The sequence below is a fragment of the Cupressus sempervirens genome, chromosome 2 (assembly GCF_028749045.1).
Source record: "Cupressus sempervirens isolate cs-2001-9-10 chromosome 2, ASM2874904v1, whole genome shotgun sequence".
Taxonomy (NCBI): Eukaryota; Viridiplantae; Streptophyta; class Pinopsida; order Cupressales; family Cupressaceae; genus Cupressus; species Cupressus sempervirens.
Window position 1 is genome coordinate 529,144,885 of NC_143119.1, and position 144,179 is coordinate 529,289,063.

General features: G+C 36.4%; 1 protein-coding gene across 1 annotated transcript; it reads left to right on the forward strand.

Moving 5' to 3' along the window:
- The first annotated feature begins 30,111 nt into the window (after window positions 1-30,111).
- On the forward strand, window positions 30,112-103,596 carry LOC149573283 (RNA-dependent RNA polymerase 1-like). Its single transcript, XM_089814495.1, has 4 exons — window positions 30,112-31,921; window positions 82,791-84,658; window positions 93,293-93,443; window positions 102,650-103,596. The coding sequence occupies exons 1-4, from the start codon at window positions 30,434-30,436 to the stop codon at window positions 103,427-103,429; spliced, it is 4,287 nt and encodes a 1,428-aa protein (XP_089670621.1). The 5' UTR covers window positions 30,112-30,433; the 3' UTR covers window positions 103,430-103,596.
- Window positions 103,597-144,179: the final 40,583 nt, after the last annotated feature.

Below are 144,179 nucleotides of genomic sequence, written 5' to 3' on the forward strand. Positions count from 1 at the left end.
ACCCAGTTTATGTGGAATCTCTGAGTAAAATAACTGCTCACATTGGCTTGGAAGAACATAGGGCTCATCCCCAATTGGCTCAAATGACCTTGTATTAACCATTGTAAATCCATTTTCATGTTCAATAACAGTTCTATCAAGATCATTTGGATTAAGTCGTAGCCTATACCATTTTACAACGAAGAGTACTAATTTGAAGGAACTAAAGTCACACTCAAGTATATCATCCAAAATGCCATAGTATCAATTTTTAGACTCTTGAGGATGTAAGTCATTTCTAGATGAAATACTAGTCACTTGAAAGACTGTAGTTATTCCTGAATCACAAGTTTTCTTTGTGTCATCCAACACTTTGACGCAAAATTTTTGACCATTACAGAACATAGCCTTGTGGTGTTTAACCTGCAATAATATGTGAAACATGTCAAAATTATTGTATTGTGAGTTGATAAACATACGAGTGATTAATAAATTTGTACATACCTGGAAATCTCTTAAACCATGTGCTAAATCTATTTCCCTTTGCGTAACATTGGAATCTCCATTACGGTGAGCTTCTTTAACCAATGAAGATACGCCTTCCCATGTTAACGTGCGACCAAAATGTTGACATCATTCAATCCATACTATCATCCAATCAAGATTGTTTGCAATATACAAGTGCAGTGCATCCCACTCTCAAGCACCTATACAAAAAAAAAATAGACAACTTACAACTGATTTATTCTGAAGATTAAGAAATAATTTATTACAATAAAATCTTATAATTTATTACCTCTAACTTTTCTCAATGTACCTTTCCCCATCAAGTACTCCCTTTCTAATTTTTTAAAAGGCTCGAGATCCCAAATGCGATCTACATGGATATTTGATGCAAACTTAAGAAGATATTCAGTAATGTACACCATAGTCTAGTATACAATATATCCCTCTAACATAGAACCCTCAGGATATGCTCTTTGTTGAACCAAAGCCTTCAAAGATTTCAAGTGCCTCTCAACCATCCACATTGACCTAGTGTGTACAGGTCCACACAATTCAATCTCCTCAACTAGGTGTATAGGGTAGTGTTCTTGTGCATTGAAAAAAGTTGGAGGTAGACACTTTTGCATTTCACACAGTAAATGAGGAATTCTTCTCTTCCAATAGTTTATATCTTCTTTATGGATTTTTTTAGATGACAACCACATACATTAAGAGATTCAAGTCACAAAAAATATATAGATATGAGACTTTACAAAATAATATACAATAGATTACATAGCAAGAAAAACAAATCACGAATATAATAAATATATACGACAAATTGAACAAATATTACTGCTTACCTCATGTATTTTCCAAGATCGTATATCACTTGTTTGATGTTATTGTTGAAGTGCTCTGGGAGAGATAGAGGAAGCACGTACTGTAGTAATTATACAATCATTTCATTGTTTTCTAACATAACATAACGAACAATACACGTAGTTTATGAATATATTGTAAATACAGAAGAACATAACTTATCTTGAAGAAAGTATGTCAATCATGCATTTTGAACCCTGGCCCAAATTCACTTTTTTTTTTATATGAGATTGTTTATGTTCGTAGCAAATCGTGTGGGAAATCAAATTTTTTGTATGACTTCTTTTATGGCATCACTTTACTGCTCTATTAATAACCAAGGAAGGGCACTTATATTAATCTGATCTCTGTTTCCATTTGAGTGAATGAAATTCTTCAATGCATGATTGGATTTATGAATGTTATTACAAATTTTGACAATTTTTTCTTTGTCACGCCTTCCATCCAATATTTTCCACAATGTCTCTATTATATTCTTTCTAATATGCATAGTATCAAACAAATGCACAATTTGTAAGTGCTCGTAGTAGGGCAACCTACTAAATTGTCTGGGATAGCTTTTTAGTCCCTTTGGAAGGTTGTTAGTACTACCTTGACGACCTTCACGATCAATTACACAATTAGTAAACAAAAATCGTAATAGAAGTATATAAATTACAAACATAAACCATTAGGTGGAACGACATTACCTCAACAATTAATTCTATTATATTCCAACTTCCATAGGTGAGGTGTCATTCTTCGTGGCTTTGATGTAGTCTCTTCTTTCCCATTAAAAAGATGTTTTTCCATAGTTCGATACTTATGATTCCTGTGGAGGAAGTGTCTACACTCATCAAACACTTGCTTTCCTAAACTTTTTGAATGACGAGATTTCATCTTTGGACCACAAACTGAACATGCAAATTTTTCCTTTGTTTGAAGACCTACAAGATAATGATATAATTGGATTATTAAATATGTTGATTTTTATAATTAGAATTATCGTGTGCAACTTGAATTCACTATAACATACCACAAAAATGTGTTAGCCCTATGGCATCATGTATTGTCCATGCAAGTATTGCATGGAATTGAAATTATCTTTGTCCTATTGGTTTAGACATGTCATACATAGTGACACCATTCCATAACTCCACCAACTCGTCGATAAGAGGCTCAATATATACATTCATATCTTTTACTTGATATTTACCTACTTGAATGAACAGTAACATTACATAATTATTGTGACCATTTTACTGCAAGATTTGTAAGTACATGTAAATTAATAACTATCAAATGATAAGATACCTGGAACAATCATTGCCAACATAATGTGCTCCCTCTTTATTGACATCCACGGAGGAATGTTATTGTTGATAACAAAAATAGGCCACACCAAGTAAACAAATCTCATCTCTCCAAATGGATTGACACCGTCTGCTGCCAATGAAAGCCTGAGATTACAAGGTTCTTCTTTGAAGTGTTGCCACTTTTCCTCTATGTGCATAAATGCTGAACCATCTGCATGGATTCAAATAATGTCATCTCGACTTCTATTGCATGCATGATAATCCATAAATTGAGCCAAGCTACTACACCTGAATAATTGTTGCATCCGTGGAATAATGGGTATGTAACGAAGAACCTTTTGAGGCACCTTTTTTGTTAGTCAATCTGTTCGATATCTACTCGTATGACATATAGGGCATTGTGTTGCAAATTCATGTTCTTTATAATATATAATATGATCATTGGGACAAGCATGTATTGCTTCATACTCCATTCCAATATCTTTCATAACAGCAAATAATTCTCGATATGAGCAAGGTAGAATATTTGATGGTGGTAACAGAAACTCGCCTATCAATCTACAGCAAAAAATATAAGTTGTTAATATAAAAAATATTAATGGTACATTATTCACCCTTTGTTAACTATAAAGACATATATGACATACCTTAACATACGTGACATTGTTATGTTGGATAAACCATTCATAACCTTCAAGTTTAACAACAACAATACAATAGAGAGAAGAGTTGTCTGGGAGTCTTTGTATAGGGGCCCGTATGCCTTCTCAAGTAGAGGTACATCGAGGCTATCATCATCATCATGATCAGATACGCTTGGACTAAATGTGTCATGGATCAATGTATTTATACCATCATCTTCATTTTTTTTTTCTAGCGCATGAACATCATCTTCCATGGGATCATTATCTTCACCTTGGATATTCGCACCTCCATGTTCCTCCACTTTGAAAACCATATTCTTCGGATTGTTGTTGTTCATATCATGTACTTCCTTAGGGAGATCAACCTATATAAAATTGATTAACATAAATTAACCATGATCATCAACTCATCATCAGATGATTTCATATGTATATAAAATGTTAAAATGATATAATGAACAACTTACAAATGGATGATAGTCATGCCCCCTTCAATGTGACCATTCTCCCTACAATGTCTCTTGACTGTTTTGATTAGTAGTCTTCTACGGTTTAAGCCCTTACAAATTTTGCAAGGACAATAACATTTTCCATCACCTTTTCTTTTCAAGTTAGACCACAATCTAGCGATTGTCTCCCTATTTTGTTCTTCACTTATATTATCTGACATGAGTTTTCTTCGCAGGAAGCAAAAATCAGGCTATGAAAACTTCGGTCTACAACTTTCACAAACTAAGCAAAACTGTTGAAAGTACACAAATCTTCTTAGACATAGCTAAATACTTTAATATTTTTAAAATACTTTCTTTGACTTTATTCCTAAGACATTTAACCCAATCACCTTTTATAACATTCAGTCAATTGCTCTAGGCAAATTTGTGGATAAGATTATTTGTAAAACTTTGACCAACCGCCTGAAGGTCTTATTTCAAGAGACCTTACAATATTAAGCCACTAAAAGCAATTTCAAAACATATAAGCTAAAAGTCTAGTTAAAATATACATTAGATTAAAAAATATACAATTTTCATTCCCGAGCGCACGGCTATAACTCGTGCAACAGCCTTCTTGCTTAGCTGTAGAAGCTCTCCAGCAATCAAATTATACAAGCTACAAGGCCTAATAGTAATTTCAAAACATATAACCTACAAGGCAAGACATATTACATGACATGGAAAAAGGAACAAAATTTACAAGCTTTAGCAAGACATATTAAATGACGTCATAGTGCTAGAGAGATCACAATTATATGAGTCAAACATAGTCATGAAACAGCACATAAATTAGTTATTATACGCAATTAAAAGATATATAGTTAGATAGGGACATCCATAGGGCATATTGAAGAAATGAAATGGTCATCCATAGGGCGTATTGAAGAAATGAAATAGTTAGATAGGGACAGCTGGAATTTGTCTTGCCCTTTGAAGAAACGATAGAAAATTTAAATCAAACGTCCACAAACTTGGATCAAAATTCTCAGCAGGCATCTGTAGTTAATATTTCTGATGCACCAATGCCAAAACAAAGTTCTCAGTAGGCTCGGGGAGTTAACATCACCGATGCTCAACTGGATAATGATTCACAGCAGACATTAACAACTACTGCTTGAGATGTAATTGTTGAAGATAAAAACAAGGTTGATGTAGGAAGCACATCTAGTGAAGTGGTACAATGGTGCAGGGGCACCCAAGGGACACATGAACCTATAGGGTACACTAGGAGTCATGAAGGAGACCATGAAGGTACCAAGGGAAATCAATGCCTAATGAAGACATGTCAAGTCATTTGATGATGGATTATGGCTATTGAAGCCATCAAAATGTAAGGAATTTCATAAAGTTGTCAAATTGTAATGTATTGCCAAGAATAGGCAATGTGATGTAAGGGGTCATTGTGAAGTCATTTGAAGTCCTAGAGTGTCCTAGGAAGAGTTATAGGTTGATGGCAATGAATAATATTGTTTACATAATGTAATATGGCTCTAACTGGTGTAAAATGCACTAAAAGTGCAAGATCTTGTAAATTGCCAATGTTGGCAACATAAGCCAAATAAGGCTTGAATGGGTTAGTTGAGATTATAAGGGTGTGAAGGTTGTTCTAAAAGTCTTTTAGAAGTCCCTAGGAATGAAAAACAAGGTTTTATAAGTCCTTTTCATGAAGGATAACAAAACAAATAGTGAGTGCTGTTAAAAAAGTGTTTGTTACTGTCATGTAACAGTTTTGAGGGATAGTTGGCAACCAAGGGGTCTTTGGTTCAGTTTTATGAGTTAGTTAGATGGGAAAAAGTCTAGAAAAATAAGGTCTTTATAAGACACAAGAGTAGTAGTCGAGGGAGTAGCGAATGTATCAAGAAAAGAAATCGAAGTTTGCATCCCAAAAGTGAGTGTAGGGTTATTTGTGAGAAAGCCCTAGGTAAAAGCTTGAATTGGAGAAGAATGGTGTGATGGGTTGTAACCAAGGGTTCCATGGCCCAAAGGATGACAAAATCCTTTGTTTTGCTTCATAAATAAGGATTGTTGAAAGTTATAGGGTCAGAGTATATACCCTTGATAGGGTTGATTTGTAAATGGAGGGCTAATTAGGCCTAGAAGCATGTAGGGTCAGCCATAGAAATGTACACCAGTTAAGGGTTGAAGGATTGAGATTCATAGGGTTTCAAGAAATCAGTAAAGGGTATTTGAAAAGGTGAAGAGGTTACTATGTTGTTTGGGAAGTTTGAGAGTAAAGTATAGATTACTTGCAGGACAGGGCTAATTAGGCAGGCCTATTGAAGGCAGTTTTGAAGATTGAGATAGAACTGATGCTTGGTAGGGGTTGGAACTCCTTAGTTATGTTGTTTGAAGGTTATTGAGGCATTATAAGGATCAAGGGAATCCTTGAATATATAAATCAAGAGTTGGTTGGATGAAGGGTGAATTAGGAGTGTTCCCAAGGAGAGGGAAGCTAAACAAAGGCAAGGTGAATTGGCAAGTTAGAATTTTAAATAAAGGCAAGGTGAATTGGAAAGTTTAAATAAACCTTAATTCCTGGATCTGATTAGTTAGAATTTTCATTTCATGAAAGACTCTTATACCATTGTAATCACTTCAACTTTTTTCTTTATTTCAACCAAGTATTTTTATTTTAAAGTTCTAATTTTGCTAATGTTTATATATGAGATTTTTAATTTTGAAATCATTAAAATTATTTTAAGCTTATTTCATTGGCAAATATAACCATTAAATTTTTATCTTTACTACTTTATCAAATTAAACTGCTATAACTTTAAGGAAAATATAGGTCACTACTTTGATTTAACTATATTTAGTTGAATGTTGATCTAACTATTTTGATAAATTTCAATATTTAAATTTATGAATCCTCCATATATAAATTGATTTTAAAAATTTAAAAATAAAGAATTCAAATTTCATCTAAATAAGACAGAAGTGGAGGGAATGAATTGGCAATTGGCTGTGGTGATTAATCAAAATTTGAGATGTGTAGCTTTTCAGTCTGGCTCAAGGGAATGGAGGAATGGAACAATGTGGCCAACTATCTAGCTAAATGAGTCTCTTACGAGATGGGGCTATGCAATATTGGGGATTGAAATGAAATATCTTTGGAGTACTCTAGGATTTTAAAAGATATAGTGAGAGTCTTTATTGGGACTATGGCTTGATTGGTTGGATGTTTCTTTTACTGTTTTCTTCAAATTTCAAGTCAAAATTGGTCAATAATATATTTTTTACCCTTTTCTTTTAAATAAACCATAATTCTCGGATCTAATTATTTAGCATTTCCATTTCATCAAAGCTTCTTATTATAGTTGTCTTTCTTACCCTTACTTAAAAACACCACCTTTTATAAGTCCTTGAATTACCCATCTTTGTTGTTAGGTTTGGAACCAAAATTGTAGTCTCTTTTGAATAGACCTTAACACAACACAAAAATATATATAGTCACTCTACACGCAACTGCAATCTAGGTGCATACAACAGGGGCCATCTTCCCAACCCACAATTAATAGCTGTGCAAGATTTAGTTTTTATGGAGTCCTCAGCTCCTAGGGCTTCGTTATACACAAACCCTATCTCCTACTCTATGGAATTTAGACAACAGTATATAATATATGTATACCCAACAAGAGTATAGGCTGTCACCGACGTAGGCACCATAGCAATACATCCATAACTTCATTACCAGCAAGCATTCAATTTTTTTTGAGCAAATTCGACGGCTTTGGCTTCATGAGAATGGTGATCAGGAAGGACAATGATTTGTTAGATGATCAGTGGATTTTAACAATGGTAGGAATGTTTATCTTTAAAGGTAAGAAATGGATGCAATATGAGGAATATGTTTTAAATTTGCCAGTAAGTAATCTAATGAATGTTTGCATCAACTCTTTCATCTCTTCGACTAGATTAAGATACCTGAAGCAAAGCTATCTTTAAATTGTTAAATAATTAAGATAGAAACCTCAAGAATGATGTAATTTTTGAGAAAATTCGGTGCTTTTGACTTGACAGTGTTGATTAGGATACGAATTTGATGAAATTCAAAGCTAACAGGAATGTTTATCTTTAAAGCTAGAAATGGATGCAAATTTAGGGCTTGGAATTTACAAATTACAAACACGGGGAAGTACTCCTTCGAAAAATTGAATATTGGTGGGACAAAGCTAGATATTTTTGCTCCAAAGACTTTGATAAATGAGAGCCAAACAAATAATCAAATGCAAAGGTGCATTAATTTCATATTTTCTCAGAGGCTAACACCCGTTCTTTAATCTATGCAAATCTGCAACCTCCAAACTTAAGTCTTAACAACACAATCAACTTCGAAAGAGATTTAAGACATTTTAGCCGCAAACCTGAATTGAAAGAAAAAAACTACAAAAATACCTAATTGAATCCTCTAAAACCAGAAAAACAAATGAAAAAGGATTCCATTGCAGCACCTGGAGTCGATGCAGGCAAGAATCGGTCGGCCTTCATGGCAATTTTGAAGATCAAACACATTTCTTTCCTTCGAATAAAGTCACAACCTGCGTAGGTTAGAAGACGGTCACTTTCTCCACAAAAACTTCGCATGCATGGTATGATTTCATGGCCCCCGGCTCAGACAAATGAAAATATATTTCTGGGCAATCTAAATACTAGCAATTGCACCTAAGGTTGCAATGAGGACGCCGAAGATAAATATGTTATGTTATAATTTTGGTAAGAAGTGATGTTAAAAAAAAAATTGATTCCATATATTCGAACAAAGATAAGTAAAAAAGTTTATGTAGCGTACATATAGCTTTTAATGGAACCATTGAATTCATGTTGGGTATTGCTTAGTTCCTGATAAAGAGACTAATAACACATGCAAGAATCAAAACATATGTCCAAATCATTTGAAGGAAACTAACTGTGATGTGTAAAGAAACATTTATATATTATCTTCCATATATTTTAAAGTGAAAAGTTTGATAATGTATTGCTCATTTTTTACTAAAATAAATTAAAATTTAGAAAGTTTGACCCACCGACCATGAAAATTATAAGTCACATTGGTATAATGACTCCAAAGATGACCTTGATATAAGAAATTTTTGAAATTTTGACTACTATGAAGACCATGGTAACAGAGGATTGAATTTTAAAAATAGGGTAAAATTTACAAATATTGGTTATATATTTTATATCAACATGGGGAAAATTGTTGAATGAAATGAAGTTGGAAGCTCCATATTTTCTTTGATTGAGAAAAAAATCTAGTAGTCATGTGGATACAAGTCCTTGTACAATGAATCCCAAGGAATGGACTTGGAAATCAGATTCACCAACACAAACAAAACAATGCATTTCTTCCCAAAAGAGCATTAGAAATGAATCACGATATTACACCAAAATTTAGAGCTCATATGGAATTCAATGTTGAATTAAAGATTGTTTCCCATCTATTTCAAGGATCCAATTCCTCTAGTTGAATACTACTCTTGAGAGGCACATATTCCTCAAATAATCTTAAAGATGAAGAGAAATTGTAGATTTATCAATGCTTTGATAATGCATGATATAAAATTGTTTGCACAAGTAACATTAAATGAATAGCTACCACAGACACCATAGAAATTATTCAGTAAATCCTCTTGAGACATCCCACTCCAAGAACAACCTTCTTTTCAAAATCACTATTAACAAACTTCTTGTCAAAATCGCTATTAATATTTGCAAACATCACAAAATATTGGAACACCATGAAAAAAGCAATGAACCTCTTCCCCTAATCAAATCCTGCTCTTCTAAATAAAAGCCACCCCATGCTTATCTCTAACACAAAAATCACATTAACCAAGTGCCACAAAGTATTGATATAAACAGTAACATTGAACGTACATAAAAAAAACAAAAAAAATGCTCTAGAAGGCCCTTTACTCCATGAATATCCTCATTGCTAAAAGCACCATTAATCTTTGCAAACACCACAAAACATAGGAGCACTATGAGAAATGCAATGAGCCTCTTCCCACTCTTCAAATCCCTGCTCTTCTGAGTAGAAGCCATCCCATGCTATCTCTAGTACAGAAATCACAACTACTTAGATGCCACAAAGCATTGATACAATAGTCACAAAAACACCTCTAGCAGAGCGTCCTAAAAATAATTGCCAATCTAGCATACAAGCAAGGAGCAAGCGGCACTGTGTCTAGGCTTTAGATGGACCTGTGGTGTATTATATCTTGAATAGGAATACAAATAGAATATTTGAGAGGGATTTTGATTTTGTGTTAGGTGTAAAATGTGCGAGTTCCAAAGATGAGTCGGTACAAGGCACGCATGGCAATGTTGGTGTATTTGGTAAGCATTGCGGGTGTTGTAACTTCAATTGTAACTCATTAACAAATCCTCGAATATCAACATCCATATATCATGGTTTCTATTATCCCAAAGTTGCTTCCAAAAATAACATGTTTGCCTCTGCAAAAATCAGCTTAATCAATATACTGTGGGTGACTTCAAAATGGCATTGTTTGAAATACTTTGAATCTTGTCAAAAATATGATGTAGTTGTAGAAAAGTAAATAGTTTACCGAATTGCAAACAAAAATAAAATCCATGACGAAGATTGATCAATTTTAGCCAAAACAGGGTAGGAGAAATCCAAATGCAGGGATGGTATATCGTAATCGAAAATCAAGGAAAAATAGCAAATATTCCACCAAAATTGAGCTACTTTCAAAGAAATGCGTCATATCATCCACCACTAATCTTTGTTCGAAGCATTCATTCTCAGACATAAGCAATCACAAAAATAGAAATAATCTATTCACTGAGAAATAAAATGGATTGAGAAATGATAATAACCTTTGTTCCACGAATATGGGTTTAAATGCAGGGAAGGTAAATTATTTTGCACTTTAAATGGCCCTAATTCCAACGTCGCACCATAGCCAATGGATGAGCAGTTAGGCCCTGCAAGGGTTACAAAAGCCCCAAATTAATTGTCAGTATTATAACCCCGATTTTCAGAAAATAAATAAATTGAAGATGTTCTAATGAACAAAAATGAAAGACATTAATTAATAAGATTGAATATACCTCCATTCAACCAAAGAACAAGAGGCCTTTCTGACGGATCCCTCACGACTTTGAAGAACCAGTAAAATAGGGCCTTCCTTTCATTAATGCTCACATAACCAGCATACTGAGAAAAACCTACGGAGGGGTGGCCTGGGAGGCTTTCCACTTTGTCTGCTTCTTTAGCGGCTCCATTGCTCTCCTTCACCAGCAAAACCAAAGCCAACTCAGGTCAGAATGTGAATAGGAGTTCAAAAATGGCCTCACCTCAAACTTGCCCTAAATCATCCATCCATCCGACATTGCGTCTGGTAGCAGAGAATAAGACAATGGCGAGCCAAATGAGGTGATGTTGTATAACAAATTACCCAAATGAGCAATGTTTTCTTTTCTTTTTTTCTTATATCCCATTAGCGTCGCAATTGCGACCTCATCAGGCTATAATTAAAACACATTACATTTTTCTGCTATCACAAATTGACCCCTAATGTATTAGTGCTTCATCCATTTAGGAAAGTTATCGCTATTAAACTTGGGTACTTCTCTTTTTGTTCTCTTGATCTTTATGCTTCTAATACCTTCAAACTAGTCATCTTAAGAAGATGGCTCTAATACCAATTGTTAGAATACTTTAAATTAACTAAGAGGGGGGGTAATCAGTTATCTAGATGTATAAATAAAACTTTTCATAGCTTAGTGAACCTATAAAACATTTATCTTCATGCATGCATCCATAAGATTATGCAATCACTTAGTCAAATCAACTTGCAAAAATGTAAACATGAAGCATAATAGATTCAACAACACACTTGACACAATGATTTATGTGGAAACCCAATTTTGGAAAAGCCATCAGTAACATGCTACTATTTTTCTCTCTTCTGAAGTGATGCCCTATGAAAGGCCAACCCTATTAAAGGTTACAATACACACTATTAAATGTGACCCTATTAAAGGATTCTAATCACCCTGTTAGGAGTGAGCCTTTTTAGAGGAGTTCAGACCACTCACTTGGAATGTCACCTAGTTAAAGGATTTACAAATGACTGTTAGGTCAATCTTAATCCAAAGGATTTACCCTAGACTGATACAACTATTAGAGAGTAACAAAAAGGCTTGATCTGATAACAACTTACAACTTCATTTGCAGATTATAGATCATTGTTCCAGTCCTCCATTCTACTTGGCCTTCACACATTTCAGCTCTAATAGCTTGTTCACCCTTCAAACATTCATACCTTTAAGCCTTCTTGTTTAACATGCCAATGTAGACTTTTCTCTTAGGTCACTTGATGAAGCAAAACCCTTGACTCCTTGTCTTCCTTAGGTTCTCGCACATGAAAACCTTTGCTTCTGACCAACTATTCCTATAAATAGGAAATTAAAATCTTTTGCCACTCATTCTCCATTGTACAATTTAGGGTTATGACAAATTAGTTAGGATACAATGAATCTACCCATATTTCATCTCTTCTAGAAACTTCTCCTTGACTCCTCTTTGAATTCGCCTAAAAATGGTTTACCTTGAATTCTATGCCACTAGCTCATTAATTTTAACTTTCACCTAGTTCACACAATCCAAGAAAATAAACTTGTCCCCTCAGATCCATCCAATTCATGATCTTTTAAATAATGCAGCCACTCGACATTATCTGGCTTCTGATGCTTGATACATATTGCATTACTCGACATCCTCTATAAAATTACTCGGCATGAACTAAAGTTTACTGGTGTTCAGCATCAACTAAACTTTACTCAACATCCACTATTTTGCTTGACATACACTACAATAAAGTTTTACTCGGCTTCAACTAATTTTTTTCTCAGCTTACACTAACTTTTCTCGACACCTACTATCCACTCAGTCAAGCTTGGCAGAAAAACTTTGTTTAACTTGTTCTTCTAAACTTTCTTAGTGTGACCAGCCTTTGTAGCCTTAAGTAGATTATGAATACACCATGTTATCACTATCTTAATTGATTCTTGTACTTCTTTACATAATCATAACTCAACTTTTCCTCTAGCTGTTATTGTTACATCTTTTGATCAAATCCTCTTCATCAATCAAATAAGTGATAGTACTTAAATCATGTAACCAGTTGTCTTACTAGCAAATAGCAGGTTTGACATCAGTGACAAAATAATGATTGAAACATATTGATCATACTTCTTCAACAATATTCTTCAATCTATTCTCAACAATCTCCCTCTTTTACTATTTTCAATCTATTCTCAATAGAATGGTTTCAGGTGAAGATAGAGTCTTGAGGTTGCATGAGTTTCCCAAATGCTTCACATGGGATGTTGTGAAATAGGAAAATAGTTTCTTTATGTTAATAGATTGAATTTGGCTAAAGGTATTATGGAGACACTTTTTGTGATTAATTTATGGATAGGCCTAGTACTAAAATCTATCAATATTTGGTATTTTGTCATTGATGAAAGCTTGTTTTTCTTCTATTTGTCAAATTATTATACTGATAATGCTAGGGGTTGGATTATGTAAATACACAGCAACATGAAGGGTTGGGTTTGGCAGATGGTAATTTCAATTTGGATGGGTATCAGTTGGATAAGATCCCATGTTAAATGAAAATATTTGTATATTACTATTATTTTTGAAAGGTACCTTCTCCTCATCAATTAGAATGGTACATAGCTCAATGGTGGCTGTGACATGAGAAGATTGTCTTATCATCATTAATATTTTATATATGCCTAATAAAGAAGTGTGTTTTTGGATGTGGGTCGACTGCTTGGAAAAGGCTCTTTCCAAATGTAGATGTATACTTGTATCACAATGCCTTGCGTCTTGCCTAGGTGGGTCAAAGTTTCTTGCCATGCATTCTTTTCACTTTTTAAGATTAAATTCCACAAGTTTGTCTTATTAATATGACATTTGGATGTTTGAGATGTTTGAGGGTGTTATACATGAGACAAACATCCATCAAATCATTTTCAGGGTCTATTGTAAAGTTAATGCATTTGAATTCCCAAGGTCTTATCAAGGGGATCTTCAATCAGATGTTGAAGTTGTCCTTTGGCCATTCATGAATATCACATGTTAATGAGAAATTAAGTTTGAAAAAAATAAGTCAACTTTATGCTTTTAAATGTGTCATGCTTAGGCCATCCATAAATCATGCACTCATTTTCCTTCTTGACTACCTATCTCTCATGAGCCAACTAGAAATTCTTCACCTACATAATTGCATGCTACCCACAAGAATTTCTAATCTTGACAACCTCATAGTACTAGTCCTAAAGGGAGATCATTTTGCAAACTATTGACCTCTGCAAACAATGCCAAACTTACAATGACTCGTATTATTGTAAATAACCACTACATCATGTTTCCCTCAGAGTTTGAGAGCTCTTGGATTTCATTATCCAATAATCTACCACTTGAGACATAACCATTGCCACAAACCTTTGGACACATTTTCCCACTTCAAGCCTATTATTAGAGCTTGAAATTACCAAGAGAAGTCCTATGAAATTTCAAATTATACCTTGGTACTATGTTTTTTAATGCATCAGTTGAATTCACCTTAGTATCAATATTTTCAACTTGCAACTTTCCCTACTTAAGAACACTCTTAATCAAATGATATTGTAGCTCAATGATTATTTGGAGGAAGAAGCATACATGACCCAATCTCAAGGTTTCAAAGTTGTAGGTAAAGAGCACCAATTACACAAAGAGCACTAGGTATGCAGACCATTGAAGACTCTTTATGGCCTAAAGTAGGCCCTGAAGCATGATATTTTCTACAACCCATGGCTTTCATAGTAGCATTCTCAAACTCTTTGTGATATGGAGAAACATTAATTGTCATCACCTTTAAATGTTGCATTTCATAAGTGACGGAATTTCCTCTTGGTTGGACAATTGAAGCAACCTTGTACCATAGAAGATTTGTGGGATTTTCAAGATAGCAAAAAAAGTCAATATTGTCACAAGCTTAGACACATTGCAATTTACTATGTCTGAAGTCAATGTCTGGAAGTGCACTATAACATGATAGCTTAGATTCAAATATTATCAAGTTTGGTTCTATTGAAGTTAGAAATTAGGTTATCTCTACTATGTGTTTTTTTGTTGTGAATCATTCTATGTGATCTCTATATGATTTAGAAGTTGAATAGCAATTTTCTACTTAATAATTTTACCATATTGGATTTTTGTGTCTAAGGATGTTGAATGTAAAAGGATTCCATGAATATTTGATGAAGCCAGAAAGCGTCATCTACATGTGCAAGTCCTCAGATTGACTTTTTTTAGCCGTGTAACATCACTTTTTATTTGTTTATCCTTTTAATGAGATAAATGATCCAATGTGAGACTTATTTAAGGGTGAAATATTTAATTAACTTTATGGTTTCTCCTAATGAAAATGGAGTCACAAATGTGGGTTTTAAGTTTTCCCTAAATGCTACTGAAGAAAACAAAATTTGATTCAAGCATTCCCTACATATGAATTGATGTTTGCACAATGACTCGGTTGTACCTTTTCATGGGTGAACTCTGATTAAGACAATGAAAGAAATGCCAAATAGAAAGCACTGCGAAGAGAAAATAGATAAATAAAACAACATTGCAATAGAAATTCACTTTGAAATTTATACTATGCATGCCAACCAATGGTATAAGAATTATAGGTTTCAAGTCTAATTTGTCTACAACTCTATATCTAACACTGCTAGCAATGACTACTCTCTTTTCCCACTAATTCACACAAACCTTAATCTATAATATAGAATATCAAGCTTCATCCAACACTTCAATGGGAAAAAGTGAGATAGTGGAACAATATCATTGTGCTTTCTAGTGTAACATATCCTATTAATTAAAAGTATGATGAAATTGTTGACCAAGGTAGTAATAAGTGTTTCATCCTCCTCTATTCTAGATAAGCCCTGTACAATATCTACAAGTAGATGTGATATTATAATATTGGTTTTTTTGCAAAACTGCATAAAACAAACCTAGATAAATTACTAAAATAGCGAAGCAAAATTTATGAAACACCAAATTCCAATATTTTGGGGCAGAATTTTCTCCTTCATATTCAACTTTAAAGAGAAAGTTACTTCAAAATGGAAGCACAATACAATTGCATTCTATCTTTTATTCAAAGTTGTTTTTTCTTTAACTTTTTTAGGAACCATTTAACCATTAATAAACCACAATCATTTTCTATTGAATTAGATTGTTTTCGAATTCAAACAACACTAAACTTGTCGAATCAAGTTATCCACAAGACACTTGGGAATGTATTGTTTTCCTTTACCATAGAAAATATCAGGGCATGGGAAATATAAGGTTGGATTATCAATTTTTTGTTGTTCGTAATGTGGGGAAAGAAGTTGATGTATGCAAACACTTCTACATTAAAGTGGAGCCTCTAGAATTCCATTGCACAGATGGAGCTCTAATTGACAAAGAAACAGGGATGAATTTGAAAAATAAGAAATCTCTTTGATATAACAATTTTCAGCATATTTTCACAAAGCTAAATGAAGAGGTGGTTTCATAGCAAAATTCTATGCAAGCTATAAATTGATGTAGCTTCTAGAACCTAAATTTAATCTAAAATAATAACAATCTCTTCACATATTGAAACAAAGTTGTCAATGAATTCAATAGAATGATAACAAAAATTTATTGTGATTATAGATTTGAAAACCATTTTAAAACATAGTACTATTAAAATAAATTTAAGAGGAATTTTGTCACTGATATACCTAATTCTTACTTTAAAATCAATTACTTGCCTTCCTTGAAAATCAATTTCAAACTTTAGCCAACAATTTCTCTTCAGAATGTTATCACCAAAACCAATGCATACAAAATATTTATAATCATTCTATGATTCTCAATAGGATGCATTTTTTTAATTACAACTTCAAGTGTTTCTCAAAATATATACATTACTCTTCAGAAAATTTTAAAAATATTGTTTTAAACTCTTCAAGGCATAAAACTATATCACCTTTGTATCCACATTTCATCTACACACATGAAACACATGAAGGAATGAATAAATAGATTGTCTAAAGTGAGGTGACTAACTTTAAACTGTTAAGAAGTTATAAAGAAGTTACAAACAACAATTCTAACAACCCATTTTGCTTGCACAAAGTATGACAATGAGGTTTTTTGTACATGGATAATGAGATGGATTCAATCAGTGGTTTCAACTAGTCACATGGCCTCCCACGAATTTTGGCAACACTCTCCAACCATTATCTAGTACAGGTGAATCCACTCTCGCTTGTTAAATTAACTATTATATCAAGAACCTAGCCAGGAAATGTTGTCTTCTCGCCTAGGGCTTGCAAAGGATTCTTTTTCCCTTTTTTGGCTTTTTTTATTTTTACAGTGCCCCCCCCCCCCCCCCCTCTCTCTCTCTCTCTCTCTCTCTCTCTCTCTCTCTCTCTCTCTCTCTATATATATATATATATATATATATATATATATGTGTGTGTGTGTGTGTGTGTGTGTGTGTGTGTGTGTGTGTATGTGTGTGTGTGTGTGTGTTCAAATTTGTTTTTGCTACTTGATGTACATATCTCCCAATCGATGTGGTGTAGGAGCACCTAGGGTAAGGTAAAGCCCCAACCTTGATTTTGGTTTGTAGATGGTCTAACCAACCATTGGGGTAATAAGAACTAGTTATAAAGTCCCAAGGTGTGTTTAGGTGGTTTGATTTGATAGGTTGTGGATTAGGAGTCTAATTTTGTCAATTAGGTCTTGATAAGGGGAAATTTGCAAAAGTTGCTATGAGTGGAAAAATGTGGTAAAATGCCATAAAAGGGGGCAAAGAGTGTGTAAAGGTCATCCTTAGATGTTCTAAGGTCATCCTATCCAAATTTGAGGAGTCTAGGAGCAAAATTACAAAAGTTGTCAAAAAGTTGCATTGACGACTTTGAAATTTTTGCAAAATTGCTTGACAACTTTTAGGCAATTTTTGCAAAAATAACAAATTGGGTAGTTATGGTTTGAATTGTAGGATAGGATGGAGCATGAAGTCTATTTAAGACTTTTCCAACTCACTTCCAAGGGTTGGACAATTGGGTGTACAGGCAACACTTGTAACAAGACAGTTTTGTGCATTTGAAGCGTAGTTTTGAAGTTTGAATAGAGTTTTTGGATTGAACAATGAACTGTTTTAATGCAATAGTACCTTGTGCTCATGTTTTGAATCTATGTGTGATTTTTTTGCTTTCAATTGAGCTTTTGATAGGGTTTCAAAAATTATTTGTTTCTAGTGATCCCACTATCCAGTTTTGTCTTACAAGCATGAAATGGGTTATGGCTTGAGTGTCCTTGGTCAAAACACCATGGCTCTTGGAGACCAAGAAATAACCTCGATACGTAGTTTAAATAGTGTTTGTGGAGGTTGTGGAAGGCCCAATGCTATTTTTACAAGCGAGCCTTAGGCAAGTAAACAAGTTTGGCAAGGTGCAAGGAAATGCTTGTAAAGAGGTTTTGTGATGAACAGATGATTGACATGGGTCACTCTTGAGTTGGAAATGTAGCAGTAGTGTATGAAGGGAGAAAAAATCAAAGGAGGAGGTTGGGAATGGCGTTTGACACCTGTGGTGGAGAAAACACAAACATTGCCTTTGAAACCCTTAAAAGGAGGATAATTTGAATCTGTATCGTATGAACAATACTGGGACCCAAGACCTACAAAATCTTTAAAGGTTTGTCATAGGGAACAAAAGACTAGAATACACCAAGGGGCCTTATTAAGGGTTTTTGTGAGTGATAGCACTTTCCTTATTTTTAGGAGGGCTAATAAGGGCTCTTAGGGCTACAAGGGCTAACTAGGCAATTTGGTGATTTGTGTGAGAAAAACTTGAAAGAATGGTGTAGAATGATGGGAAATGAATCAAGAACCTTAGTAGGTAGTGTAAGAATTTTCCTTAGAGAAAAATCACCCAAGATCAAGAAACTCAGGCACTAGCACAGAATGGACCAACACAGTATGATCAGAATAACAATATGATATTCAATTGATGTACATACACATTAGAAGTGCCTGAATATAAAGGTCTCTAAAATGTATAGGAGTTAGCAATATGATAAGCCTCACAACTAAGCACATGTCCACCAAAAGTGGATTATCCTCCATTAAGCATAGGAGTTAGTGTGATGATGAGAGGATAAGCCTACAAAGGTGTGTCACGTAAAATTATGTTGTAGACACCATGTGCTTAATTAAGAGTGTGAATAACTATGTTGTCAACATGACAGCTCAGTTAATTATGCAAACTCTAGTGTTGTAGACACCATGTGCTAAATTAGAGTTTCTTACATCTGTGTTGTCAACATGACAACTCATATGAGTATGCAAACTCCTAGGTGCCTAACCTAATAAATAATAAAATAATGCATTAACCTAAGTAAACTTAAGTAAAGCGTGAATAGTGAATACTTATTTACACCAATAGGAAGGTTCAACCTTATTTTTGAGTCACTTGGTGCATTGTGGGAAGTTTTGGTAATCTAGGCTAAAGAATGCATATTAGGTGAATTGGGAGAATGACAATGAAACTTGAATTATTTGGAGAGTTTCTTGGAGAAAGGGGATTGTAGAGGGATCCTCTAGGTTAGGGTTGGGAGAGAAAACCCCATAGTGGGCTAGGAGTAGCCTAGGAAGAGCTAGAAAGCTCTTAGTTGAAGAAGCTCCCCATCACGATGTCAGGACACATTTTCCCATACTTGAATTCTCTCGTTCATTCTTGAATTCAAAATTTGAATTCTAAGCTTGCTCCATTCATAGAGGAGCTGTGAACCCTATGCCCAGGGTCTAGGCTAGCAGTGTTGCCAATCTCTTTGTGAGCCAACGGTAGCATGTCATCCTTGTTTACTTGCACCATTTATGTTTTTATCTTCTGTCACATCACCGATGACTCATCACATTGATGAGTTGGATCAAATGCAATCCATATCTAATTTCTTATGCCAACGTGGGTATGTTAAAGTGTATGCTAATGTGCTTCTTGACTAGTAACTCTTGACTTCTTTCTTCTGCTGCTCCTTGTTGCTCTCATATTGGTTTTGACAATTGAGTGTCAACACACTTAACCAATTTCCAAGATGATGCCAAGTATAATACAGATGCCAAGCTATAGTATGTGCCGAGCTAGAGATTCAATAAGTGTCGAGTGAACTTCAAGTGCTAAGCAAGATTCAAGTGCCGAGTGATAAGTGATGCCGAGTCACTATAGGTGCCGAGCAAAGTATAGATGTCGAGCTAAACAGAATTACTATAGGAGCTGAGTGAGACATAATTCCTATATGTGTCGAGCATCAACAATTAGTAAGTGTCAAGTAACATAGAATCAACATATGAGTTTGTACCTTCACAAACTCAGATGTAAATCATTTTTTAGCCAACTCAAGATGAATCTTGAAGGATCTTGAAGATAAGATCCAATCTTTTACATTCCCTATGTAATCAGCATGCAACCAATAAGAAAAATGGAGAAAGCATGCAACCAATGGGAAAAGTGAAAGAATTGAGAGGGAAAAGAAGAATGAATATTGATCGTAGATTCATACCTAACCCTAAGTCTTCGAAACCTTTAAAAGGAGGACAAAACCCCATTATTCATGCGTATGTGTGTGAAAGTATTGTATGGGAGAATTATAGCAAAGTTTAGAGGGGTGTTTAAAGAATTATTGAGGGAAGAGAAGCATTACAGAATCCAGTTGGTTAGAACAGAGCATCAAAACTTTGAGGAGAGACATATCAGATCAAGGAAGGATCAGAACAAACAGAGCAGAACAAGGATCTAGAATCAACAATTAAAGATTCTAAGTCATTAGGTCATTAGATTGTAATACTTTCTAGCCATTGTATTAGGAATGAAAATCCTATGATGATAGGTTGGTCTAATAACCATGTTGTAAGCTTTTCAACAAGGTGTTAAACCCTTTAACAGGGTAACATTCCAAGTTAGTGTTTGTAAATCCTTTAACCAGGTCACTTATAACAGGGTGTAAAGTCTTTAACATGACAAGCCTTTCACAGGGAAGACCATTGGAAGTGGTCAAACTTTGTAACCTTAAACAGTTACATATTGCTATAGTGATAATTTGTGGGTGTCATCCCCACCCTAGTTTTACCTTCTCATTTTGGAGGGTTTCTGGGTGACCAAAATCTTGTGTTATCTATTTTCATGCATGTCTTTATGTCTCATGTTAAGTAGATATGTTAGATGCATATGAATGATCTTAGCTAAAAGTTTTTAAAAGGTTTAAAGTTAGTAACTTCTAATTCACCCACACCCCTCCCACCAGAAGTAAACCTTCCCACTTGTAAATTCCAACAATTGGTATCAGAGCTGAGTTCTCACAAGAAGAGCCTTACAACTTGGAGAAAATATCTAAAAATAGAAGTTTACAAACTTGTGAAAGTCATAGAAAACTAGGTGATTGATATACAACTTGCTTTACATACTTTGGAAGAAGCCAGAGAAGAACTGAGAAAATCTTTAAAGAGAAGAAAAGAGATTGCCATAGCTGAGAATGATACACTATACAAGGAGATCGACACCACAAAATTGTTTGCAAATGGAGATTCCAAAGAGTTTGATGCAGCAATTGCAGACCTAATGGATAAGAATAGAGCTCAAGCAGAAGAAATCAGAACACTCAAGATTGAACAAGAATCTCAAGCCATGATGCTTTGTGAAGTAACTAAACAGAAGAAAAGAGCCATTGAAGATAAGGTTATGCTAGAAGAAGACAAGAGAAACCTTGCCAACAGACTAGAAGAAAAGTCAATTGAGCTTGCAAGAATTTCAAATATGCAGCTAGACACCCTAAGTCAGATGATGAATGCACATCATGAATTGAATGTCAAGGATATTGAGATCTCCACACTGAAGATGCAAAATGAACAACTACAAAATGACCTGAAAAGAGAGAAGGAAATTGCAGAGAGCTTCAACAAACCTAATGAGGCCATCAAGTACTTTGAACAGCTACTGAAATCACTGAGAGCCATCAATGATACTTTAGGACTAAGATACACCAGCACTAAAAAAGAACACTAAACCTACTTGTCATTTTTGTGGTAAAAAAGGGCATACCTCTAATGTATGTAGGAGCAAGAATGTCCATCAGCATGACAAACCTAAGAATATGGGTCACTGTCACAAGTGCAACAAGCAAGGACATCAAGCACATGACTACATGATTAGGACTATCAGAACACCAAGATTTGAAGGTCATTGTTACAATTTCAAGATGTATGAACATAGAGCTTTTGAGTACAGATCAAAGCCTATGTGGACACCTAATCAGCCAACAAAGGGAAATAATCATGGACATCACTACAATTAGAACTACAACACCAAGTATAGTTGCCACTGCTATCAGGAATATGGACACATCCCTGAAAATTGCATAAAAACACATTTCAATGGAAACTATAGTAGATGGCTCAGCCAAACCACATGTTTCAGTTATTTAAAGACTGGACATATTAGCAGGAATTGCCCAACAAGGTCAAATGCACCCAACTCAGAGATTAATAAAGGAAAAGAGAAGGTAGATGTTGAACACATCAAAGGAGAAATGAATAAGACATGGAAGAAGAAAGATGGGATCAACACATCAAATGAAGGGATCACTTCACCTAAAAGGTCAAGTGGTCACACTCCATCCAACTAAGCACAAGAAGGCATGTGAAACTGATATACAAAGCTTTATCATACATCAATTCCTAAACAAGTAAGTACTGAAAAGGAAAGATCAACATGAATAGAGATGCAAAGTTAAAATTTCAAGTTTTCACTAGTATTGCCAAGTAAGAAAAGTTGCCTTTAGATATAGAGTAGAATCCCAGTACAAGTCGAGTTGATTACCAAAGTCAGTAGAAGCCGAATGATTAGTTGCAACCAAGTGGTAGTAGAAGTTGAGCGAAGAGAAATTTTAGTTGAAACCGAGTGAAGGATACTTCAGTGGATGCTGAGTGGTGGAAATACAATGGAAGTTGAGTAATGCATAAATGCTTAAGAAGCCAAGTGGATAGTTGTAAACACACTAAGCATTAAGTGCTATGAAAATAAGGTATATTATCACATTTTGAACCATTTTTCTTCATCACGAACAAATAGCAAAGACAAAGAAGAGTGTAGAACAATTTCAAAATAGAGAATCCAACATTTGAGCCAATTTCAACAGTGATTCAGCACAATTCCATCGATTCAAGGTATTTACATTAGTATCAAGCTGCATAGTTTTACATTTTATTCATGTTTAAAACCCTAGATAGAAGAAAATGGCCTCCAATTCTAGGGAACCACAGGAGAAAGAGTCATTTGAGGTCCAACTTGTGTCAAAAGAAAGTGAAACAACTTGATTTTCGGCCAATCCCAGAAGTGGCATACAAAAATAACCCAGTCAGAGCCCTATCTATTATTCCACCTAAGGTAGTTATGGTCCAAGATGTTAGAAGATGTTACAACTACAAGATAGGAGCCACTAGAGACATGAAGATGAGGAAAGCCTATGATAAGTTGTGTGAAAATGGAGTTTTGAAAGAAGAATACTAATCATTGAGAATAAGGGTTTGACTCATGCCCTAGAATTCCCCACTATCTTCAAAATAGAATGGATTAGAATTGTACTTAGCAAGATTCATGATGGAAGTTTATGGCTAGAAGATGGTCCAATCAAGATATCAAAGAGGATCATTCATAAAGTAACAGGGTATCCAACCCTAGATCAACCGAAGATCCTTAGAAGTGATTCCAAGGAAGTAGTTGAGAAGAACATAGGTGCCAAATGGAACAAGAGAGGAATGACTAAAGATACTATCCAAGACCCTCTTGTTGACTTTGTTGTTAGGGTTATTTCTCATAAATCTTATCAATCTAGCAGACTTAACAGTGTACCTTGCATTGTAGTGGATGTTGGTTACAAACTAGTGAAAAAGGATCATACTTATGATCTTGCATGATTGCAATTACAACAAATCAATGAAAACTTAGCAGCAATAAGGAGAACTAGGGAGCACAATGCAAGTTTGGTGCAATTTTGATTTGCATATTTTTCTATGTACAAAATAAATTTCCATCTTTTGGAAAAGTAAGTTGGAAAACCAACAGGTCTATGGTAGCTCAAGTGAATGAATGTATTGAACAAAAGGGAGCTAATTTTGAAACACTTATGACAAGCCATTTTGAGGATTTCAAGAAATCCATGAAACAGAGGCTAAGGATACCATTTTAATTAGTAGAACAACATGTTAATGATGTATGTTATCTTGTAGATATTGATTATACTTACATACAAGCAGCCATACCAAGGGTTAGATGACTAAGACCTCTTGATTATGAAATAAATATAGATGAGGCATCTACAGCTATAACTGCACTATTAGTAGAGGAAGTGGACAAGAGTGCACCACATTTTGGGACTTATGATGTGGTGAGATCAAAAGTGGACATGGAATTGAAGACTACCTCCACACTAAAGAAAAAGGACAAATTGGTTAAGAAGTTAAAGGCAAAATTTGGTGAGGGCACTGTTGAAGTAGAAGAAGATGAAGATGACCAAGGTCAAGAACCATTAGCTTTGACCCAAGGCATGGGTGAGGATGCAGAGGAAGAAGAAGGTGTTAAGCAGGAAGCACCCAAGGCTAAACCTAAGAAGAGAAAAGCACAAAAACAACATGTTGCACAGCCTAAAGGGAAGAAGAAATCAACTAAGCCAAGCCTAGCCAAGCCTACTACAAGGGCAGATACTAGGGCAACAACAAAAGTGACTAAGGAATAGGCAAAGCAAAAAGTCACAGAGCAAGGAGGGCCAATAGAAAAGAAAAAAAGAAAAAATGTAACACCCCCAGAGTCAGATGAAGAAAAGACAGAATCTGATAATGATCAATTCAGAGTGGTAAGACACTCCACCAAATCTAATTTGGAGAATGTTTGTGATAACATTAGGGATAATGCAGATTTAACTGGTTTAAAAGATATTGATTTTAATAAGCCGAGGAGAGACAAGCAAAACATAGTGAAAGAATCTATCTACACTATGATGGCCAAGTTCAAGACTACTCCACTTGAATTGGATAATTCAATGCCTAAGGAGCTAAGTTCAATAGTTGAAAATAAATGGCATTACTGCTTAAATGGAGAAGGAAATAAGGGAGTCAACATTGGCTCATATAATGCCAGACCTTACAAAAGGTCAAATAAGCAAGGCTAACAAGAAACATGGGAGCAAATTTGCACCCAAATACAAAGCCTTCAACATTCTACAGAATAAAATTGAGGATGTTGTAAGAAATCCACATAAATATGGAAATTGATTTATGGGTTAACAATTGTCAAGGAAGGACAAGAAGACCCCTTTGAGGGAAGAAATGATGAAGAGGAAGGAGAGAAAAATGAGAAGGAGGAAGAAGGAGAGAAAGAGAAAGAAGAGGTTATAGTGGAGGAGAAGACACATAAAGGTGATGAGGCAACAACTGAGGAGTAACAACAAGAACAAAGTGTCCAAGACACCTAATTGCCACCACCCAGTCCTCCACATAAAACACCTATATCTGTAGAGAAAGTAATTATAAAGGATGTTCCTAACACCTCAGGTCAGAACATTAATCCATTGACTACAGAGGATCTAAAAAAGATCCTTCACCAAACAACTTTGCAACCATAGTTGTGCACAAATCCCATTTTGGTGAGTGTAGAAGAGTTACAAAAGGTTGTAGCTAAAATTAGCAAGGAGAAGGTGAACATACAAGAACCACCTTCACAACCTCCTACAACAACAAGTGATCAACCAAAAGAGCAAGCAATACAAGACACAACTGCTAAGGTTGACACTTCAGTTACAGTAATACAGGACAAACAGATTCTACAACACAAAGCCAAGGTGCACCTCCTTAAATCATTGTAATTGATCAAGGCAGAAGAGAAGAGGATAAGGAAGAGGATAAAACCCCCAAAGAAAGAGAGCAAGAGGAAATATAGACACTGGTTAATTTGCCTACCTCAAGGACTCCTACTAAGTAGCCGAGCACTGATGTAGTACTATTGCAAATTTCAGCACCAAGCTCGAGCTCCACCAAGGTAGCAAGGGTACTTCACTATGGAGACCCTTCACTTGATGAAGAAATAGTCATACCAAGTTATGACTACAAGACAATGAACCTATCACAGATCAATAGAGTGCAAGAGGCACTAGAAAGGAAAAAGAAGTAGGAGATACTCAAAAATGAGTATAGGCAAAATAAAGCACTAGTAGAAATCAAAGATATCTTCCTTGATGCATTCAGCTTGCTAGTACCTGATGAAACAAAGCCCATCATGGAACAACTGTCCAACATAATGGACCAGGTACAAAATGAAGACCTTGATACTAATGTTAAATTATTGGAATGGTCTGAAAAGAAATTTCAAATGAAGGTTAATGAGAAGATATCAAGTGAGATAACACTATCACAAGTGGAACTGGCCAAGAAGATAGAAAAGGTGAAAACAATACTTGAGGACATATTCTCATTATACTCAAAACTGTGTGACTCTTCATATTTCACACAAGAGACTAGCCAAAGAATATTGAGCTCAGAGAGGAACCTTAAGATATCTAGCACACAACTACCCAAGGATCCAACTCAAAGTGGGAAGCATTTTGCCACAACGCTTCACACTCAGAAGGAGTTAGCTGTATTAACAGTAGAAGAGGCTAATATTAAGGCCAAATTGATACAAATTTAGTTTGCTATCACCCCACATCTAGAAGTACTACATAAAGAAGTGGCCTATGCATAAAATGTTTTAAATAAAGATCCTAATCTTTCTACTTTAGAAGGTTTGGTACATCTTGTAGCAGAGACAACCATCTAGCTCAAAGCACTGGAAATTGCCTTAGATAATTGGGATGCTTCTCTAAAGATAATAATGGAGGTAAATAAAACTTTTTTGGCTAAATATTCCATTCATTCTTAGGACCCTTTGACATAAGTGTCAAAAAGGGGGAGACATAATAAAGATAAGAGATAATAAGAATGGGGGAGATAATACATTATGTAAATATAGGCGAGATATACCCAAAGGGGGAGATAATAAAATTTTGAGTTTTAAGGAGAGATAAGGAAATAAAGCTAGAAGAATAACAAAAATTGCAAGGAGATGTGTGAAAGGGGGAGCAAAAACAAAGGGGAGTACAAACAGAGTAGACACATACCAGATAAAGAGCAAACAAGGTAAAGAGTATTAGACACATTAGCATGAGACGAATTTAGGTTAAGGGAATTTTGGTTATAGAAATGGCACATCAGCTCAGGGGAAGTTACAAGTTTTTGAGGTATATAATCATCTACAAAATTTTGAACAAGCTTTTGAAGTTTTGTACATTTGCCGAACAAAATGTGTAGTATACTCATAGAGATTAGATTCATAATGTTTAGTTAAGTGTTTTTGCCACTCATGTCAAAGGGGGAGATTGTTGGTCTAAGATTGGTTTTGACAATTGAGTGTCAACACACTTAACCAATTTCCAAGATGATGCCGAGTATAATATAGATGTCAAGCTATAGTATGTGCCGAGCTAGAGATTCAATAGGTGCCGAGTGAACTTCAGGTGCCAAGCAAGATTTAAATGTGGAGTGATAAGTGATGCCGAGTCATTATAGGTGCCGAGCAAAGTATAGATGCCGAGCTAAAAAAAAATTACTATAGGAGCTGAGTGAGACAAAATTCCTATATGTGCTGAGCATCAACAATTAGTAAGTGCCGAGTAACACATAATCAACATATGAGTTTGTGCCTTCACAAACCTTGATGTAAACCGTTTTTGAGCTAACTCAGGATGAATCTCGAAGGATCTTGAAGATAAGATCAAATCTTTTACATTCCCTATGTAATAAGATTACATCCAATAAGAAAAATGGAGAAAGCATGCAACCAATGGGAAAAGTGAAAGAATTGAGTGGGAAAAGAAGAATGAATATTGATTGTAGATTCATACCTAACCCTAAGTCTTTGAAACCTTTAAAAGGAGGACAAAACCCCATTATTTGTGTGTATGTGTGTGAAAGTATTGTATGGGAGAATTATAGCGAAGTTCAGAGGGTTGTTTAAATACTTATTGAGGGAAGAACAACATTGTAGAATCTAGTTGGTTAGAACAGAGCATAAGAACTTTGAGGAGAGACCTATTAGATCAAGGAAGGATTAGAACAGACAGAACAAAACAAGGATCTAGAATCAACAATTAAAGATTGTAAGTCATCAGGTCATTAGATTTTAATACTTTCTAGCCAATGTATTAGGAACAAAAATCCTATGATGAGAGGTTGGTCTAACAACCATGTTGTAAGCCTTTCAATAAGGTGCTAAATCCTTTAACAGGGTAACATTCCAAGTGAGTGTTTGTAAATCCTTTAACCAGGTCGCTTTTAATATGGTGTAAAGTCTTCAATAGGATAGGCCTTTCACAGGGCAGACCATTGGAGGTGGTCAAACTTTGTAACCTTAAACAATTACATATTGCTGCAATGATAATTTGTTGGTGTCATCCCCACCCCAATTTTACCTTCTCATTTTGGAGGGTTTTTGGGTGACCAAAATCTTGTACATTATCTATTTTCATGCATGTCTTTACTTTTCATGTTAAGTAGATATGTTAGATGCATATGAATGATCTTAGCTAAAAGTTTTTAAAAGGTTTAAAGTTAGTTACTTCTGATTCACCCCCCCCTCTTAGAAGTAAACCTTCCCACTTTTAAATTCCAACACTCCCCTTGACTGATTATCACATATTTTGCCAAATAGATGTTCTTGGCCATGAATGACAACACTCAACACTTTTCTTAGTCTTTTCCCTGAAGATGCATGTGAGGTCAACATAGGGTCTGTCATTTAACCATTAAATTATCCCAACTAACAATCCATAGTCCATCATTTCATTCATGTCTCGTCTTTATTTTCAAATTTTTAACTTTTTACCATATTGTAATTTGTTATAGAATGTTTTTACCAATGTACATAAGATTTTCAATGGCTCAATCAAGGCTTGTTGCCTTCAATCTGTTCACTTATAACATTTGGCTTCTCCTGTGTTAGCATCCATTGTTGCTAATCAAAGCTCCTTTTTGAGTAAATCAAATTTGGAAAAGCGTAAACTTACTTTTCATTAAAGTAGGGAGTTAAATTAAAAAAACCATGCGTCAACTTCTCTACAATTGGAGATTTGAAGAAAATTGCTTATGTTATTCTCTTAGTCAAACATTGATTAAATTGACAAATTATGCCCTAAGATTTTGTTTTTAACGATGTCTTCACTTGTCCTCAATACCCAACTTTTTTTCTTTTCATAAATGAGAGCATTGAAAGTAGTGAATCACTAAGGATTGGTTCTCTTGTTTGATCAAGTACCATTCTTATAGACCCATATACACTTGCTATTGAAGTAATATATTCATTATAAGGTCTCTTTTGGAAGACTTTTGCGATAGTCACGTAGCCCACTGTGGGAGTTTTTTTTGTAGCTTGTGCACATAACATCAATTCTATCACTAATGTCTCCTTTTTAATGAAATCTACTACCTTGATAAAAATCTCGCAACCTCCATGGAAGTAGGACTGGGTATAATTTTGAATGCAGAAGAAAACTAAATCATTCGACCATTGCTTCTCCACGCCTTCTATCAAATCTCCCTACAAAAAAGGGAAAACCTAGATATTTCAATAGAAACTTATGGAGAATTATAGATCTTTTAGTGGGAGCTTCTTAAATTTTGCACTCGAAGCTTTTTAACATTTAGATTGTTATACTATTATAAAATTTGTAATTTTTTTAAAACAAATTAATTTTCCAGCTTAGTAAAAACAATAGAAAATTAGAAAAATGCCATTTTATCAATTACTAAAAATAAATATTAAACAAATTAATTCTCAATTCTCATTGATCATGTGACTTAATCAAATTAAAGGCTCTTCCAAAAAAGCTCCCTCTCCTTGAGCCGGCCCCTTTGGAATCTCGTTTAAAAGAAAGCCTCGATGAAAGTTCCCACGGAAACTTCTCGGCGAGCGCCGAGCGACACATTTGAGGAATAAGACGAAAGCACTGACTGTGTTTGAGCGTACTAGGCTAGAAGCAATTCACATACCCAGATTTTAACGTTATTCTCCATCGGACGAGTAGATAGGTACCTTCGTCTGGGCAGTCCGCAGTCTCACTGGTAGCAGTGCCAGGAATAACTTTATAAAGTAGAATGGCTGATATTCGACCACTGGTGGATTGCGCGGAAGCAGCCTCCACAGTATCTTTTATATTTTTTAAACGCAGCCCGTACGCACAGATATGGACGTATGTGATGCCGTCCCATCATGGCGTAGAGATTCAGAGCAGGAATTATATTCGTCGTGCTTTCGTAGCAGCTAAGTTTTGGAAGGCTTTTTACAGCATTTCTACGAAGGCATTGGGGGAATGTACCCGGAATGCGGAGAAGCAGGTTATAGAGGATGAAAGCATAGCAGAAGATTTGTCTTGGTATAGCCTGAAATCTGTAACGTTGTTTTGCTTTTCCTTTTCAGCTGCAAATATTTGCAAGTTATCATGGCCGGTCGCACGATTCAGGTTTCTCGTGTACCGGTCATCCCGGACGAGAAATTTCTAGTGGAGTTTCTGGAGAACACAGTTGGCCGTGGGAATGTGCGCGCTTGCAGGCTGATCGCACAAAGATCAATGCGTGACCAAGAAGACGGCGCAGAAGTGAGCGCCCTTGTTGAAACAGACAGCGCAGAATCAGCAATGGCACTTCATGATCTCGCCAAGGCCGGTCTTCTCAGCTTCTGGTGTGCTACACTGGCAGTCCAATTTGTGCAAAATCAGGACTTCCTGTCCGAATCTAAGGGTCTCGCCTACTCAAATGATGCTGCGTACGATCCAAATTTGTCTGCGCCTCAACTTCAGCTTGAAGCAGAGCTTTCTGCGACAAAAGATGTGTCGGAACCCAAAGTTGAGTTCGAGCCAAAGACTGAAGATGGTTGTGAGTCGAAAGTTTCTGTGCCGCAAATTTTCAGCCAGACAAAATTTTCAATGGCAGAAGATGCGTATGAGAACTACACATCTATGCCAGCAATTGTTCCCGAGTCGAATATTTCAGCTGTTAATGAGCCAAATTTTTCCATATCACAAGCTTCCAGCCTAGCATATACTTTTCCCCCTTTTCCCAAATTTGTGTCTGAGCCAAAAGTTCCGAATGCTTTCGAACCAAAACCAGTGAACGATTCAAAAGTTGTGGCCGATCCAAATCCTCCTTCGGAAAGGAAGGGTTTTGTGCCAAAAATTTTCACCACTTTTGAACCACAAATCGTTTCTGCTTCGAAGTTTTCAACACCAAAAGATACTGTTGAGCCAAGACCTGAGCACAATTCAAATCTTTCCCTGCAAAAACTGTTAGAAATAAAGGCTTCTATCCTAAAAGCTTTTAATGCTTTCGAGGAAAAAATTGTGTCTGCAGGAAAAAATTCGGCACCAAAAACAGCGTCCAAGTCGGCGCATGATCCAAATCTCTCTGTGCCACAACTTCTGTCGGATATAAAGGCTTCTGTGCTCAACGTTTCTAGTACATTTAAGCCAAACGAAGTTGTTGTTGAGCCAAAAACAGTGTATGATCCGACCTCGGAAACAAAGGCTTCTCTTCTAAAATTTTATAGCACTTTTGACCCATCAGCAACTACTTCTGCCTCAAAAGCTGTTGCCGAGCCACATATTGCTCGACACGGAGAAGTTTCTGCGCCAAAAAGAAATTCTGAGCCTAAAGTAGGGCGTGGATCGAAAGAAGTGCCCGCAGCTAAGGAGTCCTCTGTTTGTTTGGGGGAAATTGATCTGCATATTGGCTGCGAAACTTCTGAGAATTCATTCTATGTGTTATGCTCTTTCAAGGGAGTTATTGCAGAGTTTGAGTATGGTCGTAAGAGAATTAGACTCTTTGTTAGCGAGACGGGGGCTGACTACAAGATGGATATTGAGTATCCAGATATTCGTTACATTCACAGAGGGCAGGCGATAGGAAAGGAGGCTCAGCTCCTCCTCCTTCGGGTAAGCTTTCTCCCTACTTAACATTCAAAATTCAGCTTTTAGACAATTACTTTTCTCTGACTGGTTGAATCCGATGCAAGGGGGTTTCATTATATTCTCATCAGTGCTAATTGCCGAATTATTATTGGGACTGATTAGTAGTCAGAGCAGCTCTGATATTTACACTTCGCTGTAATATGTTAGGGAACATTTAATTTAAACAGAATTGCTAACCAGATTTTAAACTTTCATCGATAACATATGCCAACTGATAGAGGAGTCTGCTAAAACAGGATTTGCAGCAGATAATTCCACTTCAAATTTCTTACCAGCACAAAACTTGAAGAATTTTATAAAATCCTTTGCTTACCAGATTATAATATTACTGAAATAATTCATGGAGAAATTTAGAAAAGATGAATAGTACAATTAGTTTTTGAAATTAATTATTTGTGTGGGGGGAATTTTCTTAGGAATATCGGAGGGTTTTTGTATAATTTTCAGCATTGATCTAGCTAGGAATTGAAACAAAACTTGGAGGAAAAAAATCCAAAAGAAACACAGAGCTGCCAAGAATAAAAATTCTGCTGATTACATTGTGCTCAATCATTTACGTTGCACACATAGTGCATGATTTATAGAAATGGAAACCACAGCATAAAACAGTAATTACGGTGAGATTTCATGAGAAAGTAGAATGCAGCTAAACTAAAAAACAGTTCTCCTTGTTGGCCTCAACACATAACAAAGAGTTATCATCCATTCACAGAAATAGAGATCCATGAATTGCTAAGATCAAATCTGTAAGTCATGGACATAATAGAAACTTAACACCAACACCCTCACTTAAGGCTAACTAAGGAGACCAAAAAACTAATGAAAGAAAATATGCAGCCGAAAATCTTTTTGGATAACAAAAATGTGAACAGCTGTCAAATGATACTGTGATAGTGATGAATGAAGAACCTTCTTTGAAACTGAGATGATGATCAGGATCAGTCTGCATGAGTGCCGCCAATGACACTACTTGAACAATGAGAAAATGGCAAACAAAGACAACATCCGCCAGTCAAAGATACAAAAGACAATAATCTGCATATGTGCTCCCAAACAATGAATAGATGGTAAACAAAGGCAAAATAATTATCAATCAAGGGTGCAGATGACACATGGATCTGTACGAGCGACCCTAACAACATTGTTCAACCATGCAAGAACAAATTGCTAGTTGAAAATATAGGTGCCAATGGTCTATAAATCTAATCAAGTGCGGAACCAAAGAAGCATTAGCATAAGGAGGCATGACAGATCCACAAAAATGTGCACCAACAGAGAGAAAAAGAAGGTAAGACCCATGCAAAGAGAGTATGACCTTGGGCCTATTTGTGATAAAAATTCAGTTCAACCTCAGTTGCCATAGATATTCGATACAATCCTCTACTTGTGGGCTGAAGTAGAAGATCTTTGGCTTCAATTGAAAATAGTTGAATGCCATAATTCCATTCTTGAAAAACTCTGATCTTCAATTCCTGCAAACAAAAAAAAATTGCTTTTCCTACCTCTTTCTTTGATAGAATGTAAAATTTTCTATACCTGTAAGCTACAAACAATTAGATCTATCTGAGAAAACAAGTGAAACTTGCAAAAGAAATAAACAGAGGAAAACAAAGCTTCTCAGAATAAAAATTCCAAGGAAGAACTAGCAATGGGAGAAACAAGACCGAGAACTGGCACAAGGTAAAGCACATTGTCGTGCATGCTCCTCCACCTGCTGCTTCTAGAAGAATGTGTAGGTTGGTACAGTTTTCAAACATGGGGCATCATCTTTGTTTTCTTTATCTTCAATCTCCTTTGATTAATCCAATGAGATGGTGCGAGCCAAATAGAGGAACTTGTGGTGGTGTGGAGGAAAGGCCCATTGGTCAACACCATGAGGCATCAATGATCATGGTAAGACAAGGAAAACCCAATTAACTACTCGTGTGATGCTTTTACACGTTCTCCTAAAATCCATGGCCACAAACAACTTGATAGGAAGAATCAAAAACTTTTGGTTCAGGATAAAGGGCCATCGCTCAATATCCAACCTAGACAAGATGTTAGGAGCTAGATCGAGAGACTACTTGTGATTTCCAGGAAGTGCTCATTGGGCTATGCCATCATAATTCGTTCTCTTTTCATCCCCTTCCAAAAATATAATGGTTTTATATCTACCATCATTTTGGTCACTTTGGGGTGTCTTGAATAGGGAGTTGAGTGGAATTCTTCTAAAATCATTCTTTGGATTTTTGGTGCTTTGGGTATGTACATCCTACCACCATACCTCAATAATCCATCTTCTTCCATTATGAAGTCCTTGTACCTGGGGTCTTGTGGGTCCCTGAGAAGTGCGTGACTGATCTCTGCATAGAATTCATCCTACTTTAAATGTTGTAATACTTGATCCCTTAATCTAATATTTATGATGACCATAACGAAAACATGCCTTCATCGGCTCAAGGCATTTGCTACCTTGTTCTCTTTACCTTTAATGTAGCTAATGTCAAAGGCGTACTCTGCTAGAAATTCCAACCATCTCCTCTGCCTGGCATTAAGGTTGGGTTGAGTAAAGATGTACTTTAGGCTATGGTGATCTGATCGAAGTTCAAAAGGCTTCCCATCAAGTAGTGCCTCCACACTTGGAGGGCATGTACAATGATGACTAGTTCCAGATCATGAGGAGCATAGTTTTGTTTGTAGTTCTTTAACTTCCTTGACTCATATGCAACAACTTGCTCTTCTTGCATCAGTACACTTCCTAATCCCTCCCCAAATGCATCAGTTATGACCAGAAACTCCTTTTGGAGGTCTGGTACTCTTAGTATAGGTGCAGTAGTTAACTTCTCCTTCAGGCACTCAAACGCTGTCTGACAATTCTTGGTCTAAATAAACTTATTCCCATTCTTCTATAGTGAAGTGATCGGGTAAGCTATCTTGGAAAATTCTCTCACAAACTTCCTATAGAATCCTGCTAACCCCATGAAGCTTCTGATTTCTGTCACATTCCTAGGTATGGGCCATTCCTTGATTGCTTTTATTTTTGAAGGATCTACAACTATCCCTTTAGCTGATATAATATATCCTAGATATTGAATCTTCTTTTGATAAAAAGCACACTTAGACAACTTCCTAGAATCCTGCTAACCCCATGAAGCTTCTGATTTCTGTCACATTCCTAGGTATGGGCCATTCCTTGATTGCTTTGATTTTTGAAGGATCTACAACTATCCCTTTAGCTGATATAATATGTCCTAGATATTGAATCTTCTTTTGATAAAAGGCACACTTAGACAACTTCCCGTATAGCTTATGTTCTCTCAACCTCAGTAGAACTTTTTGTGGATGTTCTTGATGTTCTTTTCCGTTTCTTTAGAAGATCAGAATATCATCTATAAAGACCAATACGAACTTAAAATACTATTCATCAGGTTCATGAAGGTTGCTGGGGTGTTAGTTAACTCGAGGGGTAATACCGTAAACTCATTATGCCCATATCTAGTCTTGAATGCAGTCTTGTGGATATCTTTATCCTTGATGCAGAGTTGATGGTATGTTGACCTTAAGTCAATTTTTGAGAATACTGTAGCACCTTTCATTTGATCAAACAGATCGTCGATTCTAGGAAGTGGGTACTGTTTCTTGATGGTGACCTTATTGAGTGTCCTATACTCTATACGCAATCTCATAGTTCCATCCTTCTTCTTGATGAATAACATTGGGGCTCTCCAAGGGAAACGCTGGGTTGAATAAGTTTCTTATCTAACATATCCTGCAATTGCAATTCAATTTAGTGATGGTCATTCAGTAAGGAGCTCGGGATATATGTTCTGCCCTAGGTACTAAATCTATTGTAAAATCAAAAGCTCTAGATGGAGGTAGTCCGGGAAGTTCTTCTGGGAACACATCTTGAAATTTTTTGAGATATTGATACTTGTCTGCAAATGATCTTTTCGGTTTAGGTTACTTCTATTTCTTCCTATATCTTCAATTTTAACTGCAAAAATCTCACATCCTTTCCTTTTGCATCTCTTGAGTTGCATGGCGGATATCTGACATGGTTTGATTTCGTGCAGAACTCCCTTAATATTACAAGATCGCCTTGATCGTCCAAACCGTCTACAGTTTTGGCAAGACAATCAACCTTGGCCTTGTGCTTACTAAGCTATTCAATACCTATGATGATGTCATAGGACCCAAGAGGTGCTACATACAAATTTAATTTTGTAGAGAATTTTGGAAAGTCAACCCGTGCCTCTAATAGACATTGCTCTACCTTAGCCCTTGATTGGTTTGCATACTCGACCGTCCATGGTTTTGCCATGTAACTAGACCTCTTTGGAAATCTACATAATAATTTTGGAGATATAAAACATTCTGGGGCTCCGGTATCAATCAATATAGAAACAAGGTTTCTGTAGATCTTACCTGGGGTTTCGATTGGGCTTAGCTGTTGTTTTGCCTGCCGATTGTCTAGTGCTACATGTATCCTTTGTTGGTAGACATGCTGTTGTGGTGGTAGTGGTGGTCGAGGTGGTTGGTTGGTGTTTGCCTTACTGGAACAGTTGTTAGCATAGTGATCCCCACCACAATTATAGCATCCTGTTGGTGGCCCTTTCCTTTCATTTCCCTTGCCTTTCTTATTTGTATTGGGGTTACTTTTGAAATCCTTGTTACCATTTCCTCTTGGTTCTGGTCTGTTGGGCTTGTAGTCCTTAAATTGTTTCTTATGGGATCCGACATTTGTCCCTTCTGAATTCCAATTCCACTTCCTTTTATTATCTTGAATAGAATCATCTCTTTTAATTTTATGTTCTTGTCGAACAACCTTTTTTAGGGCATCTTCCATGGTTCGGGGAGTGAGAACATCATCTACTCCCTCGATCCTATTATTTAGTCTCATGATAAATTTTCTCACCTTCAGATTCCTATCTTGCTGATAGAGAGTACATACTTAGCAGACGGGTGAATTTCTCTCAATATTTGTGTACAAACATATACCCTTGCCTAAGGTTCTGGAAGTCTAACAGCTTTTGGTCGTAGAAAGTTTGGGGTAACCAACGATTCTTAAAGATGACTATGAACTTTTCCCAAGTAATTTCAGTTGTCTTAATATTCAGTTCAACTTTGGTGTTTCCCCACGAAGTAGCAGCTTCCCCTGAAAAATGGTATATTCCCCAAACTACCTTTGAGGTTTCTGAGAAATTCCTAATCTCAAAATATTGTTCCATTTCGTTTAACCTGGCTTTGATACCATATGTAACATATCAAATAACTAGATTGAAAAATATATACTAAATTCTGAAATTCATGTCTTGAAACAGAAATCTGAAGAAATGTAAAAATAGTTAGGAAGGTAAATCATATAACCATATTATCGAAAAAGACATCTTTTACACCTTATAATCCATTTCATGTGAAAGTAACTGCATAAATCTATCATAACTGAAATAACTAACTAACATATATCCATAATAGTTCAAGAGAAACTAAATCATTTCCATATATTCCATAAATTACAAGGAATGAACTTGCAAGATAGAGTCCAGAAAGAAACATACAAAATCTAGTTGAGGTATTTGAAGACGTTGTGCAAGCCTCGACTTTTTGGTAAGAGGAGAAACATTGACTTAGGCTTAAACTCTCAACAACGGACCTTATTAATCCCCACACTTTCTTTTAACAAGAAAGGCCCTCCCTACCTCGGGGTTAGGCTTGGGGCACCATAGTCTAGCCATCTGAGCATACTGGTGTTTAGAATGTTGGCTCAATAATAGGCATGTCTGATTAACTAGCACCATCGACATCTTTTGATCAATAGAAGGCAAGCATGCCACTAAATGACCTTGGCCAAGGATTTAGATGGGTTTCCAATACCTGATCACCACCGCTCGACTTGACAACAAGGTACATACTGGACAAACATGAGCTTACTTGGATATTCTGTTGGAATTATAAAATTTATCATGATTTCATGTATGGAAGTTTTGATTTCTGTTCTTTCCCTTATAGGGATTTCTTTTCATCTTCACCCCCTTTCATTGGCTATTCTAGCCAGGGTGAGTCCTTGGAGAGAGTGATTCTCATTTTGGTATAGATCATCTTGGTTATGCATGGATTCCTATCCATTGGCGGGTACACCACAAATAACAAACTTCTGTAAAGATGTGATTCAATTTTGTTAACATGCTGATCTTATATTTCAGTACTACATATGGTAAAGTAAAAGACAAGATCATAAACGTAAACACAAAGAGTATTGAATTTTGATCTCAGTGATAATTTCTCATTCTGTATGTTGGCCCCCTTTTGAAATTAACAGTTTTCAGTGATCTTGAATAGAAAGGTCGACAAGAATATGAGTCAAGCACATAGACATTGATCATATAGCTGATCCATAAATCATAAAGGTCGGATGCAAAGATAAATCATCTAAAAACTGTTGCATCGATTAGAATCATAATGATTCGAGTGCATAGATGCTGAACTTAAACTCTGTTGCATTGTCTAAAATTCATAAAGAATGGGTATGTAAATACTAAACATAACCTGAACGAAAGCCTTTGTGGGATTCGAATGATGCCTCCACCGTATGGCTTAGAGCCGACTCTTGCTGTATATGGAATGCGAAAATTGTTGTGGGAAGATTCGCTCATAAATCAAGAGGTATTGTGCTCAGAGCAGAGAAATAGAAAGAGAATAGAATACCGTCTGCAATTAGACGTGAAATGTTTATAATCTCCCTTAGGATCAAGTGAGTCGTGGCTCAAGGTGGCAGTCCATTCCAAGACCATCGGTTACAAGGTCACCGAATATAAAAGAAAAGGTGGTGCCAAGTGTATATGGTCGCCTATCATGGATAATTATAAGTTTGAATTATTAAAGAGTTCCTTTGAACAACTTTATAAATATACATATAATCTTTAAATGAGTCCATCATGCTATTATTATATCTAAGGTTGCACCTATTAAAATACGTATATCTATATACATGTGTAGTTTGGAGAAATATGGTTTATTTTAACAACATATCCTCTTGATATACGCACATGTATATATACATATATTAATAAGTACAAACTATAGATATTATTTAATATCATGGTGGTATCATATATATATATAGGGGATGATAAAAGACAATGGAGGCGACATCACATAACAACAAAAGTAATGGTTCTGAACATGAATTTTGATAATGATTAGTTATATATATATTTATATATTATATGTTTGTCCAAGTCGCTCATGTGTGTCCAATGTGTGTACTCTATTGTGAAGTCACTAAATCCTTACTAAGGTAGTTAGAGGTCATACATGGCGATCGAACAAATAGACTAGAATAATGCCCTATTCCTTAAATCCCATCTAGCAATGCTTTCTCCCCTTTCTCTGCTCTTGCATCCACCAGTGCAACATTTTCACAATAATAACAAGTTCTCCCATTTAAATCAATATTAGAATATATCACAAAATAATTGTAGCAATGGTTAATTACCATTTTCCATAAACAAGTAAACACGATAACTTATAATCAATTCCATTATAGCAATCACTTCTACATGAAATAAATGGTTAATTATAACTTCCTCTCTTCACATGATCAAGAAAATGACAGTTTTAATTAATCATGTCAACGGCTATAACTTATTCTAATCAAGTCAAAATTTTGGGATGTAACAAGAAACTAGCTTATATATGGAGGTTCTTATATATTTATGAATTAACCCGTGGATCCAAATCACTAATGGTATGCTACCTCTGTTGATTTCTTTAATCACCACTGTTGACTGATTGTGTTGATTGAATATCGTGTTTGACCTTTTTGTTTCCGTCTCTTCTCTATATCCCTTATGCAGTTGGCTTTGTCGGTATTGTTACAACTCCAGTATGGAACAATAGTGATTATTGGTTCTAAGGTAATACTGAATGTAGAAGGCAGTATCAAACAGTAATTTGTCCAGCGTTGAATGTGCACTTAGTATTGACTACTAGATAATATATTGATCGTTGAATGGGCTCTCACTCTCGTCTCATTGTTCGCTATCTGGAATGGACTATGGTCTCCTTTATTTCTTTCCCTTTGGTATGCGTGTCTATTCCCTGATGCTGACCGCTTAACTATTCCAAAGCTCTCCTGTGTATGGTGTAGAACCAAATGTTCCATGATTTCTGCTGTCCAATGAGTGCCTTTTTATATCCTTGAAATATGATGGGTTGTAATCAAAAGTCATGTTGCATGCCTGTTCGTAATTGCCTTTATACTAATCACGTCTCTTGGATTTTAAACAATTGAGCTTATCTTAGACGCATATATTAACAACCACATATTGTCTTAATAAATCACGGGCTTGGTAAATATCACAAGGAGTGAGATAGTTGATGCTTTAGCAATGAGTTCACTTGGTTATTTTAGAGATTTTATTTTCTTTACTTATATTTGAATAATTCTTATATATTGTAATATTATCACATTATAATTTATTTCTTATATTTATTTATTAATAATATTATATATGATATTATTAATAATATATTCTTTTTATATTAGAGTAATTATTTAATCTTATTCTCATCACATTTTACTCTCAAATGGTGGGACATCACACCACGATAATAACATATTCCTCAATTTAAATCAACATAACTATAATCAAAAGTTATTTCATAATCATCACAATGACTAACCACCATTTCCAGTTAAATTGTGATGAACATCTAACGAGTCAACTTTACACGAATCAAAACGATCAACCATGATTTCCATTTTACATGATCATAGCATTCCACTGTTTTAACTATCCAACTATCATTCACATGAATATATAATGGCTATATGATTATTTTAAATGGGCAAAATTTGGGATGTAACATACATTTCAATAGAGTTTATCTATGGTTCAAATCCTTGAGAAAAGGTGGGGAAATTTCTAGAAAATCTCATCATAGTTTTCCCAGGTGGTTTTCTTCGGTATACTGGTTCCATTGGACCTTGCACTGGGTTATTTCTTGGTTTCATTAGTGAAGCTTACCCACCTCGAGTATTCTGAGCGGCTTTGTTACCACCATCTCTGGGTCTTTTCCCTGCATGAGGTTCCAATCAATTATATGCTCATGATGGGTGATATATTTCTTAAGATATGATATGTGGAATACGTCATGCATTCTGGCAAGGGCTAGAGGTAGTGCAATCTTGTAGGCCATCGGGTTTGCGACCTCTAATACCTCAAATAGTCCTACGTATCTTGGGGCTAGCTTGGCATTCTTCCCAAACTTGATAGTGCTCTTCTGTGGTTTTACCTCTAAAAGAACCTTTTCTCCTATTGAGAACTCTCGAGGTATCCTTTTTGTATTTGAATAACTTTTTTGTCTGATGTTTACCTCTTTAGTCTATGACAGATCTGAACTACCTGTTCTTCCATCTCTAATAGCATCTTAGGCCCAATAATGATCCTGTCTTTGATTCGGTTCCAACTTACGAGGGTTCTGCACTTATGGTCGTATAGGACTCAAAAGGTGCTATCTTGATAGTAGATTGGTAGGAATTATTATAAGCAAACTCTACTAAGGGAAGATACATTTCCCATTGGTATTGTTGATCCATGCAATACACTCTTAGGAGATCTAATATCTAATTTACCCTTTTTGTCTGGCCATTGGTTTCAGGATGATAGGCGAAACTAATATTTAGTTTGGTTCCCACGGCTGAAAACAAGGTTTTCCAAAACTTGGATGTTATTCTAGCATCTCTGTCAGATATAATCTTCTCTAGTATTCTTTGGAGTCTGAAAATTTCTTTGACAAATTTGTGAGCGATCTCTAGTGCTGCATCTGTTAAATTACCTAGTATGAAGTGGGCCACCTTGGTTAATCTTTCCACAACCATTAAGATGTTGTGTCTGTTCCAGGTCATGGGTAACTCGAATAAAATCCATGGTAATTATTTGTCACTTCCATTCTGGAACCTCATTTGGATGCAATAGCCCAGCTAGATAATAGTGCTCTACCTTGACTCTTTGACACCCGAGGCATCTTGCTATGTACTCTTCTATTTCTCTTTTCATCCCTTTCCAAAAATACAAGGGTTTCACATGTGCCAACATCTTGGTCACCCCACGGTGTCCAAAATATGTAGCTGTATGGATTTCTCCTAAAATCATTCTTCGAATTTCTAGATTCTTAGGAATATACATCCTACCCTTCTATCTCAAGAGCCCATCTTCTTCTAGTTGGTAACCTTCACACCTGGGGTCTTGAGGGTCTCTTTAAGTGCTTGACTAACCTCGTTATGGAAGTCATCACTGAGTAGGTGTTGTAGTACTTGCTCCTTGAGCCCAATTTATATTGCTACTGTAGTTGATATATCCCTTAGCTGGCTTAAGGCATCTGCTACCTTGTTTTCTTTGCCTTTAATATAATTGATCTTGAAGTCATAGTTTGCTAGAAATTCCGGCCATCTTCTTTGACAAGCATTGAGGTTAGGTTGAGTAAATATATATTTCAGTCCATGAGGATCTGACCGGAGTTCAAATGGTTTTCCTATCAGATAGTGCCTCACATCTGAAGAGCATGAACAATGGTTGCCAATTCCAGATCGTGTGGGACATAATTTGTGTTCATAATTCTTCAATTTCCTAGATTCATAGGCAATAACTTGACCTTCCTACATTAGTATGCCTCCTAACCTCTCTCCAAATGCATATGTTATAACTACGAATTGGCCTTGTGGATCAGGTACTCAAGTATTCGGGCAATAGTTAATTTTTCCTTGAGATATTTGAAGGCGACTTGACATGCAAATTTACTTTTGTAGAGAAGTTCAGAAAGTCAACCCGAGCCTCAAATAGGCATTGCTCTACCTTAGCCCTTGTCTGGATTGCATACTCAATGGTCCACGATTTGGCCATAAATCTAGTTCTCTTAGGGAATCTACTTAACAATTTTGGGGAGATAAAACATTCAGTTTCTCCTGAATCAATTAATATAGAAAGAGGGTTTCCATAGATCTTACTCGGGGTCTCTATTGGACCTAGCTGCTGTTCAACTTGCCAATTATCCAATGCTGCATGAATCCTTTGCTGATAGAGGGCCTGTTGTGGAGGTAGTGGGAGTCGTGATGGCTGGTTGGTATTTGGCTTGTTAGGGCACTTGTTGGCATAGTGATCCCCACCACATGTAAAACATCCTGACGGTGGTCCTTTCTTTTCAGTCACTTTATTGCCCCCACTAAAATTGGAGTTACCCTTGAACTCCTTGCCACATGTCCTTTGGATTCTGATTTATCGGTCTTGAAGTTCTTAAAATGCTTTTTATGTGGCCTTGTATATGAGTTATCTGTATGTAATGTCCCCTCTTTCTGGGACATTATAATTCAGTGTTGCCAGCTCACTTCGCCTAGGTTTCGGGGGCGAAAAGGTTCTTTATAGGGGTTTAGTTCGAGATTTGGCCTAGACATTTCTAGTTTCAAACCCATCTGAGCAGTTTTGGCAGGTTGTCCGAATGATTACTATTTTTAGTAAGTAAACGAACTTAGAATTCTTGATATCTCAGTGTTGGTTTGGAAGCATTTCGTTGAGAGTTTTCCAATGAGCTATTGCACGTGCTTATCCAAGTACATTTGGTCAGTTATTTTGATGCTTGATGATTATATGGTTTACTGGATAAGTGACTTTTAAAGTTCATTTAACTTGTCACTTTATTTTAAAAAGGTACTATGTTCACTTAAGTGACTAAAGGACAAAAAAGGTGCTTTATCCCACATTGTTTTAAAGAGCATGCATCACATTGGGAAAAGTGATAAAGGTACAACAGGGTCCACATGGGAAGAAGATTATAATATTTAAAACAAATATAAATCTAGGAGCTGGAAATAGTGACTGGTTATCTCTTCGAGGACGCAAACCCTTGAAGAAGCATTTGGAGGTTGGACGCAAACCTAGCCTTCCTACAGGGTTTATCTACATTGCCAATTTGACTGTTATTTCTGTTTATAAGATTGGATTTTTTGGATTGTTGCGTGTTATTGTATTGCTGTTGTATAATACAGTAATGTTATTTGGCAACTATTTGTGTTAATTATTGGTTTAAATATGTACTTCTGAATATTGGAGGAATCACATAAACTTTTCTGAGTTTTTTCGTATGCATATCTGCTGGTCATAAATCGATTTACGTTTTGGAAATTATATCAAATGTTGGCTTTTCTGTTCGATTTTAATCTGCACGTTAATATCAAGGGTTTTTAGTATAATATCTGGAAAGGGATATTACAGTGGTATCAGAGCGCCAAACCTGCCATCCTGTTGGGGATTTTGCGATTATGAACAAATTGGGGGCAGCATAGTATCCAGGAGCATATTATTGTTGTTATTGCAAATTGTTTATATTGAAGTTATCAGTTTCTTTAGGTAGGGCTTCCTGTGAATAAGTTTATCAAACATTGTGGGAATGAGAAAATATATTGGAGGTGTTTTTATGTAGTGAAATCGTAAAACTTGTCAGGAAAATGTACAGAAGTTTATGCACTTTATTCTTGTGCACTTGAGCATGCAGATTCTTCTATATAGAGTTACCAACGTTTGAAGGGTTCTTATGTATCTGTTATTCAGGAATTGAAGGAATTATCAAACCACCGCAGGATGCAAAGATGTTTAGAGCATGCAAGGGAAGTAAGCACAACTTATTGACACTTTAGTATCTTGGAGTGCGGGTTGTAACAGAGACCACAGAACTAGATCTTCATTAGTGCAATATATCTCCACTCTCACGTCCAGCAAAGAGTTTCATGGGTTGTTGGAGTTGGGATGACAACATAGTGTATGCCACCTTCCCACACCAGTTCACAAGTCGGCACATTTCAGGCCGTTACTACCAACTAGATTCGGCATTATGCACAACGCAGGTAGGAGTTAGATTGTCCTTCATGTGTGGTTTTCCAGCAGCTGTGAGCAGTTGGGGGATGTAAGTGCTATGCTTGGTAGAGTTTTGGGGGGTCGTGTGTGCCAAGGCAACTAGCTACAGTCAACAATTTGGTTCTTCTGTTGGCGAAAGATTAGAGTTCAGGTGAGAGATTATCAGCAAGAATAGCATACGTAAATCATTCCCAGCGTTTAGAAGTAATCTCCTGCCACGTAGAGTTTTGGACGTCACTACCAATCTGAACTGTTAGCACCTATCTTAAATTTCTGGCATCATTCTCTTTCTAGAAGAAACACATAGGGAGCACATACGGCTACAGGTTATGGACTGACGGAATAGGAAGTTGCCGGTTACAATAAGAGTTACGGGCTAGTCCTTCACCAGTCAAATACAATCTCAGTTCATACGCCCAGTAGTGAAGACACAGGCTGTTGGAGACGGTGGTATCCCTGTAGGCGAAGTCACTTTGCATTCATCCCTTCAAGGGTTGGTTCACAACCAGTGATATCTCCATAGACATGGCAACGTCAACACCACAATAGGAGTCATTTCCCTTCCGCATTTGGTAGCAGATGACAGTTGGAGGAGAGACTAATGTCTTTGGTAGATTTCATCAATTGCTGCGGCTCCTAAAACATCTGATGTTATTCATCTGAATCGGTGGTAATACAGTGGTTCGATATGAAGCTCGATATACCCAAAATGGTATTGGACGACAACTAACAACCTTGGCAGATTAAGGTTGATTTTCAGTATAGTATCGAACTAGATACAGTTCTTGCCCAAGCGGAATACACACAAGACTGGAGGGATAGTCAGACTCACGAGTAAAGCAAAACACTGCCGACTTGTTTCATTCACCAGCAGCATTCAGATACCAGGCAATGCAGTCGGGTTGAGAGCTTGGTGCATCCACAAACTCCTGCAGTGGTATTCTCCATTGTTATGGTTTCAGAACAACATTCTGTGGTTGGTTTTAGTAAAGTATATTACAGTTGTACACTCCAAGCTAGCACGTACAGGTCAATTGGGAGTTTAAGTTGGAATAAGGGATGTGAGGTTGGAGGTCATTCCGACCATGCTAAACCTGTCTTAAACAACATTCTCTCTACCACGGGATATTGCACCATAATAGTTAGCAGGACTGTCGACATATGAAATACTGAAGTTGCACAGTAGGAAGTCAAGCACAATTAACATGACGCAGGGAACATCAAGATAGATAGCTGCAGGTTCACCAGCTACCACGGTCTTGAACTATTTAATCAGAACAGTCAGAGATCATTACAGCATTTGAATCGATAAGCAATGGTTCAGTTTTTATAGCTTGTATGCCTACTGAAGGGATTGGGATTGCATGATAACTGTTTGATAAAATACCTTAGTTCCAGATCAGAACTCAGGGGTCAGAATTAGTAAAGATTTTTACAGTGGTATCGAGATAACTGTTTGAGAAGTAGAGTTGAAGACTCAATCGACAGTAGATATGCAAATACAGTAGCTTGGCATGCTAGAAATATATATCCGTAATGATGAAAGAAGTGAAGAGCAAAGGGCAAGTCAAAGATCCTTATGAATGTAAAACTGAAGTAAGGAGATTGTATGATGATTATAACATTTTCCCGTCAAAGCTTCAAACAGAATTTCCTTTGGACTTTCAGCTAGAGCTGCAAAACAAGACGATTATGATAAGAAACAAATGCTATGATTTGGCTTGAGATCTCCTTGTAGAGGACAGTTACAGAAATTTGCATAAGGAAGACATTAATCAACTTGGTAGTAGTATAAAAAAAGAAGAGCGCCCTTCGCATGATACTATGCAAAATACTAATAATGGCAACTCCCCATCTTATTTAGACATGGAAAACACTAGCATCTTATTTGGTGACATGGAAATTAACTTGGATGAATTTTATGGTGATACTAGGCTGGAAATTATGTCAAGTTTTGAGGAGGAGCAAATGGACCGCAATGTTGGCAGGATAGATGATCTAGCACACGTTGAGTTAGAGGACATATCTAAAAATGTTGTCTCCCTAGGTGACGAAAAATCAGAAGATTCTATGGAGAACAGCCCGCTTGTGTTCGGAGGAGATGATAAAAAACCATTATCACTCCTTGACTTATGGGATATGCTATTGGTCAAAGAGGACAAGATTGTCCAAGTGTTGATGAGGATGGATGATTCTTCCAAATTGATTGAGGATCTCATGTAGAAGATGGTGATAGAAGGGAGACATGGGAATATATGTGGTGTCACAAGTCCTCTTTTACATACTATCTGTGAAACTTTGAAAATGATAAAATATGAGTACTTGCAACTATTAGTGGATAGAGACCTAGCAATAAAATTTGGAAGGGACAAGGAGAGTGAGGTAGAGGAGCTATGCCTTCAATTGAGCTTAACACATTACTCCATCCACAAAGCTGAAAATCAAATGAGTGGGGCAGCCACTTATGAAGAAGATAATCATGGTTCAAGGGCCTAAGAAATCATGCAAATCATTGAAGAAATTCATAAAGCGGGTAGATGTGAAGGCAAACAATGTAATTCAATCACGTGTTCCTCCTCTGAGACTTTCTATGATGAGAAAAATTCTATGGATCAGCAAGTTGATGAGTTTGGAAATTCTGATTTTTATGACAGTAGCTGTACATCTTCACATAAGCACATGGTTAGTGATACAACAAGTGAGGATAATTCAAAGATTTCAATTAATGGTGAACCATCCTTTTACAAAGACTTTGACATAAGCGAGGGTACTTATGGTGGAATAAGAAGTTCAGATTTATCCTTAGCATGCTCTAAGGGATTTTTTAGCTTACCCAGAGTTTTATCACCCAACTTTTATGAGAGGGCCACGACTTACTTGTTGATTGGTGATTTTACTTGTTGGTATATTCCAGCTATCAATGATTTGCATGTGTATGTTAGTAGTATTTTTGCTGATTCTATTTAGCCTTCGAGGGTCAGTGAGTTATTTGCAGATGAGTGGGGAGAATACACATTAACTTACATTCCACATGAGGTGTCTACATTTTTTATTCAGCAATATCTTGGAGACAGTGTTAGGCTTCATGATGTTGGTGATTCACCAACCACTCTTTCCTTTATCCAGGATCGTGTTGATTGGGTGATCAGGAATCTAGGTGTTAATAGTATCTTACATCTAGTGGATTATGCTGTGTTGTTACACAGTCGCAGGATTATGCTCTGTGTGTTTCAACCTTTTGACACATCAGAGTTCCAGAGGTTAGGGTTACTCATTTTTCACCAGGGTGATATAGTGATGGAGTCAGATTGGCTGGATCTATCATTGTCATTGGTACAAATATTGCAGGAGTGGTATAGTGGTGTAGATATTACAGGAGCTGGTCAGTGGTATCTTAGACAGCTTACGAGTTCTCACTTGGAATCTAGGGGGAGCATCCCTATGTATTGCCTTTTATTGGGGAGCTAGGAGGAGAGTTTGGTTGTTATCATCTTGTGGTGGATATTGGTATATTGTCGAGCTCCCATCTTCACTTGACAGTAGAGACTCGCAGGGTCACTCATGGAGTGAGGCTTTCATTCTGATTGAGGGTATTGGTACACAAGGCAGCAACATATGATAGTTGGTGTCCCTTAATGGTGAGCCTTGGGATCCTGACATTTAGTTATTTGGCACATTGATTCCTTGTTTTTTTACGCTTCTTTAGTACTTGTGTTTAGGTTGTGTGGTTTTTATTAGGATTATCTTCTTAGTTCCTTATCTATCTTTACTCTTTTGTCTTAACAGTTTCTTACTGTTGTTGTTTCCTTATGTATTTAATTTCCATATATATATATGTGTATATTTTTTCTATATATATATATATATATATATATATATATATATACATATACATACGTATATATTCATACTTATGCATTGGTTATACATATGTATATATGCATACATATGTATTTATATATATATATGTATATATTCATTATATAGATATATACATATGTGGGTATATACATATGTATAGTGTATATATATACGATACATATATAGATACACGCATACATATACATATATATAAATATATTTAAATACATATATAAATGTGGGTATATATATATATATATATATATATATATACATACAAATATATATATGTGTGTGTGTGTGTGTGTGTGGGTGTGTGCATAGATAGGCATAGGCATATGTATACACATGTTTAAATATATATATGGATATGTGCGCGTATATAGATGCATAAACGCATGCATATATACGCATTTATATATATACACATATATAAGTATATATATACATATATACATATATATAAGTTGGTAATATATATATATACTTATATATAATAGTATATAATAGGATGTAATAGTGCATAATGGTATATAATTGTATATACTTATAATATATATTATATATATCATATAATGTATATATTATATCTGTATATATATACATATATGTATGTATATATATACATATATATGTATATGTATATGTATCTGTATATATATACATGCTTTCGTTTGCTCATGTATATTTGCTTCTTTTCTCTTAGTGTATTTTTTTGGTATATAATAGGATGTAATAGTACATAATAATACACATTAGTATATACTTATATATTGTTTTTTATATATATATATATATATATATATGTATATATATATATACATGCTTTCACTTACGCATGTATATTTTCTTTTTTCCCTTAGTGTATGTGTTTTATGGTTTTCTTAGGTTCGTATTTTCTTTCATTCTAATTTCTTATTTTCATCACCTTTAATTTTAATTTTTATTATTAAATTCTTTTGTGCCCTTTATCTTTCATGTCTCATTTATTTGATTAGGTGGTGCACTTCTCTCTTTTTGTTCTTTATACGAACTTGCGTGCTCTCCCCTTCTCTTCTTATATCTCCTGAGTAAGGCTTAGTCTGCATATCTCTACTATCCTGCACTTTCTCATCCTGATGATGGATCATGTAGTATGATCCGAAACGTTGATGGTAAAAAAACACACACAATCGAATCCAGAAAACATTTTATTTACAAATGGATTGTGGAAATTTGATGATGTTAATTGATACCCTTCATGGGAGGGAGCTATACCACAAATCTAAACAGTTGGAAGTGTTGAGGATCAAGCTTAAGAAAAAAATTGCAAACTTAGCCTTTCTCAAACGTTGTAGGGACACCATTCTAATTCTAGGTGATATTAGTATCCACCACCATCTGTGGAGCGTGCACACTCAGCATATTTTCTTTCGAGCAGGTCTCTCCCTTCTCAAATCTGTCATCCAGTCTATGCAAAGGTTGATCATCCATATCAATGTCAGACTTATGCCTCTCCACTTGGAGCTTATTGCTTCCCTTTGTCCAAACTTGTGGATACGGCTGGACACTTCTTCATTTGCCAAAGCTTCAAGACTCCAAGTGGAGAGCATCAAAAGACAAAAGAAGTTTTTTTCTTTGTTACATAGATCTCACAGTTGGCATCATTCTTCTGGTAGCACCCCTTGTTCTATGTGCCCTCTCCCTTCAGGCTCTCCTAGGGGTTTGAATCACAGTCCCTCTCTGTCTGCAGATTTGTCTCTCCTTGAGACATCTAACTCTAATGGGGCAGCGGTTCATTGCAGTCGATTCAATAGCAACCGCTCCTCTTGTAGAGGTCCTCTTCCTTCGGTGTCTTCCACAGCAGAGGATGCATGTGTAAGCAGCCGGTTCAAGTCTCCTCGCACAAGCAAAGGTGGTCTTCATTATAATGGTCACTCATTCTATCTTGGAGGCTCACGCACAACTGTGTCTTCCCAACTACATGGGTGTCAATGAAAAAGGTGCACAAAGATGGCTCTGTTTCTCTCACCTGTTAGGCAAGAGGCTTGAGCTCGATCTGCAGCAAAGAATGTTGATCTTCAATATTCACCTACTCGCAACGGCTCCTTACCAGTTCACGTAGGTACGTGCATCTGTCCCTCTTCTTCTCTTTGTGTAGTTGATAATTCTATCATTAATTGCCTAGATTTTGAATCCCAATCTCTTGCCTCGCATCAAACCCCCCGCTTGATTGATTCGGGTCATGTCACCAATTGTAGCATTGAGGAACATGTACAGTGGTCTCATAAGGTGACTACAATCAGCCCGTCTATCCCTTCCATATCTCCTTTGATATCCTCCTTGAATCCGATGCCATAACCCTCTTCTCCGAATTTTGGACCTCAAACTTTGTATAGCTGCCACATTGGTTCTTCAACCTCTTTTCAGATTGACCCTCCCCCCACCCAATCTCGAATCTTGGAGTTTGAACCCTTGTTTCACCCGAAGGCCTCCTATTTGCACACGGTGGCTGGTTGGGAAAATAAGTTGGTTATAAATCTATCCAGTGCCACCATAGACCCCCTCTCTTTCAACTTGTTGAAGCAAGGCCTCAACTTTTTCCGTTTCCCTCGCTCCATCCCTCACGTTCAATTTCTTCTTGAGATTGAGAATGCTATCCAATCCCTACTGTCTGGTGTTGCTGAAGAAGTTAGGCAAGATTGCGTCATGGCTCTGCAACATGCCAAACTGCCGAGACACAACATCTCTAGGGCAGAGTCGCAGGCTTTTCGTGATTTTGTCAATAACAATGATATTGCTATTACCAAGGTGGACAAGGGTAACGCCACAGTCATCCTGAATAGGCAAGACTATATCTCTAAGATGCTTGACTTACTCTCAGATACTAGTAGCTACAGGATCCTCTCTCGCAATGCATGCTCTAGGATCTTGAATAAAGTCAAAGCCTTAGTTTCCAACTCTAACTTTGAGGATGTGTTCAAGAGAAAATTAGTCCCCTCCAAGGAAGTGACCCCTTGCATATATGGGGTTCCAAAAATTCACAAGAAGGATGTCCCCTTGCGTCCTATTGTTGATACCATTGGATCCCCAACATACTCTTTAGCCTCTCATCTTGCCAGGATTATCTCTCCTTTATTGGGGCGTTCCGACTCTTTTGTCAAAGATTCTTGTCATTTTGTCCAATTTATTAAGGACACAAAGTGGGAACAAGGCGATATCTTGATTAGCTTTGATGTGGTTTCTCTCTTTACCAAGGATCCTATTCTTGACTCTGTTCAAATTGTGAGGCGCAAGGTTGGAGATGAGATCACTAGCTTGGTTGAGTCTTGTGTGAGATCCACTTTCTTCTCTTTCCAAAATGTCATCTATGAACAAGTGGAAGGCATAGCAATGGGTTCTCCCCTTTCACACATCATAGCAAACCTCTATATGGAGTATTTTGAAGGGATAGCCCTCCATTCCTTCCCTCTGAAACCCAAATGGTGGAAGCATTATGTTGATGACACCAATGTTTGTTGGTCACATGGCCTAGAAAAACTTGAGGAATTTCACGAGCACATCAACAATTTAGCCCCCACCATCTCCTTCACCAAGGAGCTAGAATCTGACAACCATTTACCATTCCTTCATGTTCTTATCATGAAGAAGTTGGATGGTACTTTTGGTCGTCGGGTGTTTTGTAAAGCCACCCACATCGACTTGTACCTCCACTTTTCTTCTCATCACCACCCTTCCCAAAAAGTTGGTATCCTCAAGACTCTTTCCTTCAGAGCCTATAGAATTTGCGATGTAGAAAACTTACCCCAAGAGCTTGACCATCTGCGTCAAGTCTTCAAGTTCAATGGGTACTCTCATAAGCAAATCTCTAAAGCTCTCACCCAAGCCAAGTCCTCTTATCTCTCCTGCAGTAGTCATCAGACCCTCTCAAAACCCTCCTTGTAATGTCTCTCTTCCTTTTGTGGAAGGCATTTCCCAAAAAATTGGCAAAATCTTAACCAAAAAGGGCCTTCAGGTTGCCTTTAAACCCCTCTCAAAATTAAGAAATTATATCCCCCCCTGCTCAAGGACTCGCATAACTCTCTTCTGGACTTTGGAGTCTACAAGATCGAGTGCTCATACGGCATGCCCTATATTGGGGAAACTGGTCGCTCCGTTATCACTAGGATTCGAGAGCACAGTGCCGACATCAAGCATGAGAGGGTGCAAAAATCTGCTCTAGTAGAACACTCATATTCTACCAAACATCACATTTGTTTGGAGAATACCAAAATCGTGTCCAAGGAGGACAATTATTTCAAGAGGAAGTTGAAAGAGGCCATTGCCATTACTTACCATTCCATTAACCTTAATTGTGATGATGGGTGGTCCATCAACCATAGGTGGCGCCCCCTGCTCGATTCTCTTGGCAGCCCCCATTCTGGCATGCTTGACAGACCCCACCATCCTTGATGCTCTCGTGGTTCTCCTTCATGCTCTTTCTTTTGGTTTTTTTTGTGTAGTGGTGTTCCCCCCCTCTCTCTCTCTCTCTCTCTCTCTCTCTCTCGTTCTTGCTCTCCTTTTCTCCATCTCTTTTTCTTTGTCGTTTGATTGCTATGGTTGCTCTTGTCTACCTACCTCCTTGGTTTGTGTTGATCTCTCTCTCTCTCTCTCTCACACACACACACAAGCACACACAAACCATGCATCTTGGTCGTACATGTATGTTGAATCGGGTTCTTGTTTTTTTATGCTTCTTTAGTTCTTGTGTTTAGGTTGTGTGGTTTTTATTAGGATTGTCTTCTTAGTTCCTTATCTATCTTTACTCTTTTGTCTTAACAATTTCTTACTGTTGTTGTTTCCTTATGAAATTAGTTTCCATATATATATATATATATGTATTTTTTCTATATTTATATATATATATATATACATATACATATATATTCATACATATGCATTTGTTATACATATGTATTTATAGATATATATATGCATACATATGTATTTATAGATATATATATGCATACATATGTATTTATATATATAAATATGTATATATTCATTATATAGATATATACATATGTGGGTATATACATATGTATAGTATATATATATACAACACATAGACATATATATAAATATATTTAAATACATATATAAATGTGGGTATATACATATGTATAGTATATATATACATCTATATATATACGATACATATATATATACACCCATATATATATATATATATATATATATATATATATATATATATATATATATATATATATCTATGTGTGGGTGTGTGCATAGATAGGCATATGTATACACATATATGTTTAAATATATATATGGATATGTGCGCATATATAGATGCATAGACGCATGCAAATATATATATATAAAAGTTGGTTATATATATATATTATATATAGTATATATAATATAATATATATATACTATATAATAGTATATACTTATATATATAATAGTATATAATAAGATGTAATAGTGCATAATAGTATAGTTTTGTACATACTTACAATATTATATATATATTATATAATGTATATATTATACATTATATATGTGTGTGTGTGTGTGTGTGTGTATTTATATAGACATACATATATATATATATCTGTATATATATACATGCTTTCGTTTGCGCATGTATATTTGTTTCTTTTCTCTTAGTGTATGTTTTTTGGTATATAATAGCAAGTAATAGTACATAATAATACACATTAGTATATAATAGTATATACTTATATATATATACATGCTTTCGCTTACACATGTATATTTTCTTTTTTCCCTTAGTGTATGTGCTTTATGGTTTTCTTAGGTTCGTATTTTCTTTCATTCTAATTTCTTATTTCCATCACCGTTTATTTTTATTTTTATTTTTACATTCTTTTGTGCCCTTCATCTTTCATGTCTCATTTATTTGATTAGGTGGTGCACTTCTCTCTTTGTGTATATATATATATATATACACAAACACACGCTTTCGCTTACACATGTATATTTTCTTTTTTCCCTTAGTGTATGTGCTTTATGGTTTTCTTAGGTTCGTATTTTCTTTCATTCTAATTTCTTATTTTTATTTTAAATTCTTTTGTGCCCTTCATCTTTCATGTCAAATTTATTTGATTAGGTGGTGCACTTCTCTCTTTTTGTTCTTTACACGAATTTGCGTACTCTTCCCTTCTCTTATTATCTCTCTTGAGTAAGGGTTAGTCTGCATATCTCTACTATCCTGCACTTTCTCATCCTGATGATGGATCATGTAGTATGATCCGAAATGTTGATGGTAAAAAAACACACACAATCGAATCCAGAAAACATTTTGTTTATTTCCTATCGTACTGTTTCACCATTTCGAGTTAGGGAAGATGCATGCCAGGGTACGTCGGCTGAGGTGTAGAAACTCTTTCTTGAGGCGAGTATGGGACCCTGGCATTTGGTTTCTGCAGGTATGAGCAGATTGCTTGAGGGCAAGCAATCTTTGAGAAAGGAGGCTTTGTAATGTCCCCTTTTTCTGGGACATTATAATTCAGTGTTGTTGGCTCACTTCGCCTAGGTTTCGGGGGCGAAAAGATTCTTTATAGGGGTTCAGTTCGAGATTTGGCCTAGACATTTCCAATTTCAGACCCATCTGAGTAGTTTTGGCAGGTTGTCCGGATGATTACTATTTTTAGTATGTAAATAGAACTCAGAGTTCTTGATATCTTAGTGGTGGTTTGGAAGCATCTCGCTGAGAGCTTTCCAACGAGCTATTGCACGTGCTTATCTAAGTTCATTTGGTCAGTTATTTTGATGCCTGATGATTATATGGTTTACTGGCTAAGTGACTTTTAAAGTTCATTTAACTTGTCACTTTATTTTAAAAAGGTACTATGTTCACTTAAGTGACTAAAGGACAAAAAAGGTGCTTTATCCCACATTGTTTAAAAGAGCTTGCATCACATTGGGAAAAGTGATGAAGTTACAACAAGCTCCACATGGAAAGTCATGAAGACTATAATATTTAAAACAAATATAAATCTGGGAGCTGGAAATACTGACTGGTTATCTCTTCGAGGATGCTAAACCTTGAAGAAGCATTTGGAGGTTGGACGCAAACCTAGCCTTCCTACAGGTTTTATCTACATTGCCAATCTCACTGGTATTTCTGTTTATAAGATTGGATTTTTTGGATTGTTGTGTGTTATTGTATTGCTGTTGTATAATACAGTTTCGTTATTTGGCAACTATTTGTGTTAATTACTGGTTTAAATATGTACTTCTAAATATTGGAGGAATCACATAAACTTTTCTGAGTTTTTCCGTATGCATATCTGCTGGTTATAAATTGATTTAAGTTTTGGAAATTATATCAAATGTTGGCTTTTCTGTTCAGTTTTAATCTGCACATTAATATCAGGGGTTTTTAGTATAATATCCGGAAAGGGATATTATACTGTATTCCAACTAGTTTTCCACCTATTATCCCTGATAGAATCATCCCTTTTTATTTTGTGTTCCTGTTTGATGGCTCACTCAACAACTTCTTCAATAGTACACAGAGTGAGGACATCCATCGCTCCTTAATTCTATTATTCAAGCCCATAATGAACTTTCTAACCTGCAGATTCTTGTCTTGCTGATACGGGGGAACATACTTTAGCAGTCGGGTGAACTTTTCCAATTATTTGTGCACAATCAAATTCCCTTGTTTAAGGTTCTGGAAGTGTAACAATTTTTGATTGTAGAAGGTCTAGAGCAGCAATTGGTTTTTAAAAATGGAGACGAACTTGTCCCATGTAATTTTAGTTCTTTTAATGTTGAGCTCTATCTTAGTGTTTCCCCATCAAGTAGCTGCTTCATCAGAGAGGTGATATATTCCCCATACCGCTTTGGAAGTTTCAGAGAAATTCCTGGTTTCAAAATATTGTTCCATCTCAATTAACTAGGCCTCTACATCCTTCCTAGATTCGGAGCCTGAGAACCTAGGTGGTTTGATCTTTTTAATATTTGTGGACAAGTCACTAACTATATCTTGTTTCTTTTGTTTCTCAGTTTGGGCACGTGAGGCTTGAGTACCCCTTTTGCTGTGGCTAGAACATTCAGGTTCAGCTCTAAGTGGAAGCGAGGAGTGCATCTCGTCTTGATCTCGCCCAATCTGGGCTGCCGTTTCATTAATTTTCTTTTCCATGTTTTTCAATTTCGTTTGTATTTCGCAAAACTTGGAGTAATAGGTTTGAGGAGCTCTAGCAATTGGTACCACTGGTCACCTCATTGTCTATAGCGTTTCCATTACTGTACATGTTTCTAAGTTTTTTTGTTATAAAGTTCCATGTAATGTACAAGTGTTTCTTAATCAATATCATGCTCGCATTCAAAAGTACATGATTGCTCAAAAAGATTAAAGTCAACAAAAGAAGTATTGCTAATTGCCCATTTCATTATGTTTGTCAAAATTGCTGCTTGCAACTGCAACATCTTTATTTACAAAATTTTCCTCTTCTGAGGACACAACGAAAAGAATATTTTAATACAAATTATATACCCTAGTCCTGGGCATTTTGTCCAGTTTCATTCTTGGGCTTATCCTCCCCTGTACATGTTTTGCGAAAGATCATAAGAGGATCGGTTTGCCTAGCATTCCATGCCTCAATGAGTTTGTTTCTTAATATTGCCTTTCTAATAGGAGTCCATCAGACTCTCTCTTTGTTGATTCGTTGCAATGCTTGTGCTAAGGTTTCATCATCCTTAGGTGTGGAGCAATAGGAGCAGTCATGCTTCAGCATGTTCTTTATCAGATAAAAGAATTGTTATCTATTTGACCTACCAGCTCAAATAGAAAGAGCCATGCTGCTGAAAATAACTGATTATCTAAGTGTTTAATGTTCAAAGCATAACATTATGCAAACACTAGATCATTTATGTCGATAAATTGCATTTTATGATGAAAATAGAACAATATCTCATGAAGTAAAACAAGTACCATAATCTTTTCCGAAAATGTAATTTTATTCATTAAATGTGCATAATGTTCCACACAGGCTGTGAAACTGACCAGTAAAAGAAAATAAATCAAAAGCTTGATTTTGAACATAAATACAAATGCAGAAAAGAAATATGAAAGTAAGAAGGGTCATAGGTGCCAGCCATTGCTTGGAATGGCTGGTCGTGTTGCCGTTTGTCCATGCGCTTGCTTTCGCTGTCCTGCTTTCCATGCTCCCGCTCTGAGTCCTGCAATTGCAAAAAATGAGTTAGATTGAAACAATCTAAGCAATGGCTAGCAAACTCACCATTCTACCTCACATATGTATCTACGTACAAAATCCTAAGCCCTGATTTATTTTTCTACTGTTTGTGTCATGTATAGTAAAAAGATCAATGTCACGTAGACGTAATAAGTGGCTCCCACAAGGGTTCAAGTGTTAGCCGATTGGATGGTCTCGGCGGTGTTTCTGTAGCCGACAGAATGATTGTCGTCCGTGTTTTGTATTTTGTAGCCGACGGATAAATAGTTTGTAGCGGATATAATGTTTGTGGCCGACGGACTCCTTCGGGAAGGTTTGGCGGATAGTATTTATATTCCGTCTGGGATCATTGTAAATCATCTACTATTATTCATCTGATGAAGCATAATGTAATGTCTGGCATATGCGAATATAATTCTGCTATTCTGTTCCATTGTCTGTATGCATTGATTTCTTTACCAGTACGGTAAACATTTGGCGCCGTTGCCTTATGAATCTGGAAGGTGGGAGGAATGAAGATTAATGCCAAATCAGCTTAACAAGGATCGGAATAAGGTCAAGGGAAAAGATGGAACCCGTATTGCGCAAGAAAATTTAATTCTGGCACAGCAAGCCGAACGCCGACAGAGATTTCAGAAAATTGCCGATGGAAATCGGAGCGCCGAAGAATTGTTGGAGGAGACTTGGCAGCGGGTGGAATTGGTGGAAGAAGCACGGGAGGAGTTCTTGAATTTGTGTTCGTCGAGGGAAGAAAATTCAGACGAAAGAGCATCAACTCGCAGTGCCGAGGGAGCACGAGCGTGGAGTGACCTCTTCGTCTAGGATACACTTCCACGGAAGACAACTTCAGAAGATCCTTCTTCTTCACCAAGGTTCGCAGCTGTTGAGACCTCCAGTGTGGGAGTTCAGACCTCCGGTGTGGGAGTTCAGACCACCGGTGTAGGAGTGCAAACCTCCGGTGTGGGAGTGCAGACCTCCAGTGCGGGAGTTTAGACCACCGGTGTAGGAGTGCAGACCTCCGGTGCGGGAGTGCAAACCTCCGGTGTTGGAGTAAACAGCGCTAGTGTCGCAGGACCCAGTAACACCTCTACCAAATTTAGTTGTGATGGCGGGACCCAAAGAAAAGCTGCCGAAGTTTGAGGGCGATGGTACAGCTGACCCCATTCGACATTGTAAGACGTGAGACGATCTGGCGGGCAAATGGAATCACAGATGCCAACGAATGGGTCAAGCAATTTTCGGCAACCCTACGGGGTGTGGCGATTGATTGGTTTTCGGATACGGATCCACAAAAGCTAAATAGCTGGGATAACATTAAAAATAGAGTTTTTGGTGGAATTTAAACTCTTGTGGGATGATAATGAAATCGTAGCAAAGATTTTCAATACCAAACAGGGAAAGCACGAAATTGTCCGCGTCTACGCCAGGAGATTAAAAGACTTAATAAACAAAATGGAAAGCAAGCCGGCGAACGGATTGCATAAAAGATGGTTCGTGGACGGCCTACGCTCGAAGTTGCGGAGGAAAATGAAAATTGTGCCACCGTCGTCATATGCGGACGCGTATAACAGAGCATTGGACCTTGATAGTGAGTAGAAGACGAAGAAGAAGAAAACTAGCTCCTCTGATTTTGATGACAACGAGCCTGCCAGAGATGATAGCAGCGATGACGAAGGTAGCAGCAAGAAGGTTCGTGCCCTACAGAAGGATATGGTTCGCATGATGGAGTTTAAAAACATGCAGAAGGAGCCAAAAGGCAGTGAACTATGGTGCACAGAGTGTAAGACCGACGGTCATACTAAAGGATCGTGTCCAAAGAACCAAATTTGTGACATTTGTCAGATCATAGGCCATTCCACAAAAGAGTGCCCTTTCAACATGAAGACAAGAGGATCTCCGCAGGTGTTTCTTACACAGGAGGCTTCTCCGTCGGGTAGTAGCGGAAATACGAATAGTGCAAGTGCCACATTCGGAGGACACAGGAATAATAGCAGAGGGCAAAATAACAATACAAATAATAACAATAATAATGGGAGCCGAAGTCGAACTCAGTATGATGCAAACGGACGGCCGATTGTTCAATGCCGAGCATGTAATTTGTGGGGTCATTTTGCGCGGGATTGTACAGCGGCAAACACATCGAAATTATTATGTAAATGGTGTGGATCCGGCGATGACGAAGATTCCAAGTGTTCAAAGTCTGGAGTAAACTTGATCACTGTCGGCACAGATGTAGAGGAGGTTCTGGCAATTACACGGAGGCAAGCGGAGGAAAAGAGAAAATTGGGGGAAGCGCAGGCGGAAATTGCAAAGGCACCATCAGCGGGGACATCTCAGTTGAAGGACATCACCGACACCTTGGCAAGGAACTTCCCAGAACAAAACATTGTACGACAGATCTTACAAACGGAGATACCGGTCAAGATAAGTGATCTCCTCACAATGCCCCAGTTACAAATGGCCATTCTGAATCATACACCGTTTTCAAAAGCAACGGAGGACACAGGAAGGGACAATAGGGAAATGATGACAACAGACCCAATGTTGCTGGCACTCACCTCCGGACGACATCCGACAGTCGTCGAGATGGGGATTTTGGAAAATGTTCTGACAGACGCAATTGTCGACGGAGGGTCCGGCGTGAATGTGTTCCCGGAGGATACTTGGAAGAAGTTGGGAAAGCCGACCCCTGGCCACCTACATTTCAGTTGCTCACGGCAGACCAACATGGAATCAAACCGTTGGGAATCTTGAAAGCGCAACCGATAGCTATTGGAACGCAACCATTTTTATTGGATTTTGTAGTTATTCCATTGAAAAGAAAAGGATATGATGCTATTCTCGGACGAACTTGGTTGGTGCAAGCAAAAGTAGAACATGATTGGAAACGAAATACCCTATCAATGGAGCACGGAGGCAAAAAATTCATAATTGACCTGCACACACAAATGGTAGGTGAGGAGGCAGCATCGTCAGACTTAGAAGGTGAAGGCAACAGTGACGATGAAAGAAATGACGACGAAGGAAAGAGGAGAATGGAACCGAACGAAGAAGGAATATTGAGACTAGACAGAGGATCGAATGACGATGACCTAGATTCAATGAATGGCCTTTACCATTGGCAAATAGAAGACTACGAACTCTTTCCGAGTTGTAATATGCTAAGGGTCGACGAAGGTGAGAAAAAGGAGGAAAATGAGTGTCCGGAGGAATACAGAGAAGCAGATGACGCAAAGGAGGTTATGGCTGAAGAAGGGAAGGACATACAATACAGACCCAGAAAAAAGAAAAATTCCATCGTCCGGTACACGGTGAACGGACCGCACAAGAAGAAAAGAATCCATTGCACCATAAAATTGGTTGAAGGGTGCCAACGACAAGGAAATAAGTAAGATGTGCGATGACCGCAGGCACAGTGGGCAACGGAGGTGACACAGAACAGACATAAAGTCCTGGCATGACAAACATCTCAAACTCAACAAGTTTCTGCCGGGGCAGTTGTTACTCAAGTACGATGGTCGGGATGAAATCAAACAGGAAGGGTTTAAGGCAAGATGGGTTGGACCATATCAGACCCGGGAGGTCGGCGACAATCGGGTGATAAAATTGGAGACATTGGACGAGCAAGAGGTGCCTCCGGTAGCCAACGGATTTAAATTGCAAATATATGGTGCCAGGAAGACTCCGTCGCTGTCACAGAATGGCCAGCTGACTCCGTCGTTGTTGCAGAATGGTGACGCCTGGAGGCAAAATTGAGGTGCTGTCTTTCTATTTTATTTTATTTTTGTCAAAAAAAAATAATAATAATAAAATTTTGAATTAAAAAAAAAAAGAAAAGCCGCGGACCTCCTCCGCGGGCACCTGTTTGCGGGAGGTGCCCCGCGGGAGGTGTTCCATGGACCTCCTCCGCGGGAGGTGCCCCGTGGGCACTTGTCCGCGGGACGTGTTCCGCGGACCTCTTCCGCTAGAGGTGCTCCATGGGCACCTATCTGCAGCAGCCTGTCCGGAGGTCCTCTTTCCGCAGGTTATTCATGCCGTTTTCAGGCTCGGAAGCTCGTGTTTGATTCCCTCCTTTAACTCACTGTCGCACTCTGAGTTCCATGCGGGTTGTCTCTCCTTGTTTGATCTGCCGTGGAATAATTTTTTGCCTTATTTGCGGAGGTCGGATTCAAGATTCCTCCTGTGGTTATCTGCTTGTTAGAGGTCGGAGGTCGGTGGGAAAGGTGTGCTTGGTTACGGCATAATTTTGTTGGCCTCTTCTGCGGGGTAGCAAGCGGAGGAAACTCTAAAAAAAAAAAACGACAACAGATTCAAATTGTTTACAATGAGTTACAGACGATGCCAAAGGAAAGGGAGCGCACCTGGGGCGCTGTCTCAGGACCCCGCGGGGGCGCTGCCCGTCGACCCCGTCGGGGGTGTTGCCCCCTGGACCCCTAGTCGTTGCGGATATCAATCGTGGGAGTCTTACCAGTTGAGAAGAGTTGAAGTTGCTGCAGGCATGGACTTTCTGTGTACCAGAGGCACTGGGAGTAGGTGTTGGCCGGGACCTTGTCTTGGTGGATGCGTAGAGAGCTCGGGAGGAGCTAATCATCCAATTGGAGGCAATGCAACGACACTTAGCTCAGTGGACCCAATGTTGAAAGCAGAGAAAGCAGCATGGGTGGCTATCAAGGTCAGCTTGAGGAGATAGTATTGTGTTAGCAGAGGCTACAAATGTAACGGGATAAATGTGGAAGTGATGTGACAGAAGCAGATTTTTTGTTGTAGTCACTCTGTTAATGTATTTTGTTTGTTAATTTGTTTTAGATATTTTGTAATTGTCATCCGGAGACGACTTTTTTTTTGGGAGGGATGGTGTCAGCCGACTAGATGGTCCCGGCGGTGTTTCTGTAGCCGATGGAATGATTGTCGTCGGTGTTTTGTATTTTGTAGCCGACGGGTAAATAGTTTGTAGTGGATATAATGTTTGTGGCCGACGGACTCCTTCGGGAAGGTTCGGCGGATAGTATTTATATCCCGTCTGGGATCATTGTAAATCATCTACTATCATTAATCTTCTACTATTATTCATCTGATGAAGCATAATGTAATGTTTGGCATAGGCGAATATAATTCTGCTATTCTGTTCCATTGTCTGTATGCATTGATTTCTTTACCAGTACGGTAAACATCAAGCCCAGCGTATCATTGATCAACCGATATCAGATAAAGGAAGAAAGGAAAATGGAAGCTACATCAGTATTGGATCAGCATGAGCGTTAACACATAAGGGAGCTAACAATACAGCAGAGATATAAATGTTGTGCTGCTATGAAGGTAAAACATTGTACTTTCAGAACATTAGTAGTAATGTGATCATCAAACGCAAAGGAAATACAGATAAAAACAACAGTAGATAAGGTGGCAGCCTTGTAAACAGAAAAAGATGGAAAGTTGCAGATTCTGAGAGAAAAGGTTAAGTGAGTGCTCACAACATCATAATGCCATCACACATAATGTTCAAAAGCCATGAAGGATGATAAAGGTAAAACAATATGATGGCAGGCATATGAGATCATCGGGGGTTTTGAATATCACACAAATATCTACAGTTATAAGCAGCAAGTCATTCAGTTATTGAATTGTTCAACAAATGCAAGAAAAGAGTATGTGCAAAATCCAGTAACAAAGTATGATGACAATTCATGTTTACGCCAGCAAGGGTTTTAAGAGAAACAAAAAGTTTTACCAATGCATTCAGAATTGCTTTTGGGTATGAATTTAATTTGAAAAGAGAGTAGAATCACAAGGAGAAGACACACAGGTATTTACAGCAGAGAACTACGCAGAAGGAGAAAGTTACGTATTCTTTAAACACAATAACAGTAAAGTTCAAATGCTGATAAAGCAATCTCCAGATTCATCTAAAAACTAGCATTTGAGGTCTTTAAAAGTTGCAACAGCGAGCAATGAAAATGATGCATTGAAGATCAACAACTACAGTAACATCAAAATGTAGGGGTTTGCAAATACCCATATACTGGAAATCTATGAGATCTTTCAAGAAGTTGGATTGATTTTCAGATTTTCAAAGTAATGGTAGTGTGATCTGCTATAAATTTTCAACAGGGGAAAGGTGCTATGATCCTGCAGAATTTATTTCTTATCAGAAAGCGCCCAAATCCATAGGTTCTCCAGATTTGACCAATAATTGCATTTGAAAGGAAAATCAGAAATTATACCTAAAAATAAAGAGGGAGTCACAATACCCAGATCAAGTAAACTGAAAGTAAAATGTGGCGGTAATTTAACAATGTTTCTTATATCCAATTTAAGTATGATTTCAAGAATCCCCTTTTGGGCAAAACCCATGTGCAAGTTTCAGCAGGGAATTAACATATGCCAAAGGAGATGCAAAAAATGTATAAGTTGTGGCTACCAAATGGCAGAAGTTTAACAAATATGGGTGAAAGTTTGTCATGCCAAGCTCTCGAAGAAATTTGCAACCTGTAAACACAATGTCACAATGCCATCATAGAAAATGTTTAAAGACATGAAGGAAATGTCAAAGATTTTAAGCAAAATTTTGCAAAAAGTTTATGCAAAGAAAAGGCAGCCATGACAGGTTCCGCAGGCAAAAGGAATAACGAAGCCTTCAACTCCCAGTAGGCACTTTGGTCAATCATCAAGCCAAAGGAAAAACAAAAAGGGGCGGTATCTGTAGTGGCAAATATTCAAACCCAATGAGGAAAAATAACAGTCATGTCTTCCTTTTCTTTCTTCAAAATAGTGCCTAACCTGTGCACGTCAAGCGAATAATAAGAGGAGGAATATAGTTCAAGCTTTGCAAAAAATGAATGAACACATTCAGGTTTTTTCTGAGAACATCTAACAGTAAGCAAATCCTTTGTAAAACTATCCGAAATATCAAAAGAACCTCCAGAAATACAAAAGATTCACCCTCCAGGAATGATACGGCATCAAATTTCAACTCCAAATACGTCCAGAAATGGCATAGCTACAGCCACGAAATACCATGGAAATGGAAGAGGAAAAACCGCATGAATATGGGTCAAATACAACAAAACTTAAGAAGAAATATACCCAGAAAAGTGTATTTGATTTGTGGTTTTGAGAGAAGATCTCACCGTGGCGTTGCTTGGCAAAGAAATCACAAAGAAATGTAGGAGAAGCGCCATAGAATCTGAATGCAAGAACAAGAAGGAAGCTTCAAACCCTTGCAAATGGCGGCTACATCTTACAGCTTCAAACCCCAGTGTTTTCTACTCTCGAATTCTCCAGAATAATGAAAATGAAATGTTCTTTAGGGTATATGCGTATCATATGTTTGCCCTCAACTCCTTTTCATAAGTGTTTGAAGTCCGAGGATTTTAGATGAGTTTTCTTTGTGCAAAGTCCAAATTGAATGTCTGTGCCGTGAGGTGTTAGGATAATGACTAAGTTTAAGCGTTTTATTTTAACACTTGCTTTTTGTTAAAAGGTTAGAATATTTGCATTTCACATTGTAAAAGGATTATTAATTGGTGTTTTGTAAGCCATTTTCATATCTTATTAATCAAGTGCAAATATTTAGGCTTCTTCCAAATCTTATTTTATATTCCACCTTGTGTTTGTAAGTTTTGATGAATTTCAAGTCAGATTTGACGTGTTGGAGGAGTGAAAGTTGAGCCATTATGTTTGACCAAGTGTTTGAATCAATTGGAGTTATATGGAAGGAATATAGGAGCTTGTTGGTCGAATTTGATTTTGTAATGGTAGTTGGGGGGTCTTTATGACCAGTTTGAGCATTTTTATGGACAATTTAGAGTGAGACATAGGGGTGTTTATGACTTAGCCGATTTTTTTCAGGGCTGGGACTTTATTTTGGAAGTTTCTAGGCCCTCTTTTCCAAGCTATTTTCTGGCATCCGACCCAAGGGGTTGTTGAGGGCGCTTAGTGAGTTTTCACTCATTATTGTATTCAATTTTGATTATTGAGAGAAAAAGACTCAGTAGTTTTTCTGATCCTTAGTCTTTTGGTATCATTTTTCTGTAACTCAGCTTTGAAGTGAATATATTTGAAGGCCTATTATTTGCAGATTATCAAGTCTTGTCCTACTTGTAGTTGCAGTCTAGTTCCATAAAGTGATTGATAAGGTATAATTTCAAAGTGCTGTTAAACCTTCTCATTCAATTTGTCTCATGTATTTGTTTCTTGTTGTAAGTAATCATTGTGCAGGTAATCAACTGTGTTGTTTGAATGATCGAAAATTGTCTTGTGGAAGTTTTTTCCCTTTTCCAGTTTTTCTGTCATTTTGACCAGTTAATAAAATATTTATTTATGACAGATTCATAACAAATTGTGATTATGGGATTCTTGTCTGCAAGTGGATTAGTGTCATACTGAAAGTGTTCATTTCTATAAAGTTGTTTGGGTAGGTTTTTGTGTGGATTTTCAAAAGTTTTCATGTTTCTTAAGTTTTCAGTTATTTAATTTCAAGTCTCTCTATCCCTTTTCCTGGAAATTCAGTAGTTTAGAAGCTAGGATCCGACCTTATTTGGAGATTCACTCCATTTTCAAGTGACCCACAACTTAGCAGTGTTTTAATGTTTCCTTGAATCGTTGAGTTTTGTCAAACTTAACAAGTGTGCAATTTTAGGTGATAACAAGAATATAGGATGCTAGGGTTTCTTGCGGGGAGTCATTCAGGTGTACATCCTGTTAACATTTGAATCTACATTTTCAGTTTTCCTAGAGTGGTTAAGTGATGAGCCCAAGGTTCGGAGTTGAATTCATTGCTTTGATACCATATGTAACATACCATTTTCCTAAACCAAATGAAGAACCATAGTCTAAAGTAAATCTAGTTTAATAACAAAATGACATGATGGTAGTTGCATCAGTTACTTCACATGAAAGGGAAATCCGTCATCTAATTACATTTTATGAAATTGAAACAAAAACTAGTAACGAACTAATCCAGTTCACATGAAAGGAAACTACTATAACTTCCGTTACTAATTACTTTCCAAGTCTATTACAATCATCAAAAATAATGTAATGATATGTCAATTTAATCAACATGATACTAAATTATGAAAATGAAATATATAAGACACAAGTACCATACATGTAGCTGAAGACAATCACTGTGTTGAGCAAGCCTCGACATCTTGTGAAGAGGAGAAGCATTCGCATGGGCTTAACCTCTCAACCGCGGACCTTAACTAATCCCCACACAATCTCAATCGAAAAAAACCCTCCCTACCCTAGGTTTAGGCTCGGGGCACCATAGTCCTGCCACCTAAGCATTTTGGTGTTAAGAGTGTCGGCTAAGCAACAGATAAGGTAGTGGATTTCCTCCAAGGTAGTGGATTTCCTCCAACAACCTCCCCTCTGTTAGTTAGCACTTTGACCTCTAGTGATCATTGTGACAAGCATGTGACTAACCTACCTTGGCCAAGGATTTTAGTGGGCTACTAATTGTGCCCGATCACCCACCGCTCGACTTGACAACAAGAATATATATTGGACAACAATGAGCTGACTTAGTATAACTCATACAGTTTTTACAATTTTAATCACTTTATTTTTTGACTTTCTTTTGCTTTTATAGGGATGTCTCTCCTCCCACCCATTATTTGTTTGACCTTTCTGGTCTTGGGTGCATCCTAGGAGATCCCGAGATCATGCACAAAACAAGTAGCTGTTTGAGTATTCAGGATTCTTTAACATCTCGAGCTGATCTTATCTTAGAGGCATATAGTCAACACCTCTGTACAAGTCAGATCAAATATAATGCACAACAAGAAATTGGTGCTTGCTATAAAATATCTCATGCACCAGATATGCCAAGGAAAGTAGACACATAAATATTCAAAGAGATTTCAAACCAATTTAGGATATTTGCAGTATGTATTTGCAACAACATTCTATAATCATGGCATCAGAGATTGTCGAGAATTGTATAATAGCTCATTCAACAACCATTCTATGGCAAGCTATCAAGACCATTGTTTGTGTCAATCAATATCACCAATGAACAACATCTATATAGCAACTGAATTTAAGCATTGTTTGCATCAATAAATATCAATATTGAACAATGTAAATACGACAACTAAACAAGCATGATGGTTGCATAACTTGAAGTAGGTTGATACGTTGCCTTGTGCGGCTTGAGAATACTAGTTATGATGCAATGGAATGCTAACTGTAATTATTCGCAACAAAGAATGACAAGGCCGAAGGCTATGCTAGCTTCTTTGTGGTTGCACAGATGTCCAATGACCTCACTATGATTGTAGATTTGGCTTGAGGTCGTAAGAAGGAATTTTTCAGAATATAAGAGATAGGCAAACAATAAGAGAAGAAGCGCTCGCATGGTTATGGAAAGAGAAAAGTAAATAAGACCATCTACCAACGTATTCTTAGTTACAAGAAAGAAGCCAAGGTGGCGATATATGGCCAGCTATCGCTCATAAGTAACTCCGTTGATTTAAACTTTTAAAATAATTATGAGTGGATATGAAAATGGCAATCACTCAAATAATGTGGAGCCAATATTAAAGATATACATAAAGGTTATTCTTATGATTTTTATAATATATTGGCATCATGCTTTTTATGCCACCTCTATTTGTATGTGCATATATACATACACACACACACACACATATATGTATAAATTTAATCATGTAATTCTTTGTATCAATACATTGGTTTATGCACACACACACACATATATATACATGTAGGTGCAAGTACAGATGTTAGAAATAATATGGTGTCTATATATATATATTCAGAGGACTACTCAACTATCTCCAATATAAAAAGGTAACATTTTTATGTTATTTAAATATTTAATGTTTTTCTTGTTTTATGAACCGACTGGGTGGCTCATGATTGTCCAAGGAATACTCTTGCTTGCGTGGTCATTAAATCCTTAACCAAGATGGTTAGAATCCATATTTGATGCCCTATCGATGGACTTTTGGTGCCCTAATCCTTATCTCCCGTTTAGCAATACTTCCCCACTTCATCTTACCCAACATCCAAGAATAATTTTCCAACAATAATAACATATTCCTCAATTTAAATCAAGATAACTATAATCAAAAGTTATTTCATAATCATCACAACGACTAACCACCATTTCCACTAAACAACTATTTTTATAACTTATTGTAAAATAATAAATATTCATTATAGTTAAATTGTAACAAACAACTAACAAGTCATCTTCACATGAATCAAAACGATCAACCATAATTTCCATTTCACATGATCATAACATTCAATTGTTTTAACTATCCAACTATCATTCACATGAAATATATAACAACTATATAATTATTTTAAATCGGCAAAATTTGGGATGTAACATTGGAGGTGCTCAATCTCCAATAGTACCTTCTCTTCTTGAACTTTAATGTGTAAAATAACATTAGGGATTTCCATTTGTTTGAGAGACAATGTTAAAGAAGTGTCCATTAGCAAGTGCAAATAATATTTACTTCTATCATTCCATATAATTTCAATAAGAAAATTATTTCATTTGAACCATGTGAAAGTATGCAAGAATTCCCTAGCTAAACCAATTTTCTTAAGCGAATAGTTTAATTCAAGGGGATGAGAAATGTAAGTACCCCAATTGACTACTCGTGTGATCCCTATACCTATTCTCCCCAAATCTATGGCCACAAGAAGCTTGTCAAGGAAAATACAAAACTATCTAGTTCATGACATAAGGGGCATTGGCCAATATCCAAACAAGAGTTTCGTGGTGCTATCTCCACTTGTACCTTCTCATCTTGAACTTGGACTTGCAACATACCATTTGTTTGTGAGCCATGGCTAAAGAACTGTCCATACATTAGTGAGTGAAAATAATGCTATTTCTAACACTCTGCACCTTAACAAGACTCTCAAAGAGAAAATTTTGCTTGTGTCATCCTAAAATGTTAGCACCCATGATTGTATGCTTTATTGTGATATATTAGACCCCATTTTGGTGATTTCAAGATCTGATGTCAATTATGCTTGATCCTGACAACCAGATTCCTCTTTTCCCACACATTTTCACCTATCACAACTTCCCATTCAAAATTTGGCCCATTCTCCAGGATCGTGGTCAAAATTTTGCTCGGGGCCCAACGTCAAGATATTAATAGGAGATTTGACTTTGTGGTTGGCTTGGATCATTTTTGAAATCTGAAATGATAAATTGAGGATAAAACCCCCCTATCTACACATTTTGATATGCATACATGATCTACAACTCTTAGCAATCAAGCTATCCAGTTTTCAAGAAATCAAGAGCAACTAGGCAATTGGATTCAAGATTTGAAGGCAAACACCCAAGACCAAGTTTCTCCAAGTCTCTAATTCTTATGATCATGCATGTCAAAGTCAATCTTCACCAACTGAAGCAAGTTTCTCTCCCATGATGCCTAAGCAAAGGAATTTTAAATTAAGCTAGAAGACCCTTCCTTCCATCCACATTCTTTCTCCTTTAATGCAAGTGATTATCAAGCATATCTTCATTCAAGATTTAGGAGTGACATTCATAGATCTATGCATTTGTGAGGGCATCCTTGATTCTACATCACATTCCATGGTCAACTCTTTGGATTCCAAGTACATTCAAGCATTCTCACAGGTGTGAGAGATTTCTACATCCGTCCATGAGGCTTTATTTGTGGTTAATAAATTATTTGCCTTTTTATGTACTTTATGAAATTTCATTTTATTTTCAAGGTTGATTCCTAAATAAGAGTTTGACCAAGATGAACCCTTTAGACAACTTTTTCCTTGTTTTTCTATGTGCAGTAACAAGTTATGGAGACATCAGAGCTTTTTTGGGCGGATCGAGAACAACTGAATGATCCTTGGAAAATTCACCAAGTTGGCATTGCTGTCACGTCCCTTGCATTCTGGGCTTAGATTTCAGCCAGATGTCAGATTTGTTTTGTAGTTTCTATTTTTGTACATTTACTCTCTGTCTGTCTGTTGAAATGACTTCTAGCAACTCAATTAATCGTTTGCATTACTTCATTTCATCAATTTCCATTTTCATAATCATATATTTTAGAGAAGGATCACTGTCCCACTTACTGTTTGAGTATCCTCTTGAACCTAGTGGGGCGTCTTCCTTTTGAAACATGCAATTGACATGCCCCTAGTTAAACCATTGTCAATGTGAATAGTTAAAGGTTGAAGGGGATTAAAATTTTACTCATCAAATTTCATGTTGCGACAATCCTCTTTTGAATGATATGAGCTATTTGATTGACAACTTTCATGTCTTATGGTGAGGTTTTGTTTGGTATATATATGAAGTTGGTGCGTCTTTTGGGGTATGAAATAACAATTAAGATGAGTGAAACTATGTGATTTATAAAATCGACTGTGGATGAGCTCAAGATTTGAATGCCTCAGTCTGCTATGCTTCCTTCTCACTACTTTGATTTGGCCAGTTACCTTTCCTCACAACAAACTTTTACTCATTAACATTTGACCATCTTGGCATTTCATTTTTTTTGCTTCAAATATAACAAGGCTATAATTGTCAAATTGTATATCAAAAATTGAAACCCTACTTGTAGCCAAAATGTCAAGAACAAAACAAATATACATTTCCTTAATATCAGTAAATTTTCATCTTGCAATCAAACTTAGCCCGAGAAACATACAACAGGGTTGCAACACGCCTTTTTGTTGTGCTTGCTAGGATCCTCCTCTTCGTCATGATGTTGTTGGCCATTGAACAGAGGAAAACTTACATTAAAAATTCGTATGGACTTGTGTTAACTTCCTAGGTGCATTGGAATCCTTGTTTTACACTTAGGTGCATTTAAATTGCATTTTTTAACCGTCAGCAGATCAAACTCAATTTTTTAGTATTAACACATTTTTTTATTGGCTTTTGTAATCCTTTCAAATGCATTTTCGACCCAAAGTTTTGACCATGTTGATGCCTTTGACACGCTTTGCAATTTAACTTTAAAAACTGACCTATCCTACGAGTTTCATGCACAAAATTGACAAGTTACTAGGCAAGAATATGTAGAGTTAACCCTATGATTATTCACCCATTTAAAGAATCTCCAAGTGAATAAGAGTATGTGGTTTACCAAATATATTCCAATCATGTTTAGAAGATGTCCCATAGATATGAGAGTTTTTGAGAGTATTAGTTTTCCCATAAATATGAGAGTTTTTGAGAGTATTACTTCTCCCATAGATATGAGATTGTTTGAGATTAGAGGAGGTTGTGAGTGGTATGGATCGTATAGATAAAACAAACCTTATGAGTGCTCACAAACTCCTCTATTCTCAGGACAATCACATTTATGGGACAATTTTTAATCACAATAGAAATATATGGTGCTAGACCAAATACTCTTATTCAAGCTTGGTGCAGTGTTTGATATGTCTTTTGCGGCTTATAGATTACCTTATATGATTGTTGGCATGATTTTTGCATGCCATAAGCTTCATGCAATCCTTAAATTGGCTCATGCTATAGAATAAAATCCATATATGGTACTTGATTTCTTTAGACAAGCATATCACTATTTTCCTCCATTTGCGACTAGGGTGACATAAAGCATAAATATGTAAACCAAAATGAAATAGAATGGCTTTATTTTACTCGAACTTTCCATGAATTTGCCATGATGAATTTCCTGCATTCAACAGAAAGGCAATTTTTTTATGAAATTGCTCCAATAGAATTTGAGTTTTTTCATTCCCAAATTCCAAAGCTTTAGCTTCCTTTTGATCTCTGGATGGAACTGCTTTGTTAAAGGCAGGGGTTTTCATCCTAGATTTCCACCTTTTGTCTTGGCAAGAGGAGTTTGGCCATAGGTAGTGATGCAGGAGCATCCTACTCATCTTTGTTCATTTTGCCTGTTGGTGCCGAGTTGCAGTGGTAGCCGAGCTATAGTTGTTGTCGAGTTGTTCAGTGTTGTTGCCGAGTTGTTTTAGTGTTTGGCTGAGTTGTTTTGTATTGATCAAGTGCTTTGGTGGCCGAGTGTTCCTTCATGTGTTGAGTGAACATGATGTTTGTTGATGCTTGGTTCCTTATTTGACCGAGTTTCTCTGTGATTGGTTCCTAGTGTGAGCCGACTTATGTATTTAATTCAAGTCGTGAATTTAATGTAAGGATCTTGTCTTGGGATGTGTGCAGACCGTTTTAAGGTCGGCCTTCTTTTATGTAATGATCTAGAATCTTCTGTAAGCCGTTTTGGCAAGTATAAATATGGGGTGCCTAGGCTTAGGTTAGGAAAAAGAAAGGGGGAAGAGTCTAAAAAAGTGCGAAGTCAAGGGAGCTAGAAGGGTTAGAATGAAGGATATGTGAAAAATTCTAAGTCTGGAATTTCATAAAATCTTGTTGGCCGTAATCCACAAGGCCTCACAACTGGGCATGTATGTGGATAATTTGATGATGCAATAAAGTATTTGCTGTTCTTTCTTTCCTTGGTGTTGTTCTCTCTGTTGTTTTCTTCTGTTGTGTTTACTATGTAGGGTGTTTGGACTATTAGGTGTGCCTTTGGCCCTAATTTTCCCAGCTATACCTACACCAAGTAGAAATCTTAAAAAAATGAATTATCAATCTTTAAAATGTTTCCAATGAGTCTCCTTAACCACATTTTAAAAACCCTTTGCAGAAATTTCCAAAATTTAAATTATAAAATCACCTTTTAAAATAATAAACATTATTAATTCATATAACATAATAATATTTTACTTTTTTGACCCAAGTAAAATCACTTTATAAGAATGAGATATTCAACTTATAACACTATAAATAAAGTACAAATTGCCCAAAAACTATTATTTTAGACAACTTTATCCAATTAAATAAAATCTAATTTTCCTTGAATGCTTGGGCCAAAACAAAGGGAGACATTACAATAAGATTTTGTGAATCACACACGCTTCTTCAATTCTATAGTTCTTTTAGGATAATTAGTAAAATTGATGGTTGATGTAAGATTCTCATGCAATTTACATGTAGTTGGTCCGATGCTTGAGAATTGAAGAGGCATTTTTGAATTTTAGTTTGTCTTCTTCTTGGAATGTCAATCTTTTTGTTTGTTTGTTTGTTGACATTGGTTAGATTTCTCCTTGTATGTTAGTAAGAAGAGTTGGTAGTCTAGGGGTCAATCTCTAGAAATTTTGATGACTGGTATCTTGGGGGCTTGGAAACAGGTAGTTTGTAATTTAGAGTCTTTGCTTAGGGTTGAGTGCTTCTTATGTCGGCTTTAATAATTGTTGGTTTAAATTTGTAACAAAAGGAGTATGTCTTTGTAATTCTCACTATATTTAATATAGGTTTTTCTTTTTTGCATTTTACTTGTGCCTATGTTGTGACTTTGTTTACTCATTTTCTATTCAACCCCTTATGGTACTACATGAGATGTTATTATAGCTTCCGTTTTTGACCTATAGGTGTGAGTTGTGTAAGATTCGTTAATATAGTTATTTGGCAATCATCACATTATAGATGGTCCAAAGGCCTTGATAGTCCATGGTGTTGGGAGGATCAAATGCATGGAATGTCTGAGCAGCTAGAGGATTGTGCATGACAGATCTTGTTGATATGTTAAGATCTTTGTAGGAGAAAATTGACGTCATGGAGTCCACAGAAAGGAGAGAACACAATTATTGATGTTAGTAAGGAAGAGATTGAAGGAGGAGGTTGTGTTGGAAGTGATTGTGGACTTTGATGAGGAAGACGTTCTAGAAGATTTTTGCAAAAAATTGTGTCTAAATTGGTATCAAGTCGGATTGATTTGCCTAGCAATTTAAGAAACTTAAAATCCGAAGGAATTGTTGGATTAGATCATTCAATTGGATAAATACTTTGGTTTCAATTTAATTGAAGACCTCAAGAAAGTTAAGTATGTTGCCATGAAGTTGAAAGTTTTTTGAACTACCTTATTGTGTGAAAACCAGCAAAAAGACCATGGTTGATGAACAAGAGAGATGTTACAATGGGGTTGTATGGTTGCCAAGCTCAAGGTAAGTTCATGCTGACCAACTACACTTTGGATTTGTTTAGGCAGCTCTAAAACTTATACTAAGGGGAGGCATTTATGTGAGAGTACACATAATTGTCCTATATATTCAACATTCACACTAGACATGCTGAAGAGGACATATAGCGGGTCTCCAATTATGTGAAATGTCAGTGTACTTCCATTCAAGATGAATTATTTCTGATGCAAATATGTTCCTCAAAAGATGCTTATCCACTTTCAAGGCGGGAGAAAAGTCTCAATAGCAACAAAGTGCATAAGGTAGAGGTAGAGAATTGGGAGGTGATTGAAAGTTGGTCTGTGTGGAAGGAAGCAATAGAGTTCAGCAGTAACATGCAAAACCTGAAGGATGAGTAAGCCTCTAGATGTAGAGGTAAGGCTAAGAGAAGTCATAGCAAAGGCTTCAACAAGTCTCGCTTCAATTTTGGATAGCAAGGCTTGAGCATTTGAGTTTTTGAAATCCATGCATGAGTAGGTTGTGTGTAGAAATTTGTGCATGTTGCGTGAGGAGAAAGAATAGTGACATGGAAAGTAAAGTATGTTGCCATGATGTTGAAAGTTTACTGAACTATCTTAATGTGTTAACACTAGCAAAAAGACCATGGTTGAGGAACAAGGGAGATGTTACAATGGGGTTGCATGGTTGCCAAGCTCAAGGTAAGTTCATGCGGACCAATTACACTTTGGATTTGTTTAGGCAGCTCTGAAACTTGTACTAAGAGGAGGCATTTATGTGAGAGTACACATAATTGTTCTATATATTCAACATTCACAATGGACATGTGGAAGAGGACATAGAGCAGGTCTCAAATTATGTGAATGATTTGTGTACTTCCACTCAAGACAAATGTTTTCTGATGCAAATTGTTCCTCAAAAATGCTTATCAACTTGTGCTCAAGGTGGGAGAGAAGCCTCGATAGCAACAAAGTGCATAAGGTAGAGGTAGAAAACTGGGAGGTGATTGAAAGTTGGTCTGTGTGGAAGGAAGCAGTAGAGTTTAGCCGTAACATGCAAAACCTGAAGGATGAGTATGCCTCTAGATATAGAGGTAAGGCTAAGAGAGGTCATAGCAAAGGTTTCAACAAGATTCACTTCAATTGTGGATAGCAAATCCTAAGCATTTGAGTTCTTGAAATCCATGCACGAGTAGGTTGTGTGTAGAAGTTTGTGCATGTTTCATGAGGAGAAAGAATAGTGACATGGAAAGTACATCATTTTGATATTTTGAGCACTAGACATTTTGATAGTGCACAAGATTTTTCTCAAACTTGCTCAAGAGAAGGAACCATGGTTGAGGAATTTCATCTTTTGCACTAAGTCCAAGTCAGGTGGTAAGTGTTGTGCAAGTGAGTATTGATGGGTGTTAATAAGTTTGCATTGAAAAATTCTGCTCATGCCATAATGTACAAGGTTTCTTATTTGTAAAAAGGACTTATGGTGACCAGGCTCTACAAACTGGTGTTTAGTGTTGGTCCACGTGGGGGATCTTGCATGATGTCATCCCAAATCTGCAATATCTGGTAACTATGATGTGTTCAAATTAGCGAATAGCACATCTAGTGAGAGTTCCTAAGATTTACTAAACTATTTTATCAATTGAATCTAGTTTTATTGTACTACTTTATCATGCTAATAACCTGTGCTAAAATTTATCAGGCATCAAACCAAATAATACTTATGCATTGTACTACAAAAGTTTAAAGCACAAAATAGATCTGTGTCATATCTATTAGAAAAATTCATCATCAGATGAAGGCACCAAGCAAGTTTCAGGCGCAGAAATCATCCCCAGAACTCTGTTTTTATTAAGTGCCAGTTTTTTTGATAGGGCGCAACTTTGAAAATGCTAGTTCCCACAGAGGGTGGTTTGGTAACTGTCTGCTGAAGAAAATTGATGTTTTAGTCATGACAGCTGAAATAAGAATAAAGTGTTTGAACTTTAAGCTAAGTTACCGATTCTGGTTCTGATGCTGATGCGGGTGCGGGGTGCTGATGCATGGATTTTTTTTTAGGGGATTTTGGATGTGTTTGGTTGCGTCAGTGTGTGTGTGTGTGTGTTAATACATAATGTATGCAAAGAAATACAAGAATTATCAAATATAAAAAAATAAACCATTCATTGAATCATTATAATTTATCATAATCAAATTGAAATAAGTTATAACAGTAATCAAAACATCAAGATTCCAATGCAACTTGAATTACAAAATCAAAACATAGTTCATGGTTCAATGTTGATCAATCAAGAGTCAAGGCTCAAGATTCACAAATCACATTCAGTCATTCAAAATCATAAGGATTCTCAAAAAAATCCACATTCTCATCATCTCTGCCTGCTGCAACACTTGTAGATTCATTTGAACCATGCATGTTTCTAGTTGTGCTAGATGTACGTGCTATGATGTTATCAACATCATCATCCATCATCATAGTAAGATCCTGAAGTGTTGCATCCAAGTCTGCAGATTCAGGGGCTACATCCCAAAGCTTGGTTGACCCTTCCTTGTATCCATCCTCCTTACATGACAAAAGATGCAAGTTCATATTTATATAAACCAAGTCCTCAGCTTTCTTTGAGCCTAGCCAGTTGTGCTTCACTGAATGGATATAGGAGTATGCACTCCAATTCCGTTCAGCAAAAGAACTTGCAACTTGAATAGTGTTCATAAAATTTTAAAATTTTAAAATTAAACATACAAATGAAAAGCAAATTAGAGAATGTTAAAATACTAAAGTGTAGAATACAATTGCTAGAAATAAATAAATAAATGAAAACTTACTTGTGAGAGGATCTTGATTGCAAGAGGTTGTAGATGCTTGAATGACTGGCCATACATGTACCACCATGTGATAGTTCCCATGTCATTTTGGTCCTTTATTGCATATGGAGTAAGTTTTGATTTTGAAGCAAATAAGCCAAATTCTTGCCTCACCTTTTTGTCTATTTCATCATCTGGGAGGAGTCTTGCAAATGCAGTGTAGCACCCAGTAGCAACTTCTTCATCCGCATATGGTGCAATTCTATCCGGCATAGCAAGTATTTCTTGGCTATAGTACCTTTGAGATAAGGCATATGCAAGGAGGTGCAATGGGGTAGTCATTCTCTCCCAACGATGATGAATGATATCCTCAACCTTTTTGCACAAGGCTTCACATTCTGTGGGGTTAGTCTCATGTGCTTGTATGGAAAGCTTTACCTTTTCTACGATGGTGTCCATGCCATCGTACACATCTCCCAAGCACGGTGCATTTGTATCGGCAAAGCGTAGCATAGTCATGATAGGCTCGGTGAAAACCAACACAAATTGCACACGAGTCCACCAATGCTCATCCAAGATCATACCCTTGACCTTCAAGGCTCTCTTTGAATTTGAAGCCTTCCATATAGCCCATTGGTTACAAATAACCATTTGGCCCAATGCTGATTTCACCTTGAGGAGTCATTTCAGAACAATAGTATGAGATGCAAATCTAGTCTCAGCTACCTATAAGCAAGTTGACAATATGACATCAAATATAAAATGAAGTTATAAACAAGGAATTTGATATTGAGCATGAATATAAAACTTATTCAAAATAAATAAATAAATGAAACTAAATAATTACAATTGTAAATCTACCTTCAACAACTCCAACTTGGAGAATGATCTGAATATAGATTGTGACATGTGGTGGTTTGTCACAAACATTTGTATCTCCTCTCCTTCTTGGTATATTTACTTCACCCAATCTATTTGGGTGCCAATTTGTTGCATGACCAAGTTGAGAGAGTGTATGGTGCATGGTGTCCAAAAAATATGGTGGTATCGAGACTCAACCAAAGCACCCGCACCCCTACAATTTGTGGCATTATCTGTGACCACCTGCACCACATTCTCACTACCCACCATCTCTATTGCCTCAATAAGAATTCTAGAAATGAATTGTGAATCCTTAACTTGTCCTTCACAATCAATAGCCCTCAAAAACATTGCCCCTTTGGGGGACATTGCAATCACATTTATCAATGGTCAGTTTCTTGTGTCTTTCCATCCATTAGATATAATAGTTATGCAGGAAGTTTTCCAAGATGTCCTAATTGGTTGAAGAGTTTTGTCTATAGAAATCTTTTCTTTTTGCAAAAGAGTAGTACGCATTTTTTCATACTCGGGGCTAATGTAATCAACTGGTGCTCTAAGGATGGCTGCAACCATTTCCCTCTAATATGGCAATCTTACCAAATTGAAAGGAAGACCATTGGCATAAAGGCAATGTGCAATTGCTTCATTAGTAACCTCTCTTGCCTCCATTTTGAATGCTTGATCTAACGGACCTCTTTTGCAATTGCTAGTAATAACTTCTACTTCATCATCCTCCTCTCCCACTTCCAAGAATGGATGTTTGGAGGACACAACATGATCAGTGGGCACATTCACTTTGCTCTTTGTAGATGAAGATTTGTACAAGCTTGTTTTTGATTTTCTCACTAAACGATCAGCAACGTCTTGTTCTTTTATGAATCTAGCTAACTATGCATCGCTCAACCTTTTCCCATCTTTACTTCCCTTGCACAATGCTATTCCTTTACCAGTAAGGCCCATAAAATGAGCTTTGACCCGAGAATATGCGCTGTTGAATGGTTTACTATGATATATATTGCATCTCCAAATGTATGACCCACCTTCGAAAACTTGTAATAATCTTGTTGTGTATTTCCATAATGGAGATGCCACATCAATATTGAAGTTATCACTTCATTCTTGCCCTGCAACTGAACTTTGACTATTAGTAGTGGCCATTCTTGCACAATAGAAACTATGAATCTAATAAGAAAATAGAAAAAATTAACTTAGAAATGTTTAAAAAAACTTACTCCTTCATTTCTTTACCAAAAAAAAAAAAAAAACAAAATTTCTTGAAAAATTCCTCCTAAAACTTGAAAAATTCATGAAGAACTAAAAGAAATCACTAAAAAAACTCATGAAATGGATCGAATGCTTACCTTAGATGCTTATTCGTTCTTTGTGGAAGCTCAATAGACACCCTACGAATGATCCTCTTCAAAACTACTGAACTTGCTTTCAAAATTTCACAATGGAGACCAAATGAGAAGAGAGCCTAGCTGAAAACAAAATGGGAAGAATGGGCAATGAATGGCCTCTTTTAGGGTCGTTTTAGGGTTTTGAGGCAAATAGAAAAAAAACAAAAAAGACAATTTAAATAACATGTTTTTAAAGTCACTTAAGTGATTGGGTGGTGGAAACATCCGGATGCTCACGGGATGCGCCCGGATGCTCTCCGGAGCACCCCGCGTGCATCTGCAGGAGACAACAGCGCTTCCTGCCAGCATCCACCATGCCTCCTCTCGCATCCACGCACCAGTCCGCACCTCCCTCCTGAGCTGACATATCGGTAACTTAGCTTTAAAGCTTCTCTATCTCTTCAAGTTCTGAGAAAGAGGACTTTGCAAAGATATTGGAGTCTTCCAGCAGCCTTTATGAAGACATTGAGAGTTTGCACACACAAAAGGGGGAGGAGAATCGAAGTTGTTGCATCCATGAGAAGTAGAAGAAGCAGCCAAAGTGAACAAGGTAGGCCTGGGAGAGTTTGTATTTATATTTATACTTTGCTAGTTGAGCAATACACATTCGTAGAAAAGAAATTGGCCACTTTCAATCTGGGGTTTTCACCCTAATGTGCTTTTCCCATGATATATCATTAATTCATTTCTCTGAGCAGTAGCTTTTTAATTCCTCAACATTTCACTGTCAGTTGCAGTGCAAGTTGTGCAGTAGCATTAAGCTCTGATTTTGTAGTTTCCAGCTGAATTTTAGTGTAAATTATGGATCAAAATTGACTTAGAACAATTTCAATATGAATAAAATTGAAGACTTCAAATTATCTCTAAACATAGTCAAGAGAAGGATCCAAAGTACTTCATTTACATTCTTAATACAGCTGTAGGGGCTAAAGGTGACTATTAAGACTGAAAATATTGAATACATGAAAAACTTGATGCGAAAACCACATTTTACTTTGAGGCAGTGTTGGATTATTGGTGGGGTAATAATACCATCCATTTAGTTTGAAAGCTTTCTTGATGAATTATCAAGGACATTAAGTTACCAGCAAATGTACAGACAAGCAAAATTAAACTAATACCAGGATCATTCAAAAATCCTAAAATGAAATCTGGAATACTGATGTAGGATAAAACAAAAAACTATCTTCGTAAGAATTACAATCATACACTATCCTGAAATTGTGATGTCCCCTTTTGTTAAGAATTGGTTTGTAGTCAATAGTAATTCATTTTGTTCTTCTTGGGTCAATCATAAAAGATCAAGGGGAATAATTAATTTGCTATATATGAATGTCCAAATATCGTCAATATCAAAAGGATATTCAAATATTAAATTAAATATTTGGAAACATTTAGTGGGGAGTATGAATTTGTGCCATCATGGGAAGTTTGAAATATTTCTAATTACGACTTTCCCACCAAGAGTGGAGTGTGAAATTGAAATGTTCTAATTAACAATTTTCCCACCCAGTGCAAATTTAGAAAGCAATAGTGGAGTGGGAAATTGAAATATTTCTAATAACGATTTTCCCATCAAGTGCAGATTTGGAAAGTGGGAGTAGAGTAGAAATTTGTAAAATTGCTAATTAATTATTTTCCCACCAAATTGGCCAAGCACAATATATATGCAATGAATGTTTGGGAAAATAGAGATTATGCCATTTCAACTTCTTAATTTCTCATTGTATAAACTTTATGTCTGCAAATTTCCATAGTCAAGGAAATTCCATTGTAGATGAAGGCTTGGGGACGGAAACCCATGTGTTTCAGGTTGATAGTGGACGAAGTTCCATTGTTCACATAGAGCAGTTTCATCATGAGATTGCATTCAAGCTTCAAGATTTTAAGAGTTTCAACAGTTTTCTGTTGTCTGTTCAAAGCTTCATTAATATTGTTTCTGTAATTCTAGATTTGTTTTGAGGGGTTTGTTCAGAGCGTCATTATTATTGTTTCTGTAATTCTAGATGTGTTTTGAGGGGTTTTTTCCTGTTAGTAATTTTCCAATCAGATCATAGTCTATGTATTTTCCGTTTGGAAATCAAACAATATCAGTCTGTGGTGTTGCAGTGACATTGGTGGTATTTAACTGTAATAGTTTTTGTGGGTTTTTTCTTACGAACTGGGATTCAAATATATTAATGTTGCTGCTGTGATAGTGTAGTTTCAGACCTGATTATAGGATGCACACATCAGAGAAATCATGTTCAGTAATGTTCTATAAAGTTAAATTTTAATTTAGCCCTGCGTATGCAAGAGTAGCTAACTATTTTGGGTGTTAGGGGGGAAGTTTGTGTAATACTTGTGAATCTATTCTCCAGTTTTAATAGTATAACTAGATTTTGGATTTAGGACATTAGAGAAATGCACTGTAATATTCTATATTTTACAGATCTAGATTCAGTGTCTTGTATCTGCCATTTAGAGAGTATTACAAGTAAATCACAATTTTTTGTCCAGATCGAATCTTTTAGGCAGTGAGTATTACAAGTAAATAACAACTTTTTGTCATGTCTTGCAAAGAAAATAAAATGTAAGAAAATTTGCACCAAGTTCTTTCTTTTAATTGTATATCTTATTTTCTAGGAGCTTTTGGACAAGAATGGTCATATCTGTAGCTAATGTGAAGGAAGTCCCTGGAATGAGTAGTTGTTTTCTAATTAAGATTTAGAAACAAGAAGTATCAAAACAACAATTTTCTGCTGCAAAATGACTGAAATGACTGTAAGTTGAGGAATTCAATGCATTTACTGATCAGCTGATATGCTTGACTATGACAGCTACGGAATGCTCCAAGGATTTTCAGCAGTATGTCCTCAGGTTTACAATGTGATAATAATGGCTGCAACTACAAAGACTTGAAAGATGCTCAGTGGATCAGAACAACAGATTTTACACAATGTTGTAGTATAGGTCAATCTTCATCATTTATTATGGAGCTATCCAATTCTAAGGATATTTCTCATATCCAGAAGAAGTTTGCACATTACAAAGAGATTGAAGACAAAATTTTGCTGGAGCATGGAAGACCTCGTATTCCAACCTCAATTTTGGTGCCAATAATAAATCCTCCAGAAGATTTGGACATACCCTACAAAATAATGTTCAAGATAAATTCACTTGTTCAACAAGGCATTCTTAGTTGGCCTACACTTAGCAAGGAATTCTTCAATTTGCTACTTCCAGACAGAAGGCCGGTTGCTTATTTATATCATGCTTTAACAAAACTTAGTAATTCAGGATGGAACACTTGCTATGGACCTGTAGATTGGCTCACAAGGGAACTAGGTATGTTGGAAAACTCAAAATTGCACCTTAAGTCTGAAGAAATATCTCATAATGGTCTGATGCGCATCAACAGGGTACAGATTACTCCTACAAAAATCTACTTCTGTAAACCTGAAGTCAATGTTTCCAATCGTGTGACAAGACACTTTGCAGAATGCATTGACAACTTTCTTCGTGTTTCCTTTGTTGATGAGAACTTGAACACACTTAGTTCTCGTGACTTATCACAATGGATGGGTCGTGAAAAACCACAAAAGCATACAAAAATATATGAGAGGATTCTATCTGTTTTGAAAGAAGGCATTGTGATAGGGAATAAGAAGTTCGAGTTTCTTGCTTTCTCTTCAAGTCAGCTGCGTGAAAGTTCATTGTGGATGTTTGCATCAACTGACACACTTCGTGCAGATGGTATAAGGGAATGGCTAGGTAACTTTGTATCGATAAAATGTGTTGCAAAGTGTGCAACAAGAATGGGACAGTCATTTAGCTCTTCCACTGAAACAGTCGACGTTGCCGTAGATGAATTTGAATACATTCCTGACATAGAGGTTGATAGTAATGGTAGAAAATATAATTTCTCAGATGGAATCGGTAAAATATCTTCTCCTTTGGCAGAAGAAGTGGCTCGTAAGTGTGGATCTGAGAAGAAAACACCCTCTGCTTTTCAAATAAGGTATGCTGGCTACAAAGGTGTTGTAGCTATAGATCCAACATCTAGCCGCAAACTGTCCTTGCGGCCAAGCATGCGGAAGTACACTTCAAATAATATAAGTCTTGATGTCCTTTCTTGGACAAAATATGGGCCCTCTTTCTTAAACCGCCAAATTATTACTCTTCTGTCTACTTTGGGGGTTAAAGATGAAAACTTTGAGAATCTGCAGAAACAGGCAGTTGCACACCTGGATAAGCTTCTGACCAACAGAGATGATGCTCTTGGTGTGCTGCATATTCTCTTTTCAGGTGAAAGTCACCATCTTCTCACAGATATGCTGTCATGTGGCTACTGCCCAAGTTCAGAGCCTTACTTGTCAATGATGCTTCAAGCATTTCGAGCATCTAAAATTCAAGAGTTAAAAAGTAAGGCTCGCATTTTTGTTCCCAAGGGAAGATGTTTAATGGGATGCCTGGATGAAACTGGAACACTAAATTATGGTGAAGTGTTTATTCAAATTTCCTGTCCTCCAGGAAACAAGCAGTTTCATGATGTTGGTAACCATGCCAACTCCATAATAGAAGGAAAAGTAATTGTTGCCAAAAACCCCTGCCTTCATCCCGGGGATATACGCATCCTCTTGGCCAAGAACACATTGAAGCTCCATCATATGGTTGATTGTATCGTTTTCCCCCAGCATGGACCAAGGCAAGGAACTTGATTGTCTATAATTTTCCTTATTGTTTTTCGACTCTTTCAGTTTGTATTTTATTTTCTGCTGCTACCATCATGTAGCATCACAGCTAAATAATGTGTTTTGCTATGTTATTTCTTGTTATTGCATTCTAGGCACTGTCTGGAATTCTCATTTGGAAACCCATTGAGGCTTTGATATGTTGTCCTAAATTCTAATTTTCATGCACAGACTGCTAAAATTTTGAAAGGATTCAATTGCATGATGTTCTATTGAGAAAGGAGTGATTCCCATGGGTACACTGTACATCAGAAAAACCATCTGAATGCATTTGCAAGATCATCAAACAGAAAATTTATTGACTTCAAAAACGTTAAAGTTGCATTTCTGCTATTCTTGTTAAGTATATAAAGTTCATTTCATCTGTGAGAGATAGCATTACTTAGTGAGAACCGAAGTAGAAAGTCATCATCTTGATATGTTTCACATTTGAGGATATCCTTCCAAGAAGTATAAGCTGAAGCAATTTATTATTTAGCTTCAAAATCATAACAGATCTACTATTACAGCATTATCTTGAACCACTCTTATGGCTTTAAAAGGCCCATGACCTTCCAATTTTGAACCATATAGGAAGCAATGGTTCTCTGTAACATCTTTAGTGGCAAGTTTGAAGATCTAATTTTCCAGATTATGATCCAAGATTCCAAACTCATAATGTTTGTTGAGTGAAATTTGAGAACCTATCAGAGCATTGTGTGTGTGCTTCCTTCTCACCAATCTCCCTATTCATTCTTTGAATAAGAGTTTGATAAATTCAAATTGCTCTTTTAGACCTGCACCGTGTTTTTGCAGTTAATAGATATGGTTCAAGGAATTCAACATTTCTCTGATTTCTCCTGTAATGTCCTCTACATATTTAGCGCATTAGCATCTTGTTTTCATCATAAAAAATCATTGAAGAGAAAAGTAATGTTGTGTTTTCTTCCCCTCACTCTGTTCATTGTAGACAATGAGAAATTTTAACTCAAAGGGAAGCCAATATTATTCTTCTGTATTGTAGAGTGGAAATATGACTCAAGTGCACAGAGATATGCTAATCATACAGAATAATGCAATTGAGATACACATAAAGTAAAACATAGAATTTACCTTTAATACCACAATACCAGTAGGCGAGGAAATGGTTTCTTTATTAATACCAAAAACATCATGAGTACATTGACAATATTCCAAGTACTTATAGAAGGGTTGGTTGGTTGGGAAAACCAATCGACGCATTTCCTCACCTCCTAACTAAGCTTTAACAAGTACTAAACACAATAGTTACTTTATTCCGACTACATCTATCCCCCCCCCAAAAGAAAAAAGAAAAAAGAAGCAACTGTCTTCTAGATGATTGCTGAACATGAAAACAACAAAAAGAACTTTGACTTCAAGAAGAGGGATGGGAGGACATCCCTATGCTCAAAGCTTCCGGTAGCTGTTGCAAGTCCCGTTCAGCTGTCTTTTGTTTTGTCCGAACACCTTGCAATATTCTTGAAGCTCCATCTTCTTGGCATTTGCTATGGCCATCTTGCTTTCCAATTCAACTTTCTCTGTCTTCTAGGCTTCCTCCATGGCAACTTTTTCTGCTTTCTACTAATGTTGAAGATTTTGCCTTTCCAGCCCCCATGCCTTAGCTAAGCTTTTTTTCTGCTGAAGTTCCAAAAAGGTTCCTCGAAAGGCAACTTCTATAGCTGCAAGGGCCTCCATGAGAGGTGGCGATTGTTCCTGTCCACTAGAAATGATAGAATTGCTTGTCCATGTAGTGGCCATGTCCTCTGAATATCCACTTTGCTCTAATAGTCCCCAATCTGTATGGCAGCTAGTTTGCATAAACGTGGCCAACACTTCTGCTGCTGTTATGATAGCTTCCTGATTTTGAGACCTAGCCTGCTGCATGAGCTTCGTGGTAGAATGCTCTATGGCATGCAACTCGGTGAGAAACAAGTTACAACCCTACCTTGGCTGCAAAAGAAACTGTGTCCGAAGGTTCCCCACGCTCGCTTTGTATCTCTACATGTTCGTTAGCAATTGCATGTAGAAGGGAAGACACCATGCCTTCTTCCTCGAGTAACTTGTCAGTGTCCTCCAGGATCGTATCTGCCATAGCCACAACCGTCATACTTTCTTGAGTGTGGATTTTTCCTGCTGTTTATCCACTACTCCTATTGGTTGTACCATTAGAGCAATTGGATGTAGTACTTTTGGGCCTAGAGTTGTTTGCAACCTCACTTTATGTGCACACTTTGTTTGGCATCTCAAATCTATTACTTTAGTATCGGAGTGCTATTCTGGATAGATTTGTGGCACCATCCTCGGAAGTGATATTCTAAAAGACCCCCATGTCGGAATTTGTTGCCTGCCGCCTGCTCCTTTCTCAGCTCTTTCCTGATTTGGGTCGGAAATATTTGTTGTAGTAGTTCTTTCGGGATCACTAGTCATATTATGGTAAATCTCTAGAGATTCTGATATTCCAATTGGAAGTGGCCCCTCCGCAGGTGGTAAGAAAGTAACTTCCTGTTGAGTCCCCTGTAGGTGACTTCAGTGGAATTTTGCCCCCTGTGAGTTTGAGGAAGATGAATCCGTATCGCTGCCCTCCACTTTCGAACTCTCTTCGTCCTCTTCATCCTCTTCATCCTCTTTGAGTGTCTTAGCCACATCTACTTGTTTCAGTTTCTTTTCCTTTAGTTTGCCCCTGTTGTGAGATCCTACACTCATGGTATCCATATGGAGCCAGTATGTCATAGCAGACTTGTAGGGTTCCACTCTATTGGCCGGTTATGTCCCTTGATGCTCGCTCCTCACCTGAGTCTGTATTGCTTCTAAGAATAAGGCCACGACGTGATGGGGCATGTAAAAGGCCTTGTGTTTCAACTCCATGAATTCCCGAAGTCTGTCAGAAAGAAATTGAGCCTAGTTATATGCCTGTCCTTTATATAGTCCACCCACTACGGGCAACATCTAAAGGGCAATGTCTAACATGTGGCTGCCGATTGTGAGCTTACTTTTCACCAAATCTACAATACATCGCCGTTCATCATTTACAATGAAAATTTTCTTGATACCCCTACTGTTCTTCAAAATTCCTTCCCATTCCAGACTTGTAAGATCTTTTCGACACATTTGTTTCAACCACTTCTTGTTTTCTACCGTCATAAGGGTTTTTTCCAGTTCCTGCCCTCTATTGGGAATTCCAAAAATCCTACTTATTTCTTTAGCTGAAGAAGAAATTGTCACCTGTTGCTGGAAATACTGCACTATAGATTTATGACATGATCTCACATAACTTGTGATTAAATTCCAGAGTATAGGCTCAAACTCCTTTAATTCAAAAATTGGCATGAAAATTATTTTGTCTACTTTTGCTATGCACAATGCTTTTTTCAGAGGATGATCCACTTCTGCTTTCTCCCACTAGGCCCTACACTCACTTTCCATCACACATCAAATGTGATAATCTTAGCTGCGATTTTTTGTGCCATTTTCCCTTTGCTTTTTGTCATCTTCCTTATCTCCTTTGCTTTCAGTGCTGCAGGTTTCTTCTTTTTGGAGTCAATAATATTCCCTTTGCTCGGGTTTCCTATGCTTAATTTCACCATTGTGTGTTGATGCGTCAATTCCAAAATTTCCTTAATTATTTGTATATGCCACCTATACCAACTGTTCCTGTGATGTGACTACTTGTAACAGACTTCCACGTATGGCAATGTTGTACGGACTAGGCATGTTATGGATTGCCACCATACGACCCTAAGCTGCTTCTTGCAAATGGTAAGTACGACTTGTTTTTCTCTTTATTGCCTCTTGTCATACAGATGATTTCTACTATTATACGAACACTTTCTCACGTACAGATGACCTCCCCCATACAAAATCCTGTATGGCTGCTTCTCCCTCTTGTACAAACATTTCTTGTTTTGCCTCACGTACAGATGCCTCCTCTCGTACGGATGCTTCTCGTACGGGTGTCTCCTTCATCCGTACTCCCCTATTCCACTTCCGTATGGTTATTGCCCCCCGTACAACTGTTGTTCTTCGTATGGATATGGCTCCTTGTATGGCTGTAGCTTCTTGTACGACTATTACTTGTACGGATATTACTCCCCGTACAGATACTACTCTCCTTTGTACGACTTCTCTTTCTCGTACGACTAGTACGACTATTCCTTGTAATTGTTGTAGTATGATCATTATATAAAGGCTTCCAACTACGATTGCTATATGTAGGCTGGCAATAATGGTGATGTTTTGTCAAGTAATCCCTTTATATGAGCTAGGGTAAAGGTTTTCTATTAGGCCGCTTTTTGCTTTTCTTATTTGTTCATTTCCTCCCTCAGTACTTATAACATAGTTGGTTACGTGTTTATTCCTTTCTTCATATGCTTTTAACTTAGCTCCGATAGGTTTATTATCTAGAGTAGATAACTTTATTGCCCCATTCTCTTTATACTCTGTGTACCCCTCTGGCTAGCTTTCTTCTGACTCAGATTCTTGTATTTGCAACATATTACATTTTGCGTGGAAAACTTCATAGTCTCCCATTTGCCAGTGGAATAATCCATTAAGAGAACTTGTGTCGTCGTCTGAGCATCCCTTCCTCATTTGGTTCCATCCCTTCATAGTCTTCTACTTTAGAGTCTGATGCCAAGTCCTGACTTACTGACTAGTTCCTTCGATCTATGGTGTACTTTCTTCCTTCAGACTCAATACAGTGTTCCGTTTCCAATTATGGGTAGCTTTTGTTGCAACCAACCATCCCTTGCCTAATAAAGCATCATACCCTTTCTTCTCTAAAGTGATAACCACAAAATCCAAAAAAAAATTGTTGCATGCCTACTATGACTTTTTGGCCCATCAGCGTTCCTATACTCTTGATTCCATGTTGGTCGACCCATTAGTTGAAATGTCGGTGGCCAAAGTGTAGGTTTCCCTATTTCCTTCCATGTTTCTTTTGATAAGACATTTATGCTGGAACTTCATCAACAATAGTATCTGAAAGCTTGCACCCTAGTATCTCCATCTCCACGACCGCTAGTGTTCTCCCTATTCCTTTAGTGAACAGGGTGTTGTCTTTTGTCCATGCTTCTCCTTCCTTCTCTTTCTTTGAGGTTGTCCCTTTCAAATTTGCCCCCTGAGTTAGCACTACTTGCAATTGGGGTAGTGTTTCTAATAAATTATCAGTACTTGCCTCACAATATTTGGTACACCCCTATTGGAAGTAGGTTTTTCTGGCCTTGTCTTTCCTTCCTCTCCCATGCTATCTTGAATGTCCTTCTTTGCTTCCTGAAATCGTTCTGTCTTCGTAGTAGCATCTGGATAGGTTAATTTTTTGGCTTGCATCCTGTGACCACAAGAATTTTGCCTTCTGGATCTTCAATGGCTAACATATTTACCCCCTTCTGTCTCGGGCAATTTGCATCCTCATGATTGCTTGGCCCACACCATTTACAGAGCATCCCTCCATTTTGTCTTCCTCCGCTTTGGCAATCTCGTGCAAAATGTCCCCATTCATTGCATCTCCTACATTGGATCATTGGTCTCCCCTTGGAATCATACTGGATTGGACGTTGAGGTGTCTTGTTATTGCTGCTGTTGTTGCTATTATGATTACTTCCTCTCCTGTTATTTTTGTATCCTCCTGGTAAGGCTTTCGTATTTGTATTCTTCGGAGGAGTGGAGGGTGGTGTAGATTTCTCCCCTTGGGTCAGGAATACTTAGCACTCCATGTTTTTAAATCGTAGGGACAATCTTTAATTGCGTGCCCCAGTACCTGACAAATCTCGCAAAATGCTTTCTTGGGGCATGCTCCTTTTGTGTGGCCTTCTTTATCACAATCAGTGCACCAAAGTTCTCTCTCGTATTTGTTTTCTTCTTTACTTCTTGCCACTTCCTTTATCGATCGCCTCAGGTCTTTTCTCAGGACTTGAATGGTTTTGGATTCTTCTTCGCTTTCTTTGGAACTTTCACTTGTGCTTCCATGCCTTCTTGCCTTGGAAGTTTTACTCTCGCTTTCTATGTCCATGACGCGAGTACACACATCCCCAAAGGTTAATGGTGGGACTATCTTCATCTTTTTTCTAAGGGATGGTGTTAATCCTTCAATGAACCATCATTTCTTTAGTCCATCTGCTGGCTTGTTGTCAAGTTTCCCTATTAGCTCTTTTAGCCTTCTATAGGTTTTAACCGAGTCACTCTTCGTTTGTCTTGTGTTGTAAATCTTGGTTACTATTTCATCATCGTCCCTCAGGATTTTGAATTCTTCCTCAAAGGCTGTGCAGATATTACTCCATGTGTTTTTCTTTGCTGCCTCCAAATCGATATACTAGTCAATGGCTGTACCACTTAGTGTGGCAAGGAAAGCTTTTAGCCACTCATCTGGGTCATTTTCTCCGTTGGCTTGCCATATTGTTATGCATGTTTTATAGTGGCGAGTAGGGTCCTCTGAGCCATCCCTTGTGAACCTTGGCAATTTTTGTTTGTCTATTGCCATTATGTGGGTCTTTTTCCTTCTTGGCGTAACACTTCTCAGTGGCACACTCCCTCCCGATGGAACACCTCCTCCTGATTGAACACTTCCTCTTGATGGAACACCTCCTCCTGACTGGACGTTCGCTCTCGACAAGGAGCCTGATTCTTGATTACTGAAAGTATCCTCTTCTTCCGGACTTTGTCGGAGATCTCTTCGTGCAGGGGTCTTTGAATTTCTGTATCCTAACTTCCTACCTGGTGTCTCCGAGATGACCAAATTTGCTATACCTTTGATTGTATGCTTGATCAGTCCTTCTTGGATTCTCGTGGAATCCCCTTGTCCTCCCCTCAAGTTATGACATCTCTCCTCCTACTGTTGGAGACGTAGTGTCCTCAAGGCGACTTCTTCCTCAGTTTCTTGTCCTTGTACCCACCTGGGATATATGTTTGGAATAAGGGGCATGAATCAGTTTTATTGTCTGTTTCACTTTTTGGAATTTTCACGTTCCTTGGTCCTCCTTTCAGCAAATTGCTGGAGTACTTTTTGTCTCCTTCATTCCCTTTGTGTCTCAACTCTTTCCTCTTCTACTCAAATCAAATTGCGTGCTAATAGGCGAGGAATCTCTCCTAGGAGATTGTACACTGCTGATGGCACCGAAAGTTCATCACGTATTGTACTTGAAGGAATTGTTCTCTCACGGGCTTCCCTTCTTATGTAGAGATCGACCACAACTTCCTAGGCCGTCACTAGATCACGTGTCAGCTGATCTTCCGTAGTTACTTCCTCTTTTTTCTGTCACTGTTTGTTACTTGGATGAGCAGTTTAAAGGGTCTTCCCATTACTCCATCATGCTGACCTCTAGGTTCGGACTTGGGCAACGGCGCCATAAATGTAGAGTGGAAATATAATTCAAGTGCACAGAGATATGCTAATCATATAGAATAACACGATTGAAATTTGAGATACACATAAAGTAAAACATAGAATGTACCTTTAATACCACAATACTAGTAGGCGAGGAAATGTTTTCTTTATTAATACCAAAAACATCATGAGTACATTGACAATATTCCAAGTACTCATAGAAGGGTCGTTTGGTTGGGAAAACCAACCAACGCATTCCCTCACCTCCTAACTACCCAGCCCAACTAAGCTTTAACAAGTACTAAACACAATAGTTACTTTATTCCGACTACTTGTATCTTGGTAGTATATGAAATACTTCAGTATTGGAAAGTTGATTTCCACGACGGTTGAGTCTCATTCTTTATCTGATGTTGGCTTGCCTACGAGTGCATGTTCACTGATGAATGATATCTCTCTGGTAATATACATCGTTGTCTGTGAAAGGCTATATTATTGAGACCTCTTTGCAGGGCAAATTGTCTCATAGTAGAAAGGTGACCTATGTCCATGCAATTAACTTCAAATAGGACAACTAGGCAGGCATTTTTCTGATTGAATCTGCTCCAAAATTTCCAAGGACATGGCTTCATCAAGGTTGGCCATTACTAATATTTCTCTGCAAATGGTTCTATCATCTATGAAAATCCCAAAGTGAAACAACAGAATAAACAAGATGGTACCTTCAAATTAGAACCATGATAGTTCTGGAAGAGACCTTCAGTAGTTGGTACACATGGGAGGCTGGAAGTTTGTAATACCCTTACAAAAGTTTAAAGAAGTGTATTTGTCAAATGACAATCTCTATGTGCTGAATTTTTCCGGAGAAGCTTGTTCCTTGGCCAATGATACCTGGAAGGGGGCTTTCATAACTTCCTCTACCTTGCACGTTATGATTGCCTAAGTTCCATTGACCTAATGTTTTCAGGTTTTCTTTGCATTTAAAGTGATGATGATAGCAGACTTTGGAATCTTGGATGGCCAGAGTTTTTAATTGTATTTGTTATTTATCATGGGTTCCATTCGTGATACTAACTTTTAACGTTGAAGGCCATTAGCAATAAAAATCCTACGAATTTGTGTTAGCTTTTTTTTTCTATTTGAAATAAAGTTAAAATAAAAAGATGTCAATCATTTTCAGCATTCAAATTGCATCTGAGCTGAACTGTTTCGTGGTAATACAGAATTTCCTGATGCATTCAATTTATTTGAAATACTTATGATTATGCAGGCCCCACCCGGATGAGTGCTCAGGTAGTGATCTTGATGGTGATCTTTATTTTGTGAGCTGGGATGAATCACTGATTCCATCTGAAGAATACAAGCCAATGGACTATGCTGCCAAGCCACTTATACAATTGGATCGCAATGTGACCATTGAGGTACAAACATAGCAATTCCTTGAATAATAATCTAAAAGTTTCATATTGTCAATTTTCAGATATGAATTTAAAATGTGCATAATGCTTTGACAGCACACTAACATTTTTTGCACGTTACCATTAAGTCCATATCTTGCCTTTTGTCTTTAATTTTTGCATACAAGGGAACTGTGGAATATAATGAGTTACAATGGTATGAATGGATTATTTTTGTCATTTGGCCTCTAAAACTGTGCCCTAGGAGAAACAGTCACACCCACTGCTCAATTCCTAGAGATGATCATTGGACTAATACCACTGAACGGTAAATTATTTACATATGCTTTATGTTGAATCTTCCCATTTGAACTGAGAACTTGGGTATGTTCATATAATTTCCATTTTCACTCATTTCTGGTTAAAGTCTAGAACAAACAATACACAATATAAGAGGTAATTACTGACCTCTATTTCTTTTGTCAGGAATTTATTATCTAGCTTCATGGTTGGTTTATAATCTCAAGTGGATATGTATAAATAATCTTCCATATTTTAGGAATATGCTGTCAGAAAGACCTGAATAACTAAATATTAGAAGAAAATAATGATTATTTTTGGTTGCTAGCTTGTGGTTTGAAAGTAAGTATTTATAGATCTTGCATGAGCATTTATGGAGGCAGATCCAGTTTGAAGGCATTGGATTCAGTTTACTGCAAGCTACAGTAAGTCCATACTAAATTGATTTGAATATTTTTCCATTGTCCTTGAGAATATCTTTGCTCAAATGTATGACCAAATACTCAACTAGGATATTGTGGTAGCATTAGTGGCTTTCCTAGTAACATGCACATGCATTGAAAGTCTCCTCTATTTGAAGCTTCCTTGTCTTTAGGTGTGTCATATAGGTCTCCAAGATGAGAAATACAAGGGATGCAAAGAAACCTCATCTTAAGTCATAGGTCTCCAAGATGAGAACGTGTTTTCACGTTTTGGTGTGGGAGACAAGAGCCAAGGATATGGTGTATACTATCTAATTTCCCCACTAACACTATTAGAGAAATAATGCATGTAGATACATACCTAAAAGTGCGTGTAAAAGAACTCATTGAAAGGAAACTAGGTAAAAACTATATAATTTTCATTCTCACCCTATTGTAGAGAGCGCATATAGATATATATTTTACTATTTCAACAACAGTAACACAAAAGATATGTCCTAGGAAATCCCTTTCAAAAAATAACAAGCATCAAAAGATCACTTATGTAGTAATCACAATACACTTAATCAACTCTTCAATATAGATCTTCAATTTATCTCGTAAGAAAATCGAGCAACATAACATTGAGCTCCATCTTAAGCACCTATTATATAAACCAAGGCAAACCAAAATCCATATGTGGTTTCCAAAATCATGGGCCTAATCAAGGGATCCAATTTTGGTGCCCAAATTGTTCTCATTAAATTCCAACACCCATCAGGTTGAGTCCATCTCTAGGAATAGCATTTAACTCCAAGATTCAAATATTCCACTCACCAAACTTGGGCATTCCAACATAGTCCATTCAAACCACTTGCAAGATGCTATTATGAATCCCATTGTTAGAGGTCAAAGGCCTCTCCTGCATCCTTTCAAGTCCACCTCATAACTCCCTCTTACATACTCATGTATGTCACCTATGTTAATAGTTATGTCATGATACATTTATGCCAAGAAACATAGTGTGATTTCGCTTTTTGCCTTTACCTTTTTAGAATCCATCCTGAATCCGTCTCTTAAAATCACAAAGCCTTAATATTTTAGCTCTTCTTTCATGAAACTGGACCTTTTATTCGATTACTTTACTTCTATGTTACTTTAGGATTCATCTCCTTGACATCCTTGGTATAAGCCAGTGGCAAGGGATGTCTCTTGGCCAACACTTGGCACAAGGGAAATTGGGGGTGCATCTCTAGGAAGGTGTCTACAGGGGTCTAACATCCTTGGGATGAACATCTAAGATGTTCTTTATAAGTTTCTGGATTTAATTGGGTTACTATTTTTGCATCAACATTTCGGATCACACTCTGTGATCCATCATCAAGATGAATGGTAGAGAACAAAAGAAGTGAAACAATCATCAAGATGAATGATAGAGAACAAATCTAGTGAACCAATCAACGTTTTGGATCACACTCTGTGATCCATCATCAAGATGAATGGTAGAGAACAAAAGAAGTGAAACAATCATCAAGATGAATGATAGAGAACAAATCAAGTGAACCAATCATTGGTTCACTTCATTTGTTCTCTATCATTCATCTTGATGATGGATCATAGAGTGTAATCTGAAACGTTGATGCAAAAATAGTAACACAATTGAATCTAGAAACTTATAAAGATCATCTATGGATTGTGGAAATTTACTCTTTGTTATCTAAGATGTTCCTCAACTATTTTAGGGATGATCAAACATCCTTGAGGGTATGGATTTCCAACCCCCAAAAACGTCTACTATAAGTGTACATTGATATCAAACTTTTTTCATCAATGGAAAGTGTAACCACATGCAACTATGGAAAGAAAATTTATAGTTGTTGGATATGCAACTATGGAAAGAAAATTATAGTTGTTGAATAATTGCATATGACTATAGAACAAAAACATAAGCTTCTTGAAAAAAAGGAAAAACAATTTTTGAAGGCTATCTTCATCCAAAACCCTTTACAAAATGTTGCTAAACAGGATAAAACAATGCTAAAAAGAAGCAAATAGAAGGCCAACAATGAACCACTGTAATGTCCCCAAATTTTTAGTAAAGCGACTTAATTTAATTAATTAGTTAAGTGTTCCCAAAATTTAATTAATATTATAAAGGACCTTTAATTAATTAATAATAAGGGGGGAACCAAGTATTCAAATAATAAATAAAATGTGTCGGACTATTTGTAACCCTTCAAGAAACTTCCCAAAGTCCTTTAGCCGAGTCTGGCATTGTAGTGGGCATGGTGAATTTGATGTTTTCTTTGTGTTCACAAATTCTAGTTGAAGTTCTGTACTTTGTACTTCATTATTATATTGATGAAATCAAAGATATTATTTGAATACAATTACTTTGGTGGAAACAACTCATTTATTCCTTTGTTAATCCATCTCCACATAATATTATCGGCTGCACTATTTTGTGCTACTACTCTAATGAAGATCAAACCATTGCATTGCGGTGCCAAGTGCCAAGTGCCGAGTGTCGAGTGTGCCAAGTGCCAAGTGTCGAGTGTCGACTACCAAGTGCCAAGTGTCAAGTGTTGACTACCCAACATCGAGTGTCTAGCACTGAGTGCCAAGTGACATATGGTGTTTGTATGTGTGGAGCAGTGCCATACAAGTAGAAGGTGACTGTGTGGTGGTAGTTCAGTATGGCTGCCATACTGGCCGTATGGGTGGAGTAACGTGTGGTGGAAGTGAAGGGTTATACGGTGAAAGTGTTGTGGGGTGAAGGTGTTGCATAGTGGAAGTTGTGCTAAATTTGAAACGAAACATTACAGTGGTATTACAGCTGGTGATCTTGCTGGCCTGTTGGGGTGAGATTGAGAGTTTGGATCTTAGTATGGCGGCCAGTGGTGGTTGAATGCACTACAAAAGATTGACAAAGAGCTCGATGATGGTGTTGATATTCCATTAGATATGTTGGAAGCATGTTTGAGTAAGCTGAACCGGTCACCATCAAGATTTATACAAAGGATCCTTGCTCCGGTTGAGATCACCTTAAGAAGACCTAGTTTGTTGAGACACCATGGCAAGGGAATCAAGCTAGCAGTGAAAACTTGTCTAAGTGAGATTTCGAGAATCTTAGCTCCTTGAGTACCGTACAATGGTGACACCATGAGAAATATATTGCACTTGATTATTGACAGCTTTCAGAGCCCTAATGCAATCAATAGAGATCCATTTTCTAGGTGAGGTTTACAACACTAGAGATCCTTGCGACAATCAAAGTATGTAACCTTCCCCCAACAATATAGGCAGCTTTTGTTCTGGAAAGTACCGGGCTGGCTGTAGGAGTCCTGTGACCTAGTGGTAGTGTATGACTTGCCTAAAACTTTATCCCAGCCTTGAAACTTTCCAAATCTTCTTCACAGAAGTCCAGCCCTTAAATAACAGTTTGTAAATCTACCCACAATGATTTTCTTTAGCCAATCATGAAATATCTGCATAAATGGTGGTATGACCAACTAGGGATTCACCTGGGAACTCATTGATACAGCCAACCAATTGGAATCTTTGCAATACCTTTAAGAAAACAACAAAACTATGGCAATAATGTTCATAAACAGACCCCAAAAATCACCATTAAAAATATCTTGAAAATCATCATCCTTTTGTGAAACTCTAAACTGTAAAATCTGTAAAAACAAAGATGATTCCTGTGTGAAATCACACCAATCAGCGACAAACCATTGCTCACATCTGAAACTAGTATGTGTGCACTTTTGAATAATCAAAATGAAAAGAAAATCCTCCTTATACAGGGTTGGGGTAAAATACCAATTTGAATTCAAAAGTTTCCCTCAAATGGCCTTTTGAATAATTTAAAAGCATATGACCAAGTCTTTTCATAGTAACTACATAATGTTAGTGCAATAATTTAAATAATCCTTAGCATGTAAGACACCACCAAGGCATCAGAAATTGAAATTGATCACGTCAAGAAGAACTTTATTGAAGATCTCAATATTGATTTGTGTATGCCGCTGACAATTCAATATTGATAAATGCTGAAAATTAATATGTAATTAGGAATCTTATGTTTGCAGTCACTGAACTCTGAAGGAAAGAGCATTAATTGATTTCAATGTCTCTTTTGGATGTTCGGCTAGGTATAAGTATTGTTTCAAAAGACACAAAGCCAACAGGCATGTCATGAGAGGACATGTCTCATGCCCGCTCATGACATGACTGTTGGTATAAAGAGTTATTAACCTTATACTAATCAGTTTAGTTAATGTTTAACCAAAACATGATTTATATCAAGTTGCTGATTTGCATAAACATAAATGGATCATCTGCTCGATCCTATTATGTCTTAATGTGAATGCATCCAATCATTGTTTAACCGATATTATGCAAGAGATCATTATTCGATCACCAAGAGATGATAATAATCTGATTGCACAGATTTTCATACTTAGTTTGATCAGTTAATGCATGTAATGCCCCACCAAGGAACCGGGAAGGAGAGGACTAAATGTTACTAAGTTTAGTGAATAAATTTTCTTTTTGGTATTGCTTCTTCTTGCTTGTTTACCTAACTTACATACAAGAGTCATAACAGGGCTCTCTGACATTAATCTATGACAACATTGCTCTCAGTTTCTAATTATTAAGTTAAAAATATATGGACTATCCAATTGTTAAGTGATCTCTCATTTTCAAATAGCTTGGATCACAATTACTTATTCTCCTTTTGCAAAAATTACAATTTTCATTACGTGTGAAAGACTTAGTAAATCAAGTGCATTTATTACCCTACTTAGCATTTGCTGATCTATTTTTATGACGCATTTAGTAGATTTAAACTTCTAATATCACATGTTTACTAACCATATTTTAATCACTATTTGCTTCATTTTACAACATCTTGTTAATCTTTAGAAAAAAAGAAGGTATTTTACTCATCATAATATTTTGTTATTACCATCTCTTAATCAATTCATAAAAAAAAATACATGCTGTAACATCATAATCACTCCATTAAGCTTTTGATATGATACGACATATTTAATTCTCCCATCTTTTCTCCTAGAAGTGCTCTTCTTTGTATTACATAACTTGACAACTCATGATACATATACATAAGATCTCAAGAACCTTTCAAAGATTCTACATTACAATATATACATAGATTTTCTTCAAAAGATATGGATAATAGGACTTAAAGATTCAAGAATTAATCTTCAATAGCTACTCAACACAGTTCCACATAGAGCCCTCCATGAAACACGAACAATACCTCCAAAACATTTTACCACCCAACCATGTGAAATGTAAATGGTCCACTTCCTCGAGCAAGGAGATGAGAACATGATCCACATAGGTTTTAAGTAAATCTAAAGTATAGGGTTCATCCAAATGAATATTCAACATACAAGAAAAAAACATTCACACCAACTTCTAGAGGCGACCAACAAAGAGTGAGGGCTTAGAATGCAACTACGTGAGCGTCATCGCATAACCCTTAACCCTCAATGTGGGATCAACCTCCTGAACCGTTGTCACCCTGTCACGTCCAGGCCTTACACGAAATGACATATGGTCCCACTACTCCAACATGGTATATGTGGCCTTATCACACTTTCCTTAATGTTGGGATCAACCTCTTGAACTATTATCACCCTGCCACATGAAGGCCTTATATAGAATGACACATAGTCCTAATACTCCAACAAGAAAAGTGTGCCTCAAATATCTCTTATCTTGATTAATTTGTTAACCCAAACCCCCAAAACCAATTTATTTAATTAATGTTTCCACTTGATTAAAACTCACATGTAGAGCCAACCTACTCAAGGCCTTGGTCTCTACTACACAAGATCCTCCAGTGACCCCTTTTGGGTCCCAACACCTATGGTGAGCCACTCACCGAGGACACAAAATCCTAATCCACAAAAATTGCACAAGGAAGGTTAAAAAGGGAACCTATTAAGGTAGAACATTCTTAGGTTTACCCCAAATCGTTAGCCATTTACAACTAGGATGTTCAAGATGCATATTAAGGAAACAAAATTTCATTGCAACACTTGAAGATTTAGAATACATCAAAAGATGGTAAAGGTATCATATAAAAATCCACAGGGTATCATTTTCATCAACCATCAATACATATGGAAACATACAAAACAAAACATAATATAACATTTCAAGATAATCACATTAAATCAAGGAGCCTTTGGTGACCAAAAGGAAGTCCTAGCTCCTACAAAGATACTAGACATAAAAACCACTATGATCAATACTTGCAATAAGAACAATAAATCCACTTAGTTATCAAAAGATTTTATGAACATAGTAAACAAAAATCATTAAAATTTAACAAACATTTCTAAGTGGATATTTTACTCAATATAAAGAATTGTTTTATGCCCACTATGGTACAAAATAAAAGTAGGTTTCCCTTTAATTAATAATATTTAATTAAATCTAGGCAAAAGCCTACAATGCAATGGTAGCTTGCGAGCCTCTCATGTGGGAGGTCTTGGGTTCGGATCTACTTTCGCTTAACATATAATAATAATTAATCTAGGCTTCGGCCATTTACCAATAAAAAAATGAAAAATATTTAATTAAATCTTAATAAATAAATAATATCCGTTATATATATTATATAAATAACAACAATAATTACTTTCATCTTATTTATTTAATATATGTATTATTGATTATCAATATTATTTAAAACATATTTAGTATTTACTCTTATGTAACTATATCTAAGTGAGATTGAATACATAAGGAATTTATTTACCTTAATGGTAAGTTGGGACTCCTTTACAATCAAGAGGTCTCAAGTTCCACCCCATACTAATATGATTAGAAGAAAGAGAGAGAGGAGTAATCTCGAGAAAAGATTTTATAATTTTATTTTATTAGTCCCTGCCTTGCATAAGGCAGGGTACTAATGTTTTCACTGGTGGGCACAATTAATTTCTATAATCAAACTAATAAATTTCTAAGGTCAAAAAGCAGATTATTTTTAAATTAATTTTAAAGTACTAATTTCTAATTTCTGATTGGACGGTGGCAATTTAGTAGGGGTAAAATTTAATTTTCTGCACCAAAAAATGAAGAAAAATGAACAGTTTATGGAAAGTTCTCCGTTCTAGAACATGTCCTGTCAGTATTACTAGAACATTCTGCAAAAGGCTGAAAGCGAAGTGGTTATTACAAGTCAATGAGATGAGCTCAAGTGAACAAATAGTAAAGTTTTCTAGCTCCGTGTTCAAATCTCTGAACCACGCTGTTGGAAAAGTAATGTATTACACCTTACATTTAAAACATTTATTATTATTGTTATAATTTGTGGTCCATCTAATCTGGAATGTCACACTCATTCAATTTTGAACGAATAGGGTTTACGTATGGTGACAGTGATATGGGACTACTTCGTATTCTTTTTTGAAAGGCGTACATACCCTACCCTCAAGTGGGATTTGAACTTGTGACCTCTCTTTCAAGAGTACAAGTTCGCCACCACTAGGCCAACTAAGGCTGTACTCGAGTTAAGATAATTATTGTATGCAACATTGAGACTGTAATCGAAGACGAGTTAGAAGAGAAATTCATTGAGGTCTTATAGTCACCTTAAAACAAAGTGAAAGGACAAGGGAGGGTCTTTGAAATTAGAATGGCTCTTGTCGAAGGTGAAGAGTCCTACGCGGGTACCTCGGAAGACGACACTTGGCTTATGAGATTGAACTCATGGTGTAAGGAAATCTTTGTTCGTTTCTTGTTACTTATTGAGTGCACGGCTAAGTGGCCTGTGCGTGATTCAGCAACAAGGAAGTGTTGCTAGAATATTGCTGTGTAACTTCAGGATCAGGACATAATTGTGAATTATATTCTGTCGTTAGGGTTCTAAGAGGATGGTTGCAGGTCCATTGAAAAAAGGTTCTTTGAAAATGCATCGAAGTTTGGCTCTCTCGAGATGCATGCTATCATATTTGATAAAATCTTAAATGACATTGAAGTGTTCTGTAAGAGGACTACCATTTGTACTTGATTCCTTTTCCTTTTCAAACTGTTATGTCATTGAAAGAAGCTTCCTTGTATCTCTAAAGTATAAGCATTAGCACCCTTTGACATGTTTCCCGAATTCAGGTGGATAACCAAGAGTCCCTAGTACGTAGTTATTGTAGCATATGCATGAAAAACTTTTACGGACGTGACTGATTTTTTCAAGAAAAGACTGTCCATTTGTTTTTTCAGTTTTTGGATTGAAATAGGGCCGGATTTGATTTTTATTTAATCTTAAACATGGATTATTCTGCTTGTAGATACAGTTAAAAACTCCAGGGTCTTTGTTGAGGCATCAGAAAATGTGTTTCCTTACCGTGTGCATGTTATTTTTGGTTTTGGGATATTTGTTTAATTGCTTCAACCAATTGAAATATTGCATCTTGTTAGCGAGAACTACATGTAGGTGATTTTCTTAGAGATTGCATCGTGTCTAATATCTGTCTTACAATGATGCAGGATATGCAAGAGCATTTTGCAAATCATATTGTCAATGACACCTTAGGAATTATAGATAACTCTCATCTTGCATTCGCGGATCAAGAGCCTGACATGGCACGGAGTCACAAATGCCTACAGTTAGCCGAGCTCCATGCCACAGCAGTCGACTTTTCCAAGACTGGAGTTGCTGCCGAAATCCCTCACGAGTTACATCCTAAAAGATACCCAGATTTTATGGAGAAAGAGGATAAGGAAACATATGAATCAACAAGAGTACTTGGTAAACTTTACAGATCCGTTCAAGAAGCTGCTCTACATAACTCCAAACTGTATTTTGCAGAGAAGGCATACGACAAGGATTTGGAAGTGCCGGGATATGAGAGATATCTTGAGAAAGCCTTTGAATACAAGGCTAGGTATGATTCTAGGTTGGCCACATTGATGGATCATTATGGCATAAAAAACGAAGCAGAAATCATAAGTGGAAACATCGAGAGTATGTCAAACTTCGTGGGTAGTAATAAAAGGTATGGATATGTTAGAGAAACCATTATGTCGGCTGTGAAATCTCTGAAAAAAGACGCCAGAGAGTGGTTTGATCTTAAAGACAATTACAGTGGTGTTTCTGAAAGTAGCAAAAATTTAGCCAAGGCATCTGCTTGGTATTACGTAACGTACCATCCAAGTCACTGGGGCAAGAGAGTTTGTTGTGACGACGATGACGCTAAAACTGCTCATCTCATTAGTTTTCCATGGGTTCTATTTGATGTTTTACTTGACATCAAAAGAACAAAGTAGCAACAATCTCATTTTTTCTTTTGTTTTCCACATCTAATGTAAATTGTTTATTGGAATTCAAGTTTTAGAATGTCTAAAACAATATTCCTTTTACTGCCAGAAATACAAGTGGATTTGGTAGGGGATTATAAGTGGAATAGGTATATATAAATTCTTAAAATTTTAAATTTTTCGTTTGGATGCATCAAATCGGAATTGGAATGGGAATAACATAGGAGTACGTATTCTAATTTTAGCCCAAAAATAAGCATTTGCAATTTCACCTATTTAGGTGGAATTGGAATACGTATTCCTATTACAGTTTTATTTATTTTAAAAAATATAAATTTTTGGGTCCGTGAATTCCCCATCAAATTCTGGCTGAACCAAACAGAGAATAGGAATATGTATCTCCATTTTCTATTCCAGAATAAGTATTTCTATTCCTATATTTATATTCCCGCAGCCAAATTGACCCTTAATAAATCATCAAGCAAATAACTTGTCTCCATTAAGATTTATTTATTAACTTGAAGAAAATGAGAACATATGATGTTTGGCAAAATTTTATGCCTAGTTGCCATCCACAAGTCCAATGAGATACAGGATCTAAACAACAAAGCTCAAACCTAATTCAACCAATTAATGGGATATGCTAAGTTGATCTACAATCATCTCCTAGAAATTTGTATTACCATGCATGTCAACTAAAGTCATAGAAATGAGTTTTCAATTGTAAATTTGTTCTATGATAGATGACAACCACCGGAAACAATGTCTTAACATCTACAATTAGAAAAAAGTATTACAATGCATATTAACAACCAGAAACAAGAGGCACAGAGGATTCTTTTTGTGCCGAGAATTCTTATCTAGTGTTTTCATGAAAATCGTAGCAACTAATGAGATCCGCTACTTAGTTTGTAATTGTTTGCAATTAAAAATTTTCTCTGCACTGCATGGCAACAACACCAAACTAAAAAGGTGGCTATTTTATATATGAATTTTCAATTAGAGTTTGAACTACAATGCATGGTAACCAACACAAACTTGGATTGTAACTTCTTGCAATTAGAAATTTGTACTACAACACATAACAGGAATCCAAAGTAGGATAAATGAAGATAAAACTACAAATATAGTCCCTTAAGAAACAAATCCTAGTCAGCACATGCCAATCATACAATGCTAGAAATGAGGAAGAGATAAGAAAATTTTAGTTGAAAAGTCAAATTCATTTTTGCATTAACCATAATCAAGATTAACAATTCGTTAATCATAACAAAGTACATAATTGCATTATATAAGATGTTGATCTACACGTCATGCATCTATCAAAATGCACATTAAACAATTAAAATGAGATCATTAAGATACATTATCCATTATATAAATACATCACAATGATCATCTAAAGATGATTGTACAATCCGATAAGAAGAGATATATGTAAAATCTTAGCATGTGTCCATCTTTGTGACCTAGACTCCAAAGCCATCGGACGTTGTCCATCTGCTATTTGAGACGAGAGTGTGGCCCAGGCGCTTTTACCATGCCAATCACAGAGTGTTTACCCCTCCGGGGTTCTTTCTAACATGAAAAACGCCCTGACTTTGGCACAAGAAGCCTAGTGTCTTGGAACAAGATGGATTAGATGGATCTAGTGTAACTATGAAACATACTACATACAACCATGTGCCTAGTACTCTAATCATGGAATGTGGTAGGAAAAGAAAAGAACACTACACATCTACTCACATGTAGTGAAAGAAAAATTGTAACATATATACCCACATGTACATTTCTTTTAATTTAAGCATATCTACACATGCAAAAATGAAAATAAGCATAGTCACACACATATGCTTTATGTCAAAAAAATAACATACTTAAATGCAATAAATAAATGGCTTGGCCAAGCACTAAATTTGTCAGCATTACTGAAAAGAGAGACAAAACGTAATGAATCCTACTCTTCAGAATCTGATAGGTTGAGATAAGCAAAAACATAATTCATCCATCCCCACCCTCCCTTATGCCACATTACACCCATCCCACAAAGAAATAAGACAACACCACTCAGGACAACATACAATCATAACATATTTCCTCATGAACACAATGAATACACTCAACTACATTTAGTTGAACGATATATTTTACGAATATAGTAATCTCAGAGTTCAAAGTGCTATCTCCACATAGACATAACTACTTGACGTGTTTGCACGAATATATAATGATTCACATTAACTCAAGGAATAGCTTAGGTTTAGAATCTATCCAATTTCTATCTTCACATAGTCATGGATTTGGGCAAAAGACAAACATAAATTACAAATTTAACCGTGAATTTCAATATACATTGAAACACAAATCCAGATTAGATCATGGTGCCCTATCATAGACATTACCATTAGTTGTTACCATAAAAGTATTCAATATCGTGAAGCAAATTTTGGTACACGTTGACACAAGAAGGATTTTAGAGAACAAAATATACTTCAAGATACACACTTAGAAAGTGGTAACACTCTTTGTTTAAGATATTGATCTATAACTTGGAAAACTCCCATGTATTTCCATTGTCTCACATGTTAACTATAGCTTGTTTGGGTACAATCTCAGCTCTTTCTAAAACTATAGACGAAACTTTACACAACATCGTAATTACACAACAATGAGATAAAACATCCTCATCATTGAATGCTATTTAATCCAAGCAATATTCGTTAAGAAAATCATGGCTTTTCTGAATTGGTAAAACAACCCAAGTTCTATTACAGACTAGTAATCATGACCTTGTAGTATCATGGTTTAGGGCATTCAGGCAGTAATTCAACCACTGAGTTCCAATTTTATGATCATCATAATAAGTTTTTGTTTTGAATGGAGATCAAGGAAAAAACAAGTGTTTCAAACATTAGTGCATAACCCTTCATTTCAAATACCTCTATCATTGTCAATCGTTGACCATTGAGAGTCACATTCTAGTTACATTTGGCTTCAAGTATGATGAAATATACAACATTGATTCGCTGAGTCACAAGGGCAAGTTGATGGAAATCACAACGTTCAACTCATGTTTCATACCAATTATCTTGTAATGACATTGACTTACATACAAGTAAGATGAGGATTAAAACTCTAATATCTAGCAATGTAACCCAATCATTCAACAATCTGCGAAATAAATAAGTGATATGGCACCCCAATTTCAGCATGGGTACTATGTGAGGATCGATGTTTTGACCAAGGAATAGAAATTGACTACAACTGGAAAACAATTAGTAATAAATCCATGGTTACAGAAAATAGAGTGTGGTCTCAATACTAGCACTGAATCATTTGAAGTGTTAGCTAGTCTTTGAGTGACATTAACAACCTAAGAAACTTACTAAGTCTTGAGATTGATTATAATGGTTCATCATCTTCTTAACATGTATCAACAACTACTAATATCACCATGCGTATAAAAAAATCTAAAAATAATGGTGTTTGATTTAGAATGAAGAGTGAACAAGGCACAAGCCTGCGATTGTGTATTTACCTTAATTAAAGGCAGTATCTTATAGATAGAACTTAGGTAAAGTGACTCAATCTGCCCATCCGCGACATTTTGACCATGTCTCATATAAAACTTAGGAAAAGATAAAATTGATTACTGAATCCTTCTATCGGGGTCCATTTTCATTGTATGGTTATGAAACAATTTCAGCGCTATCCAACCCGTAATGAGTAATATTGTAGAGACTTCGAAATAGCATTCAATGTTATGGCCACTTACTTTGATATCACAAGGATAGACACTTTGAAGGAAATAGAAGTGATGCAGTTACAGAGAGTAAGTATCCCAAGGTAAGTCAGGTATATCAATTGGAAGAAAAGGAACATGCCTACGCCCACAGGCTTGGAGCTATGATTGATTGCACATACAAAGGTCTATACAACACTCGTACAATAGCATGTGGAGTGAGAACAAGTTTCTTCTATTCCCAATTTATAGTTCTTTTTATAATTGAAATGGAATGCGATTCTCCTTGTTGGCAGATTGGTATAATTTTAAATGAGTTGGGTCCACTTGACTGTCTTAACAACAATATTCACAATATAACAATGCTTCTATGGTCTGGTATTCTAGTGGCGATTATTTCCAATTCCTAAGACAACCTATTCTCCAGGTCAGTGAGAGGCAGTGAAGATCACAACTATGGGACAAGGACCAGTTCACATACCTATGAGCAACATTTGATCATCCATCTAACGGTGACTTAGATGCCACTATTTCAAAGCTTCCGACTAAGCGTAGGGTATTAACTATTCTTACACACTCATTCAAGCTGGTTGTTATTTTCGTATTTCATTCACAAGTTTGACACATTCAAATTGCTCTACTAATTGAAACAAGAATACATTATTATTCAGTAATGGAGAGAAGAAGAAAAAAACAGAGAACTTGGGATGTTACAAAAGCCATTGGAGAGACTCTCGATTTCTCCAGCTTGCTACGTAATTGTCCAAGACTTCTTCCATCGTTGCGTGTTCTTCCAAAACTCCCCCTCTTGTTTTTTTTTCTCCACTCCTGCATGATCTCCCACCTACTAACTACTTTTTCCTCATAACTTACCCCCATCCCCTTCTCTTTTGATTCCCCCCGATATAGTTGTGATTTGTTTCCAACTAATTATGTCATTAATTAAAGAAGTTTAGTTTAATCATTTTCTCTAACAACATCTACATGGCACTAGGTGTTTCCATTTTTCTCAGGTTGGGGAGAGACGGGTTGTGATAGTCCCATGGAGTTTTGTGATGGGGGATGAGGGGACATGAGGATGGGGACTAAGGGTATAAATTTGGAGAAGCGGATGGGACAATGATACTGATATACACACATTGAGCTGAATTGAAATCTTTTAAGGTAAAATTTGCAATATGACATCTCTGAGTACTCCATGAAAGAATAATTTTCCCAAAATTCAAGGTTGCAATCAATACGTAATGACATGTGATATATAACAAGCAACCCAACGACATCCGCAATGGAGGTGACAGAGGTGGCAACAAATAATTAATCTTTTTCATTTCGTTAACATTTTAATCCAAGTTTTAACAGTTATGTATTATTATTCATCACTAAATGAGTAAATCTGTGAATTTGGAGGAACTGATTAAGTCCATTTCCCTTTGCTATGAAATCGACATTATTAAAAATTGAAGATCATGATATCATGACTAAGGATTTTTTTTCATATTTTATGATATTGATGCCATTATATTGTGGTTGGGGGAAGGTATATTTTTCAAACATTAAAAACTTAAGATCAAGATATCATGACTAAGGATTTTTTCATATTTTATGATTTTGATATTATGACATTGTGGTTGGGGAAGGCATCCTTTTGGAACATATAAATGAATTTTTTTTTGTTTGTTGAATATTTGAATCTAACTATTACAATTATCTATAATCAGTCATCATTAAAATGATTTCAATTGTAAATTTGTAGGGACCGAATGAGTCCTTTCCCCTTTGCTCCAAAATATGTATTTTTTATTTAAAAAATTTCAGATTAAGATATCACACAACTAAAGACTTTTGAAATATTTCATGGTATCATAATATTGATGTTATATATCCATTCTCTTTGCTACCAAATGAACTTTTTGAAGAAATTTGAAAAAACCTCTAGACAAAGACAACATGAATAATGACTTTTTAATATGTTATGATATTACCATATTGAAACTATGACATAATTGTGTATTAGAGCTGAAAATAAGTTTTGAATATAATGACATGTGACATATAGCAAGCAATCCAAAACCATTCTTGGCTATATGAGTCCCTTTCCCTTTGCTACAAAATAGACTTCATATAAGTTTTTTTTAAAACCTTAAGGTCAAGATATTACATGACCAATTACTTTGTCATATTCTGTGATATTGATGCAATAACATTGGGGTTGGGGAAATGGATCATTTTGGTGCATACAAAGAGGTTTTTCTTTTGTTGAATATGTGAATCCAACTATTACAGTTATTTGAATAACTTCAATTATGAATTTGAAGGTAGTGAACGAGTCCCTTTCCCTTTGCCCCTAAATAGATATTTTATGATATTACGATAGTGGTGCTATGTACCCATCCTCCTTGCTACCAATTGAAAATTTTGAAGAAAGTTGAAAAGAAACCTCAAGATCAAGATATCACCACTAAGGACTTTTTAATTAGTTAGAATATGTTACAGAGTATTGAAACTATGGCATAATTGTAATTAAAGGTGAAAAAGATTTGAATGTAATGACATGACATGTAGCAAGAAACTCAATGAGATCCTTGCCAAATGTGGGGGAACAAGCAAAGGTCTATGGAACAATGTTTCCCTAGTCCCAAAGTCTTGGAGATATCCTCTTACTAGAGACATGGGATTTTTGGGGTTGGAAGGATACATCTGTTTCCAACAAGTAAATAAGCTTTTCCTTTTGTTGAATATTCTAATCTAATTGTTACAACTATGCATTATTATTCATTATTAAATGAGTTAGTTTGTTAATTTGGAACAACTAAGTGTGTCCCTTTCCCTTTGCTACCCAATAGACTTTATTAAAGTGTTTTTCAAAAAACCTTGAGATCAAGATAACAGATGACTAAGGACTCTTTCATATTTTATGACATTGGGGTTGTTTCATTTGTTGAATGCTCGAATCCAATTGTTACAATTATCTATTATTATTCATCATTAAATGACTTCAATTGAGAATTTGTTTAGATTTAGTGAGCCCCTTCCCCTTTGCTCCTAAATTTAAGTTAAAAAAAAAACTTAAGATCAAGATGCCCCATAACTAAAGTTTTTTTAAAACATCTAAGGATATCATGACATTGATGTTTGTATCCATCTCCTTTGTTATCAAATGAACTTTTTGAAGAATGTTGAGAAAACCTTAAGATAAAAATATCACGATTAAGGATTTTTAATATTTTATGATATCACCATATTGAAACTATGACATACTTTTATATTAAAGTTGAAAAAAAGTTTTGAAAATAATAGAGCTAGACTTGTTTAAAAATATAATAAAATAAGAAAGAATAAGTTTCAAATATAATTAAATTTGATTGGATTTTTCTTTTGAATCTTGGAGATAAGAATTTTTCTAACTTAAATTTAAATTAATCAGATAAATATATTTAAATTATTTAAGCTAATTCATTTATAATTAATTGAAAATAATAAATTGGAATGCTATTTTGAGAATTGATTTAATTTTTAAAAAATTGATAATATATTTAAATAGCGAAGATTGACAAATTCAAAAGCACCAAAGACTTTGTGTTGACCTCTAGTGGCTTGCATATTAGACCTTTGAGGTATTTGACTTAATAGATAAAAGACATTTGTGACTTAGTTTATTGTGACTTGTGTTCCTTAACGATGCGTAAGTATTGACAATATTTATAAAAATACCCAAGAGTGTTGAATTGCAAGAGTCATGTTCTCTTCAGTGAATCTTGCTAATCCATTGTTACAACCTTGGCCAATGATCAAAGTCAACAAGCACAAGCATGCAATGACCTTATGTTTATACAAATGCAAACACCTTCTTTTGAGTGCTTGAAATTAAAATATTCATAAAATTATACTTCTTATAATGTGAATGTTCTTTTCTTATTATGAATTCTTTGACACAACAAACATATAATGCCACTACATCACACCACCTTTCTTGCTACACACACACAAATACGTGTATGTATGACTTCAGTTGATGAGTTATTATATATATATATATATATATAATCTCGTTTGCAAAAATATATGAAGTTAATACTGTGAGATGTGATGAAGGCTTAACTTGTATTTCAAACATAACCAAATTAGGGGATAGACATTCCAAATAAGTTTTACCAACATTACTATTTTATGAATATGTTATTTTTTTATTCTAAAAAAGTATAAGTGAGCACACAATAATAATTTTAAATAGAAATATAGGTCTTTTAATTTTTTATGTTGTACCACTCGATGAGTGTTAAACACTGATCTAAGTTACATTTGATGAAGAAATCTTAACAAAAGCTTATCGAGGGATCCTGTATATGGAACAAGTATCACCATTATTATGATGTGTATGTTATGTCATCCATGTGAAAAAATATTAGGGGAAATTTAACAATAATTAAATATAAATATAATCCATTAGAAGAATTACATTGTTTTACAAACATTGATTACTGACTTAATTTGTATTTTTGGAAAAGGTTTCGACAAACCTACATTAAGTTTTTTTTTTTGAATAAGCTTTATTATTATAATTATAATACAAATATCTTATGTTATCCACAATAAAAAGTTAATGTCATTGTGCAAAAGGTGACCAAATGTGTAATGATTGTCAACATACTTTGTTTATTGATATTCATTTCTATAGTTATTAACAAGAGGTTAGAAAGGTTATAATCTTTAGAAATGATGCATTTCTTATGGACTCACTAGTAGATTTGGTGTTAATTTTTGACGTTATGCCATTTTCCATTTGATTTTCACTTTTTTTTGTTAAGATCCTAATTTGGTTGAAAGTTTGATGTTTTAAAGATTGTTTCGTTGAAATTTTGACCAATGTGGATTATTAAAAAAAGAAGAAGAGAGAAGTGAATCTTATTTTCCACTATGAGCTAATCACTCGCAAGTGCGAGAGCAGGGATTGAGTTGCAAGTGTGTTGCCAATTTCTTTGGTAAGTTATCGACCCCATGTCCAATGTTGTGGCTCCTTTTTGTTTTTAGTAATGGTAGAAAGAAAGTGAATGCAAAAGGAGGTTATAAGTTGTAGGATTGCCCAATGCCAAAATAGAACGCAAGCATAAAACCCTTATTGCCACAAATATTAGTGCATTGTAAAAAATATTTTGAACTAGAGCCAAACCTTGCCAACCATGAAATGAAAAGAAAGAGAGCTTGAGGTAAAAAACTAAAATCCAAAATTGTGATTTGAGTTGAGAAACCTTGAAAATTTGTATACACAATCAAATTCAGAAATAAGAAATGAGATTGAAACCTGAAAAATACTTGACATTGCAACATAAAAATAAATTTAAAGAGTGAAGACTATATATTATTAGTACCTGTCAAATATGTGAAGGAGACCTTTTCCACCTTAAATGTCAATCTATTTTTTGCTCATACTTGTGGATTTACTAGCCTAGTCATATTAATGTTTAGTTGCATGTGTTCTGATGCATATGTTTGATTTTATTTGTTGCAAATGATGAATCAATGCTTGACTATATTTTTCAAATATACTATTTTTTATTTAATTTAAAATGAAAATATCAAGATCATATTCTATACATAAACATAAACATTATGTATAATATTATTAAGATGAAAGTTAAGTACTGTTGTCTAATTTTTTTTCCTTTGCCTTTTCTTCCTTATCCATTGAAAAAGATCACTACAGAGACTTAGTTGACAAGGGCACAACAAGAGACAAATTATATAATCACTCCTGAAATCAAAATGTGACACCTGATGGTAATGATATTTTTTGATCCCTAATGGAAATGCCAATGAAATTTGTGCCAATGGTGATAGCTCACACTTTGATCAACTTTAACCAAATAATAATGAGAATATATTGATTAAAAAACTTTTGCATTTAAGAAATCAGGAGGTCATAAAGAAGAAAAGTGCACACTTTGTAGAAAACCAATATACTATAAAGGTTAGGAGATCAAGCCATCCTTTTGGCTTCTAATGAAAATCATGCACCATTTCTCTTTGTATTTATACACAAAGTTTGGTGGTCTGTAGAACCATAAGTTTAGGTTCACCCTTCACAAGCAAAGGTCCCGCATGAGTCACCAAAGTTGTAGATGTCATCTACGAAGGATAAGTTTGATGCCAAAGTTACAATTTTTTTAGGCTTCAACTACTTCCAATCTTAGTATTTCTAGTAAGCCCCAAATCCTTTTTCCCAAAAGCTTTCTAGGATTGCTATGTGTCATCCTAATGATTTTATAAGCCATGTCCCTCCCTACAACACCAACTTCCCATGCACATCAAATGTCCCATAGTTTTTAGGATAACTTCATTGAATAGTTTCTAGGGTATAAAAAGTTGTGAATCTTGCCATGTGGCTTCAACTCATACAAAATTAATTTCCAAAATTAGAAGCTTATTATGGAATGTAACTGGCTCTATCCATGGAGAATATTATTGCATGCATGCCATGTCCCCTTTTTTTAAGGAATCATATTCAAAGATAGTTACAAGATCGTGCTCAAATGTTATAATGGAAGGAACAAGCATTACAAGTGACAACAACTATTTTAGGATTTTATTCCATTTTTTTCATTAGAATTCTTTCACCATAAAGGGAGCCAATTTGCAAGAACATACTATTAACAATTTTATAACTATTAGCAATAGTAGATACATTCTAAGATCTTTGCATTGTACTTTGTACTTAATGCAAATCATGAAGAAATTTTACTTAATATCTATAATATGATATGGAACAAATGTAGAAGATAAACATAGTATTTGTTGAGAATTTGAGAAAGCGACCTTCCATATTTTCTCTAGTAGTAAAAGACTAAAGTTTCTTTATATAAATTACACCCCCTCATAAATAGTTAAGTGATTTTTTTAGGAATGAAGTGGATTAGTTTCAATAATTATTGAACATAAAAGTTTTTGGAATGTTGTCTCTAATGGTGCGAAGTTGAGTGGGATAATCCAAAGTCCTATCAACTGACAACTTCTCAAATAAAATAGGCTTTCTCAAAATACTAACCAACTTCCCACAATATGAATGCTATCAGGGTTCCCTAAATTACTCCTACTTCATGCATTAAAAAGACCTTTTATGGTCACTCAACTCTCATAGCCACTTTTCTCCATATACTTCTAATGCCCAAATTTTTTGAGCATCAAGTGGATATCAACATTCACATGACAACATGTTCTTGGTTCACATCCCAACATTTTCGTAAATACCCTTCACCATGAATCCTAGACAAAACATCTTTATTGGACATGATAATACTCTACATGTCGTGGGTATGCGTACCATTTGCCCCAATATTTTCTAAGGATGCAAATAAATTTTATTTTTATGATCGATGGAGGCAACTAACTTATTACCTTCTCTAAATATGTTTAAAAATTTAGTACCATTATATTTTTCAATATAAATAAAGTCAATTCTAATTTAGAATTTTATTTCTATTTTAAAATATTCCCCACCCTTAATGCATTAATAATGATACGAGAGTCTCCTAATTTTTTTTTTTTGATGCCTAACTCTATTTCAAGTTTTAGTCCTTCAATCAAAGCACTTAATTTTGCCTCATTAATAGAGATCTACAAATCATAAATAATTGTCTTGCCATACAAAAATTATAAACAATTGAATTTTCATTATTAATGTGGAGGATGGTGTATTTATTTTTGGCCTATCCTCTAGATGGGAGAATTCCTTTCCAATAATCCTTAGTATGACCCAAATTATCAAACTATGTCTTCCCTACATCATTTTCTTAAACATTCTTTCCCTAATTTCCCCCCAAAATTCCATCTCACATTTCCCTACTTTCATTCTAATGAAAGTATCTAGTTTTGCAAATCCATTCGATAAATGGAGACACAATCCATAGTATCTGGTAAATGAAATATCCACTGATCATATGTTCACAAATACAAAAATAAAAATCATTGGCGCCTATCCAATCTGCAAAGTGAGATACCTTCTTAGAGCAGGAGTTTCTTGTCTTGCAAGCGAGCTTTGGTTCAATTATTATTTTTTCTTGTTTTGATGCAGCTCATTTATCATATCAATGGTAGAACTCCATGATTGCCCTTCTTTCTACTTAAGCCGTGGAGAAAATGGAATGGATAAGCTTATGTAAAATGAAGTTGGATTGATTTTTTTACAAATGCATATAAAGATTGAATTTTTGAAGGAAAGAAGAATATCATTTTTCTTTTATATTTTTAATTAATGTTGGGGGATTTTAGAAATATGATTTAAAACTTAATTTAATTAAATTCAATATATAGAGAGATCTTTTTAAAGGTGTTTATTACATCTTAGCACAACAGAAAAATTGATCCAGTTGTATACATATTAGAGAATCAAAATAATAAAGCAATAAAACTCACTCAACCCATGCTAAGTGACTTACCTCGAGATCTTGCACAAAAATAATGTAGACCAGGAAAAATAATCATCGATAACTTTCATTCCAGCATTCAAGTTTTCAAGATTGGTCAACACCCTCACTTGCAGACCTCTCATGTCAAGCACTCTTTGCACTATTTCAACACCATGTTTTTGCTTTTGAGGTAATAGTTCTTGAGATGCATTTTCTTGTAAAATATTATTTTTGTTGAACAGTTCATTGAGAGGCATAAATGCTGTCAGGAATACATCAACTCTGATCTTCTCTAGGAATTTCTCCATTATTGAGCTCAATGTCATGCCTCCAACACTGTGACCCACCAATATTACTTGCACCCAAAAAATTAAAACTAGATGGAATTCAAACAGATCATTTATCAAGAGGAAAAAATAAGTGGTGTTAAGATCATACTTTTTGGTGGGGAGGAAGAGAGTTGAACAACTCAACAAGTGGTTGATTTATGTTAGGCCATGCTTGAATTTGATGGGCATCCATTGGGTGAATTCCATAGGAGGCAAGATCTATTGCAATAAAATAATGGCCTATTTTTCTTAGGAGAGGGAGAAGTTTGTACCAAAACCAAGCTCCATGACATCCTCCATGAATCGACACAAAGTGTGTGTTTTCCCTTGCTACTGCCTTTGCCTCCATCACCAATTTTCTTTAATGAATTGAATCTTTCACAAGAGTTGATTATAAGCAAAGGGAGAACAAAATAATAGCTCTATATTATTAAGAACTTAGAGTACATGAAAATGTCTTTTTGAGCCTGCAAATCTGTTTAGATTGATTTTGAGGAGTCTTGAATTCAATAAATTCAGACATAAAAGTGTCTTCCTTGTTTAGATTGATTGATTGCGAGAAGTCTTGAATTCAACATAGTTTGACATAAAAATGCCTTTTCGAGTTTTTTTAAAGACATTTTTTCTTGTTACTACGCATAGAATTTTAATATGGCAGGCCAGTAAAAGATGAGATCACTTTCATGCTGTCTACATTGGACCTAATGAGGGAAATGATATGTGTCTTTTTCCTTTTCATGAATAGTTTAATAAAGAAATTGAAGATTCAAAGCATACAAAAGTTGTATAGGATGCCCAATATTTTAATATGGCAAACCAGTAAAATATGAGATCATTGTCATGGCGTCTATGTTGGACCTAATGAGGGAAACCAACACTATGTTCTTGCTTTTGAGTTAATAGTTCTTGAGGTGCATTTTCTTGTAAAACATTAATTTTGCTGAACAATTGTAGACTCTTAGAAAATGCATTGTTGTTTTCTATTAGCATTGACAGGCTTCCCTTGAACAAAATCAAAATGAAGATATGTGTAGATATAAACATTAATTAGACCAAATTTTTCTTTCAAAACCATATGTGCAGATATAAACATTGAGTACAACATGTCCAATGTTTTTGTAGATATATGCATTAATTACACGAAATTTTTCTTTCAAAATCATATGTGCAGATATAAACATTAAGTACAACATGTCCAATATTTTTGCAGATATACACATTAATTACACCAATTTTTTTCTTTCAAAACCATATGTGTAGATATAAATATTAAGTACAACATGTCCAATACTTTTGTAGATATACACATTAATTATACCAATTTTTCCTTTCAAAACCATATGTACAGATATAAATATTAAGTACAACATGTCCAATATTTTTGCAGATATATACATTAACTATACCAAATTTTTCTTTCAAAATGTGATATATTTTCTTGTGAAGAAAGACCACGCCTGACACTATGAACCCATAACAAAATAATGAGACAATTGCTAGATTATGGTCTCAGTTCTTAATAAACGTTGATAAATGTAATTGTCCTTACAAAAAGTGTAAGGGCTTAAAGAATCAAAGCATTCTAATCAAAATAGCCCAAAGTCATTGTAGGCAACATGGTCATGTTGAAGGGGGGCACGATTTTGTCGATTGGTGAATGTGGAATCCTGACTGGAGGAACATGGAGGTGTGAATATCCAAGATGAGGATAATGCTCCCATGTAAGAAGATGATCCTGTGGTAGAGAACTCAATTGAAGATGATGGTATTGACGTAGCAAATAATGTGCTAGAGGACATGATTGAAGAAGATGGTATTGGTGCAGCTGATCAAGATGATCACGATGATGGTACTAACACATTTGATAATGATGATGAAGATGGTCTTGATATACCTATAATTGAGAAGGCATACGAGCCCCTATATATACCAAGGCTCCCAAACAACTCTTCTCTTTTCTATAGGTGAACTTGAAGGTTATGAATGGTTTATCCAATATAGAAATGTCACGTATGCTAAGGTATGCCATTTTTGTCATCTTCAATGTTAGCATACCATTATTATTTATTATATTAAAAATTTATATTTGTTATTGTAGGTTGATAGATGAGTTTTTGTTACTACCATCAAACATTTTACCTCATTCGTACCAAGAAATATCTACCATTATGAATCAAATTGGAATGAAGTATTAGACAATACATGCATATCCTAATAATTAGATTCTATATCATAAACAATATGAATTTGCAATAGAATGCTCTAATTGTCATATTAGTAGATATTGGTTAGATCAAATAACAAAAAAGGTGCCTCACAAGGTTCTTCTATACATTCCCACTATTCCATGTCTTGAACGATTATTCAGGTGCACTAGCTTGACACAATTTATGGATTACCATGCACACAATAGAAGTCAAGATGACATCATGCAAATGCTTATGGATGGCTCTGCATTTAAAGACATAGAAACAACATGGACACACTTTAAAGAAGAACTTCATTGTAATATCCTCCCCTGATTTGAACTTTGACTTGTAGAAATTTAACTTAAGGAATATTGTCAAACACTTTGTATGCAAACTCATAAAGCTGATTTCCTCAATAAATTGCTTTCCAATGAATAGATTTACGAACAACTATGAAGTGACATTAAAATGCATAATACACATCATAACATTTTCACAAACACTTGGCACACATTCAACATTATATGAAAAATCTGGAAACTCTTTCAATCTGCTGATAAAAGGGTGATTTTTAAATGTAGATGTGCACTTACAGCTGCCTTAAAGGTTGCAACAACTATTCAGACTTGTATTCAACAATTATTATGCAAAGTATCAAAATTTGATAGAAGAAACCTGGAATTAGTTGCCGTAGTATTTTGCAGATGTAGTCAGCAGCCCTCCAAACTTCTAATCAGCCGAAAAAACAAGTAAACTTGATACCAACACTGTTCATGCCGTACTGTAGCAAAATACTGTTCATGCCGACTGTAGCAAAATACTGTTCATGCGGCACTATAGCAATAACTAACTTCAGATCTGCACCTCAAACCCTTGTAAATTTCTTTATGCGAATGCCCCAAATGAAACCTAGTGTGTTTCCTGAAGTGAAAACACCCTTGATCCTCCTGACTGTGTCTTCCAACAGCGAAGAGAATGCTAGCAAAGAGGGATTCCGTCCTCCAAGCCCGATAATCAGATATCCAGCAACATAACATTAATCTTCATCCAAGCATACAAAAAAAAAGCTCTTCCATTTCTTTTATAGTGTTCTCACAAGAGTTGAATCCTTCGTTTTCTCAATGTGGGATAAAACATAACTCCCTTTATGTACCTTATGTCTCCAATGTGTTATAAAAATGAAGGGAACTCTTTTAATTTAAATATTTCCCACAAACTATAGTCTATGCATTAATAAAGTTAAATATTTAAATTTAACTTTATAAAATGGCTTTATCAATGCATAACAAATCTTATCAATGATAAATAAGTTTTCCTGTCGATTTTAAACAATTACCATCGACATACCACTGTGATTGAATGTCCGGCCATGTCCAAGATGACTTACTATAAATAGTAAGTATGCCCAAAGTTGCCCCAGAACCCCTCAGAAAGACCTGCAACTGAAACTGTCTAGGCCAAATGGCCTCTAAGCCCCTTTAATGTCCTAGTTAGCCTACGGGACTGTGGGGAAATAGGCTAACGACAAAATCATGCTATGAATGCTAGAAAGGGGACATTACATTCATAATCTTAATCTTTCATTGGCTACAAACAATGTCAATCCATTTGAAGATATGAAATCTGTTTACTTACTGTGGCCTATTTTTTTATCAACAATAACATTCCTCCTTGGATGTCCATAAAGAGGGAGCACATAATGTTATCAATGATTATACTAAGTATTTTTTCATGTAATAGTTATCTAAATTAATTTATAAACAATACATCAAAATGGTCATAATAATTATGTAATTAATGTTTATGTTGATCCAATTACTAGGTAAGTACCAAGTTAAAGATATGAACGTGTATATTGAGCCCCTTATTGACAAGTTATTGAAGTTATGGAATACAGTCACTATGTATGACATCTCTAGACTAATAAGACAAAGATAATTTCAATTCCATACAATGCTTGGATGGACAATACATGATACCCCTGAGCTAACTCATTTTTGTGGTATGTTATATTGTTAAAGTCACATATTTTTGGTTTGTTATAGTGCTTACACATTATTTTTGTATGTTTACGTTGGGCATGATAATTATAGATGATCCAATTGTACATGATATTTTAGGTCTTCAGACAAAGGGAAAATTCACATGTCCAGTTTGTGGTCCAAAGATGAAATCTCATCATTCAAAAAGTTTAGGAAAGAAGGTGTTTGATGAGTTTAGGAACTTTCTTCACAATAATCATAAGTATCAAATTACTGAAAAATATCTTTTTAATGAGAAAGAAGAGACAACATCAAGGCTACAAAGAATGAAATCTCATATATGGAAGTTGGAATACGATCGACTAAATCACCGAGGTAATGTCCAATTTGTAGTTCAAAGTTTAAAATTTATATTTTGATATTGTCTTTTATTTAGTAATGATGTAATTGATGCTCATGAAGGTCGTCAAGGCATCAATGAGAAACTTCTTAGAGGAATAAAAAGTTATCCTACTCAATTTAGTAGGTTACTGTACTACAAGGATCTCCCAATCATGCATTTGTTTAATGTTATGCATATTGGAAAGAATGTAACATAGACATTATGAAAAATATTGGATGGAAGGTGTGACAGAGAAAACATTGCTAGAATTTATAATGAAATTCATGAATCCAATCATGCATTAAAAATTTCATTGAATCAAATAGCAACAGAGACCGCATAAATATGAGTACCCTTCCTTGGTGATTAATGGAGCAACAAAGTGATGCATTAAAAGAAGTCATTAAAAAAAAAATTCCACAAGATTTGCTACAAATATAAGTAGTCTTGTATCAAAGAAAATTCATTTTGGGCTAGAGTTGAAAACACATGATTGGTATACCTTCATCAACATAGTCATGTTCTCTATTTACAATATATTTGTAAAATTGCATGTACTTTTTATTGCATTATTTCATAATATATTAAAAAGATCATTTGTTAATGATTGTAGTACGTCCTACCGCTATCCCTCCCACACTAGTTTGACAATAGTATTAAACAAGTTATATACGATCTTAGAAAATATATGAGGTTAGAAGTGTTATTTCTTAGATTTATTGTACATATATCATATTTATGGCTTGCTTTAATTTTTATGTAATTTATTGTATATTTTTATCTAAAACATCATATATATGTTCTTGCGTGTTGAATCTCTTTAAGGTAGTTATCATTGAATTTGATAAAAAAGATATAAAATATTGGAAGAGAAAAATTTCACAACTTATGTGTGAAATGCAAAAGTGTTTACTTGCAACTTTTTTCAATGCTCAAGAATTCTACCTCATACATCAAGTTGATGAGATTGAATTGTGTGGGCCTGTACAAACTAGATCAATGTGGATGGTTGAGAGGCATTTAAAATTTATAAAGGGCTTAGTTCGACAAAGAACACATCTCGAGAGTTCTATGATAGAGGGATATATGTATGCCAGACCATGGTGTACATTAGCAAATACCTTCCCGAGATATATGTATACCAGACTATGGTGTACATTAGCAAATGTATTCCCAAGTTTGCATCAAAGATCCTTGTAGATTGCATTTGGGATCCCAAATCCATTAAAAGATTCGAAGGGGAGTACTTGATGGAGAAAGGTAGATTGAGGAAAGTGAGAGGTAATTATAAGATGTTATTGTAGCTAATTAATTCTTATCCATCATATATATAAGTTGTTTTTAATTGGTCTAGTTGTTTTTTATAGTTGGTTGTGAGTGGGATGCATTACATTTGTATATTGTAAATAATCTTGATTGGATGATGATATGAATTCAATAGTCTCAAGAAAATGGTCGCTCATTAATATGAGACGATGTTGCATCATTGGTTAAAGAAGCTCATTGTAATGGAGATCCCAATATTACATCGATGGTACTTGATCTAGGATATGGCTTAAGAGATAGACATGTATGTATACGATTACTAATTATGACCCATAATATTAATATCAACTCATGAATTGATGCAAATAATATTGACATATTTGAATAATTACAGATCAAATACCACAAAGATATGTACTACCATGGCTAAATTTCACATAAAAAAATTAGACAAAATGAAGAAAACTTGTGATCCTGGATAAGTGCAGTCTTCGAGGTCACCAATATTTCATCTAGTAATGACATACATCCTCAATAATCTAAAAATTGATATTATGACATTTTGAATGTTATACTTGAGTGCGACTTTAATTCATTCAAATTAGTTCTATTTTTTGTCAAACGGTACAGGCTACAACTGAATTGAAATGATCCTAATATGACTGTTATTAAACATGATAGTGGATTTAAATGATTAATGCAAGGTCATTTGAGCCAGTTGGAGATGAGCCCTATGTTCTTTCAAGATAATGTGAGCAAGTGTTTCACTTTGGCGTTCCACATAAATCGGGTTGGTCATTTATTTTTAGATATGATCCAAGAGGAAGGCCAGTAAAGTATAAGGTGATGAAAGAAGAAGATACTGAAGAATTAGAAGATGAAGTAAATGATAATCATGAATGACTGTTACACAATGATGAAGAAGAATAAGAAAAAGATGATGCTTTTGGTGATGTTGACGATGATGGTGATGGCGATGATGATGTCGATCGTGATCATGGTGATGATCAAGGCAATGATTGTAGACACCTAAATCTAATTACACCGCTTCAATAATCCTATTTAGTTATCTCTGAAGGCATCATTAATTAAATTCTTATTTAATTAATCATTTTCCATCCCCTAGTTGATTAATTTAATTAATCATCTATATTCCTAATTGATAAATCAAATAACCCATTATTTATCAATTAATCTTATTCCTCCATCTATTTCCAAAAATCCCAAATTTATTAAAATCACTTTAATAAATAAAGCCCTCAAATCCTAATAATCCTAAAACTATCCTAAATCCCCGCATTAGCTTAATCCACCCCATCCACCCATACTAACTAAGCTTAGCCACTAACTCACCCACCCTCATCAATACCATCCACTTGTACATCTCTAACATCCCTAGTCTAATCCTAACCCAAGCCTAACCCATCCCCTAATCATTTGCACAATCCTAAATGAGATTAATACATTCCTAAGCCAAGCTAAAGTCTATCCCCTCAAAATATCCCAACCACCAAGACATAAGTGCTTCCACAAAGTCATAAATGACTCTTACAAGGCCATTTATTGCTCTTACAAGCCATTATGAGGGTCTTTATGAGCTTTGAGCCTCCTTTGTTGACCCCTCAACCCCTCTTGCTCTAACCAATGACCCTGTGACATGTGTCACTCCCTGATTGGCTATAAGAAAGAACAATCCATGTGTTCTCCTCTCATTCAATCTAAGCCCTTCATAAGCTTTCTCCTTTCCTTCCATCCTAGCCATCGATCCCTCAAGCCCTTTGCCTATTTAAGGAATCTCCTCCCAAGCCATTTTAATCACAATCCATCAAGTAAAGTTACCATGCTATTTTGAGAAGCCAAACTCATACCTATTTCAATCATCCACTTCCATGCTAATGTTATGATGCTATTTTGAGAGCTTAAGGACTATCAAAATACCATCATAATGGAAAAATCCATCCACAAATCCACTTTGATCTATATTTTTCATTGAAGCTTGAGCAATATTATTGAGAATACATCTACATCAAAGGACACATCTACAAAATCAAGGAGGCTGTTGGAGTAATCTTGCTCTTAGTTTGCACTCTCTTACACCTTCTTTTGTCTAAACTTATATTGGAATATAGTTTAAGTTTGTGAATGTTTTCCTTATTGTCAATGTTCTTTGCACACTAAATCTTGATCTAAATTTTGGCACGCCTGGTGGGACCTTGCAAGGGTCATTTTGATCTTCATTAATGCTAGTTTCACATGCTTTTTCATATTTTGGCTAACCATGGGAAACTAACGTTTTATGCTTTAACTTTTGTGTCTTTATCTTGTGGTTTTTGATTGAAGGGTACAATTGACTGCCGCAGGAATGCACACACAACCCTCTAAGCGATTTTTACACAGTCAACTCTCGAAAAACTTGGTTTTTTACATCCCCATAGTCGCAGGAATGCAAACTCGCGACCACGAGAACGTGCCATACTCTGGCGAGATCACAAACCCATAGCCCCAGGAATGTAGAAAGACCAGCAGAATGCCAACAAACCAGTTCCAATCAACTCACACGTTTGATCAACCCAACCAACGATCCCGCCGGCCAATCTTTCAGTGGAAACGTACCTCAGAATAGCGAGATCGTCATTCCCGCTTGCGAGAATGCTGACTTTTTCCTATCTTAAACTTCTCAAAATTGTAATAAAACTTTGTCCACGGGATTGTCATTCCCGCTTGTGGTTTTAATTTCTTTTTTTGACAGTCTTTCCTGTCATTCCTGCGATCTAGAATCGTGGCGGGATTTTCATTCTCGCGAACAAAAAGTTTGCGGGATCGAGAACCCATATGCGGGAATGCAGGTACCCTCACAGGAACGCTGTTTCTTGCCTTTTCTCTGCGAGAATGTTGCCTAAATTTGGTTATCATGTTTAGTCATTATTTTGAATGCTTCTAAGTTAGAAGAAATTGACTTGTTTGCATAATCACTAGGTACAAATTGCACATTTCATTTGGTGGTTAAAAAAGAACAAACAAATCTCTCTTTTGCATGCAACTTAGGCAAGTTTGATTTTTGAACACTTACGAAATTTGTTAAGTTAAAAAAAAATCAACAAAAATAAAATTGAGTAGTGTATCATTGAACTCACCAATTTTCTTACCACCCATCAATTCAAACCCTTTGGTTGCAATCTCAACACCATACTCGGGGCGATGGGTCCACTTGAAAAAAGGTGTTAAGTGTTCCACAATCAGACTCTACTCATTGGGTTTTTGAGGGTTTGTCTTAACTTATAAGATTTCTTGAATGTCCAAAAATCTAGATTAAATCGATCACACTTCAAGCTTGGGTTTTAAAACTGAACAAAAATCAATTGACGTGGAGAGCCTCTAGGCACGCAAAATTTAATTTGCAGACCCTAACTCTTCTTCTTGCTTGCATTCTTTGACCGATGTTACTTTTGTTGATGCATCTCAAAGTTGGTATTGAACATCTATATCTTAATCTCTTATGTTTTCAATAGATCAGACAATCTAAGAATCAGTTGGTGAAAGAACTCTGCTTTTTAGGCCAAGGTCATTTGAATCTTCTCTCCCCTTGTCGCCTTTGCGGGCCATCTTGGGTGCATAAGACTAGGATCTGAAACCTTGTTTTTAGTTTTAGGGGGCCTGCTTGGGGATTTCATCACCCCTTGGGACGACCTCAACTCCAACGTTTCGGCGGAGTATAAAGATCGGGAGGTGAATCCAAAGACACCTCTCTTGAGATCAAGATTTTGTCACTCGGGCTAAGCCTCAAAGAACTTTATACCCTTGAGAAGTGAAAGAGGAGAAGTGGGTTACTGCTCCTCTCAGCTGTGTGACATCTTTTTGGTTTCATCTATAGATTTGGGTCTCACGTACTTTGCGTATATGGAGGACTCCTCAGATAAACCAACTGTTAGCTTTGTAGCCAACCATCTAGGATGTTCATGTGCTTGAAGTGATTGCTCAAAACATTTGTAAAAACATAACACAATCCTTGGCGCAAGTATCACATTTTGGAAATAAAACTTCTATCTAGTTGTTCGTATCTATTGCTTGATCTTTTACTTGTTGAATGAATGTTTTTCAAACTTGGTCAATCCTAGCTTAGGGCACTTAGCATAGTCACTACCTCCAAGAACCCCATGGTTGTGATTTTAATCCTTGGGAATATCTCATGTCAAGCCATCCCAAGACTAAGTTTAAGAAGGCTAAGCTTCCTCAAATACTAGCCTATAAGGAAATCAAAGTAGAGAATAAGAAACATACCCCTAACCCTAGGATTGCCAAATTGGATCAAATTGAGAAAGACAGAGCTGAGGTAGCATTGCAAACTGAATGGGACTACAAAATCCAAAACCTAACCCTTTGACATGGTGTTAATATGAGCCTTATCAACAACTCTACTATTACTCATTCTGATTAGGTCCTTCCTTTTTCCACAAACACTTACACACTTATAGGTTTAGTCTCTCATCTAGGAATTGCACTATCCATTCAAGCATTTGAAGTTAGACCATCTCCTCTCATCTTAGGTTGTTGAAGAAGAATCCTCCACTTGCATTGTTAAAATCCTAACATTATTTCCTCACTCACCTAGAAACATTTTTGCATCACATCTCTCATCATCTTGAGTATCCTTGAAACACAACACTTTGCTAGGCATAGGTTGTTTTTGGTATCCCACATCACCTTGAGCCAAAGGTTAGGGTCACACCTTGTGCATCACCATCACATTTCCCAAATTCATATTTTAGGAAAACACAAGCACCATATCATTTAGACACCCTTAGTATCATCCCTCGCTGCATTTGCATCTTTAGGAGAAGCATCCTTTCATGCCACCCACCACATGTTTTGGCAGGCACACACGAAAAAAAGACATGGATCCTAGTCATAGTGGTAACACATCCTGAGCTCAGCCATACTCTGTAGTATCCCTGACACCATCAGACCCACCACTGCAAATCCTAGAAGAACCAAGATCATCCATAGATATTGAGGCTTTCATGAACCAACCTGGTCATTCTACCTTCGTAAATGCCATCATAGATCGCAACGAAGAAACCATCATGGAAAATTTCTTACGAGACAATGTTGGTGTCTTTGAGTTTGGACGTCCACCACCTATCAACATAACAGATCATACTCACCCATTGTTTGGATGGCAACCACCTCAAGTAGAACCAACAGACCCAAATATCCCCTCGACCTAGGTGCCAATTGCCATTCCATAGAACACTCATCCCATTCTCACTCAACCATTAGTGCATACTACATCTCAACCAACCTCAAGTATACCATTTGCATCTGTTTCCACCACTCATTTTTTTTGCTCCACCAAATCCTCCATTTGCATGTAGTAGCACTACCTTTTCGCTTCCACCCCATATCACATCTAGTCCATTTTCTACTCAAATACCACCATTAGGGTCCAATACCTCATCTTCCATCCCACCAAACATCACTATCAACCCCTTTGTAACTAGCCAAAGCTCTTTAGCCGCATTTCCTTTGGGACCTTGGAATATTACTGGGACACAGGCACCTATCACTTGTCTTCCCCCTAGCACTATAGTCATGTCCGCACCTCCGACACTGTCATCCACTGCTTCACATAGCTATTCATTCCCACCCCTCACCAACTATTTCTCCATGCTACCTCTAGGCAATAGCCCAAATCCACTGCCACTACAGTTCCCTATAGTAAACACTTTGCCGCAAATTAACTACCTTGCGCCTACTCCAAATCAGTCCTACTCTCAAGCAGGCGCACAACCCACATATATTGGGCATGGTATATATTCCCAGAGCATAGCACAAGTATTATCTACATTACCACCATTTCAGCCGCAGTCTTCACATCAACAGTATGTCCAAGCACTCACACAGAACTACCTCATAGGGCAACAACCTCATAGTTATCTACCACACCCACGTCAACAGATGCAACAATATGCAAAACCCACATTCTAGCAACCATAGCATCCACTCCGCCAGTTATGCAAATCATTTTTTCATAGACGCCATATGGTCATCAGAGTTCTCCATATCACCCTTTAGATTTTAGCACGTATCCTACACCGGGGGCACCTAGATCGGGGGCACCCACATGCTCCTCCACCTATAAAGTCTGAATGGGAAGAGATGAAAAATGCTCTTAGAGCCCTCAAGGATGGGACGAACACCAAAACTTTAAAATTTGAAAATGATTGCCCATACCCTTTTGATAGGACTATCACATTGACTCCATTTCCTAAACATTTTGAGATCCCCAAGTTTGACAAATTTAGGGAGAAAAGTGATCCAGTCACACATGCTAAGGAATTCTATATGCATTGTTAGGAGGTAGCTTATAATGATGTATTCCTCATGTGGCTCTTTCCCAAGAGCCTGGTAGGACCAGCCTTGGAATGGTTCTGTCGTATCACTCAAGGTACTATTAAAACTTTTGCAGAACTTTCTGAGGCCTTTGTTGCTCAGTATACCCATCTTGTTGAGATTGAATTATCTATAGTAGACCTTATCCACACTAAAAAAAAGGGAGGGGAAAGCCTTACATAGTACTTACAACGCTGGCAGATCCTCACAACAAGGATCTCTTGTACCATCCTTGAGCGCCATCTTGTCAAGATGTTCATAAACAACACACACCCTAGCCTTGCTCATCATATGGTTATGAACTATTTGCAAACATATAAGGACATCAAATAGAAAGGAATGGGCCTCGAGCAAGGCCTCATTAAGGATGGTGTCATTAGATTGTACAAAGAAAACACCCAAGATTGCGGTTCGAGTAATGACAAAACCCAATATTGGAACAATAACAAGAATACAGTGACATATGGTGCCACTGACACTTTACAGGTCCATATTGTTGGGGCGGATACTAGTGTTCCCACCACATTTTTCCAACAACAAACTTATCAACAACAACCTCTTGCATATCACCAGCCACCCGTGCAAACTCATTAGCAAATACCTGTTCCTCATAATCAAACTAATGCTATCACACTGTCGACAGGAAATAAACCCTATGTTTAGAGGCAACTAGGAACATACACCCCATTGGGGGAACCTCTTGATACAATCTTTGAAAAATTGGCCAAAGATAACCTTGTTAGATATCCACAAACACAACCCTTGGAATCCAATCAGTTTAGAGCATCCTGGTACAAAGATAACGAATATTGCAAATTCCATCGTGTCAAAGGGCACACTACCCTTAAATGCATGCAACTTAAGGATTATGTACAAGATCTCATTGACCAAAAAGAGATCACAGTGGGGGCACAACCCTCACCTAATGTAGGATTAATGATGTATCAAAATGCTTTCCCTCTTCATAACATGAACTCGAGAAAGGCACCTGTAAACCCTCCTATCAACAAACCTAACAATGCTTCAGGTAAACAAGGTGACAACCGAGACATGGCTTAGAATTATACCTCAACATACTTGGACTATGGTAGCTTAATTGGTTGCATATCCCAAGTTGAACCATCTGTCAATGTCATCAATATCAAAGGCCCAAACACTCAGTGTGTAGTTGCTACCTGTCGGATGCGACTCAATATAGCTGGTCCACTTGTATCCACACAAATCTGACCACCATCAGCACAACCACCTCCATCTTGAGCATCTCGATTAGAATCACCTTCACTAGGGCCACAATATAACATTTTGGAACACCTTGGAAACATGCCGGCCCAAATCTCCATCTTGGATCTCTTACAAACAAGCCCACTTTATCAAGAGATCCTTGACAACACTCTATGTGAATCACACATCCCCTCCGACATTAATGCCGCTAAGTTTCGCAACTTGGTTGGCCATCTTTCAGCCTCATGTGCCTTATCCTTCAAAAATACTAATATCCCAGCAATTGAACTCGATCACATCCTCCCACTTTGCATTGCTGTTATGGTTTTTGACTTTGCAGTTAAACGTGTCATGATATATAATGGATTGGCTCTAAACTTATGTACTCTAAAGTTCATCAAGCAGGCAGGATATACTGAAGCAGATATCATCAATGAGGTGATCACCATCAAGGCATATGACAATTTGGAGCGTACTACTAAAGGAACCATCTTGCTCCCTATTAGAGTTGGCCCAACCACTCAAGAAACACTTTTTCATGTAGTTGATCTTAATCTTCCATATAACATCCTCCTCGGTTGTCTATGGATTCATGCCATGAAGGTCGTTCCATCCACATATCATCAGTGCGTCAAATTTTTGCATAATGGCATTGAGATAACCATCCACGCAGATCCTGAACCCTTTGCTTATTGCAATGCGGTTGAAGCTTCATACACCAATCACTTTCCTAGGATTGAAATTGGCACTGCCATGGCTAGTTCCTCTGGCACCTGCCATGATCCAGACACCATTTTAGCCTCCACTCTTTCCATAGTTAAGATCAACTACCAAGGTTGTGGCGAGTATAGTCTCAAAGATGCTTTTGTTGTTGGCGCTCTACCACTTGACCCACATACTCAAGGATGCCCAATACATCAAGGGCCTATACCAGAAACCACCTCTCGACTTCACCAGTTGGGCCCTACCACATTTTTCACCAAAGGTATCCTTGATGGAGCAGAAAACACACTAGACATTAACACATGGCTATACAAAGAGCCACCTCCTAAAAGTGAAGCACTTCTTAATCACTTTAAACAAAAATATCCCTGGTCACATCGCTTGGCCACGAAGCAATGGGATTATCAAGGAGGTGGTTTAGGCTACCAGGAATCAGGTATGAGACAGCCTATAGAGGCACACCAAGGGCAGAAGACCAAAGGCTTGGGCTATGGACTCCCTGCAACTAGGGGCACTACAATGGAAGGCCACGCCTTTATGAACATCCAAAACACTCTCGTCGAGGTTGAAGACATCCCTACGGAAGTTGAAAAGAAAGCTTATGATGATATTTTCCTTGACAAAATAATCCTTGGAGCCTCTGTGCTCTTCCAGTTATCCTCGAATCTCATAGACCTCCCCCTCGCTCACCCCAAACACATAGATTGGGACCAACAAAGTGTCGTTCATGTTGACGAGTTCTCTAATGATCATGCACTCCTTAAATTCATGGGGGCAGAAATGCCACATAAATGGTCGTCTCCACCATCAGTGTATGTCTACAAGCTAGATCCTGCGGGTTACTTCAGGGAGGAGGAAATCTCTAGTAACAAAAATGAAATTCTAAAAGAAACAAAAAAGATAAAAGATAAAAGAAAAACATCCCATGGTGAAAAATCGTCTGGAGCGCCATTGGGTGACTCAAAAAATGAAACAAAAATAAAGGACATATCCAATGGTGAAAACCTCTCAAAGGCACCTGAGGATGGAGATTTCATCTCCTCCCCCAAGAGCATTGACCTCCTATATCTTCAGTTTTGACAGAAGAAACTCAACCTATAAATATCAGTCTGACAGAGATACCACATATCACATACATCGCAGCCTCTTTACCACCTGAACAAGAAGATCTTCTTCTTGAAGTTCTCCATGAAAATATAAGCCACTTTGCATGGTAATATCAAGATATGTCAGGGTTGGACCCCAAACTAGTTGTACACCATCTGGCAATGGATCCAGGGGCCAAGCCTGTCAAGTAGAAACTTTGAAAAATGCACCCCAAAGTGGCTTTATTAGTCAAAGCAGAGCTAGAGAAGTTGTTAGAGGCCAAAATCATTCGACCAATAGATTATTTTGAATGGATTTCTAATATGGTACCTATTACCAAGCCCTCTAGTGATATCAGAATTTGCACTGATTTTTGGGATCTTAATAAAGCTTGTCCAAAGGATGACTTTCCATTGCCAAATATCGACATGATTGTGGATCTCATCGCAGGTCATGAACTCCTATCACTAATGGATGGTTTCTTTGGATATAATCAGATTCATATAGTAGAAGAAGATCAGCATAAGACCGCGTTTACTACACCTTGGGGCACATTCTGCTACAATATGATGCCATTTGGGTTAAAGAATGCCAGGGCAACCTATCAGTGCGCGATGACAGTCATCTTCCATGACCTAATCCATAATATACTTGAGGATTACGTGGATGATATTCTAGTCAAGTCTCTCAATGCTTTGGATCACTTATCTCACCTCGAGAAAGTGTTCAACCAACTAGAAAAATATCATCTCATGCTAAATCCAAAGAAGTGTGTCTTCGGTGTTACTTCAGGAAAGCTCCTAGGCTTCATTGTGTCACAGCCTGGTATTGAGATTGACCCTAAGAAGGTCAAAGCCATCATGGATATGGCTCCTCCTAAGACACTCAGGCACCTTCGTTCTTTGCAAGGAAAACTCCAATAAGTCCGACGGTTCATTTTCAGCTTGTTGATAAGTGTCAACCTTTTACTCACCTGCTTAAGAAAGATCAAAATTTTAAATGGGACCCAGCTTGCCAGTGCAATTTTGAGCTCATCAAGCAATACTTAGCTAATCCACCTATTTTGGTTCCTCTAGTTGCGGGGCACCCCCTCATATTGTACATCACAGCTACTCCCACAACATTAGGTGCTCTGCTAGCACAACTTGACGATGCAGGAAAGGAACAAGCTATTTATTACATTAGCCGAAAATTAGTGGGCTATGAGCTCAACTACATGCCAATGGAGAAGGCATGCTTAGCAGTGGTGTTTGCCACACAGAAGCTACGCCACTACATATTGAGTCATACTATACAATTGATATCAAAGATTAATCCATTGAAATATATTCTCTCTCATACAATACTCACTGAATGCCTGGCAAAATGGGTTATGCTTCTCAGTGAGTTTGACATTCAATATGTTGACAAAAAATCCATCAAAGGCCAGGCTATTGCAGATCACTTGGCTGATGCACCTTTAGTTGTAGATCACCCACTCATCATGGAATTTCCAGACGAATACCTCTGTTTGATAGAAAAATAATCACTTTGGAAGCTATATTTTGATGGCTCTTATACATCTCGTGGCTCTAGTGAAGGCATACTCTTGGTTACACCTCAAGGCAATTATATTCCTAAATCTTTCAAGCTACAATTTCGGTGTACCAATAACATTGCAGAGTATGAGGCCCTTGTTGTGGGACTAAAAATTGCCATCAAATGGAATATCACAGAGCTTCAGGTCTATGGTGATTCTCAGCTTATCATCAAACAAGCTTTGAATGAATATCAAACCAAGGATGACAAGTTACTACCTTACAAGGATCTAGTTGATCAATTAAAGGAACATTTCACTCAGATCTAGTTCATACAGATACCTAGACTCTATAATAAGGCAACTGATGCTATGGCTACTATTGGTTCTCTCTTGGAAATACCACACGAAGCTACACAATATGAATTCTTGGTTGAGCAGCTGCACGAACCCGCATATGAGAATGATGAATCAACACGGGTCTGTATCTTGGTTGGTCCCCAATCTCCATGGTACCACGAAATTCATGCTTACCTACTAAATGGTATCATATCTCCTCACCTCACACGAACCCAATGCCAAAACCTTATTTGCAAAGCTTCCTGTTACACTATCATCACCCAAACCCTATATCATCATGGTTATCATGATACTCTTTCTCGATGTTTAGATCAAAATGAGGCTGCGATGGCTCTCAAAGAGGTACACGTTGGACTTTGTGGTGCTCACATGAGCAGGATGGTGCCAACAAAGAAGATCCTTCGGGCTGGATATTATTGGCCTACTCTAGAACATGATGCACGTGAATTTGTGAAATGAAGTTTACCTTATCAACAACATGCTAATTTAATCCGGGCTCCAACACAGGACTTGCAACCCATTGCACCACCATGGCCTTTTTCCTGCTGGGGATTTGATCTTGTTGGTCTTATTGTGCCACTTTCTTTAGAAGGGCACAAGTGGATAATCACCGCCACTGATTATTTCACTAAGTGGGTCGAAGCAGTTCCCCTTGTTACTGCCATGGGAGTTCAGGTGTCCAAGTTTATATTGTATCATATCATATGTCACTTTGGCATCCCAGCTACTATTTTCATAGACCACGGAGGTAACTTTGAAAACCTAAATATGGAGGAATTGTGCACTTCCCTTCACATCCACCACCACTTTTCTAGCCCGTATTTCCCACAAGGTAACGGTCAGGCAGAGGCAACTAATAAAACCCTACTCAGAATCTTCGAGAAAGTTGTCAATGACTCTGGCATGCAAATTAATCCCAACCTTATGGGAATACCGCACTTCATTCCGTACACCCATTGGCACAACTCCATACTCCCTGGTCTATGGTACTGAAGCAGTCCTACCTATTGAGGTTGAACTCCCATCAGTCCACATTTCTCTCTGAGGACAGATATCTGATGAAGAATATAGAGTGGCTTGACTTACTCAATTGATCTACTTGATGAAAAAAGGCAAGAGGCCTATGACCACCTCATGGTCTATCAAAGTCGTCTCAAGCACAATTTCAACAGGAAAGTCCATCTGCACAATTTTCAGGAAGGTGACATGGTCCTTAAAGAGAATATGAAGGTTCAAGCCGATAGAGAAAAGAAAGGCAAGTTTGAGCCCACATGGCTTGGTCCTTATGTAGTCATGACATCTTTTGGCTCAGGAGCCTATCAACTATCTACCCTTGAAGGTGAAGTTCTAAATGATCCTACCAACATTATTTACCTCAAGAAATTCTACGCCTAAGGACAAAATTTGCAAATCAAGGAAAGAAAAAAGGCACAAAAATAAAATAAAAATAAAGTGTCCAATGGTGAAAACTTGGCAATTCAAGCACCTTGGATAGGTCCCTGGTGAAAACCTAGCAAATAGGCGCCAGGTGTACTACAACTCTTCCATTATCTATCACCGACACACAACCCTTTATTGCCCCTCCATATTTTATCACTCATCCCCCTCGCTTTTCTAGGGTGTTCCTTATTTTTATTCGCCATGCTTTGCAACATCATCCTCTAGCACTTTGCACTATGCAACATCCCACATCATTCCTGTATTATAGCATCCCATGTATCATACTCGATGTATCCTATCATTGTACTCTATTAGATCTACCCTATCAAGTGCTTTTTATCCTTGTACTTTACCATATGTAGCATATACAACCCATATAACATGTGTCTCATACCTCTGCACTAACCCTTGTCTCCCATGTACCATACCTATGTGAATACAACAATATCCGGACCCTTGTACATGAATCACACTTTACAAAATCCCACCTAAACAAACCCATGTATCATAGCAATGCGATCTCCTCATCCTAAACTTTCCCCCATCATGCATATACCTACTATTGTGTTTCACGAGTTCCCATGTCCTTAACTAGTCATACCTGTACATACTATCCAGGTCTTGTTGCAACCCATCAGTAGCTCATTAGTTGATCTCTTTGGAAAAAGGTTACTTTTTCACTTTGTGGAACCTTTTGTTGTTTCCTTTTTTGGTTGATTGTTTCCATGTATCTTTCATTGTTTCCTCCTCAAGATCGCTATGATCATTTCATATCATGGTGTATTTTGACTGGGACAGCTAAGGAGGTTGGTTTCGATCACAATCTTTTGTTGCTTGAGAGTTAGTTTGATATTATCCTTGCATATTTTCAACATATTTTCATCTTTCGATAAAACATGATGCACTTGGGTAATCTCATTTTCTTGTGGATCATTCAGCATCATTCCAACACTGATCTCTTCGAGACTCATGTGTGATGCTGGGGCAATCCTTGCATGCCTGTTTGAGTCAGTCCTATGGAATTTTGGGGAAAAGGCCTTGACATTCTTTGTAACCTTGGCAGATCCCTAACAATCCTATATCAAATAAAGTGTTCACACTACATAGTGGTACTTCCTCACGAAGTACCCCGTGCTCAAGCTTCCCCTACGCCTCACTTTTATTTTTAGAAACCTGGTATCCTCCTCCTTATCATCCACCCTCTCCCTTGAACTATCACTTTTTTCACCCTCAGAATCGTTTGATTCCAAACCTTGAACATCAATTCTTATTCATTCTCATCATGATCTGATCCCTATCATGAGTTACTATCCTAGCACTAAAATCTCTGCTATCCTCCTGACTGCGAGTTTGCTGGTCAGTCTTTTTCCAACATTATTCTCCTTAGTGTCAGTATCTCCTATGATCACTTTTCATATCATAGAATGCTATCATAAGTCCAGCATTGGTTATCCTATTCCACCATCATTATTTATCTCACATCTCCTAGAATCTAGTATGTTGTATTATCATAGCTTGTATCCCTTTACCATATCTCAGAATATCATTGCATTCGATTTTTTTATGTTATTCTCACATGCTTATCATAAATCTTAGGTGTATCTTTTAGTTTGTGTTCTTTTTAGCATATCATAAATTTACTGTTCTCTCTTTTAGTTTATTTAAGCTTTAGCATTATAGTCATTAATAATTAGATTTTGGTTCATTTTAGCATAGTTATTCATCATTAGATTATCATTCATTTTAGCATAGTCACTCATCATTAGCTTATGATTCATTTTAGCATTTATCATTAGGTTAGGTTTCATTTTAGCATTGTAGTTCATCATTAAGTTGTACTTCATTATTTTATTTTATTTTTTATTTTTCATCTTTTATTTTGTGATTCATTTTTCAATCTTTTATCCATCTTTAGTTTGTGTTAACATATCCTAGATTTCATGACATTATCTTCATTTTCCATATCATAAAATCTATTGTTTATCCTTTAGTTGGTGATTCATTTTACATTTGTCACTTATTTTATAGTTTGTACTTATCATCATACAACATCATATTAAATACTCTCCAAAGAAATCAATTCTCCAGGATCACATCACACCCATCATAAGCCACATCACATCATCAGGATCGTATAAAAAACATATCATATCGCATAAACATCTATCATATAGAAAATCTCATCATCATCACATCTACAAAATCATAAGAAAAAAAATGTCATCCAAGATCACATCAAATCACATCACATCTGTGATATCATAGATAAAAATCACATCACATCATATCTGCACTATCATAGCTAAATCACATCAAAATCATATTATATCGTGTATACAATGTCATCAAAAATCACATCCTACATCAAAAATTGTCAGCACAATCATAAATTAATAGCACAAATCGCATCCTACATCACCAATCATCAGCAAAACCATCAAAACATCACTATCAACCACTATACATAACATCACCAGTCCATAAATACATATATCACTAGAATCATCTGATCTATATATCAATGAAAGAATAACATTCCATCAGTGTACAATGTCCATATCATACAAACAAGTCTGAGTCCACATGAAATCTCTATGTGTGTCAAAAAAGTTGATATATACAGAGTACTCAGTATCCCAAAAGGTCACCTACTCATCGATGGTCAACCTATCATCCCTGCATCACCAATCTACTCCTCTACCCCTCTCCCAGCCCCTGGTGCTGCTGGTGGTGGAGGTGGTGGCCTCATCAGTCCTCCCTTTATCTCAGAGCTCTCTGCCTCCTCCCTCATCCCCCGGCTCTGGCTCGGCCCTGCCCTCTAACTGTGCCCTATGTGTTGGGACCTGCCTATACTCTCCCCACCAGTGCTCCATCCACTCTCCCCTCCTCCCTGCATCCCTATGTGGGTACCTACTATCCCTGACCGAGTCAGCCGCCTATAATGCTCAATCTGTGATGCTGGCACTACAACATGGTACCTCCCCCGGTAGAATCCAACCCTCTCCCTCAAATCCTCCATCTCTGCTTGTATTCTCCGCAGCTCATCCAAACCCCCTCCCACTGCCACCTGCGCCTGTAAGGTCGCCACCTCCACCACTAGCCTATCTCGCTCTTGCTGAAGGGCATCAAGTCTCGCCTACAACCCGTGCTGCTCCAAAGTCACAGCATCCAACCTCGCCTCCATTCGGCCCACCTGCATTTGTAACCTCCCCACCTCCACACCTATCCTGTCTGCTTGCCCCTGGGCTATATCCCGCTCCTATCTAAATTGGTCCTGCTCTACCTAAAGCTGATCGCTCTCCTGCTATGTATCACAGAGCAGCTGGCTCATCACTACGTGTGCCTGCTCTAGCGAGGCGTACTGAGTTGTCAATTCATCATCTCCTCCCTCGGTAGAAAATCCCCCTGCAAATGACCCCTTCTAGCCCTCTCTTCGCCCCTTATAGCCCACCTAGCGCCCTGACTACCCCTCTCAGTCATCCCACCCTTCACAAACATTCCCATCTCACAACAAACAAAACAAAACAACTTTGTACACTTGTAACATATCTTGGTCTGTCAGCTTGTACATCCTCTTTCGCTTAGTATCATTATCTCTATCCCAGCTTTCGTGTCAGTTCATCCTTGATCAACATCTTGCACACCTCACACAACTCTTGGTTAGCTATTCCAATGCATCCTTTAGCTCGATCTCCTGTCACCACAGTGTTATCCTTCTTAGTTCAGCTTGCTAGACGCATCACTCATCTCGATCCATCAGCTTAGGTTCTCTCCGATAGATCCTTGTAGGATATAGCTTTCCTCCTATTTTATCTTGGTCTTTTAGTACCTCATCCTACACATCTCATTAGCAAATGATTCTCTTTTGGATTTTCGCTTTCTTTTGATTTGGAATTTTCCCTTTGGGTCTTAAAGTATCTTTTCTAAGAAATCTTGTTTGTTCCCTCCTCAAGGTTGCCATGATCTTCTATATCATAGGTATACTATGAATGGGGCAATCTAAGTGTAAGGTCTTGATCAGGTCTTTTGCTTGTTTTCCTTTTTTGCATATAGCTTACCCAGTGTCAGTTCCACGCTGCTTCCTCTGGGATTCATGTGCAATGTTGGGGCACTCCTTGCATGTTTTTTTTGAGTTAGTTCGTTTGTCCTCTAGAAAGTTGGTACAAAGGCCTTGCTATTTTTGTTAACCTTGGTCATTAACTAACATTCCTATATTAACTCTAGTGCTCAACTATGTGGTGGTACTTCTCTTTGAAGTATCCCTCCGCTCAAAACAATTCAATAGATTCCCTTCATCTCCATTATCCCCCCTACATATCCAACATCCATCTCTCCCACCCTTGAAACCCTATTGCATCAGCTTTATCTTCCCATCATCCATCCCCTCCTCTTGGTTTCCTTTTATAGCGCTCTCACCCCAATCCTGGAACATCTTTAGCTTGCTTCCTTTTGTGAATCTGACCTCCCTTTATCATTATCCTGTAGTGAGAGTTTGAGCTAATTCAGCCCCTTCTCTTTTCCAATTTGTATCTTTGCTTGTCTTGAATTCTTATGCTTTTCAAGAAGCCATCAAGCCTCATCTTCTCTCTCCACCGCCTTCTTGAGGGGGCATCTTGTAGTCTAGTCTCTCCTCTTCTTATTCGAGGCTGGGGCAACTTTGTTGCTAAAACATCTTCCTCATGTCGTTTATATTCAAACTTCTTTGAAATAGTGTTGTCTCAACACTATGTCAAAGAGGGGCAAAATGTAGACACCTAAATCTGATTACATCGCTTCGATAATCCTATTTAGTTATCTCTGAAGGCATCATTAATTAAATTCTTATTTAATTAATCCTTTTCCATCCCCTAGCTGATTAATTTAATTGATCATCTATAGTCCTAATTGATAAATCAAATAACCCATTATTTATCAATTAATCCTATTCCTCCATCTATTTCCAAAAATCCAAAATTTATTAAAATCACTTTAATAAATAAAGCCCTCAAATCCTAATAATCCTAAAACTATCCTAAATCCCCCCATTAGCTTAATCCACCCCATCCACCCATACTAACTAAGCTTAGCCACTAACTCACCCACCCTCATCAATACCATCCACTTGCACATCTCTAACATCCCTAATCTAATCCTAACCCAAGCCTAACCCATCCCCTAATTATTTACACAATCCTAAATGAGATTAAGACTTTCCTAAGCCAAGCTAAAGTCTATCCCATCAAAATATCCCAACCACCAAGCCATAAGTGCTCCCACAAAACCATAAATGACTCTTACAAGGCCATTTATTGCTCTTACAAGCCATTATGAGGGTCTTTATGAGCTTTGAGCCTCCTTTGTTGACCCCTCAACCTCTCTTGCTCTAACCAATGACCCTGTGACATGTGTCACTCCCTGATTGGCTATAAGGAAGCACAATCCATGTGCTCTCCTCTCATTCAATCTAAGCCCTCCATAAGCTTTCCCCTTTCCTTCCATCCTAGCCATCGATCCCTCAAGCCCTTTGCCTATTTAAGGAATCTCCTCCCAAGCCATTTTAATCACAATCCATCAAGTAAAGTTAACATGCCATTTTGAGAAGCAAAAATCATACCTATTTCAATCATCCACTTCCATGCTGATGTTATGATGCTATTTTGAGAGCTTAAGGACTATCAAAATACCATCATAATGGCAAAATCCATCCACAAATCCACTTTGATCCATATTTTTTGTTGAAGCTTGAGAAATATTATTGAGCATACATCTACATCAAAGGATGCATCTACAAAATCAAGGAGGCTTTTGGAGTGATCTTGCTCTTAGTTTGCACTCTCTTACACCTTCTTTTGTCTAAACTTATATGGCAATATAGTTTTAGTTTGTGAATGTTTTCCTTATTGTTAATGTTCTTTGCACACTAAATCTTGTTCGAACTAATGATGGTGATGGCGATGATGATGATGATCGTGATCATTGTGATGATCAAGGCAATGATGGTTAAGATAATGGTGATGAAGATGAAGATGATGGCAATGAAGATGGCGGCGGTGATGATGATCAAAGTGAAAAGTATGATGATGGTGATGATGATGATGAGATGGATGAAGATGATGATCAATGAAATGTATGTTGATGCATGATCAATGTCAAGTATGATGGAGTGATTTATTCATAGATTTTTTTTTGACTTGCTTGTTTTTATAATAAAGTTATTATGTGTTGAACTCTACTGTCATGGAGTATATACAATGATATTGCATAGCTACCACACATAAAGTAGAGGTAAGGAATTAATAAATATACAATGATTTGATGAATGCATCATGTAATTTTTAGCATATATCATGTAATTTTTGGCTAACTTAAGATAAATGATTTACATATGCAAGTTATTTAATGCCTTTGACCAGGATCATGCACAGTGATATGGATCAACATGTATAAGTCAATAGACCCTATAGAGACAATTTTTTATTTGCATATCTTCTCTTTACCGTTGACATCAACTTTAGTCCTAGTATGTCTCCCATTTTATGGATTGTAGGTATCACCAAATAGGTATTTGTCTAATATTTCTTCCTCAAGTGAGAAAAATGTGGGAATAGAAGAAAAAAGTGAGACATCTAGTAGGTTTAAAATAGGGAGATCAACTAGAGGTTAAAATATTAGAAGAAAATTCAATAAAATATGCAATTTTTTTCTTGCTAAGGGGGGGTCATGTTCTTATGATAATGAGAGTGAAGGTGATAGGAAGGTTCCCTTAAAGAACACACATCTTCAAAAAGAATGGTTACCCAAGGAACTACCTCCAATTAACACTAGTTTTTCTATTAACGAAAGGCTATATCGCATAGCTTCATCTTCATTACATGGTTTGGGCCTATTTTCCCTAGATGGCATAAAGGTCAATTATAATAAAGTTTTTGTATTGATGAAGTATGTAGGGCCTTGTTACAATTACAACAATTGGATGTAGACTGTGTAATATAAAAAAAAATGTGTAGGTATGCATTGTCACCAAATTATATACAATGCAAAAAAAAGATCAAAGTAAAAGGCTTGCTATGTATATTGATGGAAAAACAAAAGAAATAGGGAATATTGTAAGATTCATAAATAGTTCTCCACTTGTGTCAACTAGTAAGTGGCCAAATTGTATATTCGAGGAACGCGAGAGAAATTGTGTTTTTGTATGTGTAGTAAAATCAATAACTGCATGGGAAAGGATTCTGATAGATTAACATTTGAATTGTGTAGATACAAAAAAAATCCCTATCATGGAACTAGCAAGCATAACATTTAAACCAATTTCCTTGAATTAATATTGACTCCAATATACAATCTATTGTTTTATTAATGATTTGTTTTGGTAAGTTTATTACTTTCTTTTCACTACTGATTGCTAAGAATTACTAATCTTTGTCATAGGGTGACATGGATCCACCATAAGACACATATGAGGATGTTTCTCACACACCTTCATCAAAGGTAATCCTTCATTAACGCAATTCTAAAAATTATATAGAAACAAATGTCATAATATTATGTTCTTTTCTTAATTATGGTTTGGAGTTATTTTGATGAAATTTTACTGATATTGATGTCACAACTTGATACTTATAGACAGGAAAAAGCACAAATGAGATCAAATAAAATGTGATCTGACATTGAGGCATCATTTTTAGATGACATCACATGTAGCGCCAACCCTATCTTCATGGCTAGTTAGATTATAAAAAATATAGTACTAAAATTCTTAACCTTGTCCTCGAATGAAACAAAACTGAGCAGACAAAATCACTCCAAGATGAAATGATATGTAGAGCATATTATTTGAAGGTAACCAATAATTAATCTTAAGCAATAATAAAATTTCAATAGATGTTCATATTTTATACTATCTTATGGATCATGATCTAAAATATTATGTGTTCTTCTTACAGGTTTTTGTGACATCTCTGAGACCGTGTGGTTAATATGGCAAGGGTTGTAGCAGACAACCTTCATGTAAGTATGCTTAAACCTTTAACCATTCCTTTAACCTTTGGGACACTTCTAGCTAGTATCCCATTTGATCTTTATGCATTGCAAATGTCTTTGCTAACAATGTATTCTTCAGCTCATGCTGAAGCGTGGACGCCTCCTTCAGTCACATTGTATACATCTTCTATAACAAGTACAACCAGTAAAACCTTATTTATCCATATTTTATTATGTGCTAATCATGCATTAATTTTTTTCTTTGGTGGATTTTATACTCATGGAGATACACCTATAGTTGATAAAAGAATAGAGACCACTACTAGTGAAGCTGAGAAGCTGAACCATTTCCTGGATCAGCTCATGTTACTATTACTGGTTCATTTGCGAGGTCATTGTTGGTGAACAAGAAAATTATGTTTTTGTTAAAATTATTAAAGGTTCCATGTTCTTTAAAATTGTTATTATTTACAGTGTAAGTGTAGTTTACTTATGCATAACTTGTTTTTGACCAATAATCCCATGATGTTTTTGTAGGAAATGATGCTTTCTATGATGCTCTTTTTGAAATGACATAGAAGCTATTTGGACCCACCATACATAAAAGGTATGTAGTTTCATGTTGTTGCTACAATATTTTTCTTTTCTTCAATTTATTGTACTATATTAAAGTTATTGATCTAAAAATTTATTTTTTGAAAAGTGGTGGAATGAACAGGGTCCTGAATTTAAAAAAAAATCTTATTACATCTTTTGAGGATCTTTTTGGAATTTTTTTTTTGACTGTACCCTACTTCTTAAAAGAGCATCCAAACATATAAAGAATGTGAGAGACCAATATAGAAGGGCTCTAAAGGTTAATCCAGATTACGAGCATCCTCCTATGATTCCACTAATGGAGTGGAATGAAATAATAGAAGATGCAAAAGAGAAAAGACTACAGGATAAAGGAATTAAACTAGAAGAGGGAAAAATAAGGTATGTCATGATAGTATTAAGTAGAATGTAATCATGCACTAATTAGTGATCTTTGTAAATATATAGTCTAACATGTTTCAAAATTTTCATAGACAACATGACACATCAAAAGCTAGGCAAGCAAGAGTAAAAAAGGATGGCCAACACAAACTTGGCTTTGGTGGCTATATGAAACTTCACTCTCAACTTGTAAGTAGCAACAATGGAATTTTATTTAATTTATATATATATAATGTTACAAACAATTTTTTTTAATCAAATCATACATGCAAAATGGACATTATTAAGCAAAAATATAGGGTATGAAATTCAATGTAGAGCCCACAGATGAAGATAAAAAAATTGCCTTGAAGGAAGGATATAAAGTCATGGCTGCATGCCTACACCAAGAATATGAAAGCCATATCCAAGAATATGGTGCACCAGATGAGACACAGGTAAATTGGTTAAATGATAAATAAATCAAATTGAATAGTTAAGAAATTTCATTTTTGGTGTTATAAGTTTCCAACATAAATTGACTATTTCTATTTTATACATCAAACAATGATATCAATGCACATAACATTTCACTGCAACCTTCATATCCTATCAAAGAACCTACACGTAATGAAGGCTATGATGTGCATCATAATGGTGGAGGTATTAATTTTCTATTGGAAATTAATTAATCAATTATGAATAGAACTTAACATCTTCAATTGCAATTTGTCATGTAACCCTTTTTTGAATATTTTAGAGCATGTTGAACATCATTTTGAACGAGTGGAGCATGTTCAAAATGTTCATCATGT

Coding starts and splice junctions, on each gene's coding strand:
- LOC149573283 (XM_089814495.1), top strand. CDS start 30,434: ATGGCCGGTCGCACGATTCAGGTTTCTCGTGTACCGGTCATCCCGGAC. Junction 31,922..82,790: donor CTCAGCTCCTCCTCCTTCGG/GTAAGCTTTCTC, acceptor TGACTATGACAG/CTACGGAATGCTCCAAGGAT. Junction 84,659..93,292: donor TTCCCCCAGCATGGACCAAG/GCAAGGAACTTG, acceptor ATGATTATGCAG/GCCCCACCCGGATGAGTGCT.